The sequence below is a fragment of the Lathamus discolor genome, chromosome Z (assembly GCF_037157495.1).
Source record: "Lathamus discolor isolate bLatDis1 chromosome Z, bLatDis1.hap1, whole genome shotgun sequence".
In the NCBI taxonomy this organism is placed as follows: domain Eukaryota; kingdom Metazoa; phylum Chordata; class Aves; order Psittaciformes; family Psittacidae; genus Lathamus; species Lathamus discolor.
The window spans coordinates 4,853,325-4,997,503 of record NC_088909.1 but is presented as its reverse complement, the minus strand read 5'-3'; the positions used below and the strand labels follow the sequence as shown (position 1 = coordinate 4,997,503).

General features: G+C 42.0%; 3 protein-coding genes across 6 annotated transcripts; 2 read left to right on the top strand and 1 right to left on the bottom strand.

The window, feature by feature from the left end:
* The first annotated feature begins 61,789 nt into the window (after positions 1 to 61,789).
* WFDC1 (WAP four-disulfide core domain 1) lies at positions 61,790 to 77,055 on the top strand. Its single transcript, XM_065663239.1, has 7 exons — positions 61,790 to 62,203; positions 68,461 to 68,656; positions 69,219 to 69,302; positions 71,522 to 71,662; positions 72,525 to 72,566; positions 73,387 to 73,461; positions 74,352 to 77,055. The coding sequence occupies exons 1-6, from the start codon at positions 62,057 to 62,059 to the stop codon at positions 73,443 to 73,445; spliced, it is 669 nt and encodes a 222-aa protein (XP_065519311.1). The 5' UTR covers positions 61,790 to 62,056; the 3' UTR covers positions 73,446 to 73,461; positions 74,352 to 77,055.
* A 4,503-nt stretch (positions 77,056 to 81,558) lies between these two features.
* Positions 81,559 to 109,304, top strand: ATP2C2 (ATPase secretory pathway Ca2+ transporting 2). The gene is made up of 27 exons (XM_065661055.1): positions 81,559 to 82,051; positions 88,862 to 88,972; positions 89,912 to 90,028; positions 91,930 to 92,019; positions 92,101 to 92,136; positions 92,221 to 92,282; positions 93,211 to 93,319; positions 93,396 to 93,545; positions 93,639 to 93,707; positions 94,328 to 94,403; positions 94,634 to 94,700; positions 95,872 to 95,996; positions 97,849 to 97,946; positions 98,699 to 98,800; positions 99,608 to 99,697; positions 101,084 to 101,185; positions 101,763 to 101,919; positions 103,310 to 103,480; positions 104,133 to 104,230; positions 104,311 to 104,361; positions 104,775 to 104,941; positions 105,521 to 105,589; positions 105,672 to 105,788; positions 106,452 to 106,599; positions 107,196 to 107,291; positions 107,600 to 107,741; positions 108,416 to 109,304. The coding sequence occupies exons 1-27, from the start codon at positions 81,947 to 81,949 to the stop codon at positions 108,526 to 108,528; spliced, it is 2,838 nt and encodes a 945-aa protein (XP_065517127.1). The 5' UTR covers positions 81,559 to 81,946; the 3' UTR covers positions 108,529 to 109,304.
* Positions 109,305 to 110,601: 1,297 nt separating this feature from the next.
* On the bottom strand, positions 110,602 to 123,742 carry MEAK7 (MTOR associated protein, eak-7 homolog). Of its 4 annotated transcripts, none has more exons than XM_065661058.1 (8): positions 123,665 to 123,742; positions 121,890 to 122,066; positions 119,055 to 119,285; positions 118,168 to 118,312; positions 115,146 to 115,586; positions 113,567 to 113,685; positions 113,293 to 113,472; positions 110,602 to 112,253 (listed from the first exon to the last, which is right to left on the bottom strand). In XM_065661058.1, exons 2-8 carry the CDS (start codon positions 122,055 to 122,057, stop codon positions 112,125 to 112,127), a joined length of 1,413 nt encoding a protein of 470 aa, XP_065517130.1. In that variant the 5' UTR covers positions 122,058 to 122,066; positions 123,665 to 123,742; the 3' UTR covers positions 110,602 to 112,124. The 4 variants fall into 4 exon arrangements, with proteins under 4 accessions (XP_065517130.1, XP_065517129.1, XP_065517128.1 ...); XM_065661057.1 differs by having other exon boundaries at positions 123,619 to 123,735; XM_065661056.1 differs by lacking the exon at positions 123,665 to 123,742 and adding an exon at positions 123,129 to 123,225.
* Positions 123,743 to 144,179: the final 20,437 nt, after the last annotated feature.

Here is a 144,179-nt window from a genome sequence, read left to right as displayed (position 1 = left end):
CTGCAGGCAGATTTGGGCTGTGCATTTTGACGTTTCCGTTGAAGCTGAAAACATCTTGACAATGTAAAACCTTGGGTGAGATAAAAATTGGAAACGAGATAAATATTTTTCTTACCAAGTGCTTTTCATTTCTAAATTCCAAAGCACTTATGAATCACACCATTTTCATGGCAGATATTAAGAGTGATTTCAGTGATCTACCTCAGGATCATTGAAATACCACAAGTACCTAATATATGGTCCAGGTTACAGGCATACAGGTACAACTTCTACTATTTCCAAAGACCCCATAAAATCTGATATTTTACTGCCATCTGAGTGCTGAGGTTGGGGTTTTATTATCATTTTTATGCATTTCTACAGTCAGTAACAAGAGACATGATTAAGAAAGAGAAATCTTTGCTTCAAAGAAAAGCTATCTGAAGCTATCGGCACAGGGATAGGTAGCAAGGAAATTGCGTCTGTGCCACCATGTGTTAGGGAAAACAACACACTTTGTAGAATTTGAAGAGGGAAATGGGCAGAAGAAGGTGTCACAAGTTTATTAGGAAGGAAAACTGAAGAAACACTTCACTAGGTGTTCCAAGTAGCATGAACACAGTTGCTAGATGCTAAGGAGAATACTCGGGGAATATGTTATGTCTATAATTATCCTTGATCCTGGAGCTCACATGGTTGTGGGTATCTGTATATGTAGACACACTCCTGGCTTATTGTGCACACTACAATGTCTGCAATTGGACAGTGCAGTATTGAGAGTGCAAAGGTTATATTGTGGTTATGATCCAGAAGTTCATTGTTAATCTCCTACCGGTGTAAAATTCTTTCTTTGTCATCGCAGGCATACCACTTAATCCCTCTGTACCTCAGTTCCCTAGTCATAAATCAAATAAATATAACTACTGTGGTTTTATAAGGAGAAACCCTATTTATAATACTAAGACATGACGGCAAGCTCCCAGCCAGGGAGGAGGACAGGACGTATTAAAGTTTGATCTTCAGCAACACTGGAGAAGACTGGCTTTGAATAGGTGGGTAAGTTACCAGAAAGACTGATTATCTAAAGTTACATAGCTGAATAATAAAATAAAATAATGCTTTCAGTTTGCTGAAACAGTGTTAAAATTACATTAGCTACTGTGACAAACAGCCAGATTAAAATGAGAATTGCTAAGCAGGTGAGGTGGGTTTGAATACCGAATGTTGTTTATTTTTCTCCCTTTTCTGTTATAATTTATTTCTTAAATAATTTAAAACTAGTGAGGGAAGGTCCGAGGTTTTTTTTACTGGTGAGATTGATTACTTGATCTTGTTTTTTCTAATACCATACAGTTCAAACGAATTACCATACAAGTCCAGTTCTTCATTTATGATGCATAGAGAGCTAGAGCTAGAGAGTAGAGAAAATGGTAAGCATTATTAAAACTAAGCCAAGCCTGAGCGAAAATAGACTATTATGTCCACTATGGGGGACTAACCTTAAACAAAACAGCCAATAAATTAGGAAGAGAGATGAATACAATGAAAACAAGTGTCTGGAAAGCAGAAATGCTGTTTGGGTTTATAATATGATGCAGCAGCATAAAGCAACACATAAAATTACTCCATTCATGTAGGCCATCCACCAAACTAAATCTAAAGATGCTTGTAGAGATACTTAAAATGATCATGCTGTGGAACATGGATGAAACGGAAATAGTGTTCAGCTTTCAGTTCCTGGGTCTTTGGAATTCGTTGCTTGAAAAAGATTAGTAGAATTTGAAAGGAGTGGGGTTGGCAAAGTCATCTGAAGACATAAAAGTTTTGTCTTATGAAAAAAGGGGAAAAAAAAAGAAAAAAGGAAATAAGAATTTAAGTGTTCATCAGTAACTTGACAACCATCCACAGTTGCTCAATGTGTATTAACATAAAATGAAAGGAAATGCCGCTTTGAATGGTTCAGGTATAGACCAAAGGTTTCAGTCTGAAAGCCTGGGCTAGACAATATAATAAGTTTTAAATAAAAAGGGGAATTTCTCCAGTGAAACTGGTCTGGATGAGTCAAGCCCTCAGTGTAAGCAGGAGGGAATGTTGTTTGAGAGAATGAATCTTTACCATGGGGTCAAGAGCAATGATGCACTGCTGTAAACTGTAACAGTAATGGTCCTGAAAGGCTGAAGAGACAGAAAGGAGGCATTGGAAGATGCCACTATCCCCCAGTCCTTTGCTGAGTCGCCTCCTGAAGCTGAGATGGCAGAAGTAGCCTTGTAGAAGCTGGCTGCACATGATGGGTGCTATTGGGTACTCCCCCGGTATTGGTCTTCCCTTACTGCAGAGAGGCAGGTTGTGTGGGAACTCCAACACCCACTACTCTCTATTAGGAATGCAAACACCAGTCAGAGCATTTTCACATTCACTGCTCTCATTTGCCTGTAGAGCCTCTTACATACAGCTTAAATGACAGATACTCCTGTTTCTGCAGTGCTTTCTTCCTCGTCCCTTTAAATAATTCATATTTGTCTACACCTCATTCCTGTGCTCCTTTTCATTGCTCCTTTGATAATTAAACAGGACATGAAAGGTATGTGAGATGCTGAGATATTACCATGGCTCAAAATAAACCTGACGTTTGAGTGAGGTAACTTAATTACCACTTGGTCTCTTATTGCTTGCTTGGGAAATAACCAGGCAGTTGTGTTACATATAAATGTATGGCACATAAACGAGAGAGAAAAGAGAATTTGTAGGCTTATTGTGGCTGTAATATTTCTTCATGTACAGAAGTCAGAATTCCTGTAGTTCATCTTAACCATTTCAAGTGGGAAAACACAATTAACATGTCATCATGCACCCATTTTCTCGAGGTAAGAAGAAATTATCGTCATATTTAGTTAGCCTTTACCCTTAGTAGGTACTTATTGGGTTAGATGTGGGCTCTAGAAACTTCAAGTGTAAGTCCCTGGTACTTTTATATTAGTGCACAGATTTACATTTTAAATTAACACATGCCTGTCTGGGGCAGGAGGTTGGAACCGGATGATCTTTGAGGTCCCTTCCAACCCAAACCATTCTGTGCTTCTATGATTTTGTTCACAAACTCTGCCCAGGACAAATCTTGTCTCCAAGATGTGATTATTTAGAACTCCCTTTTTAACAGTGATGTAGAAGGACTAAGTAAATGGCAGCAGTTGCTGAAGATCGATCTCAATTAACAAAGGAGACTAATTCCAAATGTGTTCATTCAGGCTATTTATTTGCATAGCAGAAAAGAAGAAGCTACTTAGAGGGTGATGGAGATCTCAGAAAGGCTGACTCTCTTATGTTGCTTGTCCTTCTCTACTGGGGATATAGTTGTCCAAAAGGGACTGTCTTTCAACCTTAATGAACTCAAATTGATAACTACATTAAATGGATGAGTCCAGGCTTTGCGCACAGGCATCAATTTTCTTTTAGCAATATTTAATCTGCTGAGGGGATTAGAAATAGGAAAATATTTTGATTAGGATGAAATTACCCAATTTGTCATAAACTCGTAAAGTGATACAGGCAGCGGAAGTATCAGAAAGCTTTCCTTGACATCATTCTTGATGGGCTTCTTCAACTATCTGGTTCCTAATCATATACCTAATGAGTTTTCATAACCCTCCACACTCCTAGTGCTGCTATGGCTTGTTGGTGCTGCCATTTTGTACTGCTACTGCAGTAATTGTCCTTTTCAGAGGAACGTCAACCAGCCTGTTTCTTCTGAGGAGTCATCTCTGTGTGTCAGTCCATGTGGATGGAATCAGGGAATATGGTGCATCATTTTACTCATGAGGTGAGACGATAGTGTATTATTGCTTGTGTTCTCTTCCAAGCCCTCCTGATCACATGCTGCTGCAAAAGCTTGTAAAATAAACACAGATGCTTACTACTTTCTTCTGTAAATGCACCAGCAGATAAAAACAGGGAGAATACGTGAGTTGCTGTCATCTAAACGCAAGGTTAATGGAGGGTACCTACTGAAAGCACAGTCAGTATACACCCTGAACAATGACTAAGGGAAAAAATGTACTGCTTTACTCAGCATCTCTGATTCCCGGCTTGAACACAGAGGCAGAACTACTGCTTGTACTACTGATGGTGCTGCCCTCCTCCAGCTTGGGGGGAGCAATCCTGCTAGCTGAAAAGCAACCAAATCATCTTCCTTTGTGTGTATTGTCAACAGAACTAGTCACTAGCTTCAAGCAGTTTACTGATGAAGGAGACCCAAGGGTACAGATGGCATAGCTTAGGCTGTACATTCTTCATTACCAAAGAAATGACAAGGAAAGAACTAAAGCTGACTGGAAAAAACAGAAGTGGTATCCTGGGTTTAGGATAAGATATTAATTTTACGAAATAGCTCTATGAAGATTTGTGTTACATATTTTGGCAAGCTTCAGGGCTTTGGGAAGACATGTATATTCCATGTTCACATTTTGGTAGTGTTCATAATTACTTTAGTGTTACAGAAGTGTTGTTATTTTTACGTGAACTGATACTATAATTTATATTCCAATTTACAGGAAGAAGTGTTTCAGGGTATTGGAATACATCAGTCTCTGTAGCACATCTACCTTGCCATGTACTTTCTTTGACGGCTTTGCTATATTATGGCTCTATGATTTCCCAGTGTTTTGTTGCATTAGTATTATCTAGACATCAATGCTGGCTCTCTGGTATCTGAGACAAGATTGGTTTTGCTATTACTTGTCATTAGTGGTGTTGCAGCAGAGCTGAAGAGTCCAAGGGATAGACTTGAACACCCTCTTGTTTGGTAAAAACACAGGACAAACAGATGGTTGTCGTTTCAGGGAGCTCGCCCTTGAAATGGATGCAACAGACTAAGCCAGGCACTGTGGGCTTTTTTGGACTTCAGTATTGTATGAAAATATTTACTGTTTTAAAGGCAAAATTGGGTCTCCAGTTTCACTGAGAAATTCTTGAGTGAATTCCTGTAATTGTTAATGACTGCCCAATTGCCTGATGTATACAATTCCAGGGCCAAATCTTGTTTGCCTCTGTTCCAGGATTATTCTGTTCATTTCAGTCATAATGGATTCTGCGCTGTTAACTGTAAGAAAGATTCATATGGACATGATAAGCAGAATCTGTCAGCACTTGTTCAAGAAAGAAGGGCCATATGTTTTAAGGCCAAGGCCAAAGCTGAATGTTTCCGACACCAGTAAATTGATGCTGAGCTGTAGATCATAGGCAGAAAAGTCTTTGGAGAAGCAATGTTAGTATCGTTCAGATCTTCAACTTTAAATTCACTTCAGGCATTAAGAGTCTTTGGCTGACATTAGCACATCTTAAGCTAATGAGTCCTTTGAATTGTAGTCTCTTCCAGAATCTATTTACAGTGTAATTCAGTGGCTAATGGTTATATGTTTGAATTTCATCACTTAATAATAAATTCCAGTGATAATCCTTTGCTTTTGTGATGTTTTTTCCTGTTAGAGTCACACCATGTATCTCTCCTAAGGTGTCTATAGCAAGAGCAGATTGCAGTCAAGTAGTCAGAAGCTGCACATCTTAATAAAAGATTCAGTAGTCTTCAAGATACCTTGCTTTAGAAAGAGCTTAATTTCATTACATTTACAATTCTAATAAAAGGCTCTGTGCAAAACTTAGTGTTTGTTCGATAAGTGGTTTGATTTTAAGTGCCAGTATATGGAAGCTGGAGTGAATTTGTTACAAGGGGCAAACTCTTCTGATTGGAGATGCAATATGGAGATCCAAGCATCCCCATATCCTTGAATTTCCAATAAATTCAAGTTTTTAAAAATCAATTTTTAATTACTGATCCAACCATGCCCAGAATACAGAATGCTGATTTACTAATAGTACAGTTAATGTTGTTGGCGTAGCAAAGTGCTTGTGACCATCACACCCAGCCCCACCACCCTGCATATTCCTGGATTCAGGAATATTATATCTTATGCCCCTCACAGGACAAGGTTGTGCAGGGCATGTCAATGTCAGCAAATGGTTTTCTTCCTTTCTCCTGATATACTTGGCTACAATTAATTTTGTTTAGTCTGACCTAAAGACAAAAATAGAACCTATCCATCATTTTGCTTTTACTACGAGTTATTGCATCTTTAAATATGAATGGGGACTCTTCAAAAATACAGTCTCATGACTAACTCATTTAAGATCATATATTCATGAGAACTCCCACAAAAGTTGGCTTATTATTAGCTTTTTCATGACATTATCCTTAAAAAAAAACCAACAGTGTTTTCTATTATGTTTGGGGTTTTTTAATGCAGAATCCATAACATCCCTAGTTAGATGCTCACAGTTCAATACATAATTGACAAGAAACGGATCTTTTTGCTATTCCTGGTAGCATTTGTTTCAAATAATGTTTATATGTTTCAAATAAAGAAAACAGGAAGAAAAAAAGAATTCATTTGTGGGTAGATTAGCTGTGAGAATACATGAGACTATTCCTATAGTTTCTTCATCTTAAAGCAGTTACCTGCTATGATGTTTATTTGTCCTGTTGGGTGGGTTCATAGAAACCTAATTTTAATCCTTCAATGCTTAATCTATGCCACAGTTTTCCTTTGTTACCTGAGGATATCAGGTAACATGTCTGAGCTTAACAAACAGGCAGGAGGCTCCTGCTCTGCAGGCAGGGATCTAGATGAAGATCCAACGCTTTGTGCTTTGGTTCCCTATCTGTAGACTGATGATGTTTCTTCTCTCTGTAGATTTAAAGGCTCTGGGAGATGATCAATCTCTCAGTATGTGTCTGCACAAGGCCGAGAATATAAGGGGCTAATTCTACTGGGAAACTCTAGTTGCTCCTCAGGAAATAAGAGGAGAATTAGTTTTGGAGGAAATTCCAGCCTTGTTTAATTGTCTAAGATGCTCTTTACTTCTCTCAACTCAAACTCTTTCCGTAGTGGAGGGGGGAATACTGGGTTTACACTAGTGCCACCAGTAATTGTTTTTCACACTGGTGTTCACTGCTGAACCTTTCTGCTCTGGGAAGTGCATTCATTTTAAGGAGTCTGACCAGGGACTGAGCTCTCATCCAGACTAACTGCAGAATGACAATTAATATTCTTCATTATAAAAAGCCAATTTCATGGATCTTGTAAAGGTAATTTTTCAAGGGTCCCGGTATTTCTTCCTTGAACTTATATTCCATATTGTTCTTCCAGGTCAATATTTGTGCTGTAAGAATGATGAATATGGAAATGATAGGAACTACAACTGCCTTTGATATGCTGGCTTTTAGCATTTATTTTTTTTTTAAGGGACATTAATGCTTTAATACCTGTATGAGTAAGGAATAAGTACACTCATGTATTTGAAGTTGCAGTCTGGAAGGCCTGGCCCACACTGGAGGTACAATGAAGGCACATATTGAAGGATAATAAACCATGACTTTTTGCTTGAATGTTTCTGGGGTTTAGATATGAATATTGTGGTCACTTCTGTCTGGGAGTACTTCAGATGATGCTGTCTAGTGCTGATTAACGTGACCTTTAGTTTTTGCCCATTCATTTGTTGCCTCATCTAGTGCCCATTCATTTGTTGTTCATCTAGTCAGAAATACAGACACATGATTCCTGCCAGTGTCTAACTTTGTCTGACACCTTGCACAGGGGAGCAAGGTATGTTGTGACTTCATGGAGTTGTTCCTGGTTGTAACTTCATTCCAGCATCTGATTTTATCCCCTCCAAAACAAAGTTATCCGATTCCATGGGATTACACTTAACATTTGTGAATGAACCCCTATCATCTTTATTTCTGCCATTAATGCCGTCAATAATAGCACCTAAAGAAAATGCTATTATCAGTCTAATACTTTTAATTGCTTCCTCCTTTTGCAGTTTGGTTTCACTGATGCTAGTTTTACTATTTTTAAGGAAAATTTATTTCTTACTTATCTGTTATTAAAGTTCATTCTGGATCATTCTGACTTATGACAGACACACAGAGTGTAAAACCTGGGCTCCTGAAGTGACCAAATCCAGTGCGTTATCCAGCAGGAACAGAGTGGGAATGTTTCCAAAGCATTTGGGAAGCGATAAGCCACTGAGCTGCACCAGCTATCCACACTTGGGTTATACTGGCAGCAGAATGGTCCCTCCTCTGAAAAGAGATGGGCCTTATCTCTTATGCAAGTACCTAGGGGAGGTATCAGAAATGTGAGGTCCCCCCAGATGCCTGTTAAACCATCCTGTGCTGTGAATTTGTTTGGAATCAGTGGAGCTACTGTGACAGGAATAGTTTTCTTCACTGGGAAGTCTTAGTTTTGCTCAGGTTTTGGAACTGTTCTTCTCTGACATTTGATAAAGGAAAATAACTCTCTTCCCAAAGGCTGTTTATCTTCCTTTCAATATACAGCCCAGGTGCTGTCAAATACCTTATTAATGGTTTAAGAAACAGCATTGGTTTGATTAAAGTCATCTCTTGGGTCATGAGTAGCGAGAGATCATCATTAAAACCACTGACTCAGTCATGGAAAGAATCATTCCAGGACAGGAAGTTTAGAACCTGTCATCAAAGAGCACATCTCTTCAATTGTATCATGTTTGTTTTGGGATCGTCCTGTTTGCTGTTGTTTGCCCAGCAGATGATCTTGCTGTTCTGCCTTGCCCTTGTATCCATCCTGACTGCCTTTGTGCCCCTGAAACAGGAAACTGCGGCTTCCTTCACAACCTGTCAGCACAGCAGCATCGCGAGGTGTCTGGTCACAGCCATTGGCTTTGCAGGAGAGTAGCCCTGGGGTTTAGTAGCAGTCACAAAATACAGCCAAAGAAAACAGTACCAAAGCCTTTTGATAAGAATAGAAGTGTATTATTTCCTGTGCTGGCAAAGATCGGTTGTTTACTGAGAGAGAAACATGGCAAATGCTCATATTTACATCATTTCAGAAGTTTTTCTTTTCATGCAGTGTACATGCAGAAGATGCTGTATAAAGAACCTTTCCTCACAGCCATTTTTGTATGGATCACTGTCATGCGTGGTTTATAAGAACTGTTGTTTACTTCTACTGTGTAATACTGCATAACTTTATTTTCTTAATTCTCATGACTTGTGTTGAACATATTTGTTGTGTGTAAATAAATATATGTTTGCACACACAGAGTAGGATATAGACATGTCACGAATGATGAATGACATGTCATACGTGATCTTGAGAAATTTGGGAGCAAAATCACTGCTGGCTCCTTTAAGAAACCTTTGGTGTCTCACTAGACAGGAATGGGGAGTTTTCTCTTTAACATTTCTGCTGGACTGATATACAATAATTTTCTGCATATAATTCAGCGTTATAATTTCCTGTAAAGAAATTTAACACGTTCCACAACATTTGCTGTTTCAACACAGTCATTTTGAGAGAACTAATGCTCTTTTATTAGCTAGAGAAATGAAGGGCAAGTTGTTTAAATGGCTGATGGATTATTCACACTGGCTTCTCTGATGCAAACAATCACAGGGGTTGTACTGACTGTGAACTCAGAACTCACAGGCAGCAGGCTTCAGGCTCAGTGCTTATTTTTGTCCTTTCACCTTCCACATTCAATGAAGTGTTCAAAGCTCCTTGCAAAATTATGTCTGAACTTGAGTAGTTTAGACATGCCTGCAAAACCCCAGCCACTGCAGTTGGTAAGGTTTTGGCTTATAGCTAATATTAATGTCTCATTCAGTAATTATCTTATGAAACAGGCAGATTAGGCAATCATATGGCCACACAGATGCTGAGCACTCTCATGTGGGTGACATTGGCAGATTGCACTAGTATTAAGGATTTTGTCTAAGGAAAGGTGAGGAAAGAGAATTGTGTAACGTGGCTCCTCGCCCCTTTTGCTTTCCTGTGTGAAGTATCTCTGGGGCAGAGTGTGGGAAGTGTCTGGAAGTCGTATAGAAGGTATTAGTGAACAAACTGGGTGTGTGGAGCTAAAGCTTGTCTTTGATAGAAAAGGAAGTAAAGAGAAAGAGCTCTCTAGGAATTAACATTCTTTCAGTCTAACTTGCTTGCATAGGGCCCTTATAGAATCATAGAATAGTTTGGGTTGGAAAGGACCTTAAGATCATCCAGTTCCAACCCCCCCTGCCATGGGCAGGGACACCTCGCACTAAACCATCCCACCCAAGGCTCTGTCCAACCTGGCCTTGAACACCGCCAGGGATGGAGCATTCACAGCTTCCCTGGGCAACCCATTCCAGTGCCTCACCACCCTCACAGTAAAGAACTTCCTCCTTATATCTAATCCAAACTTTCCCTGTCTAAGTTTTGACCCGTTACCCCTTGTCCTATCACTATAGTCCCTAATGAAGAGTCCATCCCCAGCATCCTTATCACATCCATCATCACCAGTCCGTTATCACAGGATCTGAGTATCCCGCCAGTTTTAATGCAAATACCTTTGCATTCTCAGTAGGGGTAAGGAGCTCTTATCCCCATTTTTCTTATAGAGGCTAGAGGGGCAGCAATTGCATCCTTTCTTGCCTATTGGAGTGACCCCTGGTGAACTCCAGGAACCTAATCCACTCTCTATCCAGACCATGAACCCAGTGTAGAACACACTGTACCTCCTGCACATGCAGGTTTCCTTCCTCAGGAGCCATGGCACAAGGAGGAGTCCCCACATTGCCAGATCTTGCTGCAGTGCAGAATCACAGTCAGTCAGAGGGAATACCTTAGATTAAGGAGTGTGGAAGTTCTCCTGCAGTCTGTACAGGAGGCGGAGCCGGAATAGGAAAAGGATTCTACTGGTACTGAAAATGAGACTGAGATGGGGGGAAATGAATGGTGGATGGTGGAATCCATAAAAACCCTAAAGCCCCATAACCAGTTTCTATCCTGCTTTGGAGGAAGCTGCCTTCTGTAGCTACTTGAGCTCTTGAGTATTTTTAGGAGCACAATGCTTTCCTTCTGTTTCTTCACACCATGCCCAAGTCCAGTGGGGACCCAGAAATGAGATGCACCTTCCACATACTCCTCTGCAGAGCACTCCTGGGTTCAAAACATGCATAAAACCATCAAAGACCAATGGTGAGTATCACTTTTCCCCCTCCTCCCCATTTTTTATATGTTGCTGTTTATGCTAACTAGCTGTGTTGAGAAACAAAGCTCTACCCAATGGTTCAGGTTCCTGCCATTGTGTTTCAGCAGGGTCAGAGCTGAACGTGTGGCTGCTTTCCACAATCAGAGCTGCTTTTCAGGATACTACTTATCCTATTAGTTTTTCTAAAGATCAATCTGTTGTTTGGCAAAAGCTGATTTCCTGCCTACGCCAAACTGGTCAGAGCAAAGCAGTTCCAGCAAACCAAATTAGGCAAAAGAACAAAACCCCTCATATAGGTATGAGCAGCATTCATACTGATGCAAAGGCCAGTCATCCCTCCTTGCCGCAGCTCTTTGCTCACACCGAGTACATGGTACACTGCTGCAACATGGGTGCAAATGGGAAGCAATTGGCACCTTGGGGTGGTGCAGAGGAAAAAAGAATCGTCATATTCAAAGTAACTGTGTCTGTATGCAAATTGCTGTATACATTTTATGATGTTGTCTAATTTTGGCACTCTAAACATTTCCTAAAACACATTTCATTTAAAATTGCTGAATATTTAGATTTAAAAGTTTGTTATAAAAATTCCAGGAATCATGTATCAGGTTCAAATGAAACGATCTCTGAAATTTCATAACTTAGGGCAATTTGCTCCTGGTGAATTCAAATTCAAAGAACTCTGTTTCTAAACCATTCTGGAAAATGTTTTGCTCCTGATTAATTCTTGCCTACAAGCTCTGAATTCTTGTTGCTTGTCACAGTGTAATGAGTAATAGTACCAATTCTTGGTATTTCAGTAAAGTGGACTGGTGCTATGGTTTCAGCTGTGTCAAGGTAAATAAAACCTTGAAAATCTAAAGGATTAAAGTACCTCATATACGCCAGGATTATAGAGAAGAGAATGGGAGAAAGAAGTAAGTAACAAAAAATTGTATTCAAAGGCCTAATATTAGAGCAAAGCCTTTCAAATGTAAACTATGTATTAATTCAGCGTCGTTCATTTCCACCTATCATGGCTAGAAATGAAAGCAATGCTCCAGTTGTTTTGAATGCTTTGGGTTTGCATTTGAAAGTAAAACTGTCAAGGTTAAAAGAGCCTTTTATTTGTTTGGCTTTTTTGTGTCTTTATGTTTTCAGAGTTGCATAAACTTTATTACTTGAGTTTTCAGCGTGTATCTGGAAGATGTTCGCTCATGTGTTTTCTATATTCAGCATACCAACACCAACATTTTTCATGGATTTGTGGATAATTCTGTCTCACATGTTTCTGGAAAACAAAGGCAGAGCAGTAAAAATCAAGTGGGAGATGGGATCTGGATGTCTCAGTTAATAAGTATCTAAAGAGAAGAGGTGATTTTGAACTCAGACTAGCGGTTCTTAAGGCGTATTTTGTAAAGTGCTCCCTGTTAAAAGGTCAGCCCATCAAGCCTTGATAATATCCTTTGTTGAGAGAAGGGAAGTTTTCTTCATGAGCACAAACTCCCTCAACCGAAACCTGCAAGTTCTATGAAGTCTGTTTTAATTCCTGCTCCTGGGATGTGGCCATCACCAGTGCATGGCTTTGAAATTCCCATCAAGGAGGGCTTTCCATATGTGGGCTTTCCATTAGTATCTGTTTTTAGTGCCTGGTTTCACAACTTTCTCTCCCCTTCGACTTTCTGTGAGCAAGTTATTACAAGCAAATGGAAAACTATCCCACTTGGGGATCTGTATCTTTATACTTTCAGTAGGTCTGCCCTGCAGTCAAACACAAATGTGACTGGCCTGCTGCCTGTTTGTGAGCTTAACTAATGCCTTCCAGCCCCAGGCTTGCATATTCCAAGAAAGAAAAGTATGTGTTGTTAATAAAATGCAGCAGGCCTTTGGCATGTGACTGCATGACCCTGTAGTTTAAAGACTTCTGGAATCAAATCTGGGCCTAAGCTTTAAATCTTACCCTTTAAAGCTGTAAAATTCATTGATCCTGGCCCTTCTCTGTGTGCCACTGTATAGTGAGGAAGGTAATTTCTTATTGTCATGCCTTTGTAATATATTCATCTGTATTTCATACGGAACGCTTTATCACCATTCCACTAAAGCTTTTATTTCCCAACTATTCACCTGTGTTTGCTGAGCAAACATTTTTTTTTCTGTTTAGCTTTTTATACATGTTTTTTTGCATATGTTAAAACTCTCTTTTCTTCTCACTTTTTTAGTGAACGCAGAAGTATCCAGACCAGCAGGGTTGAAGAATTTAAATATTTAGTATCATGAATTTTTTAATATCTTCAGGATTATATCTGTGCCTGAAAAGAATGAAAAGGAACATGTACTTCTGCCCATCTCTCACACTGTCATGAGCCTGGGTCCAGCTGCTACAGACTTGTTAAGCAAAATAGTCACAACGTTTTAGAGGCTGTACTAATACGTGATGTTTGTTTAACTGTAAGGAGTGTTAGTCATGCAGGCCTTAGTGTCTAAGGTGATGTGACAATGTGTATGTCACATGCGAATGAATGAGCCCAGGAAAGTCAATGGAAAACTTTTGTTGACTTCAGGACTGCTGAGAAACTGGAGGTGATTTTGTGGTGCTTCTTGGATGGGTTTTCTTGACGAGGGCATGGTCCCACTTCGTAGTTGTGTTCTTGCCATTTTTCATCGCGTTGACCAAAATGTGTAGAAGACGATATTTCAGTTGCCAGATCTCTCTCCCACCTAGCTTTATGAGGTTGATGGTATGCTTTCTGGTGTGCTCCTCCTCCTCTATCCCTACCAGGGACCCCTGTGAAGATGCCCTGAGCACACTGTGGTCAATGCAAGTATGAACCGGCACCTCCAGGACCCTGCACTGCACCCAAAGAGAAAGCATTTTGAAGGATTTTTAAATATTCCCAGTGGTTTTTATTATGTAGCTTTTGGGGCTGTTTCTCTTTAAGACTCAGGACAAATTGGTCATAAGTTTTAAATTTTAAAACAGATTTAATAGCTTTATTAAAAATGTGTCATCTGGTATATCATTTTGAGGGTTAGAACCAAATTAATTGGTGTGTAGTTCACAGGAAAATCTCTGCTCATTTAAAGCTGTTGTTCAGCACAAGAAGGACTGTAATAATGACACACTTCAGAGACAGGTTGTTGTTCCAAGCATGGACGTTAGTCAAGCTGCCACCCTCTTCAGGGTGGGTTTTAAATGTTCAGAGGGGAAGTAAACTTTATTGGTGCTTTTATTCTGATTTATAGTGCTTGGAGATTAGTAATGATGCTCTAGCAGTCTCAGGAACAGCAGAATGGCGAGCAAGGGAAAACTTAATTAAATTGCTCTGTTTGACAAAGTTCAGCAAACTGTTATAACGTATTTCTCATATTTCTCTTACAATAAGTGGCATAATGAAACCCAGTTTCTGGCCTAAATTCAGAGTTCTGAACAGCATTGCAGTCTGTTTATGTGGTAGCTAAAGTACTCAGCCTTTGCAATAACCTAAGAATATGTTTTTTAGTGCTAATTTTTGTTTGAAATTAGGGAGAAGGGGTTATCTTTTTCACTGTTATTGTCTGCTTAAGATCTGTAAAGGGAAAAGGAAAAGCAGACGTAGGAGCAAACTGCAGCTATGTAAGCAGGGAACAAGACAGCCAGTGCCAGCACTGTGAAGTACTAAGGCTGCTGCGTTATAGCCTGTCTTTATAGGGCAGTGAGCCGTCTTAGGTTACTGGTAACTTCTGGTGACCATATTGTATGTGGATTGGTTTTCTGTATACTTGACACTGGCAACAGCGCTCATTAAGCAAAAGGAAACTAAACCTTACCTTTTGTCTGACACATTCTTCTGACAGTTCTCTGCCATAATTAAATAGAACAGCATTTGTCTCAATGACAAGAAATAACAAGGGTGCCTGGGCACCTGCAGTTCAGTATATCCGCAGCAGCGCTGGACTGTTTTAAATGAAGGAATCGTGTGACTACAGCTTACTCTAAGAAGTCTGATTACATTGGACACCTCATTATGCCACTGTCTTATCTGTCAACAGGCTTCTGCAGAGCACGGTTCAGCCAACAATTTTCTTCTCAAATACAGGGTATACTTGCAGCATACTAGAATTTAAGTGCTTACAATACAGAGTATACGACTGTCTCCCAGCATTAGAACTATTTCAAGCATCCATACTGCTCTGTCCTTAATAACTCTTTAATCTGAAACACCAGCTGAGAAACTTCAGCTTGCTCCAATAAGAGCACTGTGAAATACCTGTCTCTGTACCTCTGTATGTACATGAATACCAGAAAGAGTTCTAAAACCAGAGCAATCTGTAGTATTCATTCTGATCTGTGTAACAGGGTCACAAAACTCATTGCACTGGTCTTGTGTCAATCCCACTAGCTTCTGGCCACCCAGAGCCTCTCAATGGTTAGTTTTCTCACTGCTTTACACCTTCAGGTGGATTTTGTTGTGTCTATTAATGTATTATGTCATGATAGTGTTCTATTATGTAGCATCATATCAGGAGTAAATAATGAAATTGTAAACCAGGTAGGGAGAAGAACGTAGATGGAGAAAGAGCACACTGTCTGCCCCAGTGTGGTGCTCCAAATAAAAATAGCAATTTTCTCTTTCTTTTTCTCTCCTTCTTTGGATGTCTTTCTAAAACAAGTGATGATGCAAACCAACACCTAGATCATAATTCCATCCTAATGTGAGTGCCTCAGAGGGCCAGAACAAGCAGAATGTGATAAATATTGGGATGTCAGCACTCTGGCAGATACCCAGATCATAAGCTACACACGGGCAAAAAATACACATGCTGCAAGAACAGTGTATGTGCTGTAGTTGTTTTCATTGGGATGGAGGAGAATGTGGTTATGGAGGCTTATAAACAACAAGGGAGACTGAAAATTATTGTGGATTGGAATAAGGAGGAGGTAAGTCTACTTGTAAATCATTTTAATTTCAGACTGTCCCACAGACCTCTGAGTACCTAACAATTTGCTTTTACCACAACCATTTTTATTAAGAAACTGAGGGAGGATGTACTCAATGCTGCCCTTTAATTACTTTTTTGAAGAATATGGGAATAGATAACACAACCCATATATCCCCTGCAGATGGGTGAGACACTCCCTGGGAGAAATGCTGTTGCCTTTAAGCAGTCACAAAACCATCTATGCCTAGAGGGGCTGCAGAAATCTTCCAGCTACACTTAAACGGGGAAGGAAAGAGTTTCTAGAGGCCACATAAGCCTTATCTAAAGCAAGCTTGAGCTATCCCATTTCTAACAGATACTTGCACAAGTTGATCCCCTTGCTGTCCATTCCCTGTCTCTTGCCATAATGGCAAATTGAGAATGTCCCATGTTGATCCATGTTGATGTGCTGCTGGTGCTGAACTCTCTCTAACAGCAGCCAGTTGTTGGTTTTTAACTAGTTTTCAAACTCCTCTCTGCAACTGAAGCCTGCTCTTTCCTGCCCATCACCAGTGGATATAGAGAACTACAAAGAGAAGAGCAGTCAACAGTCATCTTTTGTAGCTTAAGGCTGTTATAACTGTGTGGACTAAACATTCCCAGTCCACTCTTTCCTTGTAAGCAATGTTTTCCAGCTCTTCTGTCAGCTTTATTGTTCTCCTTTTATTTCAAGAGACATGCTCTAGTATTCTTTATACCCCTGGGCTACAGATACCAAAATAGATTGTAATGATGGCAACTTGTGGCGTTGTATGCAGCACCTCTCATAGTCTGATTGGAGGCCCACAAACACAAAACTAGAGCTTTATCCTGCACTTTCAGAAATAATGGAAGCTTTTGTACCAGCTTACGAAAGGATCAAACCCTTAAGGATGTTTGCAGCAATTCAGGCAACCCAATAACGTGCTGAGTCTGCAAAGCAGGGGGTGGCTTGCATAATGGATTATTGTGGTTAGGAATAGATGTAATAATTTTTGAATGCAGAATAGCTGGCAGGAAAACGCCTGGCTTATATATGATCTTTATGAAATTAACTGACCTGGGTCCTATTGGGAATGTGTGCTGTGACTGTATCTGGAAGCGCTCCCAGGGTCACTCTTATTTCTCACTTTCCCAGTTTCAAAGACATTAACCTGCCATATTATTGCCAAGCACCTTGTGTGGAAGTCAATATAAACCATCATTCACTCATATGTCAACACAACTTTAATGTGAGCACTGGAGGAAGATTTAGTCATTCTTTCTAGAAATACAGCAGAGCAGCTTAACTCCTAAATCTTTTCATTTAAAGTGTACAATTTTTATGGGTTAAAACCAGCACAAGACTTTAGAAATTAGAAACCAGAGTTTTGTGCAAATAACTTGTGTAAATGGCACTGTGCGTCAAGGTGACTTAACACACATTTTAGTTTATTAGAGAAAACTGGACAACATGACAGATAGGAATGTTAATATGGAGTTACTGCGTCACCCTGCTGCAGTACTTTATATTATCAATGCAACATATTTTTGAGGTATAAGGTAGATATCATAATATCTTCATTATTTACAGAAAAAACATTCTTTCCAAACGTAAACATTGTTCTGCCTCCAGCAGCACTTGGTATGGCCAGTTCGCATGCAGAATATGATGTGGTTTCCCAGAGAAAGCACATACTTCAGTGAGCTCAAGCTGTAAGTTAAATGCAAGGTGGAAGGCAGCAATAAGAGCAACAACAACAAACACAGTCCTGCCTTGCGAAGTTTAGCCACCTCATGAGATGGTGCTTATACTTACGTGGCTCAGCATCTTTGCAAAGATCCCAACTGACCCCTGCTACGTGGACAGAAAGATACAAATATCACAGCAGCAACTTTTTATCTGATTCTTGTTAAGTTTAGGATACAAAAGTTATCCAAATGTGTGGGATTCAAGTAATATGTCAGAGAGTAGGTGATTTGTGCAATATAACTATGTTGGAAATAGAGACTTTTGAATTAATCATGAAATAAACAGTGCAGCCACAATTTTCAGTTGTCTTTCTGCAGAGATTGTGAAAGGTTTTGTGAAAAAAAAAAACCTGTTACTGATCAGAGATGCACAAAGCTAAGGCAGGGCTCTGTTTATTTTTCCATCATTTTTATTTCAATAATACAAAAGTTAAGAAAAGAGTTCCCTTTAGGCCTATATTTAATGAGGTACCAAGGCACTAAAATCTTGACAGCTAATTGCCTGTCTACGTATTATTTCTTTGTATCTACCTACAGCTTGTCATCTACACATTCAAATGTAAGAAGCCCATAATATCTCTTTATATATAATTCATTGTTACTTGTATAATACCAATTCTTTGTACAGAGCCAATTGATTATTTTGTTATAGAGCAGAACGTGTCCACTCATCACTAATGCTGATAAAAATGTCCTTCAATTGTCAAGAAAAATATGTGACTCTATTGTAATCTATCTCAATCAGTGACTTTCATCCTTCTGTCATCTGCTGCATCATGACAGTTTTCACATATTTCTGCAATTTCATCTCCAGTGTAAGTATAAGCAGCAGCACACATGGCAACCAGAAATAGCCTGACTGTCTTCCAGCAAATTGCCAGTCACCTAATAAAGCTAATAAAAGCCCAATACCTCACTTTTCTTGTGCCGCAGCTTCCATCTCACGCCGTCAGGAGTATGTACGCCCAAAGCTGTAGGACTGGCCATCTGTTCTGCTCACACAGTGCTAGCTCTTGGAGGTACTTACTCAGATGCTCTGATTTTCATCAACCTCTGGAACTGATGGACATCTATTAAAATGAAAATGCAACAGCATAGGAAATATGAAATTGTGCTGTGTGCCCTGCCTATGGGATCACGAGAAACTGCAGGACCAGCATTTCCTGGTACCATCTGTCTGCCTAGTGATACGATAAGCATGCAACATAGCCATTGTGATGTGGTTTTTTTTCTAACAAAGAATACTTTTGTCCCATAGTCTCCCTCAAGGCATCTTCTCAAAACTTCAAAGAAATTAGACGTTGTATTTTATTCTGGGGAAACTGAATATAAAGACAGAGGGAATGACACCAAAGTTAGTACGGCTTACTAGTTTGCTTTCTTGATGCCATCATAAAGCACGTGATGAAGTAGCAGAAGACAATCGAGATTGATGAGCGCAGAAAGTTAGTAAAATCAAATGGGGTAACTTAAGTTATATACTGAATAATGAGGTCAGGTTGTCAAAGCCTTTATATGAAAGTGCTATAAATGTATTTTAGCCTTACAGAATTAATTGGTACAGAGGAATCCCAAATACGTCTTACACATAAGACAGTTCTGTATTTCATGTATTTCACATAACCTGTTTCAGTTTGACTGTGTAAGCAAATAGAGCACGGAATTTTGTTGGAGAAGTCTGGAGATAAGTTGCCTTAAAATTCAGTCTTGCTGGGAAATTTGCTGCCAGCAGCTCTTGTTTAGCAACATGGTCGCTCATGTACTTAAGTGATCCAGTCAACTGAGCCAACAGGGTTTCATATGGATAGAGCAGGTGTTTAATGATAGTATTACCAAGACCTGCCATTAAATCACAAATTAAGCTTCCTAAATTATTATTGGTTTATATAAAAATGAAGATATTCTCTTACCTCTACCATCTATTTGGTTCTGAATGGCATATTTAAACTACATTTTCAACCTTTTCATTGCAACCATGAAGTCTTAGTGTTGCATTTCCTCTTTATTTTCTCTAACATAGGCTAAAACTGTCAGAACCACCAACTTGCTGGACGTGAAACCTAAAGGAAGAAGGGAAAACACCAAACAGCAGAAAACAAAATTCAAAGTACTGGCTCCATAGCTTAATCTTGTGTATCTCTGCTGTGAAACCTTAAAGAATATGTACCATACAATGATGCTGCAATGAAAATGCTACTTGCAGACCAGGCAAGTAGTTTACACATTGACAGTTTTGGGCTTTTTTCTTTATTAGCAGCAATTGCTTTTTAGCTGAAAGATTTTCACACAAAGCTACCTCCTCTGAAGAGAATTCAGACACCTGAGTCGTAACCTGGGAGATTTGAATAAGTGTGATTTTATGCTTCAGAACTGACGTTTCTTCAATGACATTGCTGTGCAAAGCAAATGCATACACAGGAGCTTGTGAACCTCAGAAACAAGAAATCATCCTTTACGAGAAATAGTGCTTGTGGGGTCTGCTAAAGTAATCATATTAGAAATTCACATCTGATCCTTTCTCTGAATTCCCATAATTTTATTGCTTCAGGTTTAAATATTAACTGTTGTAAAGTAATAACCAGGCTATCTGTATCTACTGCAGGTTGTTATTTCTAATAGTACAAATTAGAAGGGACTCATCACTTGCTTTAATTAAGGAGGTGCTTATTCACATAAATACTAAAAGTTGAGATATATCTAAATGCTAAATCATCAGCTGAATTTTCTGCCTTTATTCTAGCAAAGTGCCTAAATACAGGGTTCATGTTCATTGGTTGAGTTGTTTCTTGGCTTTGCTGCTACTACGTGTGTTTAAAACTAACCACACACATGCTTTGCTGGATCCGGGCTAAGATGCTCAGTGCCTTCGAAGACTGAACCTCAGTGAGCAAGACGCAGATGGCAATTTGTGCCAGAATACACGGGTTCATTATTTAACATCTCAGATGGCTATTTAATTTGTTGCCACTTTTGGCTGGAAAACTAGCTGTTCATGTAATCAAAAGCCTGCTTTCTGTCAGGCCTGAGGCATTTATTTTCATTACAGTGATTGCCTCAAAGAAACTAGGCGACGGATGTTGGAATTAGAATCACAGAATCATAGAATCAACTAGGTTGGAAGAGACCTTTCGGATCATCAAGTCCAACAATTCCCCAGCACTGCCTAGGCCACCACTAACCCGTGTCACTGAGGGCCTCTTCTACCCAGTTTGTGAACACTTACAGGGACGGTGACTCCACCACTGCCCTGGGCAGCGTGTTCCAATGCCTGAGCACCCTTCGGGGAAGGAATTGCTCCTAATATCCAGTCTAAACCTACCCTGGTGCAGCTTAAGGCCTTTACCTCTTGTCCTATTGCTTGTTACCTGGGAAAAGAGAGCAGCCACTTCCTGGCTCCATCTTCCTTTCAGGTAGTTGTAGAGAGCATTGAGGTACCCCCTGAGCCTTCTCTTCTCCAGACTAAATCCGCCTTTTTCCTTTCCTTATTCTTTTCCTTCCCTTATTCTTTTCCTTCCCTTATTCTTTTCCTTGCCTTATACTTTTCCTTTCCTTATTCTTTTCCTTTCCTTATTCTTTTCCTTTCCTTATTCCTTTCCTTTCCTTTCCTTTCCTTTCCTTTCCTTTCCTTTCCTTTCCTTTCCTTTCCTTTCCTTTCCTTTCCTTTCCTTTCCTTTCCTTTCCTTTCCTTTCCTTTCCTTTCCTTTCCTTTCTCTTCTTCAGAGTTCTGTATGTCCGTCTGGTGTGTCGGTTTGGAGTAAGTTGTTTCTTCATTGTTGAAACAGGGCCTGATCCATCCCTCAGGAGGTGTGCAAGCAAGATGCTTTTAGTCAGTGGGTAAGCTGCTTGTCTGAGGACCACAAGATTTAACTCAGATTGGGATGATCTGATGGGAGTGAAGAGTCCAGGGGAGCAATGAAATGCATTTCACTGAAATTAAAGTTTTCACTGTTTCTCTGGTTATAACTTTTAGCTATGTTTTCAAGCTCCATTCACAGTGTGTTTGTTTCTCAAGGCTGTTTTCCCTCACAGTCCTCGGTCCAGTTGCCCACCTCTGGATCTTGGCTTCTCTCTTGTTTCCCATCACACGACTGCAAGATTCTCATCCCTCCTGCTTCTTTTCCTGTCTGCAGCTGCAGGGATTTGAAATACAAAACCAGCTAGAGGACAGGGGGTATTGCAGGGTACCTACAGCTCAAGACAAAGGAGAAACATAAAGAAGACAGAAAATCAAAGGAAAAAATATAAAATGAGAAAAGGAAAAAGAAAAACCACTTTCACGTGGGTTAGGGAAAGAAAAGAGCAATAAAAATAAAAAGGAACATTGAAAGTGTCTGAGGGATGCAGTAACCTTTCTGCAACATCTTTTCCAGAAGCCACAGAGCAAGGTACAGCTTATCAGGGAATGAGAACCAAGACGAGAGACTAAATCTGTTAAAATATTTGTTGTTTCTTCACTGAAAAGGTAAATCAGTGACTTCATCCTAAATAAACCAGTTATAAAGTGTTAAAAAATTATCTTGGATAGAAACAAGTGTGGTATCTGCTAATGTTTGCCTAAGGCTGCAAAAGCCAGGAGCCATCCAGGTTCAACAAGGCAGCATTACACAGTTAAAGCCAAAAAGCAGGCAGGACACAAGGGGAAAGTAGATGCTACCACAAAGTCAGTGATGGCCAGAGGACAACATTCTCAATTTGTTTCTTGAGGGAGCAGCGTCTGTCATGTGCCAAGCATCTGCTGCACAGGCAATGACCTCCATCTCGTCTCTTGGAGGACAGTGGGAGCCCGTGATGTGTCACAAGATATTAAGGCTCACACCTTTTCAGCACATCCCAAGCCCTTGCACTGAGGATTAGGGTTTTTTTCCCTTCCCTTCCATCCAAACCAGCTGGAGGCCTTGGACAGATGAAGGTGCTTTTTTCACTCAGAGCGGTAACTGTAAGACATGGATGGACAATGTGATTGAAGCCAGTTTGTTTGTAAATGTGAACAGCAGAAGTATCTGCTTATCTGTCATTTCACATACTTGTCTAGAAAAGAAAGAGTTACCTAGGTAAGTCCAGTCTGATGGCTCTAATGGCTGAATGATTTATCTGTGGGAAACTCTTCTTTACAAGGATCATGGACAAATGTAATAGTCTTAGACACGGAAAACAGTGACTAGGATGAGATTTGGCTTCATTAATCTCTGGAGAGCTTTGTTACCTATTTCAGCAAGGTCAAGACTTCAGTCTTGAGCTGAAATTGATTGGTCTGCCAAGATCATCTTCACTTCTTGTATGTGTGATCAGGCAGAGGCGGCTCCTTGGGATGGGGAAACCCTGACTTTGTGGACAAGGAGGTTGAATTGCACAGCGTTACCATTCCTGTATTAAATAACCAGCATGAGACAGATGTCTTCCATGGGGTTTGGGGAGCTTGCTAAGTAACACAGGGGCAATTCTGTAAGGTAACATTTGAAACAGATAAATGGGGTGGTCTGGGTTTCACTGTAGTTAAGAGAAAGCATATATCCTGTCTCTACTACTTCTATAGTGGGTACCAGGACACTGCAGCAGCCTTACGGGTCCTGTGGATGTGTTGACCTGTGTGCCACAGCTCAGAAAGCCGTAACGTTTGTAAACAGGCTGTATAATAAAAAGAATCAGCCTCTGGAAACCTAGAAGGAAAAATGTCTCCCTTCCACAACAGATCCCACTTAACTACATACATGATGAGAGATGACATAGAGATGAAAAACATCCTTGTTGCCCCAAATCTTTCTGACAGATTTGTGCCAACTTTGCATTTCCTTTTAATCTGACCTCAGGGATGAAAGGTTAGACCTGGGCTGGATAAACCACACTGCGTTAGAGCAGGGATTGAGCCTTGTCATGCCACAGTTCACAACGTTACTGCTATTTGTTCTGTGTAAGCTAAGAAGCCAACTGGTTTCTCTGGCAGTAAAGTCATGCAGGTGTCTGGAATTTTCTGTCCTGTACTTGATTATTTCTTCTGTCTGCACAGTAAGAGCCCAGTCTGTCACTGGGCTGCATACATTTACTTACCAGAGGGATTTTAAGATTGAAACACCACTGTAAGAACTGCCTGCTGAAATCCTAAGGCCCTTAGATCATGAAAGTGAAATATCATTGGGGGGGTTGAATAATATCTTCTGCACAACACAGCCAATGAACAAGACACCAAACAGCAAAGACTCATTCTCTTCTCTTTCTCTGTCATGCATGTGTGTTATTTTTAATTCAGTGTATAGATAATGGGGTGTTTTAGAAGTCAATTTGGCAAAGCGTTTGTCTGGGTTGTTTTTCTCTTTACAATGCAATGTCCCTGATTACTTTTTGTTGTCTGCCACCGGCAAAAGTCACTGGAAAATGAAAGCACTGGGATCCGGAATGAATGTTTGAAGCTGAACTGAAATGCTGGGGAAAATCTTTGGCTAGTCAAGGCAAAGGATCTTCCATAACCCCAAAATGTGTGTGTGCTGCTATGTGCTGCCCTAACTCATAAGTTTCACTGGGGTTGGAGACTGACGGGGAAGGTCAGGGGATATGATGCATTCTCCAAATCCATGATATTTATAACAGCATAGCTGGAAGCAGCCAGAAAAAGCTGCTGATGGATCTCTTACAGTTTATTTTCTGTGACAGTAGAAAAATAAGCAAGAAACTGACATGAACGTGCTGATATAGACAGCAACTGAGGTTGGTTTTATTCCTATTTCATGGCACAGATCCACAGTCAGCCTTCTCTCATACCCCTCTTAGCTTAGGAAAGTCAATTAGCTTCCAAATATGAGCCATGTCACCATGATCCTTTGAAGGAGGAAGTATAGCAAATAGCACAGATGTTTGTGGGATGACTCCACAGCCGGAACTTCTCCAAGTACACTCATATGTTTATGTGGGAGTACATGGGTAGCTGTGAGTGATTGTATGGATGCTTTGACCTACCATGCAGTGTGACATCTTCCACTGAGCTCTAGTCTCAGTCTTGTTCTAACTCTAGGTCATCCTATGGATTTTCTTGTTCTTGGAGGTTATTATTAGAGGCACAGAAGACGGAAAGGGCAAGACCTCAGAAACAGACAGTGGATTCTTCATTGCGATAGACCCAGGATTTAAGTAAAGCCAAACTGGGCAGTGATGCAGCAGATGTTTATGGCTATTTCTCATTTTAAATCAGATTACAGTGATGTAGTGATTCAGTCCATTAGGGATTGTCCTCAAGTAACAAAGGATATTGTATGTGATAGCTCATTCAGACAGCACAACAGGAGTCATGGCGTCTGCTTCTAGCTCTTCCCAGGCCAGACATGTGAAGCAGGCACTGATAATCTCTTGCTGCATCTCATAATGTTTTGTTCCAGCCTCTGTTCAAATGACATTAAATGCAATACGTGGGGCCTTACAAATTAACCAAATGCTTTAAAAAATGCATGACTTAAAACATATCTCCAATTCTGTAACACAGACACAATCAAGGACAAAGCACAACAGCAAACTCACTGTATTTGTGGTAGCTGGTACATTCATGCCATAGGTTTGAAATCTCTCACAGTCATTGAAACAGGAAAATGACAAAGCCTGAACCTTCAAACAGAACTACAGAATTTATGAAGAAGACCCTATCTTTAATTAAGCATCGAAAGAAAGGTTGAAGCTCTGGTCTATAAAGTAAGGTCAAGAGCTCAATGGTCAGTCTCTAATCCTGCCAGCAACCATTGTTTTATCTTTGCCAAATCCTACGAACTATCTGTGATATAATTTCAAATATGTGGTTAAAAATAAAGTGAGGTTTTTTTCTACTTAAAGATCAAAATAGAAGAGAAAACATAAACTTATCGAGACCAAATTACATCTAGAGGAAGTAGTTAAATCACTGATTGAGCTATTTCCATCAAGCAATACTGCATTTTCAGGATTTTATGGTTTCCTAGGATACATGTTTTTTGACATCCCCCAGCCTGCCTGTGTCCCCAGTGGGGTTATGAAGCTTTCAGAGCACCTCAGGATGGCCAGGCACATGTCGACTTCTGCAGGCTCTTCTATATGGCTGGCATCAGCAGTGTGCAGGTCACTGCAGAAATACTTGATAGGAGAGAAGGGGAAAGACTTAGGAGTAGACAAGAAATCACAGGACTGCTTTCTGTTTTCAGTTACAAAGGTCAAAGCCAGACACATACATGCCATTACTTTTTTGTTCTTGAAATCCCTTGGTTCTTACGCTTCTATCTATTGAGTGGGTGTTTTAAAAGCAATATTGTTTTGGAAAGATTGTAAAGATCCTACTCTTTTTCAGACTGAGGTTTTAGAGAGTAATAGGAAAAGCCAAAAACGTTACAGTCCAAATGAGGACAGATTTTGTCTCTGTAAACTTCCAATTTCCATAAAACAAAAAAGCGCAGCAGTATTTTCCTTAATTAAACCATGAGGAATATATAGTATTTGCAGTGTTTCTGGGTAGAAACATATGTCTACTTTATTAAACAGATAACACAGACAGCTGCCCCCCCCCCCCGCCCCGTTCCCCGTTTCCCTAGATATTGCACTGGTAATGCAATGCCAACGTGTGATAGCTTTCTCTGGTTTTTATTAAAGTTGATTACTTTAATCTGAACACTACCCACAGACCTATCGATTCCTAAAGAAATAGCCACACTGAGAAGTTCCTACATGAAAATAATAGATTTTTTCCTTTGGTAAATGACAAACTTTAAAAGGAATTCTTTGGCTTAATTTTAAATGATTTAAAAAATAATTCTCACAATGAGAAAATTGGTGTTTTGTTAGAAGACATTAATTTTTAATTTCAATATTTTAGGTGATACCTTTAGCTCAAAAAACGTAAATGCTTCAAACAGAAACAAAATGTTTTCAGACTGCAGGAATGAAACTTTTTGGCTGCACAGATGATGACGTGAAATCTGATTTCTGTTCCTTGAAGATTTTCAACGTGTTGATAGATTGTCCTGATGCACAACATGAAACACTTCCAAAATCTTACAGTTCTTCAGGGAACAGGAAAAATCTTCCCACTCAGTTCTTGTCACAACAGAGGTATTTCATATTGAACTTTAAAAACATTGACAGATTTCTTCCTTCAGTCAAAGGAAGGCAGAGTGAGTTTATATGTTTCAAAGAAAATTGATATTCTGGCAGACAACATCAATGTCTGTGTGTGTATCTTTCACAATGCAGTTGCCATCCGATGCAGTTGTGCTATGAATCATATCCTGAAGAGTTATATTTTGGGCAATGATTAAAATTTGGTTTTTTTTCAGGGAAAATTGGAATCTACTGAGAAGTTAAATACATTCGTATTTGAGATTTAATTGCAACCATTACTGAAAATCTGAAAGACCTAAAATTAGGAGCCTAGTTATCTGAGTTTGGTATACTGTATTTATAAATGGATAAATATCAGTGTTACAGTGGGTCAATTTAGAGAACAGCTTTTCTGGCCTGAATTTAGAAAACACTCAACTCAGATGATAAATAAGAAAGGTCCCCTTGGTTATGTAAAAAGAGGGAAGCATCTCACTGAATAATCCCAACAGATTATACAGTCCCAGCAAAAGTCTAGTATTAGCCACTAGCCGATAGCTTCACATCTGGAATCGGCAGCCGAAAGTCAGATAGTGGGTGGCACTCATTAAAAATAGATCTGCTGGTCAGTTAAGACGATTATTGGTCCTGATTTGCAGGATTAGACACAGCGAGCAGTCTGTCAGGCTATTTCTTCACTTGACTACACAAAAACCTTCTCCAGGGCTTGGACAAGGTTCGATTGTATGCCCAGGGATTGGAGAGAGCAGCATTTGTGAGAAGAGGAGAGGCACATTCCCTCTGCTCGTATGAGTTTATGCCGCCTAGCATAGCAAGGTCTGAAGCCAGAGCTGAGTACATCATCAGACCTGCAGAGATTGATATAGCTTAAACACTGCAGATGTAAATTATTAACACGAGTTCCCCGCCTGATGCTGTGAAATCTTTGCAACTTCTTTTATACTGAGTTGATTGAAATTGCAGGGTAACAGGGAAATTGCAGGTTCATTTCTTTGATTGAGGGGAAGAACAATGTGGGTGCATGAGACTACTGAGAGTAGTAGATGCAATGCGTAGTTTGAAATTAAACACACCAGCTGGACTACCAAGGGTAGCAGCTACATGACCAGAAATAAAGTATGTGATAATCTGCTGGGAAACCCTTGTTTTGCTTATTACTGATTCTTCTTTATTCTTATTTGCAACAGTGTTGTATTTTTCAAGGAACTCTTAGCAAATATTATAGAAAAAGAGTAAATTACTACTTAGGAACAGAAAATTATGCTCTTTTTGTGACTAAACTTACAGATTGAATAACCACAGGTATTTATTTCCTAGCAATTCATTTCATTTGCTGAGACAATGATAGAACAAGAAGAATTAAATGTGTACTCTCTGCCAAGTGGAAAAATCTTCATTCATCAATTATTAAAGGTAGTTTGTCCAGATCCTGCTAATTTCAACGGGTTCAAAGATTTTCTCAGGTTAACTCCTGTCATATGTGGTTACTGAAGGCAAATGGATATTGTGTTGAATCATTTGTCCACTGAGCTTTCAACTGGCCATTAGCTGAACTGTTGGACAGCCAGACCTGCCCCTCAGAAATGCAGATTCAGGCAGTTTATTTGGTAGTTATTATTTCATCAACAGGTTCTGATTTACTGAATGAATTCTGTTTTGCCAGGGGTTGTGTCATACATCCTCACAGTTCAGACTTAACCTTTCAGATTAAGTGGGAATGAAAAATGTACTTTTCTACTTGGGTTTTTAATGCTCCTATCTGTGCCTTGGAAAAATGTAATGATCCTTTTCCACCTCATTCAGATGCTCTCTCCTGACTGGTGAGTGTTGCTCAAAAGCCCCTGGCCATCAGCAACAAGCAGTTCCCCCATCACAGAAGCAGGTAGATTTGAAGAGGATGCACATCTCAGCGGCAATGATAACAAAAAAGAAGCCCACAAACCCAGTTATTGAAGCCATTAGAGGCAACAGCACTTCCTAAGCCTAACGGCTGGAGAGAGTGTGTGATTTGGAGACAATCTCACTCAGTGCTCTCCCTGTAAATAATAATAAGATACAATGGATCTGTGGGAATTAAGTTCTTAGGAGGCTGTGATGTCATCTCCACAGATTCAGGGCACTATTCACTTGCTTTTGGGAAACATTTTACAGTTACATAATTTTCCTCAATCCATGTTTTGGATCAGTTTTGTTCCATCAGGCTTTTCCCATTACTCTTAATAACTTCTAGCTCCACCTTCACAAATTTATTTCAAACATGCTAATGGATAGAAAACATTAAAAAAAAAACAACAGGGAAGCCAGCATCTTCTAAATCATGATCGTTACTCACATGGATATAAATAATAAGGTCTGTTTAACCGAGGGCAGCTTATTTCTTATCTGCAGAAATATTAATGCCCTCCCTGTTATCTAATTCAGCATAATGTAAGAGGATTTAGTGGAGATTAAGAGAGAAAGTGGGAAAAGGATTTATATTCTTTAGGGCCATGCTTGTGCTCCCAGGAGTTTTGGCATCGCTTCCATTAGAAGAGGTGATTGCTCTCCAAGGAGTTAAAAGAATTGCAAAGAGGCATGCTCTTACACTGAGTGGAAAAGTCCTGCAGAAAAAAGAAGCAATTGTTCAGGTTTCAGACTCCCTACCCTGCTGCTGGAGGGAAACATCTTTGTTCTCAGACCTGGATGCTGAGAAAAGGCTGGGACATCGACAGCACTTAATTTTTAACAGCTCTATTCATCTGCTTGGAACAGAAATATGTTCTGCAGAGATTCACTCCCTCTGGATCATACAGCCTGGCCAGACAGTGACACAGTACAATTGTATCATATAATATTATCGAAGCAGTAAAATTATATATATGGCTCCTTGGGGTGCTCCAGGTTCTGGGGAAGAGGCTATATACATACAGTTATATACTCAACATGTCCTGAGTGAATGGATTAATGTTTATGAATATGTATCTGTTTTATACAGGGAGGAACATTATATATATCTGGCGGCGCTTCCTCAGAAGTATGTTTCTGTCTGTTCTTAAGAGTTCGATGCGATTTGTGGAATGTCTAAACACCAAGTCCCCAAATATGCCGTTGCAGTCAAGAATTGAAGGAAGTCTGTGTACCAGAGTGCCTTTTCCTAGTAGCAACATGAAATATTAGAATAACATTTGCTTAGCTGCTCATCAGTCTCAAAGCATAATGAATCACCTCATTTTCTGAAGGTTACGTGTTTCTAGAAGCATTTTGGAGAATTCAGATGCATTTTTTGGTTGCAAACCTACTCTTAATAAGTACTTCCTAATCAGAAAGAGTCTTATGCAACGTCAGCCACTATACTGTGGTTTTACTGAGATTTCAGCTAATGCCAATAACTGACTCATGCAAACTGTGTTAAATAGCTTCCACAGTGATAGAAGTTCTCTTTAGCATCATTGACAGCGTCTCAGATTGTGTGCAAAATGCCAAGTTAATTCTTTTCCCCATGGATGTGACGTTAGTAGATATGCACAATTACACCTTGATGCGAAAAAATATGATCAAAATATGATACCTTCAGGGCAGAATTAAGGCACCAGGTTATTTACGACATTTGATCTTACATTTATGCTGAATGTCATTGCTCATTTTGGTTTTAACTGAGCAAAAGCAGGTTAAAAACTCAATACTTCTTGTTCTAAGCTGTATAATAAAACCGATATCATTTTTCCACACCCCCACAGTTACAGCAAAGGATGCTTCGAGGGCTGGAGTCTTAAAATGTGAATTTTCACTGAGGAAGACTGCCTGTACAGTCATCCTTCCGCATCCTGTGAGTGTGGAAGTCCATGAGTGCCTGTTCGTCCTGGGACTATCCGTGGTCAGTTATCAGTGTCATTCATTACCAGGGATCATGACCATTAGGTGTTTTGAAATAGGCTGGGGGGAAATCCATCCAGAACACTTGGTTTTGCAGCCTACTCATTTTTACTGCTTATTATTCTAAGCAAAAACAGTAATCCTCTGGGAAGTGAAAGAAAAAAATAGTCCTGGATAAAATAATATAGCTGTAACTATGCTGTTCGCTCATTTGCGTTCACAAATGGAAGCTATTGTTCTGTGAAAGTGAAGCCTGTGGCCATTCTCTGGTCAGCTTAATCCAGACAATGATCTCATAATCCACATTGCATTTACTTCCTTCGCCTTCTAATCAGGTTGGAGTCGACATGAATTCTTCCAAATGTTAGTGAAAACCAGGGAGCACTTAGCAAAGGAAATGGAAATAAACCCCACATTTCCAGCCATTATTACAGCTAGCGTCTGACTTTGGGTTTCTGTTCAGCTCAGCTTCCAGTCTTTGTTCTTTTCTGACCTGGAATGTTAGGAGTTTGACATGACCAAGAAAATTCTTGCTTAGAAAATCAAAGAAAAAGCTGCTTATGGAATCCTCCAGTGTAAATAAACTTGGTGTGTTCATATTTTCTTTCCAAGAAATATGAAAGTCATGTGTCAGATTTCTGAGCTTCATCTGTTTATCACCCATTTTCCCTTTGCTTTGAATTTGTGCAACCTTCTCTTGGGTTTATGGCATAAAGTATCTTTCATACTAGCCATACCACCCCACTTTACTGCTACTTATTTCTTCCTCAGTGCATGGACATCACTGCACAGACCTGCAACATCTACTTCTGGGTGTGTATTCATACCGTTATTGCAAATCAGTGTCAAATCTGTGTCGGTGACTGAGATGCTGTCCTCTATTCAGTTTCTAATGCTAAGAGCTCTGGCAGGCTCAGTAAATCAATCAAATGCAATTCAATGTTGTGATAAATGCATTTATCACAACGCTGTCAGTGAGAACTCCTATCACTGTGGAGGCTATTTAACACCACTTAATTCAGGCTCAACTAGCCTCGCTGTTAGGGCCAAGCCAGTCCATGACTTGGACTGAGCAGGCAGTGGTGTGGCATGGCATTCCAGAGTGTGTGTCACCACCTTGGCTTCTGTGGGTCCTGTCTTAAGACCAGAGATGCATTTCTAGTGTACCCACAGCTGAGATTTTCTGATACGTGCTCATTCCCCAGGAGCGCAAACTCATTAGATTGAGCTAAGGATGCTGTTGGCAAGAAAAATGGTCTGTGTTCATTAACCTGATGGAAGAAGCAAGATGTTTACTTTTTGACTAATTTCCTCTTGATTTATTTTCCATTGGAAGGCATGTTCTTGGGTGACTTGTGGTTAATTTATAATCTTCTGTAAAGTACCATATGTGAAGTAATCTGACTTTCCTCGACTGTGAAACAGGGCCTCCATTTCAGTGGTCTGCAGCAGGTTTCCCCACCACCATACTTCAGTTATTCCCGGCTAAATTATGTGTGGAAACGCTAAGTTTAATTGTGTTATTCCTGGCAAATAAAAGGAGGGGAAAAAAAGCAGAGCAAAACTAGTTCTAACAATCCAATTTGTGAATTATAACTGTACACTCTAATCATGTTTTTCTTTCCCCAGATGTGGAGAATTTTAGGAGTGCCTCATTACCCACCACTAATTAAATCTAACATGAAAGAAGTGCTGGATGAAATCCTGCCAGCATTAAGTTTCTGGCAAAGCTCCCACTGACTTCAGTGGAACTTAGTTTTGTGTTTTGTACTCATCCAAAGATAATAATCATTTATTATCTTGTGGAACCTGGGACCTTCAGTTAAAGCTCTGGCCTTGTGGCACTGGGCAAGAAAAGAGGCTATTTTGGCTTAGAGTGTTGCACTCATTGTGACAAGCAGAAGAAGCCATTGAATGAACCAGCTAGGCTAGGTGGGAAGAGAGAGCTGGCTTTGAGACTAATAAAGTTTGTCATAGCAATGAGTAGTCTGTTGGAAAGCACAACATTGGCTTTCCTTTCACCATGGGTAAAACATTCACAAATTCATGCCTATAACCAAATAGCTTATTCCCAGGGTTAGACAGCTTTTCTGAAGATAGAGTCTTTTAAGAATGTGTGTTAGGGCCTAGAGAAATTAGCAGTGCCAAACGAGAATGTCTCAGTGGTTCATACAAAACCCATGCATCCCAGGGAATCCTGGCTGGAGTTATACATGGAGGAGTTATCCACACATCTGGATGCTGCGACAGGAGTAGGAGCTCACGCAAAAGGGATCCATAGTAACATCCATAGCACACAGGAGAAAGGAGTAAAGTATGTGGGGCTTGGCATGGAAGGGCTCCATCTGTAAGAGCTGCTGCAAGCAGGATATGTGAAAATCCATTATATCGTTCTACTCAGATCTGTGCTATTTACAACTGTGTCCTGGCTTGATTGTAACTTTCCTAATTCTTTCCTAAAACTCATTTAAATTCCTCACTGGTTTGTTTTTCTCTTCCCCGTGGCACTCCTTGATCTATGTAGTTCAATTAAAAGGCAGCATGAGGGCAGTATCTACAAGAAGTTGTTTATTTCTGCACTTTGTGTGAACAGAAGTTCTCTAAATGCTTCAACTTCTTTTTTTATTTCTCTTTCCCCTAAGCTGCTAAAACTTTGCTTTAAAACCGCAGTGTGGATTGACAAATGTGAGCCCAAATTCCTGCCTGTTGCTATAAACCGAATTCTCCATTAGTGACAACTCATATGGTGTGTTAGGCTAATACAGCAGATACAAGGCATGACAAATTTTGTGTCTTTGTTTTCCACTTTGCTAATGGTAGCACTGCAATGATGGAGAATTTTCTAGCTGTGTTTTATCTTTCTCTTTCATTATCACCTTTGGACTAGATACCTTCTTGTTTCGTCTGTAAGCTGTGGATGAAAAAGTATATAATTAAGTCACTTTCACGGCATCACAGTGTGGTTGCTGCCTTTGGTGGATTTTTGTATGCAGGTTTCAATGTGTCCCATGTTGTACTCTTGGGATGAAGGTCTTGGGCAGAGTCTCTTTGCTGGCTGTGTAGGGTGATGAGGGAACCCGGGAGAAGCTGAGGAGCATCAGTTTGAAGAGCAGATGTGTTGGGATAGGGCTGACTTTAAGAATATTCTTAGAAAGTCCCCACCAGCTTCAGAGCTCTTGTAAGAGGGTAATTCATTGGAGATGCTAAAGTCAGACATCTCCCAGCAGCAGGTTTCTCTGGGACTTAGTAAATATTTCAGCTTGTACGAGCTGTTTCTGAAGTGCTTTTCTGGTATTTAGTGCACATTGTGATTTGTTTCCAATTATGCTTTAAATATAATTGTGTGCTTGTTTACATCGTTAATTGAAGGGGTATGTGTGCCCTTAACCTGCAGTGCTTAGTTTGACTAATTACAAACCTGTTCAGTAATTTCCTTTCATTTGTACCTATGTCATATCTCTGAGGAAAGACTGCTTAACATGATGATGCTTGAAATGCCCAACTGTGGAACAGCACTGTTGATCAACAGAACAGTCCTTTAATTTCAACTGTAGTGTGACTGCTTCATGAGGAGGGGTAATGGCTTTTGCAGAAATTTATCCTAAGTAGTTTTTAATGATATTGTGATAATTCAGGAGCTGTAACTGTTACAGGCGTACTCCTTCAGGTTGCTATTTGGATAGATAGGGAGGCCGTATGAGTTTCTGTCTTTTGTCTTAAACAGTTCATATATCCAGCTGGTGTTAAGAGGTCTCCTAATGTCTGTTCAGTGTCTGTGTTCTCAGATGCATATCCAGTGGTAAAAATTGCAGTGCATCAATATCAGGTTAAGTATTTAGAAGAACCAGTATGTGATAAAGTTAAAAAAAAAATAATCCCATTGCCTTTTCATCTGTCCCATTTTCTTCTGTAGATCATGCGGTTTATGTCTGTGGAGACAAATCTGAACCAAAGGTTGTTAATGGAATGTGAAAGTCAGTGCAAAGCTCTTAGCTGACAGTAATTGATGCTATAAAAGGCAGAAAAATCAATGGTGTCCCAAGTTCCTCATAGTATCTACATTAGCAAGTAGTGCAGCTAAACAGGTACTGCAGTTCCCTGTCTAGTTCTAAAGTGGGTCCAAACCCCCAGCCAGTTCAAGTCTGCAGTGCTGTGCCATGCTTTCAGAAGGGAGAGGATCCTTGTATTCTGGAGCAAGGGTGTTTCTGTTGTGACATTTTCTGCACAATAAAACCAGTCGTCCTTTCAAGTTAAATCAACAGTTGCAGCAAAATGGCTAACAGAATTGCAGTCAGATCCTCAATTGCCTTTATAAGAAGAGAAAATGCTATGACATTTGAGTATGACACTAATAGCGTCACTGAAATAAATTAAATGAACCTTATTTCTTTTTCTGAGTGTCTTTTAGAGTCTTTAGAACGCTTTCAGGATTGTTGCTTCTGAGCAGTATTAACAAAGTTACCAAACATCTATTTTAATGTAATTCATCTTTTGCAATATTTGACAATCCTGAAGTAAATGGTAGAGTCAGTTGTGACAGGAAATTGAAGAAATGACTGTCAGAAAAGATAGGCTGTTATAAAATAGGACAGAAAACAAGATTCTGAAGTCGGAAAATGTGAGTTTGCACCTTCCATTACCTTACTCAAACAGGTGTGATAATGCTGTGGGGTTAAAACAGATATAACCACAACTGTGAAGCTGCAAACAGCTTTTGTAAATGGGTTTGATTTCCAAACAAAATCAGACCTCACTCGAAATGAACACTTCCTCTATATTCGTCCCCAAATGGCAAACTTCTCAATAAAGTTTGAGCCCTTTGCTGCAGCAGTTTATGGTTTATAGTTGAACAAAACAATCCTGGTTTGAGCTTAAAGCTGGAATCTCAGAGCAGGCGGATTTCGGGGAGTTTAAGGATTTATTCTGCACTTTGTCCAACAATCTCTGGTACTCTGAAGAAAAACAAAAAAGGAAAAAAATGTGTTTTGGCTTATGAAAAAGACTAAAAGATAGAGATTACATAAATCACGGGTAATTGTTTTGAGGAGAGTTCGATTCTCCAGACGTGTTGCTCTCAATCTGCAGTGGCAGAGCATTAAGGAATTCAGTGATCGCGTTTGACAGAGGAGGACACACAAGCTCTTGCCTTCATTTGTCACAGCATGACACCACAGAGGTGCTACAGCAACCATTACCCCTGTGACGCTCTGGAAGCATCTGTGTATGTGTGGATGTGCCTTTCATGTGTTCAACAGCCACATGACCAGGAGCAAGAACAGACTCTGATGCTAGGATCCTGCCTCAGCTCACTGATCCAAACTGCAAGGCTCACTCTTGCCCGTTTTATATATGATAGTATGATGCAACACTTTCCAGCTTTTGGTGAGGTCTCCGAAGTCCCTGAATCAAGTCCCAGTGAAGAACCATTTCCAGCCCTTATGATCAAGGCACAAGAGTTCCCCAAAAGCGCCTGTTTGTGGAGTCACTGCATTACAATTAGCTCAGCGCAATCCTTCCATGAGGATTTACAGGACCTTATTTGTAGCATCTGTTAAAATAATTGCACCTCTCTGATTTTTATCCCTCTATTCCTTGTTTTAAGTATATTCATTAATTAAATGGCTCAGCTTATTTCAGCGTGGCCCTGAACTGGGCAGTACATCATACTCATTATCCTCTGTGCATATTGCTTTGAGCTCACACAAATTAAAAGCTTGGTGCCTCTTCTATTTCTTTGCTTATTCTTGTGATGGAGATGATGCTGTAAGTTGAAAGGCTGAATGTTACTTGTTGAATTGTAGGTGACAGGAAAGCACTAGTACACAAGAAGGCCAGAACTACATAAGGGTGAGCACACAATGTGTGCAGAGGATCAGGGGATTTGAATATAGATGTAGTTTTCCTTCTGGAGACAGAGGAATGATACAGATCAGGGTAATTAGGGAGTGTAAGTGTGCTGGTTTTGGCTGGGATGGAGTTAATTGTCTTCATAGTAGCTGGCATGGGGCTGTGTTTTTGGTTTGTGCTGGGAACAGTGCTGATAACACAGGGATGTTTTAGTTACTGCTGAGCAGTGCTTACACAGAGTCAAGGTCTTTTCTGCTCCATACCCCACCCGCAAGCAGGTTTGGGGTGCACAATGGGTTGGAGGGGATACATCTGGGATAGCTGACCCCAACTGACCCAAGGGATATCCCATACTCTGTGGCGCTGTGCTCAGCATAGAAAGCTGGGGGAAGAAGAAGGAAGGGGTGATTTTCAGAGTGATCTTCCCAAGTCACCATGACATGTGATGGAGCCCTGCTGTCCTGGAGATGGCTGAACACAAGCCTGCCCATGGGAAATGGTGAATGAATTCCTTGTTTGCTTTGTTTGCCTGTGCAGCTTTTACCGTGCCTATTAAACTGCCTTAGTCTCAACCCACCCAGTCTCATCTCACCTTTGCTCTTCTGATTCTCTCCCCTGTCCCACTGGGGGAGTGATGCAGCTCCATGGGGCTGAGCTGCCAACTGGTTCTAAACTACAACAGTAGTTAAGACTGAGGCACTAGTTTAGTGCCTCAGTTTAGACTGAGGCAGTAGTTTAGACTGAGGCACTGAGCTACTAAATGGAGGTGTCAGGCTGATAGGCAAGAAGGGATGGAGGAAGCATGAAGGGACAGTCCCTGTTGGAAAGGATGGCGTAGGGAGGGCCAGGATGTGATGTAGGGCTGTTGGCCCGGGAGATGTGGGCACACATGGCAGGACAGTGGGACCTGATGATGTTCATCCTGTGCTGCTCCTCAAGCACCTCTGCTGAAACTACTCAATAGGAAAAGGCAGGTGAACGAAATTGAAATCATCTCCAAAAAAGCAGTAATTGAGGGTTATTTTAACACAGCAGTTTTAATGGCTTCCAATTTCCTGCTAGGGAAATGTGTAACCAATTAAGTCTGTGACGCTAATTTAACTTGAAGAATAAAAAGTGCTTCATGTCATCAGAGGTATTTACCGAACATATATTTTCCTGACAGGGGCGAGGGGAATTTTTTAAATGAAACATAGAAATATGTTTATTACTTTTCTTAATTCCAGATAGAGCCCTTGTTGACACTAATTAGAGCTAGTGACATTGATTAGTATTAGTGTTTGCAGTAGCAGGACTTCCTTGAGACTAGGAAATAATACTTAATTTAAGGTAAGGACTCAAGTTTAAAGCTAGTCAGAGGAATAAGTCTTGTATGTTCAACACCAGACATTAGGTAAGTCTGTGCTTCCTTGTTCTGTTGCTCATTTGTGTCATGAAGAGAGACCTCTCAGGTGGGACTGCCAAGTGCTGTAAGACAAGTAATGTTACTGATTCCTCCAGTCGCATTTTACATGAGGGATGAATACAAAAGTACAGCAAAAACATCCTACCCCCTAGTATGAAGCCCTGGAAGCCCCATAATAAACAGTCTCAACCAGTAGTCTGAAAATTACAGCAGAGTCCAGGATTAAGTGGGGATTGTCCCATTAAACACTCAAAACAAAGTCGCCCTGCACACCTCTGTAAACCAGCCTCAATTACGGATGCATCATCCCTCCCTGCTCACTGTGAGCTCTTCTCCAAAGCCCCTTTCCAGCTGGAATAACTCACAATATCATTTCTGTGCAGAAGAGCTGCTGACTCTAAGCTCTTGTTTTGCTTTGAATAGGCAAAGGATTATCTGCCACTTGTTGCCGTCTAGCACTGACATTGCCAGTGTCTCACTACTCCAAGGAAATTGTGACTTGGAAAGAGGTGGATGTTTCCCAGGGATCCAGCAGAAAGCTGGGCACTGCCCTTGAGACAGTCCCTGCCTTTGTACAAAGCCAAGGAATTTGCTTGATGTCTCCTCACATTGCAAGGCAAGTGTGCCAAAAGCCCACCACCTACACTTCACTGCGGCCCCCATCACATACCTCCCAGCAAATCCCATCATGTCTAGTCATGCAGAGTGGCAGGGGAGCATATGTCTTGCTTAGTCTGCCTATTTAGCTTCCATGCTTGGCACTACTTGATTTATGTCTTGTTTCCCAGCAGAATCTGTTGTGTCTAATTGGAGATTATTCCAAGTGTCACAACAGAGACCGAATCTGACAGTTCAGCTGAGCACTGAAGTAATGAGTTAAATAATGCACCTTGGAAAAGTTAATCCTTAAAACTCCGTTAGGCATATCTTGTTTTCCAGGTCAAAGCAGAAACACATTTAACCTTTTAGAGGAATTCATGAATTTGGAGATGGAGGACGAACAGAGGACAGAGCCGTTGTTTTGTGTAGTGTTCAGTCATACCCCATGGTGCGAAAAAAGACTTGTTCCAACTGTGGAAAGAGCGACAAAAATTGGATTTTGTTTTTCTTCTCCCAAATTCTGTCCCAGCAGATGACAGCCAGACAGAGAAATAAAACAAAGTACCGAACTGAAGTGATATTAAATCCTGCTGCTAATAATTGGCTTCATTTTTCTAGTTATTGATTGCTGTCAAGGTCCTGTCTGGGGAAGGATACAGAGTCCTGGTTTATGACAGCTCACAGAAACATCGAACCTTCACTTCCTCGCTCGGAGCACATTTCTATTTTGCCACTTAAATTCTGCCACAAGCACTGTTACCTTATTCTCTAGATCAAATGGTATAAAGTTATACTCTATCTCCTCTGGGACAGAAGAGGAAACATCCCACTGGTCAGACCATGTCCTCTGAAGTTACGCTACTGAGAGCATGTGCCTGTGGCTCCTTTATGCCAGTAGCCATGCAGCACGTCACATGCCTACAGCAGAGACACTTCAAACAGATCAGAAGCCTCAGAGCCAGCCTTTTTCTTTACTCTTTGATTTCAACAGCAACCTCAGAGAGCCACACAACTTGTCACCTAATTCCCTAAGCTCTTTGGATTGTCCTATGCCATACAGATGTTGTGAATACAAAAGCTATCCCATCCTCTCCCATCTGGAATCACTTCTGCCTAACCATTTCTCCCAGGAGGCTAAAAGAACTCATTTTCTCCAAGGAGTTGAAAGAAATTGGAAGCAACCTACTCAGGCCAGCAGTTGTAACAGCTTAGGGGGGGTTGTCTGAAGTAGTCACAAGACAGCAGCAAAATTCCTACATTCCCCAGTCCTCGCTACTAGTCAGCAGGCAGAGTCTCTTTACCATATGTGGGGAATCTTCCAGAGACTGAAACCCCATTCATTGTTCTTTTATATTGGTTCCATTTTTCCCCATCTATATAGAGACACACGCTAGCCCAGCATACAGCTTTAGCTTTGATCTGCGCACCAGAAAATCTGTAGCAAGTCAGTTGCACATTTCTAAGGAGATTAAATTTGCCCTTGTGATTCATCAGAAGCCTGGCAGATCTCTTTTATGTGCTTTGTGGTCCAAGATCCTAACCCAGCAAAACCCTACATTCTATCTGTAAGTTTAAGCATATGAGGCCCCCTTCGATGGGACTTACTCATTTAAGGTTAAACGTATGCGCACAGCCTTATGCGAACAAAGTGCTTTGCTTTCATACACTTGTGAGTGACCTTCACTTGAAGATTAGTGAAATGCTTGTAATTTGTTGGGTTTTTTTTTTAAGGGGGATACTGCTTTAGAAAAGTGAAAAAGCCTATGCTCAGCATGTGAACTTTAGTGCTTAGTGTGTGATGGAGACAGAGTGATGGAGACATAGTGTGTGATGGAAATATAGGACATTAGTTCAAAAGGCAAGACATGGGCACGGCTAAGAGTTATTGACAAAGTTAGACTGGATATAAGGAAGAAATTCTTTCCTGTTAGGGTGGTGAGGCACTGGAATGGGCTGCCCAGGGGTGTTGTGAGTGCTCCATCCCTGGCAGTGTTCAAGGCCAGGTTGGATGAAGCCTTGGGTGAGATGTTTTAGTGTGAGGTGTCCCTGCCCATGGCAGCGGGGTTGGAACTGGATGATCTTGAGGTCCTTTCCAACCCTAACTTTTCTATGATTCCATGATTCTAAGTCGTAAGAAGTTGTGTGTGGCAGAGCAGCTATTCTGGCACTGTGAGGTTACAGGTTCATTTTTACTTAGGGTCAACCCAAGTTCAAGGGAAGATATGTAGCCAAGAGAGGGAGCTGAGGTGCAGGAAAGTGCAAGGACTTGAGGTGGGATGATACCAAAGGTTGGAGTGATGTGGGACTTGTGGTTGCATGTAAAGCAGAGTGCTATTCCCAACAGGAACTGGGGAAGATCCATTTTGACTATCTAACGTCTGCCTTTCAAGCTTCAGGAAGCCGCTGTACCACAAAAACAACTTTTGACAGAGGTAAAGGCTCTGAGCCAACTCTATACCTACCAGGCTCAGCTCACTCCCATAATTAACAACAGAAATGCAATGCCCTCTTCTGGATCTGAGCTGTTTGCCCGCATGGCAAAGTAAAGAACCAGAGAGACCATGTAACATTACCATCCAGTGGCCAACATAAGAATGTGTTTGTCAGCTAATTTGTCCAAATGTTTTCTTGATTGAAAACCAAAGCTGAAAGTCTGTCCTGCCTGGTGAAATTAGTGTCTTGGTGCATGCCTTTTTTGCTCTGGGTTGCTATGTTTAGTTAGTCAAGCATATCTTACAAGCTATATCGGAGTGTCATTCGCAGTGAAATATAGTTCTCTGAGGTCAGTAGCCAAACACAGAAAAAACCACCCTTGAAAGAATTCTTCTGGACCATGCACAATCTCTGTCATCAGTGGAAATATTTCAGTTTTGGTGCAAATCATTTATCTGGTAAACTGGAAACGTCAAGGTAAAATATTGTGAAAGGAGAGGGAGCAAGAGGAAACTGTGCCTTGTTTCCCTCTCCTTTTGGGCTGTTTTGTAGCCTTTTTGTAATCTGAAAGTTTTTCCAAAATGTGTTTCCTCTGAGTAAACTGCATGTTTATTTATGGTTACTGATGAGAATCTAAGCCACTGATAGCTTTGATTTGCATATTTATTCTTTTTTTTTTCCCCAGGAAAAATAAAGAGCATTGCTTGTGTGAATCTGAAATCTATTACAGGCATCTCAGTTCCTGACAAAGGGTCAAGTGAAATAATTTATCTGAAAAACAAATTATTCCTTTTAATCTTTTCAACCTGACAAGAAAAATGAAATAAGAGTGAAAGTGAAATTAAAGGAAAAACAACAAACCACTTTTTGATTCAGATGGGACTAAGGGAAATATAAACTGATGGGGAAAAAAATCCTGACTGGTGTTATTTGTGGGATCTGCAACCTGGGAAAACTGAGGGAGATAACCTCAAAGGGACATCTTTAATTTTGGTCCTAAGGCTGAGGGGATAAAGGGATCTTTTCCTAGCATAGAGTTTGGAAAGAGCAGGGATTTTATATCATTTTGATGACACTGATAAAGCCATTTTGACTTCTTGTGCCAGTGACTTTAATTGCTGGAATAAGACAGCCCAAAGGGCTATGCTAACACAGCATCTTCAACTTGATGCTTCAAACCTCAGGTCTAACCTCCTCATCATCTCCCATGTCTGCAGTGCCATATTTATTCACTGCACAGAAGTAAATGGCACTGTGGCTCTGAGGAATCAGGAGATTTGTGCTTGCTGCCATTGAGACTACATTTGGTATTTAATATTCAGCCCATAAAAGTTGCAGCCTACACTTCTGAAATACACTCACAGAAGCTGAACTGATTGATCCATCGCTGCTGTTCATAGCTAGAAAGGAAGAGAGGCAAGTTGCCATGGTTTTCCAGTCCTTCCTCATAAACAGCCGTTGCTTTGATGTTTCAGATGGTCTTAACATCGATCAACAGCTACAGCCCTCTGTAGTTTATGCAGTAAGCTGATGTTTGTAAATAAAGCGGAGATTTTAATCCACCCTAGTAAAAGGTCAGTTTGAAAGGAGGAATGATTTGCACATGGATCCCATCTCCATTCTCACACAACTGGGCAGCCCCTCAGGCTGTAAAAGTCACAAACTTGTTTTTTTCCACAAAAACAGAGAAAATTGAATGCAATTGGATTGTGACATGTCACCATGATGTTAAGGAAGCGATGGTTGGGAGGAATTCCTGGCTATTTGAGTTCTCTTTTTAGTGAAATGTCTTTTATAAACCACTCCCACAGTCTGTATTCACAAACCTTTAACACTCTGGGAGTCTTCCTCATACTCAGGCCATTGCTCTCGGTGACCTCCACGTGGGAGCTAGCTCGTGCCCTGGAATACCGTTCTTCCTCAATGATTCCTTGCCAGAGGTGGAGGTCAAGGCAGGCGTCCTGCAGGGAGAGGTGCTCTGAGCAGCTGCCTTTTCTTTCCCTGAGCCACAAGCTCTTTGCTGACAGTTTTTTAGCTTGTGCGATCTCTGGAATTCATCACTTTCAGATGATGAATTCAAATGATTCCTGCAAGCATCTGTGCAGGCAACATGTCCTTGGTAACTCAGCATCGAAAGGCTGCGTACTGATAAACCACACATAACCCCAATAAGCAACTCAGAGCTTTCCTCCAGGTCTGGCTCTGATAATGGGAAAGGAAAATCTCCCATAAATTATAGCTGTGTTTCTTAAAGTTTGTAACCAAACAGCCATGAATCTCCTTTGTTATTCCTAAGGTCTGTTTGAGCAGAATGTTGGATAGCTGTTGTGCGGGAAAGGCATCGTTCAAAGTCTTCTATGAGTGCCTCAGCAATGGGGCAAATGGGCTTCTCCCCAAAAATAGCACTGTGTGGAAAAAGAAGGTGGAAAATGTTCTTAAACCAGATGAAAAAAGAAGCCCAGAGTTTGCAAGAAGCTTTTTTGTGAGGAGGAGTGGTGAGCCTGGTGTTTTGCTGGCAAAATCAGAGAGGTCTGCATTGGCTCCCTGCATGCCAGTGGTGTGTTGGTATATCAGGCATCACTACCAAAAGCTTTATGCTGGTTATGTCTCCTCCAGCTCTAGCCATAGTGTCCTCAAAGCCCACACAACTGCTGGTGCAAGGGGTACCCAGCACTACCCCGTTGTTTCTTTCTTGTGTGTCTGGCAGCAACTGTTTCACTGCTGGTTGTGAATGTCAAGGAGCATCATGGAGCTGTTCCCATAGACTCATAGGATCATAGAATGGTTTGGGTTAGAAACGACCTTAAGATCATCCATTTCCAACTCCCCTGCCATGGGCAGGGACATTTCACACTAAACTATCTCACCCAGGCCTCTGTCCATCCTGGCCTTGAACGCTGCCAGGGATGGAGCATTTACCACATCTTTGGGCACCCTGTGCAAGCACCTCATCACCCTCACAATAGAGAACTTCTTCCTTATATCTAACCTGAGACTCCTGCAAGCATGGTTTATCCATCTCCAAAGCATGGGAACTGCAGGGACAGATCCCCATCACACTGCCCATGTGGATGTTACAACACATCCTTGTAGCTCTCCTCGCTATCAAAGGGAAAAATTCCCTAGCTCTGGCTGCAAAGCCTATTTAAAGAAAGGAAAACAACATTATTTTAAGCAGTGGTTATTTCATTACGATGGCAAAAGAGATTGTGGCCATTTAAAGGGCCATGATAGAGTCTGTAATATAATTAGATGATTCTGAAAAAGCAATACTGGAATTCAATCACTCTGAGCAACCCACATGCACTTCCTGAAGGTAATCAATCCCTGTGTCAAAGGAAGCCTATTGTTCTCCATCCCCAAGGGTCTCCTCCTCCTACAATGTACAAAGGTTTTTTTGTCAACACCAACAAATCTACTTCCCCAGCTTAGCTCAAGATAAGAAAACAATGTCTGGACTATCCAAACAACTTGTCTTACTTGAGGCACTTTGCTTTTCTCTTTCTAGTTTTCACTGTTTCCGTGGTTTGGCAATTGCTGATATACAGGGTATTGAAGAACTATAGTCACATCCCTAAGCTCCACAGCTTATATAGAAGTAGTAAAAAGTTATTAAAAAATAAGCCAGCTTCCAAGCTCCCCCTTTGGTGACCCTAATTTAGAATTAGGCTTTTTATTGTCCCTTCCCACCTGTGTGCTGTGAGATCTGATTTGTAAACACTGGGCCAGGACTCAACATTCATTCATTAATTCTACCAAGAATGTTCTGTTTTGTAACCAGAATATTGAATTACCTCCTCTACTTAATTTTAGTGCTTTCCACTTTTTGGTTAGGAAATTGAATTATCCCAATGGGTTTTATTTTTTCCACTGTGTAATAATACACAGCTCTTCTCTCTTAAATTATATACTATTTACCTCCTTCCAGCAGGTAAAATTCCACCTAATTCATACCTATCTGAGCTTGTTGAGGTTAATAGGAGTTATGTGAGCAAACTAAACCCAGGACTGAGTCAGTATCTATCTTCTGTGGAAGGCCTCCAGGGCTCAGATAACCTGGGAGAAGTAAACTGGAGTGTCTGACTCAGTGAACCATTAGCTAATGGTTCTCAATTGCAATCGATGCAGTTACTCCAAAAGGAAAACTGTCCTTCAGGTTCACACCTTGCCCGCAGCAGTGAGAACCCTAGTAGCACCCTCCATAGCCACACACTGCCGCAGCAGTCAGAAGAGATTAACAGCATTTCCCCAAGGCTTCCCAGTGGAATCAATGCTTGCTAATCTGTAGAAAATTACACTAACAAGCTCCAGGCATGAGCTGCAGGAGTTCGGCGCACCAGTCTCTGAAATCACGCACAGGCCATTAATGCATCAAGGCTTTAATGAACCGGAAAATCTCTAAGCAGTGGTCAGAAGGATGCTTTAAGGTTCCCACCTCTCATAAGCTGCTCTTATAACAGTAACTTTAAAAGCAGAATTGTTGCTTTTGGGACTGATCCAGTCTGGGGAACAGCCCAAGTATCTACCACCTAAGTGATAGTACCTAAGTACCTAAGTACCACAGGTACTTAGGCTTTGAAGTCCATACAAGTGATGATCAGCAGCTCTTGACCAATCCTGAACTCAAAAATCCTCAAATAGCAAGTTCAGAGAAGACTGCTGGTCCTTGTGTTATAGGTACTGCCCGTAGTTTCAGAAATAAACCTTTTTTCCCCTTTTTCAAACCACCAGGCAGAACTAGAAGGTGTAGCTGGCCAAAACACAATTGCTAGAGAGGCTGGCAACTTGAAAATGAATGAAATCTTACTATAGCCTGCATTAAAGAAAAAACACAATGGTTTGCTCTTTCCTATCAGTCATAAAATCTACTTATTTCCTGAGCAATGTTCTAATTTGCTTGATACTTATAAGATATATTGCCTGTTTCCTACTCTGTTTCTTATTGGGTAGACTGCAAGGTTGTCTAATCTCTAAAAGAAATAAGCATCTGTTTCCTTCATGTTCCATGTATGATTTAAGGTAATTATACTCCTATGCAACATATCCTAGAGAAAATAAGAACAACTGGTGGGGGTTTTGATCTCACAAGATATGCTAACTTGCAGTCAAGAGAAATGCACATTGGATCATTCTTTCAAAGAAATAGCCACAACATTTTGTCCCTTATGCAGGTGAGAGTTTGGCGTGCCAGGTCCATATCATTGCCATGAAGCAAGTGCCAATGTCTTTGCAGAATCAGCACCCAAAGGGCTCCTGCCTTTGAAGTTCTCATGACTGACATATCCTTGTCCATCTTGATGCACCAGCACTTCAAGCAGCCGAAGGCTGTGAAAGCAGAAATAAGAAAGCTTTTATTTATTTTATTTATTATTTATTTCAAGGGAGAGGCAGAAGAGTGACAAAAAAGAATGAGAAAAAAGCAAAAAGTTAGGAAAAAGACAGAATTCACGGGAAAACATCTTGGAGTTGATCACATCACCCTGTTGGAGGCAGGCAAGGTTATTTTCTCTCACTTTCCCATACTTTGAAACACTTTTGACTACAGTTCCCTCGATGTGTTGGCACTGACAATGAATGGCCCATCAGCAGGCAGACAACAGTGTCTCCTAATCAAGAAAGCCACATGAATCTTCATCTTTACGTGTGGTCCTTGTATTTGCAGCAATTAAAAGAAACAAAACCATAACATCTTTGCGTTTGTTCACTGGGGTCAAGCATTTGACTTTTGAAGCCCTAGGGGGTTTGGGTTTGGGTGCCTCCAAAACAAAAGGCACTCCTATCTCGGTTGCCCTGAGGTGGAGTCTCAGTTCCATTTTTGTTCTCGGATGTGGGGCTTTTCTTCATCTCTATCAGCAGGCATTGTTTCCATTCTGCAAACCCTGTCACTTAAAAGGCTTAAACAAAGCAACTTTCCCATTCAGACAAAACCAACCAGACATGCATCTTAGGGATTTCTGTTTTCCAAAGCTCCTTGACCCTGCGACCTCACTTCTCAGATTTTAGTAAGAAATCTTTTGTCATTTTTCTTCATATTCATGATTCTAACATGGGGAAAGGGTAAGTCTTAGCTTAAATTTGGCTCTGATGCAGAGCAAATGTTGCAAAAAAAAAAAAAGTGCTGCAGAAACAGCGCTTTTTTTTTTAAATGCAGCTTTGAACAATTGGAATGTTTCCCTTGCATAAAATCCTCAATGAAAACTGCATCTGAAGCCAGTATTTGCTCCCCTGCAGAGTGTGAAACCCACAGATTTCAGCACAGATGCTGCAATCCCTGTTCTATGAGCATCAATAGCAGTTTCACTTGCAATGGGAGCAGGGTTTCATCCTAAAATACTGTGGTCCCAGAGCAGTTTACCCCAGCTGAGGATCTGTTGCTAAGTGGGAAATTTAAAGCAGGGGGGACATACATAACCTGAAACCTTGCCACTTGACAAAATGAATTAGAAATAGTTTCAAGTTCTTTCCCTAAGGTCGGTTTTCTGACTTTACACTCCCCACATTCCTACTTTATAGGGTTGGGTTTTTCTTTTTTCTGCTGCTTTCTGCTACATACACTTAAACAGCAATCAGTCATAAATGAGAATGAATCCCAAAATATTCCCCACGTACAAAGGGCTGAGCACAGATGGATGAATGTAGAGCACTCTGATGAAGTTCAGTTTCTATAAACTTGAATTTCACTCCTCCTTGGCTGTAAACACTTACTCACTATCCTGGTATGGGTTGGGATTGTATTACGTTTCAGAATGCCCTCACCCAGAGAAGCCCTCAGAGCCCATGAACACAACCCCTGCTCATCCCTGCCTCTTGGAAACACTCCTCCGCTGTCAACACAGCACTGCTGTTAACCATTGCTGCTCTTGTAGCCTTTCACTGCTCTCCCTCCACCAGACCATGACCCCAGCGAGGGTCAAAACTTGCAGACCAGTGAACACAGGATAATTGTGCATCCAAGCTTTAACTGTGTTTCGCATTGGGGACCATCACTGTATTCAGTGTGCACAGTAGCTGCAACAAGAAAGTCTTGCTCTTCAGTGAGACCTCCCCAGCAGTACACTCATGTTTACAATACCATCACATAAAGCATTTTCAGAGGGACACATTTCAGGGTGTGCTATGGCAGCACCATCACTTAATTCCCAAGGTTCAGGCTGACTGAAACATAAAAACCATCTGCTTTGGTTTGTTCATATTAACGTTTTCCCTTGCCTCCTTCCAGGCCTAGTCATAAAACCCTCTCTTAGTTTTCCTTCTTTCCTTAAATAGGAGTTTCATCCCCACTGAGGAATAGTTTTGGATTCCAAAGTTTGCCCTCATCTCCCGACCTTGGGCTCCCTCTGCTTTCCGGCATTGCAGGATGGAAGCAGCATGCACCGTACAAGGACAAACAGCAGCAGCAATGGGTCTGATCCAACCCCCATTCGTTCAATGGAAAGGCTCCAGCTGGCTGCAGTGGGAGCTGGATTGGTCCCATATTGGGAAGGGTAATGATCTAGCCATCTAGCCTGGCATTCGTTAGACCAGAGCAGCAGGAGAAGTGCAGACGTTACTCATGCCCCAAGATATGCAGGGCTAAGGCCAAGATTTCTTATGGATCTGCAGGCTCTGTGGGGCTCCTTGGGGCCCTTTCCATGTCTCAGTGGTTTTCCCAGTAACCCCTTGTCTTCTGAGCAGCACATTAAGGCACTTGCTCATCTCTGATCAGCAAGTCCCTGTTTTCATGGTGGCCCCAAACCTCCGATATGGAAGGAACTAGTTTACAAAGCCCTCAGTCAAAAATATGCTGCTCATGTTTCAGAGAAACCAGAAATTATTCTCCACATCTGTTCTCTGCTGGGTAAATGTCAGCCACTTTGAGGTAGTATATAAGGAGGAGAAGGTGGAACAAGCTGAAATGTCTCTAGATGAACTGGTCAGCACACTCTCAGCCTTTTCCATTTGAAATTCCCATTCCAGGTACAGTTGAAGTCCATAGGATTTTTGGTTCTTTTTTCCTTAAAATCTGAAAAATGATGAAAGTTATTGGTATTTGGGTTTGTGAAATACCTGGCAAAAAGGTTTTTATTTAGAGTGAGTATTACAACCAAAAGTATGCATGGTTAGGTGGTTACTTTATAAGTAATGACCACTTAAAATAATTAGTCCTCATTTTGGGGGAAAAGTCATTAGTTATTCCTAGGCCAAGAATGTTACTTCCATATTTCCAGACGCTGTTTTGTTTAATGAATCACTGCTCCAGTAGATGTATTATGTCTAATGCATTTGCTTATGTATTCCTGAGACTTCACATTTGTCCCAGCAGCCAAGTGGAAATCGCTGGCTGCGGCTTTCATGAATGGGCTGATCCTGCAATTATTCACTTGAAGGACATTGCTTATATTCTCAGTTATTATCTGTTCTAATTTCTTAGCCAACAGTTTCTTGCAAAGCAATCAGGATGATACCATGTTATGAGTAATTATAAATCTACATTGGTGGGAGGAGGGAAAACAGCATGTTTTCTTCCTCAGAGAGGAAGACTATAGGAGCTTGGCGGCTGTGCCAGGTCATGTCTGACCTGTGTGTACATCATGAAATTTCTGACCCAAATTCCAATGTTTTCTTGTGGATATAATGGTGCTTTCCTGTAGCATAGGCTGCAGGAGTGGTATATTAGTCTTCATTCTCCTTTAATCTGAGTAATTTCCTTCTGTTAATTCAAACAACGTTTAATTCTGTTTTCCTCGATAGCTCTTTGAGAATGAGATATTGCTTTGTAATAGTTCACAACTATTGTATATAAGCTGATTATTGAGATGTTTAATTATGCAGTTTAGGTTAATGACAGCAGTGTGAAAAACTGCCTGTATGCAAATTAGAATCATAGAATCAACAGTTAGGGTTGGAAAGGACCATCCTTAAGATCATTCAGTTCCAACCCCCCTGCCATGGTCAGGGACACCTCACACTAAACCATCTCACCCAAGGCTTCATCCAGCCTGGCCTTGAACACTGCCAGGGATGGAGCACTCACAACCTCCCTGGGCAACCCATTCCAGTGCCTCACCACCCTAACAGGAAAGAACTTCCTCCTTAAATTCAGGAACACAGCTCCGTACAAGACCTATCCTTGAGGCAGCTCAACAGCAAATCTTAAGCTGTTAGTTGAGGAGAGCCTACTTCAGCCAAGTTTTGCAGCTTGCTTTGTCAACATTGACACAGAGTTGACTATGAAGAATGGTCTTCAAACATCCATCCCTCAGACATCATCTTGGAGGACGTTTGAGGAACCTAGAGAGCTGCCTTAAAGTTGCTAGAAGCAGGCCTATGCAGTGATCCAATGAATTGCCATGCAGAGAGTGCTTATTGCTACCCTTTAGAACCTTATGTTCAAATTCGATGATGCTTGATTTGCAAAAGCTGCCTCAGCCTTATGGCTGGCAACAAGCTCCCAAAGGAAAGAGCTAGAGGAATGGGAACCTAGATGGAGCTATATGGGTTTTCTGCAAAACCAGTTTGGGAGAAGTGTGATTTCACCCTTTGAGACAAAGACAAGAGGGCTCACATCTGAATGACATGCCTCCAGAAGATGCATGAAGGTGCATGAAGAGGCACAACTAACACTGTGGCTATTGCATTTCAGTTAAGAGTCTGGAAAAGCTCAACTGCAAACACCATAGCTTTTCAGTTACAGTCTGAAACAGCTGTTTAAGTCTGCACAGAAAAGTAAATCTGCTCTGATGCAAACATCATGTCCTGGGTTTTTTTGGATGAAGTGTTGAGTCAATTGAGACAGAAAGCTTGTAGTAACTGAGGGTTCTGCTGGAATGAAGCCACAGATGAAAGAGGTTCCATGGCATTAGTAGAATTCCCATTACTTTATCATGAGAAGGATTTTCCCTGTACATATGCATACTTTTCAGCAAAATATGGATGTAGGACTTGCAAACCTCAATGCCCCAAAAACCTCAAGCAGACTCATTGCTCCAACACTGACTTTTTACACTGCTGTGCGTCCTCCTTACAAGGACACTTCCCATGCCTACAGCTGCTTCAGGGAGACATGGGAGGTGTCCTGCAGCCAGCAGCATAATTTGCCTTTTTGTTTTGTCTCTGCAGGACTTGATGAAATAACAAGTGCTTTGAATCTTCTACCTCAGTTACAGAGTCTCCACTTACTCCCAACATATGGACTTCGTGTCTGCATCACTCTTTTTATGTAAAGTCTGAAGAGAGAAAATGCACAGAGAAAGATGCTTTCACTCTGGATGGAAGAGATGAAGTTCAAACTACCCAAATGTATCCGAACAATAAATGGTTTGGTATTTAACCACACAAGAAGCTATGATTAAATTAATCCACCATTCTCCTTTTTGCAGCTCTTTGGGAGAATTAGATCAAGAAAGTAACAAAGGAATGCCACGGTCTGCCAATAATGTAATTAAGGAGTCAAGCCTCATCTGAGCTTTTTCTTGCCAAAGAGCTTGCTGGTTGTAAGTTGGAAGAAAAAAACATCAAACTCAAGACATTAAAGAGATGATGGAGAGATATTGTGAAAATGTATTTGGACATTCAGCTATTCACTTCCTCCAGTTCCCTTAACATCCTCAGAATGCAGAAAACATGAACGATGAAATAATGCAGCTTTTGGGAACTTTGGGAAGACTAGGCAGAAAAAAAAGGGATTTGTTAGGGCTGGCTAAGCTCAAGAATAGGTTAATGGCTTTGAAAATCAGGTTGACTTGGAACTTGTAAAATCAGCTCCAGAAGTTTATCCCATACTGTGAAAACATGCTAAAAGAATGGTCCAAACAAACCAGATGTTCTAGTCTGTACACTCCTGGAGTGACCTCATAACAATTTGAAGGGTGTTTGGTTTTTCACTTTCTTTTGCCTAGGATACAGCATTTTCCCCTGCTCTCCATTTTGAGGCAAAACAGTGGGGACTTTAGCATACAAAGAGGAAACAGACACCTTGGCTTCTTTGACATCTGAATGGACAGTGGGGCTTGAGTGTCACTTGTCATATCATTCTGTGTTCAGACATGTCTTATAGCCTAATGCAAGGGGCAGGCCCCTTGCTTTGGTATGCCCGTGTAAGACCGTTCAACGTAGACTGGCAAAACATTTGTGATTCTACTGACAAAACCAGCACAAGGTCCATCAAAACCTTATTGTCCCATGGGACTGGTGTGCTCAGAGATCTGAGCATACTTTAAGAATGTTCTCCCACTCCTTCTAATTAGATACCTGGTCAGAGAGGACTGAGCTTGCCATGTTTCAGGATGGGCAAAATGTACAACTGCTTGGTTTGTAGAAACGATTTGCATTGGAACATGTCCAGAATTGCTGGGCACTGGAAATGTTGAGTAAATGAACCCTGAAGTTGCCAAGTGGGGCAAAACTTGGGTGTAAATGTGAACTCAAACTCAAAAATGTGAACGTTGCAGAATGTACCCACTCTGCAGGTATTAAATAGCATGTATTAGGAACAGCTATAATGTACCAAGCAGAGAGATTTGATGAATGGTTGCCCAGGGAAGCTGTGAATGCTCCATCCCTGGCGGTGTTCAAGGCCAGGTTGGACAGAGCCTTGGGTGGGATGGTTTAGTGTGAGGTGTCCCTGTCCATGGCAGGGGGATTGGAACTGGATGATCTCAAGGTCCTTTCCAGCCCTAACTGTTCTATGATTCTATGATGTTGCCCCATTTCTTTTTGAGGGGGCAGGCTAACTGGGCATGAATAAACAAGAAAGATGCTGGAGATTAAAGTTGATGTATATGTAAACATATATAGTTATATAGACATGTATGTCATCATATAGAAATCTCTATAATTTATCTTTATATAATAGATGCAGTTAAATAATACATATTTAACTAGAACATTGAACCAAAAGTGAAATAATCATTTTGCAGCATGTAAAATTCACAGGGTAAATGACAAAGGGCTGTGCCATGCAGAGTTGGGAGTGTGCACTCATGAGAGTTAGAGATGTGACTATCTTTTGTGGCCACATTCAGCACTAAGTAACGACGGAACCCGGGTCTGTGATACAGTCTGGGCTTTAGCACTGCTTTTAATCTGTGCCTGGTGCTAATAGGCTGTTTAGAGAGCTTCACGCTTAGCTAACAATGTGCAGATTGTTTTGCTGCAGAAGTAGGGATGCCTTGTGCTAAAGTGTCCCTGCAATATTCAAAACCTTGACTTTGTAATAGAGCTGTCACCATTCCGCATGCTTTTCTTCTCCCAGAATATAAACATCCTTCTCTGCTCTCCTTTCTCTGCCCAAAGGGTTTGCTGCAGCTGCACAAGAGCAGTGTGGAGGCGAACCGAACGTGGCAGTGAATGCAAAGCATCAGTTGACTGCGGCTGAGGCACAGCGCTTCCCAAGTACCTTTGTGTTTCCCCTTTATGTCAGGAATGGGAAACACCCTAATAAGCAACATCTGTGGCAAAATGCAAGTTACTGTCATCCTAAAAACGAGTGGCTCACTGGAGGACAATAACTTTCCCATTAAAAAGACTCTATTCAGTTGGAAAGTTTTGTGCTGAGATAAAAGGTGGAAACTCTCCATGTGTCTCTCCCAGCTTGCTGAACGATTCAGAAGGAATTCAGCTGGAATACCAAACCTTGCTGTTCAGGACCTCACACAGAGACACAAGGGGAGGAAAAACCTCTTCTGTTATACGTCTTCCAGCACCTTCAAGAAATTAACCTATGTCTGACTGCTAAAAGGAGTCCCTTGCTGAGCTGGGGAATGAAATTGGCCAAGATGTAAGGTATAAGATGCTTTCACTTAATCAGGGGTGCATACATCAAAAAAGGACACTACCTGAGGTCTCCTTTGTTTCCTGCTACACCAAAGCTTGCAAAAGCTGCCTGCCCGCCCAAAGGCCTTTTGGGGAGGGCATATTCTTGGCTCTTCAAGGGCACATGTGGATGTCAGCAAGCAGTTTTCAGAACTTCCTTGCAGGAAGTTTTTGCTTTGCAATGCAAGTTTTGCATCTCTGGATTCCTGATTTTAAAATTACATCTAATTATATTTAATGCCCCAGCCAAGAGAGGATTCAAAACAATGCTTAGGGAGAGACCTAGGATGAAAGCTGTAGCCTGAGCTCCATCTGGGCGCTAGGAATCAGTGATGAATGAGATCCAACCCTCTTAGCAGAGCTGTTGGATAAGAGAGAGCCTGCATGTTCCCTCCAGACCAGGTAGATGATGGAAACACATGTGCTGGCTTCCAGACACTCTGCTGAAGAACATAAAAGGGAACACTCCCAGATAAGCCCAGTCTGCAACAGCTCAAAATAGTGTTATCTTGAGCCAGTTTTAGATAAGACTTTATGAAGAGGTCAAAGGCAAGTAGGATTTTCTATCACATGTTTAACCCTGCTCCTTGGATAAGACAAGAAAAACTGTCTGCCTTCTCATAGCAAACACCTTAAGAGCAATGGGATGATACAGCAAATGTGACCCTCAAGCTCCAAAATCCTTGGATCTCTTCTAAGAAATTCTGAAGGAATGTCACCGGCTGCAAGACCCAACGTTCTGATATGGCTGGTGAGCTGCAGTGATGCTCCCTGCCCTGCCAGGACCCTGCCAGGTCTCTCCCAGTGCAGACTGCTGAGGCTGTGCTGCGGTAGAAGGTGCACATCCCCAGCTATTCTGGACATCCTCAGAGCTGACGTAAGGAGATATAGATTTTTAAGAGCCCTTTAGACATCTGCTTTGTAGTTGGACCTGGGAAATCACTTAGTGTGCTTGTCAAGGTACTCATTGCCTCAGAGCAGCCATGGCAAAGTGAGGGTGTTCCATTCTAATAGTACGTGGGATGTGGAGGTTAAAGGTTTCCTAAAGGAAATCATACGCAAGCACAATGCTAATATAGATCTGGCCCTTCATCTGCCTTGTTCAATGTTTGCCAGTGCCACTGACAGGCACTTTCTCTTTTAAGCTGCTATTTCTGGATGTAGGCAGGACACTTTTGTTACGAGAAACCATCTCTGCTCAGGGCAGGCAGATTTCAGACTCAAGCAATGCAGACCCAAAACCAAACTGCTTGGTCCTGGCCAAGTCTTTGTGGGTCAGTGCAAGGAATCAGCCACCAAACAACCCCTGTGTCAGGGCCATGTGTGAAATTCTGAATTAGCTAATGGCACGTGCCTTTTGGATGGTTTTATTAGTGCCTATGCTGACACAGCTGCATGGTTCCTGGCTCTGACTAGTGCCTTACCCTGGTCCAAGGAAAATACCATGTGCCACATGCTTCTTCAGAGCCCCCAGAGCACAGCTCTGCTTTTTTAAGGGGGTCCCTGAATGCAGTCATGCTCCCTCCAGGAAATTCAATCAGGCTGCTGTGCAGAGCATGGCAAAAGGCTGCAGATTTGCTGTAAAATCCATGTGAATCCACAGACTAACACTGCATGCCTTTCGTTTTAGGGTGAAATCTGTTCTCCAGGAGATTCCTTGGAGGTTTCCAGCCCATGACTCGGCTTCTCTCGGCACTTGCAGTGTGAGGGCTTTATGGTATGTCCGTCCCATCCAAAACATGCATCAATCCCCATTGTCATTAGAGGGAAAGAGTTCCTATTTCCCTCCCAGCCCCTCTGACCTCCTCCTCTGCCTCGCTGTGGGGACTCTTAACTGCTCACAGAGGCATCTTTTGGAGACAAAAGGCTCTGGGACAACAATGCCCCAGTGGGAACTGGCACAGGGAGTGTGTGGGCAAGAACCACAGCTCTGGTCCCACCCTGAGGAATGTTTGGGATTCACAGTGGTCTCCCCGGGGCAAGCAGCATCATAGCAGAGGCACAGCTGCACGCTGCACCCTGGCATGAGCCTCTCCCAGACTAATTACCTTTCTGCCCCATAATTAATATGATGTTTTGATCATGTATTTGTAGACTTCCTGCTAATTTTGTTAGTGGGATGCAGCACTCATGAGAGTGCCTCTCTAATAACATTCATTTGCTTAATTTATATCTCATATGCAGTGAAGTTAGTTGCAAGTAGAGACACTTTATATTCTTCTTTATATGGTTTTCCAAACGGTCAGGGGCCACTTAACCTCTGCCAGGCTTTGTGAGAGCTTGAGGCCAGATGCTTAAAGAAAATCACCTGTCTGTGTTTTGAATGGCTTTTGATCTTTTATTTCATCCTATAAATTCCCAGTGGAGTTCACTGGTAGCAAACATCTGGCACAGACACAATAGCCAGCTTTTCCTGCCCAGAGAAAGAATGAACCCATACTGAAAACTCAGATTTGGTGTCTTTCTGTAGAGCTCTGTAGCCCTCTGGGTGAGGAAGAGTGTCATCTGCATTCTGTGTCACCCCTCAAGAGATGCTGCAGTTTCTTCTATTTGTAGATTATCACATTCACCCATCTGGGTGGGCGCATGTAAGGGACCCTTTTTCCTGCTTGTCCATGCAGTGAGCAAACCCAGTCACTGGCTGGGCTCATAGGCAAGAAAAATAACATAATAATTGTAATATTGATGCTTTAGGATATCTTGCAGAAAGCACAGGTTGAAGGGATGACCGTACAGATGAAAGTGATGCCATCTATCACTGCTGGGGAGCCCAGCGCTTCCTATGGGTTGCCTTGAACTTCACACGTGAGGTTTAGCTGAATCAGTGAAGCTGAATCAGGACTATGACTTTTCTGTGCTTATATTCACAACAAAATAGCTCTGGATTTACTTGGTTTTGCTGATTTCCTAAAACTGAATGAAAGTCTGACTAGTAAACCACGAGCGTGAGCCTTCACAAGGCAGTCGAAGTAGCAGGGAGGAGCATTATCTTGTTTCTTTGTGATCAGTGGAGTTGTTCTCCTAATGTATCTGACCCATAAGAAGCCCAGCGAAGGGCTCTATCACCCTTTGCTGATCCCAGCACACACCTGAAGGTCTCCCCCAGGCCACATAAACCCTGTTCCAAGTGGTACATCCATCAGGATGAGCACCCTGCTGTGCAGGGAACGGGGGAGCCAGAGCAGCTGCAACCTCACCTCCCCATCAGATTAGGTTATAACAACCTCTAACCTGCCTAACCCCCTGAAAATCAGTGCCCTTTGCTCTTGGCAAACAGAGCCTATCCAGAGCTGGTGAGGAAACAGCAGGCCTGTAAGTGCCACGGATAAGGAATTGCAGCCACCCCTGGCATGAAGGTACTGTGATTATATCAAGCTGAAATGAGTCACCTCGTGCTGCTGGAGTTGTGTGCTCTTAGGAAACTTTCTCTTTGACATAATCTTTCCTTAAAAGTCAGATCTTTCCTCTGGGAAAAGGGAAGTCTTGGCTTAGGCTGACCTACCTCACTTGTTTTCTTGGCTGGAGAAAGACATTTTTCCTTGGCTGCACGAACACCCTGTGACTTTCACTCATAACCTGCCTGAGAACGTTTTTACAAACCATTATTTAATTCATTCTAATCAGGCAGCACAAACCCTGGTTCCAGAAGTGATTTTATTCTCACAGCCTGATAAAATGCCTGTCGTTTTATTCAGCTACATCTTCCTCGTGGTAACAAATGATGCTGAATGTTTTACAGGTCCTGGGGAGATGCTCAAATCCTGGCCACATCCTCCCAGCATCGTCTGACAGCAATTTATGTTACTGCAGAATCTGCCTTATTGAAACCATTTGTGGAATGGGAATTCATGCAGATTCATGCGCAGGAGATGACTTTTGTTTAGTGATGATGAACGAACAATCTGATTTAACATCCTTGAAGGCAGTGGGAATTTGTTGCGAGGAGCCTCACCACAAACCTTGAAGCAGAGAAATCTTGACTTGGTGATGTTCTGCTATTCCCTGTACAAGCATATAGAAAAAAACCCAATTTATTATGAATGACACAACCAAGACCACCGTAAACTTTCAGTAGTAGAAAATTTGCCCACGGGTTCACACACATTTACATGTGGCCAGATGTGCTCTTTTCACCTTAATGCTTTCCCTGAGCTCATTGCTCATGTGGATATAGAATCATAGAATAGTTAGTGTTGGAAAGGACCTTAAGATCATCCAGCTCCAACCCCCCTGCCATGGGCAGAGGCACCTCACACTAAACCATCCCACCCAAGGCTCTGTCTGACCTGGCCTTGGACACTGTCAGGGATGGAGCATTCACAGCTTCCCTGGGCAACCCATTCCAGTGCCTCACCACCCTAACAGGAAAGAATTTCCTCCTTATATCCAATCTAAACTTCCCCTGTTTAAGTTTTAACCCGTTTCCCCTTGTCCTGTCACTACAGTCCCTGATGAAGAGTCCCTCCCCAGCATCCCTATAGGCCCCCTTCAGGTACTGGAAGGCTGCTATGAGGTCTCCACGCAGCCTTCTCTTCTCCAGGCTGAACAGCCCCAACTTCCTCAGCCTGTCTTCATACGGGAGGTGCTCCAGTCCCTGATCATCCTCGTGGCCCTCCTCTGGACTTGTTCCAGCAGTTCCATGTCCTTTTTATGTTGAGGACACCAGAACTGCACACAATGCTCCAGGTGAGGTCTCACAAGAGCAGAGTAGAGGGGCAGGATCACCTCCTTCGACCTGCTGGTCACGCTCCTTTTGATGCAGCCCAGGATACGGTTGGCTTTCTGGGCTGTGAGCACACACTGAAACCGGCTCATGTTCATTTTCTCATCGACCAGCACCCCCAAGTCCTTCTCTGCAGGGCCGCTCTGAATCTCTTCTTTGCCCAGTCTGTGGCTGTGCCTGGGATTGCTCTGACCCAGGTGCAGGACCTTGCACTTGGCATGGTTGAACTTCATAAGGCTGGCATCAGCCCACCTCACAAGCGTGTCAAGGTCCCTCTGGATGGCATCCCTTCCCTCCAGCGTATCAACTGGACCACACAGCTTGGTGTCATCGGCAAACTTGCTGAGGGCGCGCTCAATCCCACTGTCCATGTCAGCGATGAAGATGTTAAACAAGACTGGTCCCAACACCCATCCCTGAGGGACACCACTCGTTACCAGTCTCCAGCAGAACATTGAGCCATTGACCACAATTCTTTGTGTGCAGCCATCCAGCCTGTTCTTTATCCACCAAGTGGTCCACCTATCAAATTGATGTCTCCCCAGTTTAGAGACAAGATATAGTTATATATATTACTAATCTTATCTCTCTTCTCTAGCTGTCAGTCTAACTGCCTGCCTGCTGAATGGCCAAGATTTCAGACAGGCAGGAGCCAAGTTTAACCAAGACATTTTAATAATACAAGGACATCTTATGCCAGCATTATTTACTCCACTTTGCGTAGCATAGCCATATAGCAACTTTATATGGATGTAACTATCACCAGAGGCAGTTGCTCTACCAAGAGTAAATGACTGCGGCCCAACTGTAGCGTGTAGACAAGATGCAGTTAAAAAAAAAAATGACAGTTTATTTCCTCTTTTCCTTTTTGTAGCAATAGTTTTAAAAAATCATACATTATCAAACACTAGCACTTAGAGTAACACAACTCAGAAATTTGTTTAGCAGTAAATTTCTAATTATTGCCTAATTATTATATTTCTGATTATTGTTTCCTAAGGATTAGTGCCTGATTCTTATAATTACTTCACAAGCTGCTAAGAATGCTTTATACTAATAGTTGCACCCATTAACCTGCTGAGAAATGCTTTGTTAAACATGGAATTCCTCAGAAAGTCGAAGCTGCTTCTCTTTTATTCTCCCCTTTTTTTTTTTTCTGAATGGGCCATTCAGAAGTGAACTTGGTAAGACATGAACTGCTCTGTGGAGGGAGCAAGGAGCCTCTTGCAGCTGAGCGGACTAAAGTCTCTCAGACTAAACAACTGCTGATTTCAGATGACATTTGGTGGGGATGACGGTGACCTGTAAGTACCGTCTTCACCTCAAGGTAACACTTGAGTCATTAGGGAGTCACTTTGCGTAGCAGTAGACAGACCTGTGGACAGGAGTTGTTCACAGTTCTCCTTATTGATTGCAGAAGAGAAGGCAGCCAGAGGGAAATGACCTGTTTAAAGGAAAACAGGGCTACATACTGTTTTAAATGGGTGACTACAGCTCTGGGAGAGAGGAGAACCAGCAGGATGGTGCAATGCAAGTAACAGGGACCTAGAGGCATGCTTTCTGATGAAAGAGCCTTCTCACAAGGTGATGAAGCCTCTGTGCCATGAAAAGTTCTCCAACCCTGTCCATGCCTGACACAACTGTGCCATGGTTGCCCCCAAATCCTGTCAGCCCCCAAAATGCTGCTCATGCCTGTCATGTTATTGCAGGAGCAACCTATGGACCAAGCAGTGATGAAGTTTATACAAACTCAAAGCAACATAGAGTCATTGCATCTCCACAGAGATCCCCTCTATGACACTTGCCCTCAGAGCTCCTTCGGGAGACCATGAACTCCATGAAAGCAAGGCAGCTCACTCTGCTGGTCCTAGGAAGACCTCCTATTGCTGCAGCTGTGAGGGAGGTGTCCTTCCCCAGTTTAATTCTTCATTCTCTTTCCCCATCCTTCTTTCTTTGCTTTCCTCCCATAACAGGAGTCCCTGCTTGGCTTTTCTTACCAACTAAATTCACTGGCATGAACTGAATAGGTCTTGTTGCTAGGAAGCTTTCTACAGCAGTAGAGACATGGACAAAACTGTCCCAAAGCAGTTACTGCTAAAAATACTGTAACTCCCTTTTGTCTAAAAAAAACAAATATATTCCATTAAATACAGAGCTTTTATAACCCATAGCTCACTTTTCTTCAGATTCCTACCACCATATTCTGGCAAGTGTGGAGATGGAATCCTTTGGCTACCACCTACATGCAGCTGTTGATATTTAGATGTGGATCCAAGTGCCATGGCTTTCAGGTATAAGGAAGAATTGGAAGGGTTTTTTGTATTTGCTCACAGGGTTTGTCACTCCCGTGCAGACCCATTTTATAGTAGATATAAAAGAAATTCAGTGCATCCAGCCTTCTCTCTGCTCTGCCTAGGCTATGGAATGGGGCTGAGGTCAGGGTAAACTGAAGGGAAGCAAGGCTTAGTGCTCTTATCTTGACAAGCTTCGTGGTTCCGTTTCTTTCTTCATTCCAGGTGGAGGCCGGAGCTGCTGGAGGAGAAATTCATGGAGGATTATAAAGTAAATGGCTTCCACATTTGGCTCACCAAGCCCTGAACATGACTGAAGGCTGTGAAAGTGTATGTGTACATATATATGTATATATACACATGTATATGTACATATATATACATATATGTATATATATATACAGATGTATGTGTATGCAACAGTTGCCCTATCCTCATACATTGTCCCCTGCCTCTGCCTCTGTCCCAGGCAGGATGCTGGGATGCTTTCAGCCTGATATCATAAGTCCATTCTTATCCTTCAGCCACTTGGGTGCCTGAATGTCCATGCAGGTGTCTAATACCTCATATCCAGTCCCTCCGTCTCTCCCATTGTCAGGCACAGCCTGACTCATGTCCCCTTCCTTCCATTTGGTCATGTCATTTCTAAATCACCTTCCTTCCCTATTCCCCACCCATGTGTATGGATTTCTTTTCCCCAATGGCCACGTCTTCCCCTTCTTAGAAATCATTTGCAGAAAGCTAACTTAACTTTGGTTTAATTAAAGCCCCTGCGCTTTTATCATGTCTTTAAATCACTTCCTTCAAGCAATCTTTATATGAAATTATCACTTTGTCAAAGCACGATCCCAAAGCACAGCTCGGGGCGCAGCGGGAAGCACACAAAGGGAAAGCCGGGAGGCTCGGTAAGTTTGGGTGAGCTGTTTGCTCAAAGCTGCCGAACCCACCCCTCCAAGACCTTTATTTCCCCCTACGGCAGCTGTCATCTGATCCCACGCCCTGGCTCTGAATGGGGCTCTCTGAGGATGCCAGATGTTGGGAACAAAGGTCTAAAAATAATCTTCACAAATAATCTTCCCATCTATCACTGTAGGAGAGCGCGTGCTTTGTGCGGACATGCGAGCCGAGAACCTGAGCTGACTTGGACTAAAGAAGTTCAACAGCAGCTCCTGGCTTGTGGGCTTGGGTGGTTTTTTTTTCCCTTCCCCTTTCCCTTCCCAGAAGCTGCGCAGGGAAAAGCGGCTCTCAGCAGCGGTCAGCCCTCACTCTCCCTCCCTCCCTGTATCCCTCCCTAACCTCAAGAAGGCTCGGATCTCCTAGATCCCAAAAGCCAGGCTGCTTAGTTGATCTCTCCTTGGGAAAATGGATTCCAGGCTGCTGTCAGAGATGCGTTTCTGTAAAAAGATCCTCACGGCAGCCTTATGTGTCTTAGTTCTGCTGCCAGACTCGGGCTGTGCAAGGCATCTCTGGAAGCGTGCTCTACATCTGAAAATGACAGAGAAATACGATGTGAGTACACTGTGGTGGGGTGATTTTGGGGGAGCTGGGTGCGCTCACCGTGAAAAGGGAGTTTTCTTTCCGTGTAGTATTTTAGAATAAGAAGCTTTTGGATCCGCGGGCTGTGTCTTTATAAACGGATTACAATAAGTTCCCCAGGCTCTGCTAAACTTTTGCCACCTAGCTGCTGCAGTGGGAAATGTGTAAAGCATGCTTGGAACAGCGAGAAGGCATTGGTACGGCAGCCGTCACTGCTGCTCCTATGGACACCATGGGACATCCAGGGAAGTGTGAATGGAGAGAAGGGGAACAAAAAACCTGCATGGCTGGGGATAGATTTAGTGACAGAAGATACTGTGATTTATTGCTTAGAGCAGGGAGGAGGGGCCCCTGCCCCATTCCTCCTCTGACTTCTGGGGTAATTTTGGGTAAATGTCACCACCTTCTATTGTCAGTGGGTCCTAAAGGGGTGGTGGCATTGCCTAGGGTTTTGTAAATCACTGCAGCAGAGAGACAGTGTCAGAGTAACGCTCTGGTCGCCGTAACGGGTGTAAGGATTTGATCAGAGAAATCCAGTCTCCTGGAGTGTTCTCTAGGAGGAGAGCTCCCCTCTGCTCCCCACATCCCTGCACGCTTTTGGCAGAGTGATGGTGCTGAGCACAGCTACTGCTTCCAAACCTCCACCGGTTCTTAAAACAGGAAAGAGCTACTGTGAGCAGAGAAAGCGATGGTGCTGTGTCTTGTTCTGGTGTGTTTAAGCCAAAAGACTTAGAAATGGACATGGAGGAAACTGGAAAACAGCAAAAAAGGAAAATAATTTGATAGCTTGACTTTCACACCTGCTGTTTAGAACTTTTACTTCATTGAAGTCCCTTTAGAAGCCAGCACTTGCCCAAGGCTTCTGCCCCTGGAGTCATTTATGTAGTAACCCTAGGAAGTCTGCCTTCTCATGCTCAGCTCTGATATCATCTTCCATCCATTGCATGTGCTGGAAGTCCTTGGTGTCACATGGGATTCTTCCACCTGCTTTCTGTACCCACTTAGAAAAGCTTTAATCTAAAAATGATGGGGTTTTTTTTGCCCATGCCATCTAGAGTGATGCCTGAGGACAGCTACATTGGGTTGGTGTGACTGCTGATTCAGGAGTGTGACACAGGCCTTTTGCCTGTGCTGAATGAACTGCTCTGTTCATCCCCTTGACATTTTGCAGAAGACATTATGCTAATATTGGAAGGTACCCCAATATTTGGCAACAAGACATTTTCTTCATTGTATCCCCCCTTGTGACAAAGTATTCTCTGGTTTACATTTTAACTGGAAAATGGTGACTTGAAAAGCTGTGTTTCCCACAAAATCACTCACTGGAAAGTGTATTTATTACTATGTTGCTCTGTCACACTTCAATGCGAAGCTCAAATTCAATAGTAGGCATGAAGTAAATGACCCGGAGAGATAGGACAGGGGCAGAACAAGAATTTACATGTTGATCTTCAGATAATATCCTCTGCAGAGGCACACAGCCTGCTCCCCTGAGGATATATCCTCCTCTTTCAATCTGCAGTTCTTCAAAGGCCTGTTTTTTCTGGCAGCCATAAATCCAGGTGCTACTGATACGGCAAGCTCAGCTAGAATTGCTCATATTGGTAGAAACATCTTATCTTGGGAAAATAGAGCATACTTTGCTTATTCCTTCTTCTCAAAGCCTTGCAAGGAGGAAGACATCTGCACTCCATCCTTTTACCTGCCAAAGTCTGTTCTAGCAGCCCCTCCTATTTCTCAGAAAGATGCTTTCTTTTCTACCAAACACTGTGTTCCCTCCAGTTTGAAAATCAGAGGCTGTGGGTGGAACAGCTGATTTGTGAGTCACTTGGATAGAGGGATAACAGATGGAGGTGTTTACGGCAATATGCAGCCATACAGAAGATGGGCCATAGACATCGCTGTGGGATCCCCAGAAGGACATGGGTAAGGTCCATAGAGAGAGGAGGTGGTGATGGGTAGGGAGCTGACTGAGACTTACGTTGTATGAGTCCGAAACATCTGAGTTTACAGTAGGAGCAATGCATCCACCAAGCTGCTGGCCACAGAATGATGAGCAAGTGTTGATGAGGAGCTGGCTTGAGGTCTGGCCAGGAGTTGCTCATTCAGGTGTCTGAGAAAGGGTGTTAGTTGGCAAGGAGGGGTCAGGCGGGAGCACTGAAGGGAGAAAGAGGAGAGGGAATGCAGTGAGAAGGAAAATCTGACAGTCACAATGGGATGGAGGAGCTGGGCTTCCAGCTATTAGCAAATCCATGTATTTTACAGCCAGAGGGACACTGGTCTAGAGTAGTGATTTGCAGCTGGTGTTCTGCAGCTACTGCATAGCCTGTGGATGGTTCCCAAAAGGCAGAAGGAGGGAATTACCTGAGCAAGGGCTTCAATTCATTACCAAGACACCTATGCATCTGTTGGGAAAACCTGGGGCAGTCTTGATTCTAATTCAGTGTCAACTGCATCAAGCGTTCGAGAAAAAAAAACAGCCTTCTTTTAAAGATTTCCAGAAATGAAGAATTCCTCACAGCTGCTGTAATGTTCTTCCAGCAATTTATTTACCCTCCAGGTAGCTGTCATTAACCAACACTGAGATATCCTCTTCCTCCACCAGATTTTCATACCTCCCATGAGATTTCTGTCCCGCTTATGCCTCAGAGTAACATATGAGCAGAACAACCCTCAGCCTCCACTTTGAAACCTGCATAAAGTTCTTGCACTGCATTCCCTGCTTTCCAGCCCTTTAATTGCCATTATGCATCTTCTTTGAGCGCACCCTAATTCTGAGACTGTCTTCCAGTACTGCCTACACCAGAACCAGAACTACTAATCCAGAGTCAATAGCAGAAGAGTATTTCTATTGTTTTGGCCTTGTCCTATGTAACCCTCCTTCAGTCTATTTGCAACTTTGATCACTGATGATCTGTGTTTTTCCAGGTCTTTGACAGAAATATTGGGGGGCTCTATATTATTGACGACTGTGTGTTGTTTCAGAGAAAAGGTGGTTTATGGCCAGTGTTTGGAAATACCTGCTGGGGCAGCACTGGTGACAGGAGGCTGGGAATAAACCTCACATGTGATATTCAGGCTATGCAGAATATGACTTGGCAGAGAATTGTGCTTCGACACAAGCTCAGAGTTCAGTTTCAGGCACAAATAATAGATTTGGGATATTTTTGGAGGCAGACTGCAGCACACAGTTACTATAGAAAATACGGGTTAAGAGTGAGTGATTGCATTCAGGTTTTTTCTTGTATTCTTTCCCGACTTCCAGGGTTCCTGAGCTGAGCTCTCAGCTTTCTGCCTTTGTTTCTGGGTTTCTCTAAGACAGATACAGTCATTAAAATTATTTAATAAGTCTCATTGGGAAACACCAATTTGCCTCCTGCATTGAATTATATTCTTAAAGGAAGAAATCTGGACACAGTAGCAGCCTATAAAGATAATAATGCTGAGCTATGCCCAGAGCTAAACTATAAATCTTGGGAGAGCTTTTAAAAAGATCTTGTAACCCATACCTGGAGACATCCATAACCAGGTTATTTTGGGAATGAGGGAATTCTGCTTCCCACTGGGATGGTTTATGCATTGATAAACCAGTGGCAATGGTTTTATTAGATCAAATGTGCATGGTCATGGGTTTTTTGACAGTGAGCGTTTGAAAGAAAAAGGTTCAGAGCAAAAGGTGAACAGAGAAGATGGTCAGGGAAGTCATGAGGTACAAAGTTATTTGGCTAAGAATGTTAGATTGTTCCCAATGGAAATCTCATTACTGAGCCAACTGTTCATTGCAGTTTTGGCTTCTTGGCTTCTGAATCATCTGTGAAGCAACTGCAGTAATTGTTTGGGGTTTTTTTTTCCATGTATCCACTATTTGCCTGTATTATTTTGGTCATATTTCAGCCTGCAGATGACATTTCACATAGTAGAAAATAAACTGTGACCTTCCATGGATGAACACTTCCTCCAGCAAGGAGACCTGTTAAATGTTTGAAACTGCTTAGATTTACTGTTAAATACTGCTTTTATTCCCAAATTACACATGGTCCAAACATTTTCTTTATTTAAAATCCTACAGCAAAAAAAAAGTTGAACTTGCAACATCTTCAGTTCAAAAGCATGTTATTTCAAAGCTGGAGTGTTGTCAGCTTTTAAGGAATGGGATGATGTGATTGCTTGCACTTTGTTCTACACTTCAGCATTGAAAATATCATCACAATTAGGAAATTGTTTCCTTGCAAACCTATTTTGTGGTTCAAAAAACCTATCAATTCATGTAAAAACAACCTCACAGAAGGGTTTTTGAACAGTTTTTTGTTTGATTAATGGAAACAACTAAGGAAAAAGTGAGTAAAGTTGTTTATTGATACTGGGAACAGGGCAGACAGCTGTCATTTGTAGAAATATTACAAATTCTCTGTCTCAGACGCAGACACACACATGCACACATTCTTTAACCAGTTAGAGCTATAATCAGGGTATGGATTTTCTTTAACATACACCTTGAAACAGAAGTTAAAACTTCTAATCATCCTGAATTTTATCTATACTTCTCCACTGTCTGACAAGCACTGTGGAGCCAGGCAGTGGAAAAACTTTTTGCTTCCCATTTCCCCCTCACTATGGCTCAAAGAACAGAGGTCAACTCGGTGTTAAAACCCACTGCCTTGTCAATACAATTCTGTGCTATGTAGAATATGGAAGTAAAATGTCTCACATCAGTACCACAACCAGTGAGTGCCATTACTTCTTTTGGTGTCCTTCGGGATTGCCTTCATTCTCTACATTACAAATGATCCCAAGGGAGTGAAGATGATGCTGTTTGCTCCATTAAAGGGTGATTGAATGATGCTTGGTCATGTGTAGTAGCAGAGGCCAGCCGTCAGTACTCAGGGCAAAGGACCTCTCAGGGCCTCTCCTAGGAGATTTTTCGGACTGTTCATATATAGACACACTGTTTTGCAAAGGCACACGTTCCACAGAAGCCGACGACAGGTTTCAACACCAAGGATGTAGCTGCATGTAAATAAAGAGGGGTATTAATAGCACCTCAAATGTCTCCATAGCCTGATGCTGAAATTTCATAGAGACCCCCTTAGGGACAGTTGCACCATGTAGTTTCTTGGAATAAGAACCGCAGTTGTTTGTCACTGATTTCTCAACACAACAGTGGTGCAGTCAAGTATATATAGGACTGTTAAACTCAACAGCCTGCTAGCAAATGCATGGCACCACTCACCACATGCCTTTGGCTAGACACTGTGTTAAAAGTGCAAATCCAGAATCTGTGGTTTTATTTGATTAAAGCTTATTAATGTTTGGTAGTAAGTCTGCAAACTGATTGCCCTATCTGAGTGCTTTATGCTGCTCTGGGGAGCTGAGCCCAAGGCCAGAGATGGCTAGTTAGCCATAGGTGACAAAAGAGTGGGCTTGTGTGATTCACCTCTCTGTTGGAGGGAGTTGGCTTCTTGCTAAATGTGTGAATAATATCTGAATGCTGCCTCTTATAAACGTTTCTGGTAAAATCCTCTGCCTGCTAATCCACTTTAAATCCCCCTTGTCCTTTTGGTGTGCAATGAGCAGCTGGTCTCCTTTCTGCTGTAGTCAAACACAGCCTCATTTTCTTGGGGATTAAAATGACATCACCCACACATATTTCACCCAGATCATTGCATGTTTCAGCAATGGTCTCTGATTTAACAACCTAGGACCCTACACTGGGCAAGCTTGAATTACAGCTCCCCTGTAAATTCTGGTCCAAAAGAAGGTGATGATAAACACAGAAGGAGCCTATTGAGGAGACAGGTGCTACCTGGGTCATTAGTTCCACATCCCATTTGGGGATGTAACATCAAACCAATACAGTGTCAACGCTTCCACTGCATAACTGTATAAGTATTATGGCATGCTCACCATGAGGATGCAGGGAATATTTCCCTCTGTTTCCTGAGCAAACATAGAAGACTTTAAAGGAATGTTTTTTACCTCCTTATTGCCATTACAATAACCTTTAATTATCAAATGAGTTCCACGCATTAATTTGGTGTTTGGGTTTCCAAAACAGAGTGCTAAGGTGGTCATACAGCTCTTCAGTGTGCCGTATTCAGGGAGCTGAACAATTCATTCTTCCTCATGAATACTTGAAAACCACTTTGAAAGTCCTTTCTGTGTTTCAGCTGACGGGACATTTGGTACTCACCTCATGCCAAACCTTTGTTTCCTTTTCTTCTCTTTGCAAGGATTATGAGTACCCTCTTCATTCTCACAGTTCCCACTACCAGAAGAACGACCGGTGCCCCCCTCCACCCCAGACCTTGCCTGAGCGAGCCTGCGAGGTGCCAAGCTGCCGCTCGGACTCCGAGTGTGAGAGGCACAAGCGCTGCTGTTACAACGGGTGCATCTATGCCTGCTTGGAGTCTGTACAGCCACCGCCAGGTAGGGTAGCCCCGGCGACCAGAGATAGAGAGGAGCATGCGGAATAGTGGCAGTCATCACCATGTGCGCTGGGTCTTGGGTGGGAGGCATAGCTTGAGTATGAGTTGAGGATGAAGCTTCAGTTCCACACTTCTATTTCCTGGGATGATTGCTCAATCAAAGCAATTATGCAAAAATTTCCACCAGGGCAAATTGCAGATGACAGCTCTTTTCCTGGGATTATATGTTCAGGAAGAGAAGGAATCCTAGTTTGAACTAGAAGCAAAGCAGCCACCTCGTCTGATCTGTGCCATGGGAATGGAGGATGGGAAACAATAGCTGCTGTGGCCTTTATGACACCAGGTTCCTGTGGCCCTGAATGCTTCTCCTCTTCCATGGTTCTGTTGCCATTGGGACAACAAGAGAATAGATATAAATATCTTGCTGAAAACTCAGATCCATCCTTCAGGAGCCTGTCAACATCATCATTGACTGTTAGAGGAAATCTGTGACTTCTCCATTGCTGTGTGGTCTGTGGCTACTCCACCTCAACTTTGTGGTTTCTTATTTCTACCTTTTACAGTTTTAGACTGGTTGGTTCAGCCCAAACCTCGCTGGCTGGGTGGAAATGGGTGGCTTTTGGATGGCCCAGAAGAAGTCTTACAAGGTACAGTATGTTCCACTGTCTTCTCTGAGATATTGGTATTTATACAAAGTCACTAAATAATACATTCATCATACACAGGATCTGCAGGGATGTTGAGCTGCTGGCATTTGTTTGGAGTTTCCATAGGAATAGCACTCTGTTGTGCTGGGGGCTGGTTTCTGGTGGAGTAAATCAGTTGTACCCATTCTTGAAATAAGTGGAAATACACCTTTTTCTAAGAAAAAGGCTTTGGCAGGGTACACATATTTTCTGCCTGCCCCCTGATAGCCTGTGGGTGGACTTGGACTGGGATGTTGTTTAATCCAGAGTAGTGCCTCACACAGATGCCTTGGGCTGGAGCTAGGGCTCTGGGGTGTGATGGCTGCTTTGAACAAGAGCCCTGGCAAACTGCTGCAGAGTTGTGTCAAGCTGCCATGCTGCTGGGAGCATCTAAGCTTGAGGACTGATGAAGAGATTGGGATAATTCCATAGGGAAAGGCCTTTTAATTCATTTTTTCCATGCCTCAAATTGAAACAAGGAGGGAGTAGGGAGGTGGGAAGAGAAGTTTTCTTCTACAAGACATTGCCAGATGCGTGTGTACATTCCTAAAGTTTTTAATTTCTTCATGGAAAGGCTGTTCCAGCTTTTGATCAGCTTTAGTCAGACACAAGTAATGCCAATAAATTACCCTCTTTGGTCTTATACAGATGGTATCAGACTTGCTGAACCTTGACTCTCATCTATTATGGAAACTCCTAGTTCTTCAAGAGAAAATTCTGCCTCCAGCTCACTGGAATTGCATTGCTAGAAATAAGATCAAATAGGTTCCTCCTCATCCATCTTGTCATGCTTATATTATTTGTTCTTATCTTGAATACCTTCATCTCAGCTTGGGGGAGTAATTATTGCAATAAGAACCATCAGTCATGGCATAAGAATTACAGCAGAAGTCCTTGGAATTAAAATCCTGGCAAATGAAAGGGTGAAGTGTCCCTGCATAGTCTGTACATCTAATGGACACAAACACCGCCTGTGAGTCCTGCTTTGCTTTCTTGTTCTGCTCTGCACTTGCTGGATACCCAGGGTCAAAGCACTTAAAGCCTCTGTTTGTAACAGGGAGGGTGTCGTGGTTTAATCCCAGCCACAACTCAGCCCCATAGAGCTGATTGCTCACTCCCCACAGTGGGACAGGAGAGAGAATTGGAAGAGTAGGAGTGAGATGATGTTGGCTAGGTTGAGACAAAGACAGTTTAATGGGTAAAGCAAGAGACACACACACAGGCAAAGCAAGGCAAGGAATTAATTCACCTCTTCCAATCATGAGGCTGGTGTTCAGCAATGCCCAGGAGAGCAGGGCTCCGTCACACCTCATAGTGACTCGGGAAGACAAATACCATCACTCTGAACGTTCCCCCCCTTCCTTCTTTATCCCCCAGCTTTCTATGCTGAGCATGATGCCATAGGGCATGCGATATCCCCTGCATCAGCTGGGGTAAGCTCTCCCAGATGTGCCCCCTCCAACTCCTTGTGCACCCACAGCCTGCTTGCTGGTGGTGTGAGGAGCAGAAAAGACTCTGTGTAAGCACTGCTCAGCAGTAACTAAAACATCCCTCTGTTATCAGCACTGTTCCCAGCACAAACCCAAAATACAGACCCATGCCAGCTACTATGAAGAAAATTAACTCCATTGGAGCCAAAATCAGCACAGGGTGGCACTGCCTTACTCCATAGTGAGTCACACCTGAGGTTTAAATTCACCAACAAGTTAATGGGTGTGGGGTGAAGAACAAAGCAGTAAACCATCAGCTTCCTGGTCATGTTTCCCTGGTTTCTCACCCAGCCTGAAATACTGGAGGAACAGACTTATGGCTGTTGAAAGGAATAGCAGCATGGAGGGACCATCAGTGCGAACATGGTGGGCATGGAGCATCTTCATCACTCTCCAGCACTTGCACACACCATGCACAGCAGGCTATGGGGAGGATGTCCTTGTTTGTAATCACATTGGCCTGCACTCCCGATATCAATGTAGACAATTCAGGTTTTATGTAAGGTGTGAACTGCATCACCAGCCATGCCAGGCTTCTTTGGAGGTGTTACCTCCTTGGTACTCTTGCATGGGAAGTAGTCAGAGATCCTGTCTGGGAGGAGATAGAGATGAACGTGGCCATGCTGTCAGATTTGGGGTTACCTGTGGGTGTTAAAGACGTGATTTATGACCTGCAGGCTTCTTTTGCAGCTGAGGCCTGCAGTACCACTGAAGATGGAGATGAGCCTCTGCATTGCCCCACTGGCTATGAATGCCATATCATCAACCCTGGTAACATGGCTGAAGGAATCCCTAACAGGGGACAGTGCATCAAGCTCCGAGGAAATCCAGGTCAGTTCTAGAAATGTCCCTTCCTATCTGTTTCTGTCATGCAAACACCAGTAAGGGACAATGGGCTCTCACTGTCCAGAAAACACAGGACAGATGTACCACCAGATCTCCTCCAGAGCCGGCAGGTGCATTGAATAGTAAGATATGTATGTCTGTACTGGTCTACAAATGATCTTGGTGTAGAGACATCAGTCACTGAAACATTAAAACAGATCTCTGAACTGCATCCATAAAAGATTAAGAAATTTTGCAGGGCTTATCGAGCATCTATATTGCTCTTTTATAACTTACTTTCAATAGCATCCATATATTAATGTGATGCATAACTATGTGGCTCTTAGACATGGGCTTAAATTATTGTTTAAATGGTAAACAGAAAAACTTAGCTGGGTCTTGAATTACGTAAATCACTAATAGATGGTGAAGGGTGGGATGGTTTAGTGTGAGATGTCCCTGCCTATGGCAGGGGGGTTGGAACTGGATGATCTTCAGGTCCTTTCCAACCCTAACTATTCTATGATTCTATGATTCTATGGTCTGAAATTTTACCTAAATTTGCTTTCATTTGAGAAAATCTGTGATTCTTTGATTCATAGCTACTGAAAATAACATAACATGCTCACAGCCAGCAGTTAACCGCTCTCAGGGAAAGTGAATTGCATCCACTTAGTTCAATACCCTGTTTCATAAGAGGCTTATAACAGCTTACACCACTTTGGCTACACAGATATTTTATTTTCCTGTTTGTGAGGTTGTTATTTCTCTATCTATAATTTCTCTGTGCTGTACACAGAAAGCTGGAGTTTAACACAAAGAATGAAGGCTCACTGTATATGTTCTCATTACATACCTTCTTTTTCAGATGGACGCAACCTGAGGCATAAGTATTACAAAGAATATTTTGGTAAGCTGCTGGCATGAAGTGCTTGCTGTTATAAAGCTTTATAGTTATTGTATTGCTTACAAGTAACTTGCTGCTTGTGAAATGAAGGTTTGTGCAGAGGAAAAAGAGATTCTGTAGCGTGAAATCTGTACACCTTGGTCAAAAGATCTCATTTTAAGATGCACAGTGCCCTGACCGTGGACTCTTAATAATCAGCATCTCCATGTGTTAAATGGTGCAGGGTTTTGCCAGGGGTTCCTGCCCAATGGGTGAGAAACACCCAACCCAATACTTTTGTTATTTTTAAGTGTACTTGGAGCTTTGCTCCTAGCCTGGGAGTCCTTGTAGATGAACTCAGAACTCTGTCAAAGCAGGGTCTTTTGCCAAGAGGTTGTACTCTGACATGTGTTACGAGATGATCAGAGCCCAGTGAATCAGCCCCTTGCTGTTATCTATAACCACAGTGGTATTTGTGCTCTTGCACAAATTGATCAGTATGTGACTCAAATAAAGCAGGAGGACCTTCCAGAATACCTCATTCCTCATGGCGTCAAAGCTCATGGTTTCTGCTAACCCTTGGATATAGAGGGAGAAAATCAGATCAGATTGGAAGTACTACTCAGATACAACTAGACAACATCTTTGATATGATAAGATTTACAAACAGCCAAATTTGTCCAGCTTAGCTCATAAAGCTATGACAGGATTTCCTTTCCTCTGTCCACTGGGCTATCACTGCTCTCCCAGAGAACTGCTAAATGATGAGACCAGTAAAACTGTACTGCTTAGGTAGTCTTACGGAACAGCCTGAGATCCAACTTTGCTGATGTTTGGTTTACAGGGAGCAGTTCCAACAACGTGGTCAGCTATGTGAAAAACCAGCAGAAGCATTTGGGCTAATCAAAGGTGTGCCAGGGTAAGTGTCCTGTGAATAAAGGGAAAGCTGGGTGAAAATAGTCGGTGGTTAGCATACACTTGTTTAAAGGTGAAATTACACCTCTTCAAAATGCCAGTATAAGGACAACACCTTAAAACTGCATACAGATACATACCTTGAGCTCCATGAAACACCTATGCTGACAAACAGACCTTGCTGTAGAAGTATCTTGAGAAACTGCAGCATTGGAGATTGAGCTCTCCAAAATATTCCATGGAGAAGCTAATGTCTTTCCCAAATCCTGCTTTCCCTTCTGCTTTTTATTCTAACTTCACAAGATGCACCTGATCCCTTTGATGAACCTTGAGGGTGTTTAGAGGATGAAGTGATTTTCAGGATGCTGCAAAACTTTGTCTACTTCAGATTTTAACCTTTCTGTTTAGGGAGCTTTCTCTAACGTAGGTCTAACTGCTCCTGCAAGACAAATAAGAAAGCTCTTTATTTTGGACTGATTGCAATAAGGGTCAGTCTTAAAATACTTAGGCAGATGGGTGATTCTGGGGGATAACTTTATGTGTGTGAACTGTTGCTCTGAGCAGTGTGACCCACTCATGTAAGTGTACACGTCTCTGGCAAGAGCGAAGTCAACTGAATAAGCTCCAGTCATTTTATCAGGCTTTGAATTAGGTAAGAATGAAAATGTTTATTATACCAAAGGTTCTGTCCCACGGTAGTTTTCTCAACACTTTAAAACTAACTTAAGCTTATCTGACAGCTATGGAAACAAAGCAGCTCAGTATGTCTTTCACATACCTACGTCAGGCTGAGTGTTAGGACTGCACAGCTACATAAGGACAAGTTCTGTGCAAACATCTCAGGAAGGATAAATATTTTAATTCCTCTTTTTGTTTTGTTTGATTTTTATCCAGCTGGACCGCTCTGTTAAGCAGCTGTCAAGGAATGCTTTACCCAACAGTTTTCTAGGTTTTGGAAGAACTCTGGTCCCAAACCTCCATGACCACATCTCCAGCATTACCCTGACCCCTGCTCATCCATGATGAAAGGCTTCACTCTCCAAGGAGCACAATGAATCTAGATTTTAAGCCTACCAGAAGGGGGAGAAATGTGATCCTCTGAAAGAAACCACACTGTTTATGAGCTGCCCTTCAACCAATGAAATGCAAACACCTCCAAGTGGATCCCTATAAACCACAGTGCCATTGTCAGACTGCTAGAACAGGGCCTGCCCTTTACGCACATGTTATGTGACTGATTCAGATTTCACAACCACAAACATAACTCAGGATTATAAAATGAAGTGACGTCAGAATTGTACCTAAATATCATATCTCAACTGCATTATAGTAGCCAAGACTGTAAGACTATAGGGGATCTCTGGATCCAATCCAGTGCATGCCTATGTAGAACAACTAAGCCTTTTCATAAGCTTAAAGTCTGAAGAAATCTGCAGGTTTCTTCGTTTCCACCCAGGGTTCACTAGGTTTGACACCCAATCCACAAGCCTAAACCTGAAGCCTTAAGAATTTGAGGAACTCTGGGTTAGGAGCAAAATCAGTTTTATAGATGTATATTTAGTTACTTTCCTTTAGCTTTTCAGTCTGGTGAGGTGCAGATCGAGAGCTAATGTTGGAATAGATTTCTCCCTAGAGTGGCTAAGCAGACACACATATGTGCCAGTCTTTTTAAGTTTTCAGCCAGCACAGTTAATACTCACAAAGTGCACATCTGCTCTTTTGTACCCACATAACCTCAGCAAAAAGGCAGAAGTCTGGATTATTTGATGCATATATTAAAAAGGCAAATTGAGGATAAGTTTGTATAATTAAAAGGATTGTCTGGCAGATGGGCAGCTGCTCTTTAGAAGTCTTGTACCTTTATGTTGACTTCCATAAATCTTTAAGGTCAAGTTATTTCTATTAGGCCTCGCAGCTTCTTTTAGCATTATAAAGTGGAAAATACATCTTCTATGGATGTTTTCCTTTGAAGTGGCAGTCCCAAAGGGACACTTGAATCTAATTTCGACAAATCTGTCAGGATTGCTAGGCAAAAGAAGCCGTGTTTGCTCCCTTGTTTAGTACATGTCCCTGTCTGCATGCATAAAATTAGCATTTTAATATGTGGAGTAGTAGTGGTAGATATAAATACCCAATTCACAAATACAAGTGCCTGCTGCCACCCACCAACTAGGGGATTTTTTTTGCCACTCACCAAATGGTTTAAGCCAAAGCTAAACCACCTATAAAACACTTGATGCTGCTTCTATGACATTTGCATCTGGAGAGATGAAAGATGCCAAACTGCTCTTCTGTTTTCTATCAGACATAAGCACGCACACTCCCTGATGCTTTATAGAGCAAAGAAACACATGAAGGGCTCCAGATTTTCCTAAATATCTTGGTTTGTTGAACTCCGTTCAGTTCTTTGAGCTTTTGCTCCAAGTTCTAGGTATTCAATGCGACACCATTATTGCAGAAAGATGTATTTCTATGATTTTGTCATATGCAGCTTCATACAGTGATATCTCCTGTTGAGACGCAGGAGTCCATCCATATCTTATAGTTCCAGCCTGTTTGGGCCAAAAACTTGCCGCTTTGCCACTGACATTACTTGACAACTTAAAGCAATGCAGCTCATAACAAAAGTCCTAATGCAGCCTCATTCCTACGTGCTGCTCAGTGAAACAGATTGAGCTTTTTCAGCATTACTTTTCGCAGAGAAATCAAATTCTGATTAAGTGAGCAAAGCCCTTCTGTGGTTACTGCTAATACCCAAAGAACAAACACCAAATAGTCCTACTTTAAAACTAAGAATTCAGTGCCTCAAAAGCTATGAGGATCTAGGTGAAAAACTTAAGCATTAGTAAGTTTAAGCATTAATAAATTTGCAAGATCAGAACTTCAGATCTCAACTTAATCTTGCAAAGCATCCAAAAAAATGCTTTATTTGACTGTACACACTCACTGCAGTTGCTGCTTTTTTGTAGCTACAAAAGCACATACCTGACCACCTTGCTGGATGGGATGGTGAGGATATAAGGATATTTTCTACTTGCAAAAGGAATTTTAAAAAATTAAAATTGACAAATTAATACTTTGTTGATTAATTTCAGTTTACTGGGTGTTATCAGAGACATCACCCTTCCTCGTGGTGCTAGGATGGTTGGGGTTTGTTTCAAGTTAATTCTTTTCAAGTTATTCATTGTCAAACTCAGAAACAAGAGCCACAGAAAAGACTTGCCCAAGTTCTGTGTTTTCAATTCTGGCATCCATTGGATGCTGAAATGAAAACACTGGCTAAATGAGTTGTCCTCAGCTTGTCTTCTCTCCAAAGACAAATGGCTTAACAACAGTCCTGCAGAGCACAGTAGGAAATCACTGGTGTAGGTTGTTCTTAATGTTTCCATGTTCATTTTAAGTCCTGTTGGGTGCTATAATAAACTTTACGTGTATCACTGTGTGCTAGCAACGCTCATGGCCTTCCGGATCCTTGACCACTGCCAGGGGAGCTGCTCTGCCTTGCAGCAGACCCTTCCCGGTTTGTGTCCTGGTGCTTACACATGTGCAGGTTCTGCCACTTCGGTGCTCAATAAAAAGTGACCAGTATATTTTTGAACTCTGCCTTGTTTCACTTGTCTGTTCTTGACATGGCTCTGGACTATGGGAAAAAGGGACAAATCTTTCAGATGTTGTTTGTTGGGAGAGCCCAGGAAGAATAGGCACAGGGAGAAAAATGTCATTTTGTCAACTGGAAGCAGCAGACCCACAAAACATATCTACCACCAGTGTCCCCTTCCAGAGAGGCCACCTTTGTGAGTCAGACACTCAGTTCTTGGTGCCTTCATTTCTACTGCCCAAGCTGAAGCTGATGGACAGTACTGTAGAGAGGATAGTGATGGTGACCTAAGTAGGGGGTGACTTTTATTTGATCAGGCATTTTCCTTGTTGATTCAGAGCTGTTGTTCACTTCTGGATGGCTTTCAGCAGTCATCTCAGTTGGTTTTATGGGAGGCCAAGGTCTGCTGCAAGGTTGGGTGGGTAAACCAAGTAGAGGTCATCAAGCTGCCCACTGCAGGAAACCAGAGCTGAAAGAGGAACCTGGTACTGAGTGGTTGGGCTGCTGAGCACTGTTTTACCAGGATCAAGCAAGATTTCATCATCCCACAAGCTCCACCCACACTGGTCTTGCTCTACCTGCTCATCAGGAGTGGGCACAGGTCCGTCTGCATTGCTTCTCTTTTGCCTTGCACTGACAACAGAGAGTGAAATGGCCTGTGATGGAGCCAAGGAGGAAACAGCAGTGGGTTTCATTGCTCTGGAAAGGTTTTCAATGGGCTGTGAGAAGGCACTGTCTAGCACTAGGTGCCAGGGCAGCTCTTCAGTCTATCAGTGAAGTTAGCTTTGGGATCACTTGAACTCCTCATGGCAATGGTCATATGGACTGTTTGGATGGGGAGATCACGGATGTGTGTGCATAACTCATGCCTCCTGCTGTCAAGTAAGAATAAGTAAGATTAGGTACCTTGGCTTGCAAGAGAAGAATCTATTTGGTGAACACAAAATTATGCTTGGATCTCAACTTATTTCCATGTTAATGCATGGAAGTATAACTGCTGTTGATGTAACTGGTCCTCATGGAAAGAATACTGTGTAACCTAAGACATCATCTGCAGATGGCACTGAAGTGCCGTTGGTGTATCCCTGAAACCAACAGCTGGAATCAACAGGAGGACAAATATTATAAGAGACCTCCAAGGAGCCAAACCCCAGCAGCTCAGCAATCTGCCCAGGTTGTAAATGTGAGAAGAATAATAATAAATTACTCTAATTTTCACCTGTTTAGTTCAGAGCTCCCTTGAGTTTTATGGTCCAGAAGCATTTTGATTGCCTTCAGGAAGATCTTCCATTGTTTTGTAAGCACTGAAGAAACCTATGAGGTTGAGACAATCCATAGGAGAGCCTTTGGAGACTGACAGTTTCTCTTTGCCCATTGCATGGCAGGGATTTTTTTATATAGGGATTGTGGCCCACATTGCTTTGTCTACATAAGCTGGATCTTTTCCTGGAGGTGCGGTGAGGTGAGCAACAATTGTCTGTCTATGGCAAAAAGGATTTACAGCATCTTTTGCCATCCTTTAAAGATAAATGAAAAGGACACTTTTGCTGGTGAGTCTACCAAGGTAAATCCTATTTCTTCCCCTTACTTTCTGGTTACTTTTCTATGTGGACACAGTAGCAAGAACCACAGCCAAAGCTGTGCAAAACAAAAAAGACGTTTTCTAAGGTTCAAAAAGTCAGTTTCCAAGGCAGAGATGTGGATGCTGGGGCTCATTTCACCCAGCCTGAGCTGCACCACCAGGTGAGTCTCTCAGAAAGCCAGAAACCAAGAGACTGAACTAAATCCCCCCTTTCTTCCTGGTGTCACACTGAGGGACAGACCCAAGGCTTTTATTGACCCTGTGTCAGTAGCATTGACAAGATAGAAAGGAACCATGGCCCAAATCTTTGCTCTTTGTTTTTATAACCAGGGCAGTGGATGCTCTGCCCAGAGGCCTGGGAAAAAAAAAAAAAACAAAAAAAAAACCCCACCTGAAAGCAGAATATTGGGATTTTTGGGTAGCTGCAAACATTAAATTCCACCCATGCACCAGAGGTTTTTTCCCTCAAGGTGGCACAAGAGGCACGAAAGTGTGGCCAGCCCTGGTTATGATGAGATAAGCAGGTAAAGGAGCTGTGAGTTTTGAACTGAAAGCAGCCCTTTTGGGCTCACATAATCTCAGATTACGGCTGCTTTGCCGAATGTGTCTTCATAACAGATATTTGCTATTTAAAAGAAAAACAAAAGGTTTCCCAAAGAACCTTAGAACCAGAGTCTAATGTTGCGACCTCTTTACCCAATTAAATAACACGAAAATGCTGTAATTGGGCTGTATGATATGTTTTTATGGTGTGAAAACTATGTTTTACACCAGAATGAAGAAGTAAAACTTGTATTAGTGTTATTTTTTTTACAATATAATCCTGATTCAGTTTATTCCCACCATTTTTTGAGCCACAAGACAACAAAATACATGAATTTTCCATTGAATTGCCTAACAGGTTTTTCCCCAAAGCACCAAGAAAATGAAACTTCAGTCTGTTCAGCAATTCTTCCGAATGCGTGGCAAATAGCCACAACAGCTACATTTCCTTTCTGCCTTTATTCAGTTTCATTGGTGCTAAAATGTAATTTCACATTATAGGACAGAAAGATGACAAGTCTTGAGCCCAAACTACGGTTTCTCTGGAGCTGCTGGGTAATAAACCACAATGCATTGATTCTTATGGTGTGTTATATGCCCTTCAACCTATATTTCTCCTATTTAGGTCCTGTTTGTCTCAGTGTTTTTGCTGGACCCCTCACTTCACCAGTCCTCATCCCTGTGCGAGGCCGGAAGGGAGCTGGATGCGGATGAACCCACACTGCAGACATTCTGGATCTTGTTCCCTGGTTGTGTACACACTGAGATACACGTGTTTCCACAAGCAGCAGCTTTTGGCCAAGAGGAGGAAGTTAAACAAGGAAAGAGTCAGCAGGAGCCTGTTGCTCAATCAACTGTATGGGAGAGCCATGCACTCCCATATGAGAGGGGCTGCACCACCTCACACAGCAGAGACCCGGGAGGACTCCCCTTTGCCATGTGCTGGCTTCTTGGATGATGGGAGAGGGATGAGAAAAACAGGAATAAACCAAGGAAATTTCCTGGATTGAGGGGTGAGGTTTTGGGGATGAGAAAAGCAACAACAAGAACAAGGGAATTCTTTTTCCCACCTCCCTAGAGAGGGGAAAGATGATTTTTTTACCACTTTTCTATCCCAGACACGGGGAACTATAATTCAGTGAGATCCCAAGGCTATCACTACTGCCAACACATTCAGAGGAACAGAAGAATGTATTTCCTTGCCAGGCAGTGCCTGCTTTGCCTTATCAAGACCAGGGCAGAGCCAGCTGGCTGTGCTCCAGATCCTTGCAATAGTTACAGAAGGAGGGGACCAGTTGGGAAGCGTTTGTGAGCTCAGAGATGTGTTACCATCGAATTCCCACACATTTTGATAAGGTCTAAATCTCTCCATACCGCTGGAGCCTCGGCAGCCTTTGAGCACCTTCCCTGAGCCCTGAGCAGGGCCTGGATGGGAGCTGCTTGAAAATCAGCACCCAGCATTATCCCTGGGTATTTTCCCATGGGAAGGAGGGGTGTTGCAGCAATGCAGGAACTTCCCTCATCTGCCTGACGCATCCAGTTGGGGTCATTAGGAAAGCATTTCTCAACCAGGAGCTGAGGGAGTTAGGAGGCACCAGCTGTGCTTTACGAGAGCCTGGATATTTGCAGGGTGTTTCCCTATTGCTTCATTTTCTCCTCAGTGTAGAAAGCAGCTGCTCCAGTGTGTTACCTGCAGCTGCAAGATCTACTGTGGTGGTGGGGTGTCCCACAGGGCTCTTCAGCTTTTCCTAGAGCCTATGGGACCTGGGAGATGCAACTAGGGGACAGTGAAACACTCCACGTTTGGTGGAAGCTGGCCAGGTTCTGCGTATCATGCGCTGTCCCATAGGTGAGTGGTCCCATCATGGTCCAGATGTCACCTCCACGTCTCCAGAGCTGTGAAGCTGGCACCTGGGTGTCCTATGAGAAAATTGTTCCCCTGCGGAAAATTGTTGTTTTCTGACTGGGAATTGCATTTAATTCCCTTGATGCAGCTTTTACAGTCAAACAAGGACCTTAATCTCATAATTTACACCTTAGAGAATTTGAGCCTCGGTGAATCCGGTAGTCATGATGCCCGTAGGAGGATGTAGGTGTCCTGGTGCAAACCGGAGCACAGTGCTCCCAAAGAGGCAGCTATACATCTTCAGAAAGGATGTCACTGCAAACTTTAGTTGCATACTGAGGTTCGCCATGGAAGAGCTCCCCTCTGGAGAACGAACAGTGGGGTTTATAAATGATCACCACCAATTCACACGTTACACCCTCTCCCTGATGTAAATACTTCTAAATACCAGCATTGTGCTGACTGGAGCATTTCTCAAGGAGGGTTTGCCCAGCCGGGAAGTTTACAAACAGGCTCTGCAGTGTGCGCAACCTGTCCTGCCTCTGCACGCAGCGGCCTTGGCAAAACACCCTCCCTATCTGTCTGCTGTGCTGGGGCACCTCCCGCATCACTTCTTCAGAGGGTGGAGAGGAAAACACAGAGCTGCAAGCCCTCAATCTGGGTGCCGCATAGGGACACCTCACTCCTGTATCAGCCACGGTGTCAAACACAGCTCCTGGCAAGGCTGGATGGGCGAAGCACCCTGCATCGCTGCCGAAGGGTGCGCAGCCTCCCGCCGGCACCTGCGGCCGAAGGCGTGACTTGGCAGCAGGTAAACCTGCCTCCTCTCCCTGCCTGTGACCAGAGCCCTGTGCTCGCAGGGGAACCAGAGCCGGTGCTGCCGGCCGCGGGTGGCACTGTCCCACTGCTGCGCTGTGAAGATGGTAGAAGGAGGTTTCACCAAACTCCTCCAGAAGAAGCTGTTTTTCCACCTTGCACAGAAATATCAGCCCCTTGGAAGCGGCGAGCCGGAGGAGGAGGAGGAGGTGAGGACTGGCTGTGCCTCTTGCCTGGACCTGCTGAATAGCTTTGTGTGATTGGGGTTAATTCTGTCTGCTTAGTCTGCTTTGTCCCACCGGTAACTTGAGAGCGCGGCTGCTGCGCTCTGCACTTTCCCCTGTACAATGAGCGATGTGATTGATGATGTTTACCGGGCAATGGGGTGAGATGGGGATTGTCGTTCCTAAGGGATACTCCCAGGATGGACAGTTCAGGCCAGGGTTGTTCAGGAATGTTGTCCTGTGCACTGAGGAGTTTCAAAACGGACAGAACACGTAGGAGAGCGACTGCCATGCAGCTCGTGGGAGCTGTGGGAGGGTTTCGGGAGTGCTGGTGCAAAGCACAAACGCTGTCTCAGCAGAAGGGTAGATGGAGAGCAAGGCTGAGCCCATCTCCAGGGGTACCGCAAGGGATGTGAGCCCTCAGGCTGTCTTCTGTGTGGTCTGTGTGGTCGTTACTGTAATGAATGGCTGGGAAGACCTGCAGAGCCCACCTCAAAATAACACCTTCTTTCCTTGAGAAGTGCTGGTGTGCGAACGTTCACTGCCCCCTCCCTGCTTTCACTACCTTTACTTGGTGCAGACAGACCAAGGGGTGGACAGTGGTTTTTAGGTGGCACAGTTGCCGTTCTTCTTGCTTTTTCACCCCAAAACCTTCAACTATGGTTTTTTTGTTACCACGTTTGCTCAGCACAGGGATCTCCATTGCTTAAGCCCCGGAGTTTTCTCTCAATGAGAGATTGGTTGAGTGCCCTCTCATGTAAACACAATTCTTTCAGCATGTAGGGTTAGTCTTTAGTCCTATCCCAACAAGCACCATCCACACACTTATAGATGTTCATGCTCTTCTCCATGACTGTCAGACTGAGGTGTTTTCTCAGATAGCATTTCAGCTAATCCTCTGCTCTCTTCTGAGTCTCATCTTTCCAGTATGGGGGTTGGACAGTGCTACAGGGAGAAGAAAATAAGACGTTGAAGTCTTACCTTGTGCACCACACAGAACATTGTGCAATGCTGCTCTGAGCTATTCAAACATAGCTCAGAATACCAGGAAGGGAAGATCTTGATGAGGCTGCAGAAGGTATCTGTAATCTCGTTTTGATGGGAAGCTGAGATTTCTGATAGGCAGGAGGCCACCAACAATTAGTCTGCCTTGTTCTTTGTCAATACCACTTCTGTTGAAGCACAATAAATAATGATACATATTTAATTCCAAATATGAGCCCTTCTGGAATTGTTGTCTACTCCATGCTGAGTGTGGGACATTTTGGTGTTAAATATGTGAGTCCAGGTCATCTAATGGGACTGAAGCCAGAAAAAGACACCAGTTGTGGGTTGTGAAGGAAAAGCCCCAGTGCTGATAGCTGCAAGGTGCTGGTGTTAGCTGGAGGTGGCAGAACAGTTAACTTTCACACCAAAGCACAAGTACAGCCTGTGTCTAGACTCTGCTGTATTCAGTTTCAACTCCTTTTCTACAGTGGCCCATCCGGAATAACAGGGAAGTTTTGTGGTGCCAGTTCACAGTTTGTGAGAATCGTGTGTTTCCTGCAGAAATCTGAAGAACAGCCAAAGATTTTCCTTCTGTGCATCCAAGAATGCATGTGTGTGTGTTCACATATGTGTGCACATATACATGTGTGTGCATGTGTTTGAAAGAGAGAGAAACCTATGCATCACAGAGATCACATAACCTCTTCCCTTTAACCATGTACCAAGGTCATCACTGAGTATTCAGTGGACCCAGTGGGTACCAACAAAGGCAGATCTCCTGAGGGCTGCAACCCTCCTCTCCCAATAGTTTTTAACCTGATGAGCTGGTTGGGGTTTGTCACACCATCCATGGCAGTTCGTCCATTTTCATACTGTGGGGTGGCCTCCGTTTCCACACATGGTGCCACTATGAGAAGAATTCATCATGGAGATTTTCTGACAATCCAGAAGAAACCTGCTGTGATTTAGGGGCTTTTTCTGTTGTTAGCTTTAAAAAGAGCTGGCTCCTACCCCAGGCACATCTGGGTAGTAGATTTTAGTGCATTACAGTTTTACTCAAGAGTTTCTTCAGAGCTGCCAGGACTTTTCTTTTGCAATTGTTCCATTTCTCCTCACCAAAACCCTTTTGGATCCTTTCCCCCACAACACATTCAAGATTCAGCAGCCACAGGATGGAGTTCAGGTATTTCCCTGCTCTGTCCTAAAAAATTACTATTCCAGTTTAGGCTGAGTCTTTTTTCCATTTCAGGTTTCATACCAATGATCATTTATCTCCTGGAGACTTTTATAGGCTCCATATCCTCCTGAATATTTGTACCATCCTTATCCGAATAGTTTTGTTATCCTGCAGGTGCCTACTTTTTCAATATGTTCTTAGACTATATGATACAACTTGCCTTGCGGGTGAAAAAAGGAAGGCCATTGGATTGCCTCTGTGCAGCAGTGACAGACCTCTCTTCTCCTCTCCCCTCTCCTCCTCTCCTCTCCCTACTTCCTTCCCTTTCCCTTCCCTTCCCTTCCCTTCCCTTCCCTTCCCTTCCCTTCCCTTCCCTTCCCTTCCCTTCCCTTCCCTTCCCTTCCCTTCCCTTCCTTTCCTTTCCTTTCCTTTCCTTTCCTTTCCTTTTCCCTTTGCCCTCTCCCCTTTCCCTTTTCCTTTCCTTTCTCTTTTCCATTTTCCTTTTTCCTTTCCTCTCCTTTTCCCTTTGCCCTCTCCCCTTTTCCTTTCCTTTCCTTTCCTTTCCTTTCCTTTCCTTTCCTTTCCTTTCCTTTCCTTTCCTTTCCTTTCCTTTCCTTTCCTTTCCTTTCCTTTCCTTTCTCTTTTCCATTTTCCTTTTCCCTTCCTTTCCTTTCTCTTTTCCATTTTCCTATTTCCTTTCCTTTCCCTTTCCTTTCCTTTCTTCATCTTCCACAGGTTTTCAGGCTGAGGGCTGCAGCACCCTCTTCCCAAGAGAACCCATGTATGAAGCTGACTTAAACTGGGGCTTGGTTTTGGTCTGGATGGAACTTGTTTGAGTGGGTGAGGAGGTTCCTCAGTTGGAATCATTGTTGGCTATGGGCTTTCCTGCAGCAAAGTCAATGCCATCATTCAGCTCAAGGGGTTTTGCTTTAAGGTTAAAGAGAGCTCGAAGATTATTTTTCCTTTAATTAGGAGGGGGAAGAGAAAGGTCATGTTTGAGCCAAGGGAATAGAGCAGAGGTGGCGAAGGGAGTGGGATTTGCACCTGGGCCCTTGCTCCCAAGGTCTGTGCACTGCCCACACAGCCTGACTCAGCCCTCCAGCACCCTTGGCATGACTTAAAATGCAGGGAATAGTTTAAAAGCAGCTTTTCTGAAAAACTCTTCTTTTTTTTTTGAACAATTAAAAAGTCTGTTTTGAGGTTTTCATCTGCAAGCAGGGGACCAGAGACTGCATTTTAAGTTAAAAAGCTTCAATGCTCCGATAGATGTGTGATGGGGATGAGGAAACTGTATGAAAGGAGCTGAAACCATGGTCGTGGGTAGAAAACGGCTGGGAGATCATATAAGGAAGCCCAATGAGGCAGCCCCTCATTTGCAGGGCTGTGGTTTGCTCTGGGTTGGTTTCTGAATGCTACCTGCACCCCTGAAATGCAGTCTGTCACCTGCCCTGAGCACCAAGTAGAGCAAGGAGAAAGGCTTTTGAGGGAATGGTTTGATTTGTTATATTTAAGGGGTTTTTAGCAAGGATGAGGAATATACAGGAACAGCGATTCTATTTAATGTTTTTAAGGGCTTCTTGTCAGGCTAAATAACCCACACCCCTTAATACCAGATTGCAATACATCAGCTGCTCCAAAGTAATCTAAGACAGGGGGGAAAGAATTTGCAAGACTTCAGTAAAGTCAGAGGTGGGGGGATATCCCAAGCACTGATCTGCTGGGCTGCTTGCCAGGGTATACAAAAAGGGCTATGTATTCTGCAGAAAGCCCCGCACATTCTTCCTTCCCACATGGGCCGCTTGGTGGGACAATTGATGGATTGTTTCGGGATGAGGGATGCAAAGGCAGCAGTACAGGTATTGGCAGCACTGAGCCTGCTCCCAGCCACAAGAAGCTGCTCTCTACATCCTCCAATACCACCTGCAATTGCAGAGCAATAGGTAAACTAAAAATTCAGTTTATTTTACTTCTTCCTGCCCTGCTGTACGGAGTTGTGAGCTCTTGTGCTTGAGCTATGCCCAATGGATGAAGGTTAAAAAGGTAAATTGAGAATGCTGACAGCCCACATCTGTTTTATGGTGTAAATAGAAAGCAATGAACAAGGAAAGGTTACGTTAACGAGAGGTTAGGTTAAGAAAAGGTCTGCTCAGGGCACTGCCTGGTGCCTAACAGACATGGGATGGGATGCATTTAGGGGCAAAGGAGGTCTGCGCCAGCAGCACTTTGTAGAGCAGGAGGAAGATGGTGCTCCCCTGCTGCATTTCCAGCTTGTGCATCACTAAAGCTGTTCATCTGAACACATTCATCAGGGTGAAGTCACAGGCATAAGCTAATCAATGCAAATTAATGAGTCCCAATAAAGCTGTTCATTTCACAGCAGCCCCTGGCTGTAAAGAGCACAGAGCTGTCAGCATTCCTCTCAATCCACAGCCAGCACTGGCTGCTTATGGCACAGCATATCCATACGCTTTTGTCATTCATCCTCTCCACGCCTTTGGTAAGGTAAATATCAGTGATAGAGCAGGCCCTGGCTTTCCCCACTGGCTCCAGGGCACTGCAGGCATGTTGCTGTTATGCCTGGGTCTCTTGCTATCCTCCAGCTCCTTTAATCACCATTTAAACTCCTTTAAACAAGGCTGCACCTTGACACCTGCATGTGTCACCAGCAGCACAGAGGAGGCTGCAAAAGCTATGCTAATCAAATCAACACAGTAATGAGTGCAAGGTGTGTGTCTGTATGTGACAGCCATATGTTTTCCTTCCCAGCAAGTTCTTCCATCTCCTTAGGCTCATGATTGGCTCTCAGTCTTGCAGCATCTGGGTGTCAACAAAGTTATGGGGAACTAATGAATTTGCACAAGTAGGACATATGAGTAGGAGTAAATCATCGGTTTTAAGCATGGAGGGGCCTTTTTTGTCCCTTCTAGGGATGTCTGTTAAGGAAACATTGAAATAAGGGTGATACCTGGAGGTAGTGTGCTTCGAAACAGCGGGGAAATACTGCAGCTTCTGTGGGGAAAACAAGGTCACCAGTGTGAGAGAAGCAGGAAAATCCTTGGAAATCTTGGACATAGGGCTGGGATTTTGGAAGGGCAGCTTGTTGCTGGGGCAAAATGGCTCCTCAATGAGACCAAGGGAGCACAGCAAACTCTTCTGTCTTTCTGCAGGGAGTGGGTTGGTGCTGGTATCCCATGTGTTAGCAGCATTAGCAGCTATGCTGTGGACTAGCAAACAGCAATGAAAAGAGGGCTGCGACATATGGAATTGGCAAAAGCACATTTAAGAAGCAGGGCTTAGAAATACTCATATCTCATATACTGCAAGCTCTCCAGAAGGGACCAGACAAAAACCAGTTCCAGGTACCAGCATAAGCAAACAGGCAAAGAGGTTTTCTTCATTTATCCCAGGTTTTAGACTGTAAAACACTGGAGGCTCCCAGAAACTTCCTGAATATTCAGAGACAGGCTAATTTTCCAAATACCCCTTCAGGCACTTCTGAAGTCCTCCAAACCCTTGCTCAGGTGCTGATGAGCCATATCTGAATGCTTCTGCCAGCAAACACCCCAGGGTGCTGGTTGCTGGTGCCAAACACATCCCATGCAGCAGAGCTGAGCTCTGCTGGGGGCTGAGAACTGAGTGGTCTTGGGATACTTTTCTTAATGAACACACTCTCTTGTGCTTTATGAATGAAGGTAAATGGGAATGGATTTTCCCGTCCATTGGGAAGGGTGAGATTTCACCTTCTTACTCTGCCATAGTGGTCACCTCGCCTCTATTCAAGTGCCTGGCTGAGATTTCAGCGGATGCTGCTGGTCTGGGAAGAGCGGTTTGGAAAAGGAGACAAGGGATCCCAAAAGCTAAGAGAGGACAGTGCGGGTGGTGAGGCACTGGAGTGGGCTGCCCAGGGAAGCTGTGAATGCTTCATCCCTGGTGGTGTTCAAGGCCAGGTTGAACCGAGCCTTGGGTGGCATGGTTTAGTGTGAGGTGTCCCTGCCCATGGCAGGGGGGTTGGAACTGGATGATCTTAAGGTCCTTTCCAACCCTAACTATTCTATGATTCTATGCCAGGGTACGGGGAGCAAGGCACAGACCTTGGGCTGCCTGGATGGGGCAGGAAGGGTTTGTCCTCTTCACAGGTGTTTGCAGCAGAGGAAAACAGTGATGGAGATGGGAGAGGAGACTTGCTTCTTCCGTCTCAGAGATCATTCTGCTCACTTTTTCTGTTCATTTATCATGCCTTCAACAGGTGAAAAAGGTTTTTTTTTTTTGTGCTCTGAGCATTGGGCTGTGAGACACTGGCATGGAAAAATGCCCATTTTAAGCAAATGCCAGCAGAACTCAGCGCACTTTTCTGACCATGGCAGTGGTGTGTGCTTTTCTTTTTGGTAATCAGCTCCTTAAAGCCTTTCTTCCACTACAGGAGCGTGCACCTGGCTTTGAGGCTACAATAGGGATTAATTAGTGAATGGTATAAAGTGCTGTGGTTTAGGAAGTGTTTTAGCTAACTGTAAAATCACACAAGCTGTCAAGGTCGGTGAAGGGAATGGGATTAAGGGAAGAAGCAAAGAGATGCTAAAACATTTTCATTGACTGTGCTCTCACCTAACAATTGCTTTATCTCGTTTATTCAGACCCATGAGGAGTGTGAGCTGAAAATAATTGAGCAGGAGAAAGAGGTGGCAGTTCTGCCTCCGAAAGACGCATGCAAGTGCCATAAAGAAGACTTGGCTAAAGCTTTAAATGTAAGTAGGGTTATTGGCTCGTTGTGAACATAGCAGCTCAGTCTGTGTCATCTGACTTGAGCAGCAGGATTGGTCTTTGGTTTCACTGGTGGAGTGCCCAGTTCCTCTGCCTTTACCTGGGATGAATCCTCACGTTGGCTGTGTTCGAAGCTTAGCTCTGGGTACAGAACTTTGCCCCAGAGAAGGATTTCATTGCAGTGAATGGCTCTGTGAGCTGAAAGAAAAAGAGTTCAGTTGTCCAGCCTGGAAAACAAAGCACTGCTAGAGGATCTCTGGGCACAGGCTGCACAGTTACCAGGAGGTCCCAAAAGTGTTGTGCAAATGCAGCCCTTTTCCCCTTTATTTCATAGCAGGTTTTATTTCAGATGCAAAACTCATCATATTTATTGTCCTAGATGACTTCTCAAAGGCCTTTCATTGAAAAGCCTTTAACAGTTTGAATTAAAGGCCTTGAACAGCTTGAATTGTGAGGGAAAGCTATAATGATTAGTGATATTGTGGTGCCTGACCTTGCTATTTTTTAAAATTCAGGCAAAATAGACCTTATTCCTTCTCCATTTGTTGTCTTTGAATTTTGTCAGGATATTTTTATTGTTATTTTTGCTTTAAATGTATAATGAAACCAGAAATCAATTCTTTATTATTTTAGGTTTTTCTCATCTATTATATGGATTCTCACTTATGGATTTTTTTTCTTTAATTATTAACTTGTGTTTACGTTACTTTTTGTGATGGCTGATGGTAAAGATTTACAGTTTAACAGAAATAAATACCTGAACTGAAAAGCAACAGATAGGTTTATTTTTGGGGAGGTGACTGAGCTATGAACACCTTACCTACCTGTCTTACAGGTTTTAAACATAACTTTGCCTTAAGAAGCTTCCTATGTCTATTCTATAATACACAGTGTTTGGTTGTTTTGTTTTATTTTCCCTCCAGGTTGACTTGCAAACTGGACTCTCTGAGTGTTCTGTGCTGCAGCGCAGGTTAAAGCATGGCTGGAATGAGTTTTCAGTAGAGAATACAGAGCCAATATGGAAGAAATATCTGGACCAGGTAAGGATTTTCTGCACAGATCCTCATTTCCTGGCAAAGACCCCTGTCCGGATTAGCCTGAGCGTGTCTCTGCATTGAAGTATTCAGGGTTTCTGCTTCCACAGATTTAGCCTTGGAACAGGCTGTGCCCCTGGTACAGAAGCTGTCCATTCCCCCAGGGAAAGCCATTGTAAGACTCAGATGCAGGGCCATTTAATGCAAAGATAACATCTTAAAATAAGAAGAAACCTTTTTATCTTCACACAGCCCACAAATCAAAAGCTGTAAAGCAATGACCCGATTTCTGGAGCGTTCTTATTCCCTTTAAAGTACATGATAAAATTATGAGGGCTTGGGCAACATGCTCTAGGGTGAGGCACCCCTGACCACGGCAATGGGGTTGGAACTGGATGATCTTAAGGTCCTTTACAACCCAAACCGTTCTATGAGTCTATGAAAGGCTTGAGGAAAATCAGTAGTAGCGGAAAGCTGCTCTGATTTCTGTTACCCCAGTGAAGGAAAGCCCAAAACTCCCAGCAAAACCAGGGACAAGTAGAGAGCTCAGGTGGGTGTTAGTATCTCTAGGAGCAATGCATCCATAACAGATACATTCATACACGGTGCCATGCACAGTGGAGAACCACAGTTTCAAACCAGCTGCCCCAAAAGGCCAAGCACAAGGTGGTATTTGCTGTCTTGTTTTTCCACAGCTGTGTTTTGCTTTTGTTAAGTGTTCCTTACCAATATTTAATGTATCTTTTACTTCTCTTTTAGAACTTTTATCAAAACAGAAGGGTCTTTTATTTTGTTTGCTTATTTTCAACCATCAACTTCACTTATTTTCTTCTTGCTTAGCTGGATCATGAAGATTTTGGTTGCTTTGAAAGGCTTTATTTTTATTTCATGGGATATCCCTTTTTCTTCTATGTGATCAATATTCTTTAAGCACTTTGCAATCATCACTGAATCTCTTCGAGCATAAGAAGTGGGATGGTCGTTTTTTCTCTGCTCATCCTTAACAAGCTGTTTCTCCTATGTGGAAACAACATAAACTCTCTGGTGCATCTCTAATCCTTTCACAGCCTGTTGGGTCTCTCTCAAAGAGCTGTTTGCAGTCCCACAGCATTCACACCTCTGCCTTTGAGCATCATTCCTCAGCAGACACTTGACAGAGCTTCTTTCGGCTGCCATTTCTTTAGAAACATCCCCTTTTGTGCAGTGTTTCTAAAGAAAAATGAAGTGACTTTCACCTTTGTCTTCATCATGGAATAAATTTAAACCGTGGCTTTCCTACCATGCATCACCACACAACTGTTAGCTAAAGTAGATAGTCTTATCTTTGCCTGACTTAATTCCCTTATGCCAATTCCCACATCAGCTAAACGAAGCTAAGAAGCAGGTAAGAGAAAGATCCTTAATACCTGTGTTTCAAAGTGAAAACAGTGAGGATCTGACTCCCACAGCCCTGGGACCAGTATGGAGTTTAGAGGATTAACTCAGGGGGAGAGGAAGGAGAGAAATAAAAGAAAGGATTTCTGGTTTCAAATTCTAAGAAGACAATAAAGATTTTGTTTGTCCCTATCATGCCTCCAAGCAGCTCTTAGAGTCAGCCCTGTACTGTAATGGCTGCAGAGGTAAGGCTTGCCTGTGCAAGCAGGGGAAAAGAGAGAAAACTTGTGTTTTTTTATGTGAGCCTTGACCTACTGGTCTCTGATGCCATCCATCTCCTGTACAGGGGCATGATCGAGCATCAGCCTGAGTACAGGTGCTGCACCCTCTCTGTCCAGGCAGCAGCTGCTGTCATAGGCAAGGAGGGTCCATGCAACCCAACCACCTTAATACTTTCTGATGAGATCTGAGGCCAGCTCAGCTTCAACAGCTTCCTATTTAATTTTATATTGCATCTTTGCCTTTTCTTTCAGTTCAAAAATCCCCTCATTCTCTTGTTGCTGGCTTCTGCTTTAGTAAGTGTCATCACGAAAGAATACGAGGATGCTGCGAGCATCACCATGGTACGTGGTACTACTCCTGCACCCCAACCCTTGGCTCTCTGGAGCTGGTGTGCCCACCCTGTAATGCCTCTTTGTTCGCAGGCGGTGCTCATCGTGGTCACTGTGGCCTTCATCCAGGTACGTTAGCCTCTTCCCCATGGCCAAGGCTGTCATGAGTGAGCCCTCCTGTGTAACTTGGCTTTCTCCTTTCTTATTTAAAAGGAATATCGCTCAGAAAAATCTCTGGAAGAACTTAACAAGTTGGTGCCCCCTGAGTGCAACTGGTGAGCCATGGCTGCTTCAGTGGGGGTTAACAGGGTTTGGGTTATGAGAGCAGAACTGACCAGAGAACAAAGCTACTCCCGGTTGTCGTTCACATAAGGAGAACCTGTTCTCTGGTGGTGGCACTGTGTGCAGGTGCAGCTCTGAGTCATAGCAGAAGTGGGTGTAAACTCTGGTTGTTAAAGTAGGCACCCGGACGAGCTGAATAAATGCTGGGAGACAGAGGAGTCCCAGCAATGTCCCTCACAAGGGTCCCTCCAGTCTCCTGTGTGCCTCCCCTAGCTTGGGCAGCAGCTGTAGGGTCTATCAGACACCACTTTCCAGACTGCTTTGGTGTTTGGTATCAGTGCTGTAGGTTACAGGAAACACTTTTCCTGTTTATGTCGTGGCAAAAGACATGTCATGGACAACATGAATAAGCTGTAAGGCTCAGAGAAACTTTGCATTGCAAAAGAGCAATGGGGATCTCTTCTGGTCCAAAGTTCACACAGGTTTGGATTTTACAAACACCACTGTATGTTCTTTCTTTCTTTATGAGACACCATAAGTATCCAATCACTTGAAAGTCTGTACTTTTAATACAATAGTGAAATGTCAGAGGTAGTTCTAGCTTTAAAAAGCTTCTTTTTAGGTTAAAGAATCGGCATTTCATCATTTAAAGCATGAGCCATGTAATTCCTATGGTATAAGACACATTGAAGTCACTTATTGCTGAAATGCAAGTCTTCCATAACCTGCCCATCTGTTATTTATGAGCCCAAAATGAACACAGTCAGCTCTCATCTTTACGAAGGTTTTATGTTCTTTTTACATTGGAAGCTCTTTGGGGCAGGGCTCTTGCTTTCTTGCCAGTTGCATTCCCAAGCCTGAGAAGGAATAAAAACCTCACAGCCTGGTTTCCATTCTTCTTTTTCCATTTGTTTCATGTAGCCTAAGGGAAGGGAAGCTGCAGCACCTTCTAGCACGAGAGCTTGTGCCTGGAGATATCATTTATCTGTCTGTTGGCGACAGGGTTCCTGCAGACCTCAGGCTGATAGAGGTAAATACAGCTATGCATACAAGAGCTTGCTTTGGCAATTTCTTGTCTTAACAGTGCCAGAAACGTGTCTTTTTAGGTTACAGATCTGCTGGTAGATGAATCCAGTTTTACTGGAGAAGCTGAGCCTTGTAACAAGACTGACAGTGTATTAATGGAAGCTGGAGACATAACCACGCTGAGCAATGTTGTTTTCATGGGGACATTGGTGCGATACGGGAAGGGAAAAGTGAGTCCTGTCATCCCTGGTCTTTTCCATAATGTTCGTTACAGAATCTCTAGATTTTTCATCTCCATCTCCCTTTTTATTTTCCTTTTTTAGGGTGTAGTTATTGGAACTGGTGAAAATTCACAGTTTGGAGAGGTGTTCAAAATGATGCAAGCTGAAGAGGTAAAGAAATGTGTGTGTGGACATGGTGGGTGTCCTGAACGAAACTTTGTGAGCAGGAGTGGTCCCAAGAATTAACTCACTCTGTTAATTTCTGTTTCTGCTGCAAAATGACTGCGTCACTGAGGGAAACCAAAGTGCTGTGTCCAGAAACGGCTATAAGCAGGATTTAGGCTTCTAAATCCAGACATGTGATATTTAGCTGGAATCTAACCTTGTAGTCACCTAAACCTCATGGTTTCTTCTTCTTTATTTCACACACACATACTTTCCACGAGGTATATATTTTTTTTTACTTTTACAGATGTCAAACATGCATTACCCAGTGCTGGACTCAATCACTAAGGTCTTTTCCAGATTTAGCCCTTGGTTTGCCTCTTCCTTGGCTCCCCAGCTGTAAACAAACATAATTTGTTTCTTCTCCCACTTTTTTGCCCATCTTGAGTGCATTAAGGCAGAGGCCCTCTCCCAAAGTCATCAGACTTTGTTGAAGGTTTGAGTAAGCACCAGGGTATACCAGGCAGCTGTAGGGACCCACTGTGTGGGTCAGTTGTCCTGGGCTGACCATCATCTCATCTCACATAACAAGCAAAAAAAAAGCAGCTATTCTCTAATGTTTCCAGACTCCCAAAACACCTCTCCAGAAGAGCATGGACAGACTGGGGAAGCAACTCACTCTCTTCTCCTTTGGCATAATCGGTGAGTTGGACACAATGGTCAGCTGTAAAGGATCTCTCTGCTCCAGCCATTCCTCCAAAAGTACTTGTTGAAGTGGTTTACTTGGACTTTTGGGGTTGAAGCAGAGGCACCTCTGCAGGAGAGATTTGGGGAACTCATTGCATGCTCAGTTCTCCAGCAACAGCTGAAGCAGGTTAGAGATTTATGAATTTCTTTAAGTATTTTTTAATTGTCTGGTTTTTCCCCATCAGGTTTAATAATGCTCATTGGCTGGTTGCAAGGGAAGCATCTCCTTGGCATGTTCACAATTGGAGTTAGGTGAGGACTAGAGAGCACCTTACACTTTGATTTCTAATGAAACGTGTTCCAGGGAATTCCCTGTTCAAAACAATGGGCATTTCACAAAAGAGAACTTGAGAAAGACCCTTCATAATTATATATTGGTCTTGCACTGGTGAAAATTAATGTGAGTTTTACAACAGAGTTTGGGAGGAAAAAAAGGAACAAGTTTAAGGTTTATTTAATCTTGAAAATTTTCACTGGCATTTCTACCTCATCCCACTGTGAATGTCCTTTCCTATCTATGCTAAGAATTTAGTGGGAGTGTAGCAGCAGCAAATATAGCTCTTCTTTCTGGATTTACGTCTCAAGATAGGAATGAACATTTTACGCAGCACAGAAAGCAACAACCTCTTAATCAAACATAATAAATCATGTATTTTTAGTAGTACTCATAAAATCTGTTGTTTGGTGTTGTCATGGCTCCAAAATCATTCCATTAAAGTATTCTGTGGACATAAAACCAAAACCACAAATGAGGAGACAACAGAGAAGCCAAACTGGCTCAGTTCTCTCCTTCCTGTATCCTTGTGGGATGTGGTGGCAATGTGGTTACGCCTGAGTTTTGGAGAGCAGCCTGTGGTTTTGAAAGCCTTCCTTGATCACTTTTTGCACATACCTAGAAGCATTGAGAGTTACCCAAGAGATAACTAAGGGACAGATATAGATAATCTGGATTCTTTCAGCATGTCAGGTGTTGCAGGTTTTGATGTTGCTTTGATTTCGTGTATGCAGTGTGATTCTGTCCTGCCTTAGCTGCATCCACATGTAAGAGAGGAGATGAGGGATGTGGCCAGGAGCCAATAGCTAACTTATGAGCTGTGATGCCAAAGAACATTCAACTTCCATCCTCAAAAGGTTAAATAAATGAAATTAAATCCAGCCCATAAATCCCTAATTAGACAGAAATTAAAGCTTTTTGGCAATGTAAAGGAGAAAAGCTATTGCTTTGTCAAAAATATCCAAGAAAATGTCGAAGGGTTGTAAATGTCACAGCGTGGGGAGTCCCAGTTGTTAGCACTGCACGCTCCCATTCAGATACACAAATACAAGCAGGAGAACTCGCCCCATGGAATGTCCCTTTGGCACATTTTGGTTGGTACTTGGTGTGACCCCTGTGTTGAAGCTGTTGTGTCTCTGCCATCTCCAGCCTGGCAGTGGCTGCCATCCCAGAGGGCCTCCCCATCGTGGTCACCGTCACACTGGTGCTCGGCGTTCTTCGGATGGCCAAGAAAAGGGTGATAGTGAAGAAGCTGCCCATAGTAGAAACCTTAGGTAAGGCTGTACGACAGGGCATGCAGCTTGGTCATCTGCCAGCCTTCAAAATCTGAGCTGGATAGCAGTGGCCTGGCCAAGTGAGGTTTGGTCTGATCATAAGAATATAAATCTGGAGTGTTGCTTACTGGTCCAGAGCCACCCACTCAGACTTAAATACACTTTATATTCTCTGTTTCACCCCGTTTTGCCTTATTTCAGTATTAACACAGGCAGGCACTAGGAATGGTGTACCCCAACCAATGGCATTAGCCTATGGGGAGCAGAGCCCCTCTGTAGATATGCATGTCCTGCTTGGATTGAAAGGCTTTGTTTCTCCTTCCTCCCCATTCTGTGGTATCATCCTGCAGATCCATCCTGTCTGGATGAAAATCCTTGCAGCCCCTCAAGTCAAGCCTGGTGGCGTAAATAGAACCATTTATCCTTCTGCCTGTGTGGATGTGATAGCTTTTGTGGCTATCTCCCTGATCTTCAGCCACAGAAAAGAGAGGACCTTGAGCAGACATTCAGCCCATCTTCACAATTGCAGGGAAGAATGAACTATAATGAAATTATTCTTCTACCTGCCTTTATCTACAAAATGGCCCTTATGCCCAGGCTGCTGTTTTCCAGGCTTTGATGCTCTGACTTTGGTCAGTATGGCAGTTATATGAAGGAGAAGACACACTGTGTATTTAGTACCACTCATTAAAAAGTACACGAAGTGCCAAGCCTGTCCCATGCAGTCGCAAATACCTGCTGCACAGCCGGATCCTTCAGCTAAAACCTGTCTTCATTGGAAATGCTGCCATTGTTTGAATTGCCCTTGTTTGTTCTGCGGTTAAGGAATCTTATCACCCTTGCTTTATTGTATCTGCCCTCACCCAGGACATCTGAAACGGCTTCTTATCTCATGAAGAATTTCATTCTGGTAGGGCTGCGCCCAAGTAGGTGTAACTGCCAGATGCCTGGTGTTCTGCAGGACAGGCTGAGCACGGCAAAAACTGCACTCTCCCTGTTAAACCGCTGAAAAGGAGAAAAATAATCTTCTTGATCTGGCTCTTTTGTTGTCAATAACTGAAAATGAAATACTGGAGGTGGCAGCTTTGCTCTGAGATAATCCTTTAAACTGCAATTAATTTAATTGCATCCCAATCTGCTTTATCCCGTCCAGGTTTTTAGCTTGTGGCCATCATGCATGTGGTCATCTCCAGAGCCAGGGGAGGTGCTCGGGCTTAGAAGGGAACTGGAATCTGATTCTTTTCTTGCATTAAAGCAATTTTTTTGACTTCTTGTGAGTGGAAACGAGCATTAGTGTGGTGACAGTTGTATTGTGGTGTAAATGGGCCATGGAAGAAACGTGCTTTACTGAAGCAGGATTGTCAAGAAGCAGAGCACAGGTCGGGCAGCTCCTGCTCTTAGTTGTTGACTTTAAAGTATTTTTAAGACAGTATTTAACACATCTACCCTCAAAATCCCTTGATGAGACAGTGGTGTTATTCCTGATTTAGGGAAGCAAGGGTTAAACGGCCCATCTGAGGAGGCATGTAGCTGATATTGCAGCTTGAAAACATTGATAACTCTCCAGAGATGAGTGCCTTCTCTGATTGTCCACCATGTGATGCTCAAGACAATGTGGCCCTCTTCATGTGTCTCCTACTACATCTCACATCCCAATTATATGCACAATACGACATATACTCAGATCCTTTCCTTAAAACACCTTATTGAGAAACATCCATTTCTTGGTATTTTCTCCCTTTTCCCACTGGTGCAGTTTAAGTAGCTTTAGGGAAACACGTTCTCCCTCTGCTGAATCTCATTATTCTGTTGCATTATTTATTAGTTCTGATTAAAAACTTTCCTGCATCAGGTTGCTGCAATGTCATCTGCTCAGATAAGACAGGCACTCTGACTGCCAATGAGATGACAGTGACTCGGCTTGTGACTTCGGATGGGTTCCAGGCAGAGGTATGAATGAGACGGTTATACGGGCTTTCCTAGTTTGGTTTTAGTTCAACTAGGCCCAAGTGAGGGATGTTAATCAGCCCCAAAACAAGCAGTTTCTTGCACGTCACCAGTTCCATTCTCATTTTGCAGTACTGGAGACAGGCAGAGGTGGGGCTGAGTGTACAAAAGCTGCTCAGATACCGTAAACAAACATGTTCATTGACATAATCTGCTGCTCTCTGCAATTATTGTAAATATTGAAACCTGCCACTGACCTTTGCGGGTCCATCTTCTGTAGGAATATTTATTATACAAGTGGCTTGATACTTCTGCTTGGTCCATTTACCTGCATGCAAAGTGGGTGAAACTTCAGGCATACAGAATACGGAAACACAGGGTAGTCATCAGTAGAGTTGGGCTTGAAGAAAACTGATGAGCCCACTGCTGCCAAAGGGCTGGATCTCTCAACTGAGCTGGAAGAGAATTCTGAAATCACAGCAAACAAGTTCTTTGTAAGACAAGCTGACTCTTTTCTGTTCCTATACAACTATTGTAATATTATGTTTTCACTATCTGCAGCCTTTCCTCTACGCATTACTTTGAGCTAGAAAGAAGAATCCCAGAAAGAATCCTTCAAAATCATAAATCTGCTCAAGTATATTTTCTTGTAGACACGTTTTGTATACAATCTGTATAGAGATCATTGTATACAGATGTAGTATAGTCCTGCCTGGCGCTGGGAAATCTGCTCATTCTGTCTCTCCCTTCCTCAGGTCAGTGGCGTGGGATACAATGGAGAAGGAAATGTTTATCTTCTGCCATCAAAAGAGATTCTTAAAGAATTTTCCAATGTCTCAGTTGGGAAACTAGTGGAGGTAAGTATAAACTATGAAACACTTTGTCCTATTTACATTCAACTTTCGTTTGCAATGGATCACTTTGGTTAATGAAAGGAAAAAAATCCACATTTTTAACTGAAAAATGGTGTTGCTGGAGCATGGATTTGGAAAGGCTCTGAGTAATTATGGTATATGAAGCTTACGGATGAACAGCAGCAATCATAACGCATGCAGGGAGAGACTGGAGTCATCAGCTTAAAATGATGATATTTTGGATAAAAAGACAATTCTGGCAAAGGAGACACAAATTCATTTCACCATGTTCAAGTTTTTAATGTGGGCATATCCTAGACTTTAGCTAGCTACATAGTTAATTTATAAATGCACTGTGGTGGTCTCTGGGTTTTGTGTTAGCATAAAGTAAAATCTTGCACATTCAACTGTAAGCTAAAGTGGAGTGTTTGGGTAGTGAAATGATCTGAGCTGGAACCTTAAATGGAGATTAGGTTTATTTTATCCATTCTGCACATCAAAGGCAATAGTGGGAAAGACTAAGTTTTCATTTTCATGACTTACCGAGCTCCTGAGACATATATCATGTTTTGGTTGAAATTATTCTATCCAAAACATAACATTTTACCAAATATTGGTGTATCCTACGGATTAAGTGGGTTTAGAAAGCACAAGAACTGACATCAAGAGATGCTGCTGTGAAGAATATCACATCTTTTGGGATGTGGCTGCTTTCACTCTCCAATCTTTCATTATTTCATTTAAAGAGATGAAAAAGCTATGAAATTGGTTATGAAAAAATAAAACGTGTAAATATGCCCCTTTCTCTAGGCTGGCTGTGTAGTCAACAATGCCATTATCAGGAAAAACAGCGTGATGGGACAGCCCACAGAAGGAGCTCTCATTGCCCTTGCAATGAAGGTAAGGTTGAAAGGAGCAGGAATAGTTACCTCTGACAGCAGGGATCAGACTTCTCTAAAGTCCCCAGACTGGTTTTAGTCTTTTCTTGTTTCCTCTCCCCAGGGTCATAGACTTGCACCGCTCCCATGTAAACCTCTTGTCACAGACAAACACCTTCCCTAGCCTTCTGTGCTAACAGCAGTAATTGTTTTGCTTGGTTAATCTCTGCAATTAAGCTGCATGATGGATTTCTTTTGGACTCAGACTGGACTGCATTTTCTATGTTTTCTTCACCTGCAACTAAGAGCTCAGGAGGAAGACAGAATGAAAAATGACTAAGAACTGGCTATACTAGAAATAACGGCAGAGGGTCATCCTCAGTTTGGGTCATCTGCTAGCTTTTACTTTTTTCTAGTTGTGATTATGTAAAACAAGGGGGTTTATGAATATTACATTCATGCTTGTAGGCAGAGGGCTGTAAAATGCCTCGAAGTATCATCTAATCAATGTTTCACAGCCTGTGGTACATAGACCTCAGGTGGGCTGTAAAGCACAGAAGGGTCCCTGATGAAATGATGTGCCCGCAAACATCTGCTCTTACCTCCTGTATTTAAAGCTTGTAACGAACAATGAAACTATGATTATTTTTTTTAACCATGAAATTTTATTTCATTATTATTTTATACGCTAAATTAAAATCTTCCTTTTGCACCACCATTCAGTAGCAAAGCAATAGCAGAACACAAGGGACATTGTCTCTTTTTCTTCTTTATTCTTTTTTTAGTTTGGTGGGAGCTGGGAGAGAGAAAAGCTGCTTCTGATCTCTACATCTTCACCTAGAGCACCCATGCATGCTGCTAAAGCAGGCGTGTATTGATTTGAACTGCTGTACTTTAGAGCTGAAGGGTCTTCTTGTAGTGAATTGCTTTTTGAGTTTAATCCATCAGGAAATAATTTGAAACTACATTCATGATTGACCATTCAGTTATTTGCACATTTCCTTTTTTCTTTCAAGTTAGGTGGCTTGGAAATAACTGAGGTGGGGGAGTATGAGCTTGGGCTGGAAGAAATCTGCTCTGCCCTTTGCTTTGCCTCTGGTTTAGGGAAAGGACTTGAGCCTCCTTTGACTCAAAGCCCCACCAAGACAGCCGTGCAGCTCCCCAATACTTGCAAAAGTCAACAGGGATCAAGCTTCAAACTCCAGTTTAATTTATCCCACATGAGGCACCAAAAGGAAAAGATGGATTTAAAATACGAGTTTTACTCTCCCCACATTTCCTCTTGAGCTCTGTGGTGTATGACTGCTGAAAGCACATGGTCAATAGTCATGCTTGTAATATGGAAAATGTATATAAGCTTTGGCATTGTTCAGCATTACAGTGCTCTTTTTGTTTTACCTTACTTTAGATGGAATTAGCTGACATAAAAGATATTTATGTAAGAAATAAGGAAATTCCGTTTAGCTCTGAACAGAAGTGGATGGCTGTGAAATGTGCACTGAAAAATCAGGTAAAGCAAACAGTGGTGTTGGTTAGTTTCATGTTTCTAATTGTGCCTCTACAATGGGCATGAAATGGTATCTCTTTAGCAAATAATGTTTTCAGAACTTAAAACTGTGTCAAGAGAAAACTGAACAAACCTCAAAATTCCCAACTTGGGTGTAATTTTAGCTGTAAAAGCTGTGTTTGAACGGGAGAATATAATACTTTTCATATGGTGGTTTCTGCAGGAAAACAAAAGCTTTTCAGACAGGTGAAGAAAGATACGACGTTTGGAGGAAAATGTTGGTTGTTTTTCCTTTATGGGGGTTAAGGAGCTTATTTTGACTGATACTATATTCAGGTTTAAAAACTCACCAATCTTTTTATTACCATTCTGTCTAAGATAGCTGAACATGAAAAATGGCTAGAGCAAACATATCACATCCTATAGATAACACCTGCACCTGTGCATTTTACAAACAGGTAAAAGAGCAACAAAGATCCTTTTTACTGAGGACGTAAAGCCTTATACATTATCAGTATTTTTAAAGTGTGCTCTTTACTTTCTTTTTTTCGATAAAGTATATTATCTCCTTACTTTAAAGGATCAGGATGATATTTACTTTATGAAAGGAGCATTTGAAGAAGTGATTCGATACTGCTCTCTGTATAACAGCGGTGGCATCTCGTTATCACTTACACCCCAGCAGAAAGCCTTCTACCAGCAGGAAGAAAAACGAATGGGCTCCTCAGGTCTAAGGGGTCAGTCATTACTATGTCCCTCACACTTGTAGGTTATCTGCCCTTATGCTTTCCTGCTCTGCTTTGGTCAGTAGGGACAGAGGCTCACTCCTTAGCATCAATTGCATGATCTTTTCATTATGCTCATCAGAGTTTGCCAAGGGCCATGTCTTTAGTCTGCTGGCTGCTTGCTTTTTGTTTTCTGAGTTTAAATTAGTGAGATTGAAAGGAGCTGAAAGTAAGCACTGGAAATGGTGAACGTTTCTCTTCCACAGCGCGCTGTGATTGCCTGGGATACAGTCTGAATGGTGTATTGAAAACCTGTGTGCTGAACCTGATCTAAGCACTGTTCTGCCAAGTTTTGCTTTGGAGAAGCTGTTTCAAAAGCAACAAAAAGGCAACTTTGAAAAGGATTCAAAACATGGATTTGGGCACAGAGAGTTTTATTTGAAGTTTGGTTCAATTCTCTATTAGGACCAAATCTAATGATCTCCTTTTGATCTTGACTACATGTCATTGCAGCCCACAGAAGTTTTTATATGTGTGTTGATTCCTTCCCTTCATTGCTAGAAACATCCTTTTAGAAACGTCTTAGACTTTCACACAATTACAAAGACACCTTCTCCTGTGTACATTCCCAGTGTGTAATAGATGAGAACAAGTCTTGGCAGACAGTCTGGAAGATGATATAGTTAATGTACATGTTCTAGCCTTGTGTCTTGCGGTTAGTAAGTCATGCACAGAGCTTGCTTTGCAATATCTGAATCATCTACCACTGTGAATGGCAAATTACCACTCTGAAGAAAAGTGATTAGCTCAGGCAGCTGCTGCGAGCTGATGATTCAATCATCAAAGCAACACTGACATGAACCCCTGGCACAATATCCTTGAGTGATTTAAGAATGATTGAATGATACGGTTAGGCACCGAGAACAGAAACAAAATGTTCGGAGCCTTGGCGTTTGCACGATGGAAGTTTCACTGGTTTAGCTGAATTCACATTTTGTATTTTTCGATTAAAACAAAACCAACAAAAAAATCTAAGTTTTTACATGAATGCTATTGTTTAACATAGCAGTTTAATAGTGTCTAGTTTAACATTGCACTGTCCCAATTTAATCCATCTGCATTTAAGGAAGACTTGATGGACAGCTTTAAATTAGAAAGAAATAAATCCTAAGACAAACATATGGAACAGAAATGCTCCAATTCAGAGGAACCCCGTTAATAGAGTGGACCAAATTTGTGTGTCTATGCAAGATCTGAATAGAATGACTAAAGACCTGGTTTTAATTACTTCCTCTGCTGGAAAACTGGCAATTTAATATCTCATCTAAATGTCCATTTTAATGTATGGAAATGTATTATTAGTAATTTAGTCTTGTCTTCTTTTTCCCCCCTCTATTTCTAGTACTTGCTTTGGCTTCAGGTCCAGAACTTGGCAAACTAACATTTTTAGGTCTGGTTGGAATAATTGATCCCCCAAGGGCTGGAGTGAGAGAAGCTGTTCAAGTCCTTCTGGATTCTGGTGTATCAGTAAAGATGATAACTGGAGATGCCTTGGAAACTGCTGTGGCTATAGGTAGCAAACTTAGCTTCTTTCCTGTGGGTCTACAGTATATCCACTAGATCAGTCAAATGTTATGTTCCTTAATAATCAACTGGTTCCTTCTTTGTGTGTACAACTGAGGTTTTAAATGCCACTAAGTTCTTGCATTTCCACTGAAACAAATAATATGAAATGCAGTAATAGAGCAGCTATGAACTATGGGACAAACTCCAGTAACTTAATTCCACTATTTTAGCACCAGAAATGGAGAAATCTCAGCGTAAGACCCTTAAATGAGACAGACTGCATTGCCAAGATTTTACACCCCACTAATATTAGGAGTGTGAGTATCTCTTTGTAATATTAGGAGCATGAGTATCTCTGTGTTTCCCACTTTCGCTTTTTGCCATTAGAAATACACAGAGCAAGCAGCAGAGAAGAGACTGATGGATTAAGTATCATGTTTAGTTCTGGGTATTTGACTGCTTCCGTAACTCCAGCTGAACAAGGACAGGATGACTGACCCAGCTCAGAGTCCAAAGAACTATGTGCCCTATCAGATGCTGCAGGATCAGATAAATTTCCTAGTAAATTCTTTAATTGCTGCCGCTGTTCTTTGAGTCAGAAAATAGCTGGCTTTTCCCAGAGCTGATGGGCAGATCTCATTTTGGGCTTTTCTTTCCAGGGCAGAACATTGGTCTCTGCAATGGAAAGCTGAAAGCCATGTCTGGGGAAGAGCTGGACCAACTGGCAGAGGCAGAGCTATCATCCACTGTCAAAAACGTAATGGTTTTGATTACAAAAATCAGGCCTATTTCCAACAGCAACTGCCTAACACAAGATCATATTTTTTTGTTTTTCAGGTTTCCATTTTCTTCAGAACAAGCCCAAAGCACAAACTGAAAATAATAAAGGTACTAAGCACCTCTTAAATCCATTGTATGTCTCACTAAAAGAAGATGTAAGGGGAGGGAGGAAAGAGGGCAGCTCAGTTCTGGCATCAGCTGTCACTGCTGCACATTTTTCTTGCAGATCTGGCCTGAATTATTTGAAAGACACTAGTGAGATATTAGCAAGCATAATATCAGGAGAATTATTTTTGAGGACTTTATTCCCCTCTTCTAACTCCTGCTGGAGTTTTATCCTCCTGAAAATCCAGTCTCTTAATTCTTGGTCTGAGTTCCATCCTCAGTAGGCTGCTGAGTCTGCTTTACCCTCAAAGTCACATAACACTTCTACTAGTTCAATATTACATTCAAATCTTGCTATTGACAACAGGAGTTATCTCCTCCTGCCTTCAGAGCCTCTTATCTCTCCACTCTCACAGGCTTTGCAGAAAGCTGGTGCTATTGTGTCAATGACAGGAGATGGTGTTAATGATGCTGTGGCCCTTAAATCTGCTGATATTGGGATTGCAATGGGACAAGCTGGTACAGATGTCAGCAAAGAGGCTGCCAACATGATTCTTGTGGACGATGACTTCTCTACAGTAATGTAGGTCCAGTGACTTTCTTACTGTCAGACACTTTATTACTTCAGATACTTTCTGGCTATCCACTGCAACAAGTCTGCTGTGTGACTAGCCCTGGAAATAACAAAAGACGCAGGACATGCAAGTCAACAGGCAGTAAGTGGAGACACCTAGTGTGTGTCTGGCTCATTTTCAGTCGGATACCCACAATGACTTTTGTTTCAAGTGGTGGTGAAAAAGGTACCTTTCATCTGAAAGCCCTGGTTTCTCATTGCTGTAACTAACTGGAGATTTGAAAGCGCCTGGAGGTCTGGGGAGATCCTGACTTGTGCTCTCTGCTTCATCCAGGAAACTCAGAGTAAAGACATAATTTGCAATGCTCTGCTGGTTCACAACGACAGAGGGGGTAAACAGGGTAGAGTGAGGCTATAAATAAGTCACAGGCCTGCTTAATGATCCAAGACCAGGCCATATGAACCAGGTTTTCAGATCCACTAGTTCTAATAAAGTAATTTTAACCAAGAACCTGCACTGATACCCTCCTCCTGAGCCAGGGTCTGAATTTCAACTGGTAATTTAGTAAACTCTTCTCTCCCTTCCAGGAATGCAATAGAAGAGGGAAAGGGAATATTTTACAATATAAAGAATTTTGTCCGGTTCCAGCTAAGCACGTAAGTTCCTGTTTGTTTCAATTCCAGTGAAAGCACCTTTTTGGTGATGCCATGAAGAATTATGTTCTTCTGTGTTTTGCAGGAGTATTTCAGCTTTGAGCCTAATTACTCTGTCAACTGTGCTCAACCTACCAAATCCACTCAATGCTATGCAGATCTTATGGATCAACATCATCATGGATGGGCCACCAGCCCAGAGGTATGGAAGAGTGAAATGAGCAAAATGTTCTTGGTTTTAATATGCCTGAATTTGGCTTAGAAACACAAGCTGTTATGAGTTCTTATCAATGTGCCAATCTTTCAGTAGTTAGATAAGACAATTTGTACTCTTGCTCCCTCCTGGTCTCTCCAAAAGCATTTACTTCACATTTACTTGAGGTTTTACCTGTACATGTTCAGTGGTGGAATCAATTATTCCACTTTTTGACTAGGAATGGTCCGTTATCCCAAGTGCATCACCTGCTTAGTAGTCCTGCAGGTCTGACTGGCAAGAGAATATTGGCTACATGCTGGGGTATATGCCCCAAAATTACAAGAGATGGGAACCTCATCCAACTGCTAATTACAACTACTGCTAATTACAATTACTACTTCTACAACATGGAAGAGATTTTTAGCCCCAATCTCACAGCTAGTTCTCCCTCTGGGATGGGATACTGATGTGATTCACTGCCTTGGTCTAATATAAAGACTCTTGGCACAGGTGTTGCAGACAAATTTGGGACATTATCTAACCCTCCCAGAATACTCCTGCTGTGCTCCAAAGTATCACATCCTCCAGATCCATCTTGTTTTATCAGCAGGACTATTTTGGGATGGTCTGCCTTAACTAAACACATCCCTCTGTTTCTCTTTGTGGCAGCCTGGGGGTGGAACCAGTTGATAGGGATACTATCAAACAGCCACCCCGACGTATCACGGATACTATACTCAGCAAATCACTGATCCTGAAAATCTTCATGTCAGCTGTAATTATCATCAGTGGAACCCTCTTTGTCTTCTGGAAGGAGGTGAGGAAAATCTGCAAGAGGATCTTGTTTTCATCAGGGTGCAGGACAAAATGAAGGGCAATTTCTGAAGTACATGTGAAGGACTTTCCAGTGGGGAAGGATCGGAATGGGCAGAGGGTTAAGAACCCAGGGTAAGCTCTTGGTTCTGCTTCTGCCTTCCTGCATTGCCTCTAAGGTGGAGGTTCCTATCTAGAATGGGAAAACTATTACTTGACACAAAATCAGTGCTTTAAGGTACTTTTCACCTCCAGCTTCCCATGTATATAGAAAATGCCAAGTACATGATTACTATGGATTGCTGTTAGTCAATACTGGCTGTCACTGTAACAGTTCAAATAATACAATTTAGAATATTCATTAAGGAAATTCCACACCAGTTTAAGAATTTAAAACATGGCTGGTAAGATCATAACCTTGACAATTAGCAGAGACAAATTAGTGCTACCTATAATAGCTAGAAATATATTTATTCCTTTTTGTTTTTTACTACCCTTTTATTTGACTGGAATCGTTAAAGGAAATATTTAATTCATCTACTGAATTGGCATATTTTCATAAGGCTTAACTAACCCCTGAATGTATACATGCTCTTTCAGAATCCAAAAGGTGGCATAAATCCTCGAACCACAACAATGACTTTTACTTGTTTTGTATTTTTTGACCTCTTCAATGCCCTGACATGCCGCTCGCAGGTAAGATTGCTCTGTCAGCAATAATTCCCTGTTTCAAAACACTAACATAAACACTAGAACACTAGTATTTTGCATAGTAAGTGGGTTTTTAATGTCATTTGAAGCAGCATGATTTTTATCATCTCTATAAATAAAGGTATCCATCATAGTTCAACTGCAACTGCACTTTCAACTATGTAGCTTTGCCTAAGTTAGCATGTAACTTCAGAAGGGGATGGAGTTTACATGCACAGAAACAGGGTGACATTCAAGTACCAATAGGAGACTGGGAAATGTTACATTCCTCATTTTTCCCCCCCCTTCTCTAGACAAAGCTGATATTTGAAATAGGCTTTTTTCGAAACCGCATGTTCTTGTATTCTGTGCTGGGATCATTTCTGGGACAGCTCGCTGTTATATACATCCCTCCACTACAAAAGATCTTCCAGACAGAGAACTTAGGAGTGCTAGGTAAGTTGTAAAATAAGTAATGTATTTTACCCATTAAAGCTATTTTTAAAAGCAGATGTGATTGATTGCCAAACTGTTACATGACAGCTCCCAAAAGGCTGCTGGTAGGGGAACCCAATCAACAGCTCCTATGCCTATATACATACACATAGCTAAACACAAATAGCAGTAGTATTTAACGGTATTATCCCTGCCCAGGTTTTGAATTTTGATTTACTGCACATAAATGCATGTAAATAGAGGCCTGTGAAGATTTTTCATGAGCTCTCTATGATGATATTTCCCTAGATAATTCTATCTAGGATCATGATGCAGCCACTCCATTTTGGAAAAGCAGTGGGAATGTTTTCTAGCTGAAAAGCAGCATATATTTTACCATTTGAATCAAACTACGCACACTGTATTCCATCTGCTTTAAGTATGCAGTTAGAAGGAGGGTTCAATGATCCCAAATGATTAATGCAGCGGCTTCACCCACCGAGTGGAATATACCAACTACGGGTATTTCTTGTCTACCACTGTCATAATTCTAAAGCTAGCGAAACGATAGACAGGGCATCCATCTATGGAGTTACACCAGCACAAATATCTGCTGCAGGAAAGCTCTTACCTGTGGATCCCTGCCCAGCACTAAATCCAGTTGTACTCATCTCTGCTCTGTTCCCTCTCGGCAGACCTGCTGTTTCTCACTGTACTGGCTTCCTCTGTTTTCATCGTGTCCGAGTTCGTCAAACTCTGTGAGAAACACTGCTGCCAACCAAAGCACACAAAGGGATGTCATAACTGATGCGAACTTCCTCTAAAGACACACCTGGGACCGAGCTGTGATGCTGGATATTTGAAATGCAGTGTTTTCTGACACCACACATCCTTTCTGAAGATACTCCAAGTGAATCTGTACACCACAGTCTGTTCCTTCTAATGCTTTACCTAAACCGTTTGAGCTGTCTACAGAACTTCCAGAGCAGCTCATGTTTTAAACCAAGATCAGGTATACTTTTATAACACTGATCTGTATCTCAAGAATGCTGTGACAGTCCTACACAAAATAACAGAATAGCACCTCTCCTATGAGAAAAAGCTGAGAGAGTCAGGGTTGTTCAACCTGGAGAAGACTCTGGGGATACCTTATTGCAGCCTTTCAGTCCTTAAAAGGGGCCTGTAAGAAAGATGGGGATAGATTTTTTAGCAGGGCCTGTTGCAATAGGATGAAGGGCAATATTTTGAAACTAAAAGAGGGGAGATTCCAGCTGGATGTGAGGAAAAAATTCTTTACAATGAGGGTGGTAAAATACTGGCCCAGGTTTGCCCAGGGAGGTGGCGGATGTACCATCCCTGGAGACATTCAAGGCCAGGCTGGAGGTGGTTCTGAACAACCTGATCTAGTTGAAGATGTGCCTGCTCATTGCAGGGGTGGTTGGACTAGATGAACTTTGAAGGTCCCTTCCCACCCAAACCGTATGATTCACACCTGTACAGAAAAATCCATTGTGCATAAACTGCAATTTTATTTATTTAAATCAAAATGATTTTTATTAATAAAAATCTACATTTTAAAATGTTCCTGACAAGTATCTGAGACTCTTGATTTAGATCCATTCTTTTGTATAAAACTAGAAGAATGGAAAAGTCCTGCTTTCACTAGCATTTCCTTTCCTCTAGTCAGTGCTTCTAGATTCCCAGATGCCTGGCCTTGATTGGGAAAGATTCTCATGGAAACTGTGGGGAGATGTCAAACAAAGAGTAGAGAGAGACAGTAGAGAGCTGAAGTAGATAGCCACAGTGCCAACCCTTGGCTGACAGCTTTTGCCACGCACTGCAGTGATGTGAGTAATACGAGGAGAGTGGAAGGCTGATCTGATGCACAGCAGTGGATGGATTTAATGGGGAAGGGACTCATTTCAGAAGCACATTAGAATAAAGATGACTCATGTACGTAACAGGGATGTTAATCTTTGCAGCTGGATCAGCAGCTGTGTAAAAGTGATTGAGAGATGTTTAGATAATAGCTAAGCCTTCTGCTGGCAAATGCTTTCTGGGTGTTTTTAGATGCATGAACATGAAACACATTGTAATGATTAAACATTCAGGAGGGAGAGCAGGAAGAAAAGAAAAAAACATTGGGTCTCTTCTGAGCCACATTTTTTTATTTTTAAAGAACAGTTTTGAATAATCCCATCTGCTAGTTTGATCAGTAGTGTCCTAGTAAATAATGCTTCACAGATATATTTGCTAAAAGCGCCATTAGTGTCAGTTTTCTTCTTGCCCCATGTTAACACCATCACTTCAAAGTGAAGTTGAAGAGACTTAGGTACAAACTTGTCTAAAAAGCACAGTTTCAGAGGTCAAAATGCTATGCTGATCATCACAAAATATTTAAACAGGATGATTTTGGATTCACAGCCTAGAAAGAACTAACTATGCTAATACTCACTTTAAATGCAAGAAAACCTGGCCACTAAAAAGAAGAGGAGCTTTGTGCATTCAGACTCCTCAGATACAGTCTCCAAAGGTGCCTGCTCACTAATTTCTTTTAAATCCATGCAAATGGTTTCAGTCTCTGCCTTGCAATGGAAGTAAAAGAAAGTCCAGTTGTTTATATTTACTGAGTTACTGCAGAAATTCAATTACATCTCATTCCTGTATGCCATCACTTCAAGTATTCAGTATGTTTAGTCAGTGCTTGAGCAAAGAATACCTCTGCAACTTATGGTGACAGTTTGAAAATGTTAAAACAGAAGTCAGCATCACCACCCTTACGGAGATCATTGTTTACTTATTTGCTGTCTATATAGCACTCCCTACTTTGTACCATTTGAAATTCTAATTAAAATATACAGACAAGAAAAAAATACAAAAGTATCTGTAATTATTTTAATACTTACATTTTTTCTATGTGTTACAAACTTGGGAGACCATGTGGTTTATTTAAGCAAATACAAGATTAAAGAACATTAACTCAGGCCTTTCACAGCATAGTCTGTACCAGAACAAATAGCACATATGCCCTAATCATTAGTTCAGGTAGCATACAAAATGCACAGTTGAGTTCTAAGATGTCTGGCTGAATTGATTTCTTCATGCTCTCCTTTCAAGGTTAAATTCATATTGTTTAGTAGAAGTTTTAAAAATAGGATCTATATTAAGGCACAATTGAAGAGTATTCAGAACATTACAATTTGGCTCCCTATGAAAAACATCAGGTAGAAAAAAAGGGATGGCAGTATTTTATAGACAGTTAAAACACATTTTTTTCTCTAAGCTGCACTGAAAACTCATGCCAGGCTAAAGGAGATTCTGTAAGGTCCTTTTCCTTAGGAGGAGAAAGACTGACATATGTACAAACTAATAACCAAACACGATCTGCTGGGTTAGAAATGACAGTCCTTGGTAGAAATTAGGGCTATTTTTCACAGGTTAATTACACATAGAATTAACAAGGTCAAACTAATAATTACTGGTAGATGTGAACAGATTCAAGCAGAAAAAGCTCTGAGTACAAAAGACATGACAACACTGGTTGCTGACTGGTGAACAGTCAACAGAACAGCAAAAACCCCAACCAAGTACATTTTACATTATGTGCATCTTTTTTCCATAATGAAGTAATGATTAATTATGTGGAAATAAAGTTTTCTTTAAACATGTTACAAACATAATGGTGATTTAAAAAAAATTCTTACAAGGTATCTGCAGCAACTCTTCCCAACTACCTGTGGATGCTTCTTAATTAATCCTTTTTACAGCCTGATCTTTTACTCCAGTCCCAAGTAAGGCTACTAAAGAATGTACCTTCTCTAGACAATTTCTGCTGGAGGTGTGGCCCATTCTTAGGATGAATATGGCTTAATTACTTCAATAGCTCTGTTCTATTAAGTTTAAAAAGCAATAGGAAAATTTCTTAACTGCAATACTGTGTAGTGTAATATTACAAAACTAAATACCACATACATACAATTTTGGACATCTTGCAGCCCACTGCTGAAAATGTGACTTGGAAAACATGAAATTTAATGCTTTAACTGAAGCAATGTGGATTAATAGCATCCTTCATATAGAAACATGTGGCCTAACCTGTGTCTACCAAAGTAAGACATCATTATAGTTTGCATGCAAATAAATAAGTGCAGTTGAGGTATAAGAGACCTAATCAGTGTCTTAAACAGTCTTTATCCATATATATACATATACATAAATCTTGAAGCTAGTAATCGTATAGGATATTGTATGGGACCTAAATATTATATAAGACTTAAGCTTTGTCCCAGATAATTAGGTAAAAGTAAGGGGAAAAAAAAAAAAAAAAAGAGGAAAAAATATCCTGTCCAAGGAACATTGACAGTCAGGAGGAAAATAAAGGATTTTAATGTTACTGTGATTCTTTCAGTTATCATCCTCGTCATCCTCTTCAACGGTTTCTCGTAGACCTTCGCTCAGACGACTTTTTCCAGCCATTTCTAATAAGGCCTGAGCCTCGGGATCTACATCCAGGATACTCTTCTTACCCTTTTTCTTCAAAACAAAACAAACATAAAGTCAGTTTAAAATGTCATTATGAATGAATCGATATCAAGCTACAAGAAACAGACATACCCAAAAGCCTGCAAGTAATCTGGTTTGCTAACTTGTCACAATGAAACATGGAAACTATGTAAGTAAGGCATTTAAGATTCATTGTATTACATCACGTAACTTTTATTGCTGCAGTTATATAAAACAGTCATAAACTTTTCTTAAGATGACAGTGAACTATTTCAAGGTTTTTCAGGTTAGATGCCAGCCAGAACATCCTGGTTAACTTGACTTCAGTTTAAAGTGCAGATGTGAACTTTTTCTAAGAAGAAGAGATTGAAGTATAGTTCAACATTTTTTGTAAGGAATTTGTTCTGTTTCTATTTAGAGCTACGTGTCCAGCAAACAGGGCACATTAATCCAGTTTGAAACAAAATAAAATAAGAAAACAACCAAAAGCAACACCAAACTGTGCAGACTAGACAGTTCAATAACAGAATAAATTAGACAGCAGAGACTGGAAAGTGGTTGCCTACTCATTCCCAGAAATAATCCAAGTGCAGAAAGACTAGCATAAATCTATTCACATGAATTTTCTGTAAACCAATAGTAAATTCAAAGTTAATGATAAATCTTTTGGGCTCTCTTCCTGAACTACAGATTAGGCTCACTAATTGTGAGCTTCCAGTGTTTGCTTTCTGGTTTACAAACAGTGGGTTTTACTGAGCCCCTCCAAGGAGGTTCATCCAGGACACCATTCCTCAATATCAGAAAGGTCTTTTGAAGTTCAGAATAAAATACTGCTCTGCTGACTCTATCGCCTCATGGCTCCTGATGTTCTTTCTTGCTGGCACCCTCAGTAATTCCACCAGCGTTCTGCCATTTGCTTGCTATGAAACATATGGTACCATAAGGGCCAGTTAAAGAAAACATTATTCATTACAATAGAGAGACAGGGGTTAATAAGAAAACTATAACAGTAAGTTTTGCGCTCATGTCTTCCGTTCCAATCAGGACACAATTTCACAGGTTCACCTACCCCTGCACTTTCAGGGAGGTCTCCCACTGCCCAAACTTCCATGGCATCCAGTGTAAAATCCTCTTTTGCTGACAGCTGGGGACTGTTGTAGGTGGTACATCGAGGCTTTGCTTTACTGTGTCCCTTCCCATAGTCACTGTCTATCCAGAGTCCAAAGTACCCGTGTTGTCCACCCATACCCTGTGAACCAGAGCAGCACACTAAGCACTTGGTACACATGTAAACCAAACTGGGCAAGTTATGAAACCTGCAGTATAAATTGCTTAATACTTACAAGTCCATTTGGCATTGTTTGTTGGCCATGGTTCAAATACATGTAGTGGTCATTATAGGTTGTGTATGTGTAAACAGCAAGAGAGGGGAAAACAGAGAACAGAAAGCACCTGTCGTCACCTGTAAACAGAAAAGCATCTGTAGTCAAACAACTGGCCAAGCAATAATGTGCCTACCAATAGGGTAGGAAAAAAATATTGAAGAAGTGCAGCTGAATAAATCAAAGACAGCAGCTGCAATTTCAGAAAGCCAATACCAATCTCCCAGCAAGATCTAGACCTATTGTTTATTTTCAGTTAACTCTGTGCAGGGTCACAGAAATCAATGTGATTATATAGCTGTGACCAAGAGCAGAGTCAGAGGCATGACTAGTACGTTACATTACTATGCAAGGGTACACCTATCACAGGCCTGCACTGCGTCATCTAAAACTGGCCAGCTGCTAGACCTGAATAAACTGGTATGAGTGCAGACTCCCTTACAGATCAGTTTAGGGTCAATGACTTAGAGTACAATTTTCATTATGCCCAGTTTGGTATTCAGAGGGACCTGTGGTATGATTGTCTAGTATACTACATGTGTTAGTCTATCAGGAAAAGACACAAAGCAAATGGGTAATCAACACACATAATATTGTATTAACTGACTAAAGTGGCAGTTATCAAATACTAATTAAGTACAGGAATTTAGTTTTTAATGTAGCAAAAGTAAGGATTCCCAACAGCACAGATTACCCAGAGTCCATAATTTTCTTAGTTTTTTTTTTTTTTTTTGGAGAGCAATCACAAAAACTCTTTCCAAAGAGTTACAAAAAAGCCCTCTCTTCTCTCCAGAGGTTTCAAGGGAACAAGAAGTTTAGCTTGTCCAAAGGATCCTTTTGCTGCTGGGAGAACAAAGACAAGCATAAATGGCAACAGGAGGCTTAAACAGGGGAAGTTTAGATTGTACATAAGGAGGAAATTCTTTCCTGTTAGTGTGGTGAGGCACTGGAATCGTTTGCCCAGGGAGGTTGTGAGTGCTCCATCCCTGGCAGTGCTCAAGGCCAGGTTGGATGAAGCCTTGGGTGGAATGGTTTAGTGTGAGGTGTCCCTGCCTATGGCAGGGGGGCTGGATCTAGATGATCTTGAGGTCCTTCCCAACCCTAACTGTTCTATGATTCTATAATTCTATGAACCTGGCTCAGCTCTTTTAAGATGGAAGATTGCCATCTGCTGGGCATCTTACATAAACTCTATGTTATGTTTCCCTCATTTTCATTTCATTTCCAACCTATGCAGCCACGGGGTTGGTAAGATTTTACTTAAAAGAAAGCTTGGTTTATGATCAATATCAAATAACAGACAAACAATCAATAATATGCCTGACTGGGTACAAAGCAAGAATAACTTAACATGTATTTTATGTTTTTCAAAAATTAGTGTTATTTTTGCCAAAGGAAAATACACTTGGAAGTGTAAGAAATACTTCATGTCATAAAAGTGAAATAGTATCCATTAAGTGGACAGGATTCCTGTATCTGTATAGATTAGACAACATTTAACAGAGCCAGGAGATAATAGAAAAAGAAAAGTGAGTTTTACCTTGAAACTGTGGCTTTACCTCCCAGGAGTGAGATGCAAATCCACCAAAGATATAACCATCTAAGTCCTTTAAGATCATTATGCAAGGACCCTTGTTCACTATATGCGCACATAACTGTGAAAAGCTTTCCCCATGAAGCCTAGAAGAAAATAAAAGCTGCCACTTGTGCTGTAGCTCTGCAGGCAAGTGGGAGTTGATGTATATAATGGATGGGATGTCAAAGAGACTGACAAATCCTCTTCCCTTGATGCCTTTGCAGCTTGGAACCAGGTTGAGTATGTCTTTGGTTTGGTCTGTGAGAGAGTGCAGAACATGGAGGCCTTGCCTGGTAATAACACTGAGGAAAACCGAGATCTGGGGAACTCGGTACACCCAGTCCTCAATGACACTTTGATCAAAATTTGTCTCCATCAACTGAGGACCCACAGGTTTTGTCCCATCTAAATAATAAGACACAGAGGAACAATAGTAAGTCTCCCAGTCCGGAAAATAATCTGTTGATTTTCAAGTGTAAACACAATATTACATTATTTTAAAGGATATGAAGCCACATGTGAAAGGAGTCAGTGACAGTAAAATGTCACCTATGTTAAGCAGATGCATCTACAGAGCTGAGAAAAAACTGCCTGTGACATCCACTGTTTGGGCTGTCATGACTAAGAAACGTGTATCTTAGTTACAACTTCTGAGATGTTCTTTGCAAGACAGCAAAATCAATTATTACGACAGTGCAAAGATAAACCTACACTTTGTAAAACGACATACAGTCATAAATACATGCACATGCATATAAATGCCAGCCACCTGCAAGTCACGTATTTGCAAAATAGGTATGTTCCATGACAAGTAGTTTTGTACATCCACTTAAACTGGGACTTCAAAACTCTACTGAATTTCACAGAATCATAGAATAGTTAGAGCTGGAAAGGACCTCAAGATCATCCAGTTCCAACCCCCCCTGCCACGGGCAGGGACACCTCACACTAAACCATCCCACCCAAGGCTCTGTCTGACCTGGCCTTGACCGCCACCAGGGATGGAGCTTTCACAGCTTCCCTTGGCAGCCCATTCCAGTGCCTCACCACCCTCACAGGAAAGAACTTCCTCCTTATATCCGATCTAAACTTCCCCTGTTTAAGTTTGAACCCACTCGCCCTTCCCCTGTCGCTACAGTCCTTGATGAACAGTCCCTCTCCAGCATCCTCGTAGGCTCCCTTCAGATACTGGAAGGCTATGAGGTCTCCACGCAGCCTTCTCTTCTCCAGGCTGAACAGCCCCAACTTTCTCATCCTATCTTCACAGGGGAGGTGCTCCAGTCCCCTGATCATCCTCGTGGCCTCCTCTGGACTTGTTCCAGCAGTTCCATGTCCTTTTTATGTTGAGGACACCAGAACTGCACACAGTGCTCCAAGCGAGGTCTCATGAGAGCAGAGGGGCAGGATCACCTCCTTTGACCTGCTGGTCACGCTCCTTTTGATGCAGCTCAGGATACGGTTGGTTTCTGGGCTGTGAGTGCACACTGAAGCCGGCTCATGTTCATTTTCTCATCGACCAACATTCCCAGGTCCTTCTCCTCAGGGCTGCTCTGAATCTCTTCTCTGCCCAATCTGTAGCTGTGCCTGGGATTGCTCTGACCCAGGTGTAGGACCTTGCACTTGCCATGGTTGAACTTCGTAAGGTTGGCATCAGCCCACCTCACAAGCATGTTGAGCTCCCTCTGGATGGCATCCCTTCCCTCCAGCGCATCAATCAAACCACATAGCTTGGTGTCATCGGCAAACTTGCTGAGGGTGCACTCAATCCCACTGTCCATGTCACCGACAAAGGTGTTGAACAAGACCGGTCCCAACACCGATCCCTGAGGGACACCACTCGATACCAGTCTCCAGCCGGACATTGAGCCATTGACCACAACTCTTTGTGTGCAGCCATCCAGCCAGTTCTTTATCCACCAAGTGGTCCACTTATCAAGTTGATGTCTCTCCAATTTAGAGACAAGAACATCATGTGGGACAGTGCCGAACGCTTTGCACAGGTCCAGGTAGATGAAATCAACTGCTCTACCCTTGTCCATCAGTTCTGTAGCCCCATCATAGAAGGCCACCAAATTGGTCAGGCAGGATTTGCCCTTAGTGAAGCCATGCTGGCTGTCACCAAGCACCTTGTTGTTTTTCATGTGCCTTAGCATGCCTTCCAGGAGAATGTGCTCCAAGATTTTACCAGGCACAGAGGCGAGACTGACTGCTCTGTAGCTCCCTGAGTCATCCATTTTCCCCTTCTTGAAAGTTGGGGTTATACTTCCCTTTTTCCAGTGACTGGGAACTTCACCTGACTGCCATGATCTTTCAAATATGATGGACAGTGGCTTAGCAACTTCATTCGCCAGCTCCTTCAGGACCTGCGGATGGATTTCATCAGGTCCCATGGACTTGTGCATGTTCAGGTTAAGACGGTCTCTAACCAGATACTCTCCTACAGTGGGCCTAAGGTCTTCATTCTCACAGTCCCTGCATCTGCCTTCTAAGACTTGGGTGGTGTTTGTTCAATTCATTAGGGACTGTAGTGATAGGACAAGGGGTAACAGGTTAAAACTTAAACAGGGGGAGTTAAGATTGGATATAAGGAGGAAGTTTTTTACTGTGAAGGTGGTGAGGCATCAGAATGGGTTGCCCAAGGAAGTTGTGAATGCTCCATCCCTGGCGGTGTTCAGGACCAGGCTGGACAGAGCCTTGTGTGACATGATTTAGTGTGAGGTCTCCCCGTCCATAGCAGGGGGGTTGGAACTAGATGATCTTAAGGTCCTTTCCAACCCTAACTATTCTATGATTCTATGAATTCAGGGGAGAAAGATGGTACGGTAAAACAAATAAAATTCCCAAGTCATTCACAAAGCACTAGGCTTGAAATACTGGTCTCACCATTTCAACTCAAAGATGTAACATGAAGAGAAAAACTCTTGTAAGATCAATGAGCAGCTGAACTCTGTGCCATTCTAGGATATACTGTATCAGTGCCACCTACCTGCAAGCTTCAATTCTGATAGCAGCTGAGAAGCCAGAGCCTTTACTCCACCCGCAGAATCCCTAGTATTCTCCAAATTCCAACCTTTCAGTTCCTTCCTGTAGCTCAGTACATGGACCACAGACATGATCAGATCCTCTGTGAACTTAGAAAGTTAAAACATCACCATTTTGGCATTTCTTAAATAAAATCATCAAGAGATTGAAAGGACTTTCTGAAAGTAAAGTTGTGTAGTATTGATGCTGTAACCCCAATGGCAAAAACATCTCATAGTAAGTCAGAAATAACAGAAATGCTATTTCAGTTTCATAAGTCTTGAAAAGTATCCTTTTTCAAGACATTCTGTAAATGTTATTTCACAAATCATCTCCATAAAATATGGCATGAAAGTGGGAATGAAAGTCCAATTTTTGCTGTGGTAGGAGTGAGTTAGTTTTGCAAGATGCCACCCTGTCACCTTGCAAGCTACGTATTTGATTCACACATCTATCCTGCAACTAAAGCTCTAGAAAACACATTCTCAGTTCCCAGAAGCACCAGCTACACCATAACCCTTGCTGGCTCTTCAATATAGCCAGTCTCAGCACTCTTCAAACAAGAGAGTTTGTGAAATATCACACAAAACAGTCAGCGTATGCCACAAAATCCAGATTCTGTTTCTCAAAGTAGACAATTCAGCATAGGAAAGCCCACAGCTGAAACAGTCACCCCATATAACATGGTTTGCCTACACTGTTTTCCACAGATCAGCAAGTTAGTAGTATACAGAGACTAAAACAAATACAAAAGTCAGGAACCCTTGTTTTGAATCTTGTGCTCTGAAGATTACCTTCAGATTACCTACCCATTTCTGTCCTCTTAATATCCCCCCCACAGCACCTGTTTACCTCTTGAATTTGCTTGCCTTTCACAGGCCCTTCTGTATTGGAGATCATTTTCATTATTATGGCAATCTTCTCATCTGCATTTCCTTTTAAGAGGTTTGACATAAAAATTACAAACTGCTCCTTAGCAATCTGTTCATTCAGCCCAGATGATTTCCCAGTCAGGGCAATACTTTTCATTCCATTGTATAACCGAACAGTCATTTGCTCTGGTAATGGCCCCCGTGTATACGCCTACAATCAGAAAAACAGCAAAGAACATATTATACAAATAAAAAATAACTCGTATTTTCCAGCTAATCTGTGCTGACATGTACCACCGTGAATGAAGTATTTCAATACCAAGTACCTATTACCAGCAGCAAACTTTTGTCAAAGGACTGGTTTTCCAAGAGAAAAAAAACAAAAAACAACTCTATTTTTACATAGTACCTCCTTTTCAATACTAATCAGTGATTTAAGTTGACAATGGTTTTCTACAAATGCCATGGACTTCAAGAAAACCCCAATACTATAAAGTGATAACAGCGTTTCTATATGATAACTATGTTTTAAAGCTTACAACTCTGCCACGCCAACATCTAAAATTTAAACTTTTGATAGTGGAGTTCAAGAATACTTAAAAAAAAAAAAAAAAAAGAGAAAGTAAAGTTTTTTCCATATCTCAGTTTTGGCCTTACAACAATGCAGGCCGTCATGCACACATAGAAACAATTCTGAGAAGTTTCCGTCCGCATAGCAACATCTAATTCAAGCACGGAACAAAACTGAGATTGCCTGATTATTATAAGGCAACCCTAATGTTAAGACAGTCGAAATCAAAACGTATTCATCTAAACTGCATAACTGGCGCTTTGAATTGAATCTAACTGGTATACTTCATCATGAATCACAACACTGTGGGAAAGATCTGACTGGATTCAAGAAACTTTCACAGTGTTCAAGATAATTACATGGTTTAAACATAAATCATCTAAAATACATCCATACAGTAGGACATGATTGCACAGTGTCTTCACTGCACGAAGTGCTGTGCTTAACATACCAACCTGACTTGACTCTTATGTACCGGGTGTAGCCCGGTAGGGACTATGCTGAAATCAATGGAACTCCAGCTGCATAAAAGCACTCCAGCTGCTATCACCAATCTATTGCTGGCTCAAAACCGCTCCTATTGAAGCCACCAGGGCTGTTAATGGCTGGTAATGTGCATATAGGGCAATATTCAATATGCCAACCTCTACCCTGCTTTTCTTGACGTCAGTGGTAAAACTCCCATTGATTTAAGCAGAGACAGAATTAGCAGCCACAGTCTTGCACATTAGAGTGCTTCATATTGAGGGAGGGATGGTCACAAGGGGTACAGCTGTCTTTAAGAGGTTTTCTGAAAGTGCTATATGAGCCTGAAGTGGGACAAGCAGCAGGGAACATAAAACCCCTCTATTGAAGGGCTTTTTACTTCACACTGGAATAGTATCCACCTACTCCCTACCCTTTCCTACCCATCGCTTTGTTGCATTGTTTTGTTATGCTTACGTTATTCCAGTGAGCAGACCAGGGTCGCAAAATGGACTGTAAAAAGTTAATCTTCAGTAAACATCTAAAAAACACCTCTTGACAGTTTAGAATCCTTGTCTGAAATGGCTTCAAGAAGTATCTGGAGATACCTGCTCTATTTGCTTTCCAAGCTCTGCAGTGCAGCCTGCTCCAGTCCAGAATCCATGCAGTTTCCTTCCAGTAAAGCACTGGGCCTAAGCAGAGTGATACCTACATAAGGTAATGCTTGGGGCCTTGTCAATATGACCAGACTATTGCTAGATCAACCTAGGTGAGGCATGAGCAGAAACACCTCAAACTGCCGCAATCAATCTAGCCAAGGCATAAACACAGACACCTTCAGGCATTCCACTGCAATAGCCCTTTACTGAGGAATTAGGCATCTACAGTCTTTCAAAAGATAGTAAGTTGGCAAACAGAAAATCAGGAAAAGAAAAACATTCATTGAACATCATATTGATCTAGGGGCAAGACTAGAAAAAGAACTTCTTCCAGGTCCCAAATAACAGACACCAAGAACCAGACTGTTGGATGTACTAGGGCTAAAAAGCTGTGCAGAAGCAACAACACTACTTCCAAACTGGTGGTGGTCCATAAACAGCCAGGCTGGAAGAAGGCTAAAGCTGGGCTGCATGCTGACACACTGCTAAATATCTTAAAATAACCTGCTTCTTTCACCAAGTTTTAATTTGATTCCATCAACTGTGCAACATATATGAGAACACACTTACACTATTACATTCATTTGGCCACTTGATTCCTGCCTAACTGAAGTTATCAAGTATTGCAACAAATCATTTTCCTCTTCCTTCTTGATTAGAAAATGAATGCAAAGTTAATCAGAAAGCATAACGTATGTTAATTACCTAAACCAGAGAGACACAGCTTAATCAAGCAAAACTGAACCCTCTCCTTTTAATGCAAGTTAAAAGATTAGAGACAGTGATGCAACTGAGGAAAACGTAACTAAATACAAACCAACTATGTGACAGCTTCTTCCAGGGGGAAGAATATTAATTTTCATACATCCCAACTTACTTCAGAATCAGGAAAGCTGCAAATAGACCCAACAGTGCAATTTAAAATAATCAATACAAACCTGAAAGTCACTACTCATGTTAAGTGTAAGAAAAGGTTTGATATTCATCCTGCCTCAAAATATAGTATTAAATTGAAAAAAAAAAAAAAAAAAACAGTCCTTAAAAAGTAACTATTGCCATGTCTTTAGCTCTTTCTGGAATTATGTTCAATGCAGGTATATCAGGAATAATATTGTCTTGCCTGTAGTGCTTCCAGAGTCACAGTTTTCTTTGTAGCTTTGCTATTTTTTCCTTCAGCTGAACCACTCGATCCTGATATGGTGTCAAATACTCCATCGATGTCAGACTGCTCCTCAGGAAGGAATCTGGAAAGGTAATTCTGATACACGTTGCTTTCTGCATTTCCCATCTTTTCAGCCTGCAGATAAGGAAAAGGAACAAAAAAGCAGTAAACAGAAAGGCATCTCAATGGCCATATCAAACAGACTAACATACCAGTGCAAGTTTTACAAGAGGAAATGACCAACCTTCCAGAAAACTATAAACTACTGTTTATGCTCTGTACCCACTGTGACTTAATGAACTTGAGGAACACGAGCAACTGTACTTTAAAAATTTCCAATCTGTCAGCTCTTTGCTAAACCCACCCTGTTTACCAATTCAAACCTCATTCAGGTCTTATCAAATGGAAAAAACGATACGATCTAATGATTAAATTAGCTTGCAAAAAGTGACCACGAGTCTGTCAACTGGAATACATCAGTAATGTGAAGGGAGTAGCCTGATTATGGATTATTTATGACAGGTTATGCTACATCTTTCTGATGCATTAATGGACTGAAGCTAATAAGATGTGGCACTAAAACCCTATCAACTGTAAAGCCTCTAGAGATGAGACAGGAATGTTTTTTCTAAGTATGCAACACAAAACTCATTCAAAAAGCTGCCAAGAAACACAGTAATATTTAGGATCACGACCCACGAAAAACACACAGCTTCATAGGCAGTCAGTTGTTGAGAGCTTGTACCACAGAATTAAGGTTGGCTGAGGTGTTTGGGGGGTTTTGTTAGCTTTTAGACATTTAATGGTACAACTGCGATTTCCCTCACTATTCCAAGATTCACCAGCATTATAAAGACTAATTTTGTAGGTCTGAAAAACAGTAAGGCCTGAAATCCCGAATTCCACCATCACTGTAAATGGCCTTCCCATCTATCTAGGGCAGACACACTCCTGGGGTGGCAAAATAAAAAAGGATGGGAAACATAATAAGACACCCTTTAATGGTTTCCTTTCCACATATCCCTTGTCCTTTCTGGCACCTCACTTTTGGTTCCACAGAAACCTCCTTTTGCAGACAAGCCCATCACACAGCCCTTCTGCAGCCCCAGGACTCTGTGCAGCCTAATCCAGTCTTTCTGTACTGATGCTGACTTTGATAAACTACTGCATGGAAGAGGCCGGGCAGGGGCCCTTTACCTTCGCTGAAGAGCACAGGCGCAAAACGCTTGTTTGCCTGCGAGGAAGACACCGATCGTGGGGTAAACACCAGAGGCAACGGAGACGACTGTACCCTGGCACACGAACCATGCAGCCCCTGACTCAAGCAGCGATCCGCTGCAGAAAGGGGGCCCCCGACCCTTCTCCCCCAGCCAGAGGATGCACAAGTGGGGAAGCTCCGCCGCGGCCCAGGGGCTGTCCCCGCAGCGGGGCCGAGGCCCGGTGCTCACGCATGGCGCTCCCCGCACCGGAATCGGTACCAGGCCGGACAAAAGGCTGAGCGGCTCGCCCTTCTCCTGGTTCATTTCCCGGTACGCTCAGCCCATCCCTCCCACACGGCTGGCACCAGGCCCGCCGTGCTCCCTCTCCCTCCCCGCCATCCCGGCGACAACGCTGAGCGGGAGGCGAGCGACCCCCGCTCCGGGACGGGGCGAGGTGAGGCAGAAGGCAGGACCGCCCCGTTGCTTACCGACAGCACTCCCTACCCCTCTCCGCGCCCCGGCCTGGGCCTCTACCTTTTAACGCAGGCCCCGGCAGCCGGGGCCGGGGCGCGCCGGCGCCCGCAGGCCGCAGCGCTGGGGCGGAGCGCGGCGGGGCGGGCGATGGGCCGTGCAGGGGGTGGTGCCGTGCGGGGCCGCGCCGCAGGAGGCGCTGGCGGGGAGGGACTGAGACCGATGCGGGGATCGGGACAGGCGGGGCCGGCGCCGCGGTGGAGGGGGAGAGGCAGCGGTGCCGGAGCCCGCTGTGGAAAGCCGTGAGGAAGTAAGAGGAGCACAGTCAGGGCTGTCAGTGCCTTCTGCCACAGACCCCCTGCCTCGGCCCTTGTCAGAGCTGCCTCAGTACTGGTCACCTCTGGCAGGGACTGCCTGGGGTGGTCATAGAACCACAGAACAGTTTGGGTTGGAAGGGACCTTCAGGGTCACCTCCCTGAGGGGACTCTTATCCCTGAGCAGGCTCTTGTCCCTGAAGGGGCTCTTCTACTTAATGAATTCTTCCACCTGAAGAAGAGCCCTAAACCATTGGGATTTTTTCACCAAAAAGAAGGTGAAAATTCAGTGTTACAAGGGTGGCAGACCAACTGACTTCTAGAGGAAAGGCTGAGAGAGTTGGGGTTGTTCGGCCTGGAGAAAAGAAGGCTCTGGGGAGACCTTATTGAAGCCTTTCAGTTCTTAAAAGGGCCCATAAGAAGGATGGGAAGGAGCTTTTAGCAGGGCCTGTTGTGACAGGACGAGAGGTGATGGTTTTAAACTAAAAGAGGGAGATTCAAGCTGGATGTGAGGAAAAATTCTTTACACTCAGGGTGGAAAAACACTGGCGAGGTTGCCCGGAGAGGAGGTGGATGCCCCGTCCCTGGAGACATTCAAGGCCAGGCTGGAGGTGGTTCTGGGCAACCTTGATCTAGTTGAAGATGTGCCTGCTCATTGCAGGGGGTAGGACTATATGGGGTTTTCAGATCAGTGACCTTCCATCTGTTACATTACTTTAGCAGTACTGCCCTTGTACTTTCAGCCACAGGATTTGTAATATATCAAGGCCTTTGCCTTCATAGCTGTGATGCTTCGTTTGGCCTTGGTTCATCTACTCTGATTGGTTTGTCTGCAGCCAGAGCTCAATGTGAAGCCTCCTTCCAGACAGCGGAAAGATGTCTGCAGATTTCTACAAAGCTGGTGTTTGCATTCCTGCAACCAGATACCATGGAACAGCTTAGCAGCCTTGGCATTTAACTTTCAATTATAGTCTGATCGGTGTGTTGTCAACAGAAAGCATCAATGTTCCTTTATACATAAGAAAGAAAATTATCTGTACTAGCCATGGCAGAGCTCCCTTTTATTTGTTCTTTTGCACCAAGTAAAAGTTTATAAAGTTCAAAAAATACCCATTTGGGGGTTTTGTGGGTTTTTAATCTTCATGGTATGCAAAACTTCATAGACCCCTGTAGAATATCCTTGATGCCAGCTCTGACTTAGAAACACGTTGACCACAATTTCAAGACGTTCACATTTGAATAAATGGATGCCGATTCAGGTTCATAATGGTCATCACTATAGTCATGGAAGTTAACCAGCTTGAGTCAGCAGGATCGGGATATAACAAGTCAAAGCGGAGGAAAATAATATGTTCATGTAATGTGCGCGCGAATTCAGCAAAGCTCATCTGTGCTTGAGACTTATTTGTCCACACGGTGGCATTGCATGTTTAGAATGTTAGGCAGGTAGCCTGCACAGAGGTCTTCAACACTGTTCAAAGCGTGTCTAGATGCCCACATTTTCAGATTGCATGTGTGTAGAGGTAAAAGCCCATATAAGAAATTAGTTTCATCCCTTTCCCATTAATTCTGCAACCATAATATGGGCCAGGAGGACAAAAATCCATTTCTGGTGAAGCTCCCTCCCTGGGCCACATACACAGGTCCTGGAAAAAGTCTGCTCTGATGGTTTGGTTTCTGTCAATAATGAATTTCCAGTTGATGCCTAAGGAGAAAAAACGAAACATACAGCATAAGAATAACAAAGCTTTTGAACTGAAGTTATCTTTTTCTTCTTTATTTTTAAAGGCTATTATTTCTGTGTTTCTCATGCAATTGGATCTATTGGATGATTTTATTTTAAGAGTTGTGTTTCATACTGTAGTTCTGTCTGACATCTTTTCAGCCTGGAAATACAGGACCAGAGATTCTAGTGTAACTGACCTTGCACTAAGACAACCAGTGGCCAGCCAGCCAACTAAGAGTGACTGAGAGACGCACTGACCCGCAGTATCTTCACAAACATATGTTGACTTCATGACCTCTCTTCTCTCACTATTGAGCTCAGAACCAGTCAAATGATACCTGGCCTTCCTTAGCTCCAAGCAGATGCTTTTGCAAAGATGTCTGCTGCTTTGCCCTCTTCCATTCAGGTCTTGCCCATTTGTAAGAGAGGTGACTGGAGGAACTGTGGGTTTATTTGCCCTTCCTGTCAATCTAAACAGAGCTTCCTGCTGCTACTGGATGCCATTTTGTCACTTGCCTGTGACACTAGGCTGTAATCTGCAGGGTAGATGTACTCTTAAAGCCACAAGACACTAAATCGCATCGATTATGCTCCTACTAGGGGGAATTTCCAGGTCACAGGCTAGCACTGTTTCATAGCCTTTTTGCATTAAAAGTGTATAAAGTTATAAAATCAAACTAGTAACCTGGTCCGTGACAGTAATAATTTGCTGTAATAGCATAAGGGTAATAATTTAAAGAGAGTAATAATAACTCTCTTTAAATGACTAATCACTTCTTCACATGTATTTTCGGATGCTTTCACTGAGCTAGTTAGGTGTCTCAAGTCACTTTGTTTCTGCCAGTAAGAAAGGGAGAATACACTAAGAAGCCTTTTAAGGACATTTGAGAATATACTGGTATATAAAAAAGAGGAAGAAGACACAAGAGGGTTCTGGGAAACAATTGTGGTTAATTTTGTGAACTAGTGATAGAAGTTTATTTGTTTACAGAGTAAAAACAAACCCACAAACCCCCAAACTGTTTTATTTAAAACACTGTATGGTTTTGACTTGCATAAAATGGAGTAGGTTTGGTTTTATCAGTTTGTCAAGACTATAGAAAATCTAAATGGCCTTAGTTCCAGGTAATTCTAATAATACTTTCTTTCAGTTAAAGGAAATTATTATGAGGTAACAACCTAGAGTGCAAATTTTGAGTCGAGCAGCTGTTGTTTTATATCAAGCACAACTATTTTACTTAGATTATCTTTTCGTTTCTTTAAATTTTTCTCTTTTTTTATTTTTTTTCTTAGGATAGAACAGAGGGAAATTTTGCTGCTCATTGGTCTTGTGTGCATATGTTAAGGTTGTTACCCACCTTCTGGTGGTAGTGATGCAGAGGATCCATTTGATTCGCCTTTGACAAGAAACATACTTTCACTGTGTTCTTATTAAAGGCCAGCTGAAAATAGGACCCCACTGTGGCAGACTATGCAGAGAGAGAGAGATACAGAGGAGCTCTGTTCCAAATACACCTTTGGCTAGTTTGGGTCGGGTGTCCTGTCTCTGCTTCCTCCAGCTTCTTGTGCTCCTCCTCACTGGCAGAGCATGAGAGACTGAGAAGTCTTTAATCAGAGTAAGCATTAGCTAGCAACAACTAAATCATTGGTGTGTTATCAGCATTGTTCTCAGGCTAAAGTTGAAACACAGCACTATACCAGCTACTGAGAAGGAGAAAAATAGCTGTTACAACTGAACCCAGGACAGGGTATGTTCCCCTTTTGGGATATACTACCCTTTCGGGAAGGGGAGATTGGGAATATACTCCCGAACAAGCCACAGGGCTTTCAAACTGTCTTCCACACTGTAGTCCAGATAAGCAGCATTTAAAGTCACATGGAGGAAACACATTTCATACTTTTAACTTCCCAGTTATTACTCAGCATTTTAATTACATTATATTGCAGAACTGTTCCGTGCAAAAGAGGTCAGCCTTGACCTCTTGAAAACAGTGGAGTTAAATTATAAAAGACCCTTGTTCATGTTTTACGGTCTAATGAACACAAAAGTCATTGTACCTCTTTTTAATGCCATTAGGCTCTGTTTCCTGTTTTGATGTAGACTACAAGCCACCTACAGTCACAGTAAGTCAAATCATGCAAAAATGTTACTAATTGGTAAAACCAGTTGTCAGCTCAGCCCACTGATTGTCCTGTAGTGTGACCTCAGCTCAAAATTCCTTTGACTTTAAAAGGTATAGTCCAAACCTACACACCGATGCCCTTTTCTATATGTATTACTCAGCCCTGCATTTGCTTGGCTGGTATGACAGCCATAACCTTGCAGTTACATACCTGATTTGTCTTCTCTTTTTTATGGGTTTGCCATATATGGCTAAAAGAAAGAGTCTGCCTGTAACCAGAACCGCGTCCGTAGGTAGTCAGAAAGGAAATTCTGGGTTTTGCAAGTTTTTGCACTTTCCTCTACAAAAACTTCTGCCTGCTAGTAGCCAACTGCCTTCTATAAAAGGAGAAAGAAAGGGTGCAGTGAAGAGGTGACTCTGATTATGAGTAAAGATAGTAATATGCAGTATCTTTGAAAATGTACTTCCAGTGGGTAAAAGCCTCCTGTCACAGCCTGTTAACTGAGAGGAAGCATGTTGTTGCCAAGAGGCAGCCTCTATATTTACAGCAAAACTGCAATGCCTAACTTTATTAAATTAAATTGTAGGGGGTTAGACTAGATGATTTCCAGAGGTCCCTTCCAACTGTAATGAGTCTATGATTCTGTGAAATTGTAGTGTGTCTTGCATGTATATAGATCATAATGATTACCCTGGGCTGTGGACTAGATCCTGGTGACTGGAAGAAATAGATGACCCATAGTAAGGGGACAATATGGATATGGAGTTCTCTTAGGCTGCCCTAGCCTTATCTTCCTCAGAATACTGCACCCCATGTTTTGAGGGGGGTTGGATAGATCCTTTCCATTGTGTATGATTCAGAACTGTTTCATGGGAAGAGCAAGGTGGAATTATTACATGGCTGGACTAAATAGTTGAAAGGTAGGATAATTAATGTATGAAAATGTTGTAGGGCTTATTGGAGCAGTAATGAAGATGTGAGATGTTGACCATGCTGTCTTCTGGACTCTACAGAACTGAACAAAAAACAAAATACAAGCTCTTTGAAGTGAGGAGAAAAGATACTTTTGTACTCCATTTTGGGAGAATGTGGAGGAAGACATTACTCTTGTTATGCAGATTTTCTTTATGAAAAACACTTCGAACTGTCAGTGAGCCTAAACACAAAAGTAGTTTAATAATCAAAAATGTTAACTAGGAATTGGCTTAAAAAAAAAAAAAAAAAAAAAAGGAAAGAAAAAAAAAGGGCTTATTCCAATGTCTTTCACAAGGCAGTTTGCTTTCAGTTTATTGAATATGTGAAATGCAGGTCAGCTGAAAGGTGAGAGAATGTAATTATATGAAATAATACTTAACAAGAGAAGCTTCATTAAATATGCAACCTGTGATGCTTAGAAACTATACACAACCACTTCTGTTTATTTTCTGGTTAGCCCAGGCCTAGATAGATTTAAATAATTACTGCATAACCTAACTCTTTTGTACTGTTTGCCGAGGTTTGTCATCTCTATTTAGTAAAAACTGTAGAGGAGGAGAGCAAGTCTATAACTGAATAAAGGAGTCAAAGGGGAGAATTCTTTCTCTCACTGAATAGCAACAGTCATTGTTTTTGTTTCTTTTCTGTTGGTTTTTGTTTCATTTTGTTTTTAAAAGGCTGATTTCCATGAAGGAATTTTAGAATTTTTTCTAATAAGGAAGTTTCACAGAGGGTCTGACAATTCATAACTTTAGCTGTTTCCATATATAGTACTTCAGGATGAAAAGTAGGGGATCCTTTTACTCCGGATGGAAGAAGAAGGTCTCATTTCCTCAGAGCACAGCCTGCATTTAATCTATTTCAGTTGTAATATGGGCAACACTACACAGTAATAGTGCTGTGGCACAGATTTTTTTAAACTCGATATGAACATAGATAGCCCCACAGCATGCTACCATCACAACTGTGTTCTTGTGGTCAGACTGGTCTGCTGATCCAAACCCCTAGAAGTGTTAACACCAGCAAAGACAATACATGGAAATACAATGATAAAAAATCAAAGAATTTTAGAGAATTGTATCTTGAGTAGGAGATAGGAAAATCTCAGTAACGTTCCTGAACTCATTTTCACCCTCTTTCACCTCTTTAATGCACACGGACTCTCTCTCTTTTGCCAAACAGTAGGAGAAAAAAACGTACAAACATCTTACATTTGTAGTTACTAGTGAAGGAAGTCTTTTTCAGCAGGACAGCTGTGTTTCTTGGCAGTGTACGGTATTTACACCCACCATGTAAAGAGAAACCAGCTTTTGTTTTCTGTTGTATGGAGAACTCAGGTTTTTTAAAGAAGTAATTGAAACACGATCAGGACTTGTGTGATTTTCAGAGCCATTAAGTACATTAGCAAATTTCTTGTAATTTTAGGTGTTTGTGCTGCTAGCATTGCACTGCTTTCGTTGTTACTTGCAGCTTCTTCCCTACCACCTGGGCTGGATTTTATTTATTAAATTTCTTTTTGTGCAGTGCAGTTTATTTTCCACTGTAGCTCATCTTTTTGTCTGCTTCCCATAGTTTTGTACAGGTTAAATGGAGTGTGTCTACTGGGGTCCAAAGTCCTTGGCCTACCTTTCCCTGAGTAAATAAGTACCCATGCTGGGATGGTTATTGGCCAAAGCAATACTTGCCAAACCAGTGCAGATTATGGGAGCACACCGTTGCTGATTGCTCAGTGCTGGGATCTCTGCTCCAAGAGTATCTGGTAAAAGGTGAGACAGCAGATTAAAGTGCAAGAGATGAAAGTGTTCTGCCTCATGCCTTTCCCAGAGGTTGCTTCCTTTATGGCTGCAGCACAAGTATGGAGCCACATCCCTATGCATTTCAGCATGGCCAGATTGCTCCAATGAGTTACAGCCAAAACCTGCAGCTAAAATACCTGGTTCTGGAGCAGCTTCCTACATGGTCCAGCTGTCCTGCATACTGGAGCCATAAGCTCTGGGAGGAAGGTAGGGCAGTTAGTTTTTGCTGTCTCTGTGTTTATCCCATGTGTGGGCAGTCCAGCACCTTTACAAAGCAAGTGTGGCAGATCTTACAGATGCTGTCCAGAGCAGAACATACCAGCTTTCCCTTGATTTTCTGTTTTCCAGTTGTACTTATTACATTACAGTGAAACCATCATTAGCAACAAATGGCCTTAAACTGTAAATCCAGCTATTCTCCACAGTATAATAAGCTGTCTCGAAGGTCAGACTGGTGTTTTACAGCTTGGACCCTATTACATGTTACACAAGCAAGAGGATAATGTGCATTTATACTGAGTAAGGTACCAGTGAGATCAAGATCATAACAAAGAGCTGTGATAGCTTTGAAGGGCTAAGTGTAAGTTTAGCCTATCTGCTGCTAGGGGTGACTCAGAGCATGTGTGTCCCCAGACAGGACTGAAGTTGCTGTTTTAAAACTGTGATTTCCACTGTCAAACAGGAGATATGTCACAGATCAGAGTCCGAAACAAAAAGCTCTGCCAGGCCTTTAGGTTGGGTTCTCTGCTGGCAGCTGATGATGAGGCTCAAAAGGCAGGGGGGGAAGAAAGCAATGCTGTGAAACACTGGGAAAGAAAAATAAACCCTGAACTAAGAGGTGGGAAAAGTCCGAGTGAAAAATTAAAAAAAAAAAACCTTTTTTTCCAAACGTTTTGCTCTTGCTTGATGGCCTCAGGAAGTGTAGTTGTTCTCTTGTACCTCTCTCTAGCCAGTTGGAGTCATGTTGCAAGCATGCTGTTGCAGAGATTGTCCATACAATTTCTGAAAGAGTACAGGGCACAACGACCCTGATTTTACTCAAGTGCTGTTGCAATACACTTCCTAACAACATAGATAAAACAGCATTTTTGGCACAAAGTAGTCTTGGAATCACCCTTTATTCTCATCCAACAGAAGCAACCCCTTGACCTTAGGCACCTCCTGTCAGAGCCAGCACACCTGTCAAAAGCAGTGGAGTTGTCCTGTTTCCAGCATCTTGAGGAGCACCAAAATGCCTCTTGCACTCAAAAGCAGACACACAGCTGGCAGGAATGTAAGGCCACCACCAAAACTGTCTTACATGATACCTTATGCTGCTCAAGAAGATCAGGCTGTTTCTATGGCTACTACTGCCTTTCTCTCAAGCACATGTACTTATTGGTTCCAATGAGATCGTATTCTATTATAGAAAATAATTGCTTACTTACTGCATTATACTGCAGCATTTGTTGAGCTAGTAAATATCTGAATTCCTGTAATAAAGACATTTTCCGCCCAACATATTCTTATAAATGGGTAGGATTTTCCTCATCTCCGATTTGTAAGTGCATCGAGTATGGCCTTGAAAGTCCTTGTTCTGGTTTCCATGACAACAGGCCTGATTTTTGAGACTATTTCTTTCCTTATTTCATCTTGGGTGGGAAAGAGTTGCTGTCCCCTTCCAGAATAGTGTGATGGGCAAGTAAAATGATTGTCTTGAAGGAAAACCAGAAACTTCCGACTGTTTTCTGAAACACAAGTGAGAAATGCATGAGAAGAATGACACCACAAATCTGGCATGGGCTCGAGTCAGGTTTTTTGTACACAGAAATTTAAGTGCATATGTATCCCAGGAAAATGCAGTCATAGACTATACTGTTTTGTACCTAGCAAACTGATCACATAGCCCTGAATAACATTGTGTTGGCATGTAGGACAATAACCAAAGAGGATCTAGCCAGTTTGCTTATACTGTAAGTTTATAGATGAATTAGCACTGAGAGCATTTTATTGTTTAAAATAGACTCTCACTATTTTTTCCCTCAATAGTTCCCATTTTCAGGAATGGACTGCTTGGACTGTCTCCTTCACAGATCGTTCACAAGTCAAACATATCCCTTCAATGTGAAACAGTGCATTTGAGACTGTGGGTAGTAAAGGTATCACAAATAATCTACAGCTGCTTTGCAAAGAGCTTTCTAGGGTTTTTTTTGCACTTTAAAAGTTTCCAGGAAAAATTAGGATAGACAGCTACTGGTACTCCTTGGTCAAAGTAGTTTAGTTACTGCTGTTCTAAAATGATAGAGGTTTTGCAGACTCCTGAAAATCCTTGGAAAGTGTCTTGGTTCCCTTTTCCTGCAGAGGACAGTCACAATGTACCTGCATTTTTGTGGGTAATAAGAACCTTCAAATGTGCAGTACACTAAGGCTGCAGATGAAATGTTTGTCTTTTGCTTACCATAGAGTTGGTATTCTATGTGAGTAAAAGACATTATGGAACCATAATGTCTAAGGTGTCATTGTATTACGGCATTTTTATCTCATTTTCATTTGAGCCGGAAGCAGCATGATAAATCATCTAGCTGTTCTTGAAACTAGTACAGGATTGTTCCCAGTGTTTGATCTGAATGCTGGAATTTCCAGCTCATCTTTTGCAGCAAAAGATCCAAGTGCGGGTTAGATATTCTCCATAAAGACAGAATGAAGGAATATCTCATTTAGGCATGTTTTATCCATTCTGCTTTAGTCTTTGTAAAGAGAGATCATATCTGTAATTTACATTAGCAGCTAATCTCTGAATCCTAAACAAAGAACAGGCAGTCCCCGACTACGCAATACCTAATGCATCTCATGGAAAGATGAAATTGCTGACCCTTTATCACTGAAAAGCAAGCACCGTTATGACAGAATCAGTATCAGACACAGCACAAAAGTGATTTAGTGATTGCCTTTTCCTTTTGTCATGATTAAACCATGATGATCAGCCTGCCGAAACAGCAAGTTCCCTTGGTGAGAATGAAGTCATAGAAGTACAATTTCTAGCTGCACAGCCAAATAGAAACAATATAAATGCACTTGTTTTCTGTGCCCTGCTGTTAAATGTAGGGGATTTAGTGAGTCATTTGCTGGAAAAAGTACGGATCCTGTGGCAGGAGGATGACTGTTAAGAAAGCTCTTGCATTCTGTAAAGGCTAATTATAAGAGTGGTGAGTGGTTTTGCTTTATTCAAGGCAAAACTAAAGCAAGGACATGGCAAGTAGTCCCAATTGAAAACAGAGAAACCTACGCAATAGCATATTGCAGTTTTAGCTTTCAGATAACTTTTCCTCCTCTAAATTGCTATCACACTTAGAACACTTTTGTGGTTTTATAACCCAAGGCATTGGAAAAGACATGATTTTTCCATGTTTGGGATTGTCTTCATTTCTTGTGGTACAACTTCATGCTATATTGCACCCCACAGAAGTATTGTATTGAATTTCTAAGTTTTGTTTGTGGCACTGTCTGAAAGTTTCTGCAAATAATCAACTGACTCCTACTTTTCATGTAGCTCAGGGCAAGTTTAGAAGAAATAAATGTAACATGACTTAGGCAGCCTTAAACAATCTTAACATTACCAGCAGGCTGACAATAAGCTCTGCAGTGCTATCTCCAGTAACGCTATTTTCATTATTTTGAATAAATTTATGAGCTGTCATTTATTTGTTTGTTTGCTTTTTCTCAGCAGGAGAGTTTCCTATCTGGTTGTTGAAGCATCATTATTCTTGTAAAATTGAATAGCACTGTCTTAGGATCATGCACATAGAAACTGTTTTGAGACACAGAATTATTGAATCATAGAATGTTGTCAGTTGGAAAGGGACCTGAAGGTCATCCGGTTCCAACCCACTGCCATGGGCAGGGACACCTCACCCTAGACCATGTTGCCCAAGGCTCTGTACAACCTGTCCCTGAACACTGCCAGGGATGGAGCATTTACCACTTCTTTGGGCAACCTCTGCCAGCGCCTCACTACCCTTACAGTAAAGAACTTCCTCCTTATATCTAACCTGAACTTCCCCTATTTCAGTTTGAACACGCATTCCCCCTTGCCCTGTCGCTACAGTCCTTGATGAATAGTTCCTCTCCAGCATCCCTGTTATCCTCCAGCATCCTGATATCCAGCCATCAGATACTGGAAGGCTGCTATGAGGTCTCCACGCAGCCTTCTCTTCTCCAGGCTGAACAGCCCCAACTTCCTCAGCCTATCTTCATACGGGAGGTGCTCCAGTCCCCTGATCATCCTCGTGACCTCCTCTGGACTTCTTCCAACAGTTCCATGTCCTTTTTATGTTGAGGACACCAGAACTGCACACAATACTCCAGGTGAGGTCTCACAAGAGCAGAGTAGAGGGGCAGGTTCACTTCCTTTGACCTGCTGGTCACGCTCCTTTCAATGCAGCCCAGGATACGGTTGGCTTTCTGGGCTGCGAGCGCACACTGCTGGCTCATGTTAGGTTTCTCATCAGCCAACACCCCCAAGTCGTTCTCTGCAGGGCTGCCTCTGGATCTCTTCTCTGCCCAGCCTGTAGCTGTGCTTCAACCCAGGTGTAGGACCTTGCATTTGTCATGGTTGAACTTCATAAGGTTGGCATCAACCCACCTCACAAGCGTGTCAAGGTCCCTCTGGATGGCATCCCTTCCCTCCAGCGTATCAACCGAACCACACAGCTTGGTGTCATCAGCAAACTTGCTGAGGGCGCACTCAATCCCACTGTCCATGTAGCCAACAAAGACATTGAACAGGATCACTTCCAACACCGACCCCTGAGGGACACCAGTCGTTACTGGTCTCCAGTTGGACATTGAGCCATTGACTGCAGCTCTCTGCATGTGGCCATCCAGCCAGTTCTTTATCACAGAATCACAGAATCCCAAGGGTTGGAAGGGACCTAAAAAGATCATCTAGTCCACCCCCCTGCAAGAGCAGGGTAACCTACAGTACATCACACAGGAACTTGTCCAGGCGGGCCTTGAATATCTCCAGTGTAGGAGACTCCACAACCCCCCTGGGCAACCTGTTCCAGTGCTCTGTCACTCTTACAGTAAAGAAGCTCTTCCTGATGTTAACGTGGAACTTTCTATGCTCTAGTTTACACCCATTGCCCCTTGTCCTATCACTGGATATCACTGAAAAAAGCCTAGCTCCATCATCCTGACACCTACCCTTTACATATTTGTAAACATTGATGAGGTCACCCCTCAGTCTCCTCTTCTCCAAGCTAAAGAGACCCAGCCGAGTGGTCCATGCATCAGATTTATGTATCCAGTTTAGAGACAAGGATGCCGTGCAGGACAGTGTTGAACACTTTGCACAGGTCCAGGCAGATGACATCAACTGCTTTACCCTTGTCCATCAGTTCTGTAGCCCCATCATAGAAGGCCACCAAATTGGTCAGGCAGGATTTGCCCTTAATGAAGCCATGCTGGCTGTCACCAAGCACCTTGTTGTTTTTCATGTGCCTTAGCATGCCTTCCAGGAGAATGTGCTCCAAGATTTTGCCAGGCACAGAGGTGAGACTGACTGCTCTGTAGTTCCCTGGGTCTTCCATTTTCCCCTTCTTGAAAATGGGGGTTCTATTTCCCTTTTTCCAGTCGTTGGGAACTTCACCTGACTGCCATGATTTTTCAAATATGATGGACAGTGGCTTAGCAACTTCATTCGCCAGCTCCTTCAGGACCTGCTACCAGCCCTGTTATTACATCCGTGACAGGTACTTTTTTTTTGTGCTAGAGGATAGCTTTTATGTAAGAAGAACAGCAAAGGGTGAGGTTAAAAAAAAACATCAGACTTGATCTAACCCTGCAATTTTTTATTTTTGCAGGCTTCTGCTGTCAGACCATCTGTGGCTGTTGTCAGTCGACCATTTGTCTGACCTCTGAGAGGTAGAAACCCATTCTGTTCCCTAGCCAGTTGTTCACTTCTTTTTATTCTAGCATTTAAATAGGATTTTATTCAATTTTATTTAAATCCCTTGTATCAACACTTAAGGAACCGAAGTCCTCCCACTCTGCTTTGTGGCATCCCATTGTATACCAGCATATTATTCTTCTTTGTGTCCTATACATATTCATTTCCCTTAATCTTTCATGCTAATTTATGTTTCCCTTTCCCATTCTTTTTCCCTTCTTGATTGTTATTAAATGCCTGGATGATACTTAAATGTCAGAAAAGCCCCAAGAAATGTCCCATACTGGGGGAAAACACAATAGTTTATGTTTTAAAAGCCCTGAGCATAGCAATATCTTCTTTCATGCTGTGGGGCTGTTCCCGCCACCTCTCAAAAAAAAATAGGTCTCTTGAGAGAAATAGATTTAGGTTCCTGATGGTGTTTTGATTTTGAACTTTGATACTGAAATTGGATGTTCGGAAATGAATCCTATTTTCTCTCTGGTTCAACTCTGCTCTGATAATGGAACAATCAGCTGGTTTCATTAATTATTAATGCTAACACATGGCAAAAGCAATTTGGAGATTCACAAGATGTGTGTGGGTCTGCTGATGGAAATGTAAAGGGGGCAATTATCAGTCTGAAAATAAATGAGAGTGGCAAATGTCAAAGAGAAGGGGGAATCAGCCGAAATCTTAGGTTGAGCTGGAAGAATAAAAAGATATTTCATTTTACATTCAGATGCATATCTTAAGTTACAATAAAGTGAAAAATCCTAAAGCAGGGCATGTGGTTCACATGAGTATTAGGTTACTTGGCTGAACTGTGGTCTGTGCAAATACGCGTTTATAAACCTTTACAAGAATTTTGATACTTGCTGAATGCAAAGAAAAAGTAGTAAGCAATTCACTATTAAGGAACTGTATACCTAGAGAAACAAGAATATAACTCTTTTCCATGCATTTTAGTAGCTTTCTTGTGTATTTATGCTGGGGGTGGGGGGGGGGGGGGGGGTGTAGAGCAGAAGTCCTGAGACCATGGAATAAGATCTGGTAAACAACATGAGTGCTGTTTGAAGGTGAATTTTTATCTACACCAGCCTACATAGTCTAATGAATAATAATACTGCCACTCTAGAAATTAACTGTATGAATTCACTCCAAAGGGTGATACAATGGAAGGGGTTGCTCCTATCATCTCCCTCTGCTTGCTGCATAGACACTGCTCTGTAACAGGAGCTCATGTTCTGGTAGTTTCAGAATGCTGAAAAAATCAAGAACAGAAGGAGGCACTGGAATGGGTTGCCCAGGGAGTTTGTATATGCTCCATCCCTGGCAATGTTCAAGGCCAGGTTGGACAGAGCCTTGAGTGATATGGGTTAGTGGGAGATGACCCTGCCCATGGCAGGGGGGTTGGAACTAGATGATCTTAAGGTCCTTTCCAACCCTAACTATTCTATGATTCTATGATTTTTCCATATGTTTTCTTCTATTTCCCTAAAGAAAAAGACTGCATTGACAAGCTTGTGCACAACAATAACATCTTATCTGAATATCTAGAACAGTTCCTAAGTGAGTGATGTGTTCAAAACCCGTACCCTAGTATGTGATGTATGGCCAAATCTCCTTGCCTCTAGATGTTGTCTGCATTCAGTTTCCAAGAAGGCTTTCTCTCCCAGTGCCACAGGCCCCAGTGACAGCAGAGCCATCTGTGGCCAGTATGTCAGCCCAGTTTTATTCTGTGTTTCCTAACCACAGCAGCACTGGAAGGCAAGACTAGAAAGGTTAACAACTCCCCCTGCCCCCAGATTGCTAACAAGGGTTGGCACATGGGAGAATAAAATATGAAGCAGCTTTCTTTTGCTTAGGCTGCTGCAGCTCATGCAGTGCCATGGATTAATCAAACTCCAGACTGTCTGATGGAGTTTTTCCCACAGAGCAAAACATTAACCAAGTCAATTGACTGCATTTTCATTTCTTGAGGGAGTGCTCAGCCCACACACCCTATTGTGTGTCTGATCACAGCGACATGTCTGCTGTAGCAATATTGTGTTATCTCAGAGATGCTTTGTGCTATATCTTGAGCTGTTGCCTCCAATGTAAAAAGAAATGGAAATTCTTGCTCAGACCTACTCAACAAAGAAATAAATTCTTGCAAATTCAGCGCCCCAAACTTAGGAAATTAAAGTAGCTGCTGTTGAAAAATACTGTGATAAATCCCCATCCATCTGGAATGTTTCATAATCCACTACAGATTGGCAGTTAACTGCATACTTAGTTCTATGTAATAAGGACAGATAATAGGCCATATTAGTGTAAGTCCCCCAGAAGCAGTGGAAGTACATCACAATATTCCTAAATAGAATATTTTTATTAAAGCAATGTCTGCAAGCTTCTGTCTGGTACTAGAAACCTATTGTGCTAGGAATGAAAGGCCTGATTTACGGCACATAGTCCTATTAAGTGAAGCACTTAATTGCTTACTTCAAGTACCAGTTTAAATAAACTGATATTTTCTAATTAAATGTAGGAAATTACAATGTGGCTGGTTGGGAGACAAGGTTTTTAAATCCTCTTCTAGAGCAGGAGGAACTGTAAATAGTCTGTCTTAGCTGTTCAGATTAAAGTGAATCTTGAATCACAGAAAGATACCTTTCAGCAACGGTGTGTGAAATATTTAGGATTTTGCACATATAAATGAATCACAGATTTTTTTTGCTAATTTATGGAGAACCTATTGAGGCTGGTTTGGATTTAGACTAAAATTCCTATTCATTAAATAATGGGAAGATGCAGTTTTTAAAAACACATCTAATTAATTTTATTTGAATAAATTAAGCTTTTCCGTGGTCTATTGAACATAATGTAACTGATGACCTATTCCTGCTTACATTAATTTTAGTATTTTTCTGCACTGTTTCTGAGAAGCAACTCTGTAAAGAGTAACTGCTGTCCAGAGGTTAAAAAAGGGGAAATCAAGTCAGATTGTCACAGGATTGTTAGAGTCTAAGGAAATTATGCATCTTCACATTTTATTGCATTTACTCTGCAGTGAGTTGTTAGTTCCTGCATACCTGTGACAAGTTGTGTCTTTTTTCAGTTTAAAATTTTTCTCAACATTTTGTGTTTGTCATATAACTGGCAGCATTTCCATACGCAAAGTCATACTTATAGGTATATCTCTGCAGATATATGCAAAAAGCAGCAGTGTAGTGCCTGAGATGGCTGCACTGCTACAGAGAAGTAATTTAAACTTTAATTGTTCTCAGAAAAGTTTTGGATTGATACAGAATGCTTTGGAGGCCTTCCACTGAAATGCCTCCACCTTTAATCATAAGGTGTCTCAAAAACCAGCTGATTCTTTACTTTCTGAACATGTTGCTTCTGTGGGTGTTCTTTACAGAAGGGAGAAAGCTGACTGCTTAGAACAGTTTGCTGCTATCAAGAAGAACCAATTTTCTTTGCTGTTGCCTTCCTTCTCCTGAGGTTGCCACATGACTGATGAGGCAAAAATTCTATCATGAGCCACTACGTGTAAGAAAAGCCAGACTGAGCCTGGACCTCCCTACCTCCTCATGTATTATACATCTGAAACTCATGATAATTTCATAGGATTTCACCCTCTAAGAATAGTGCCTTCATGACCTAGAGCCTCTGGGTCTTCCTCATAGCAGGCACCACATGAATAAAGCATTCAGCTCCACCTTCACTTTTGTGCTACAGACTTAGCTTAGCTTAATTCCCAGGAGTGCTAAGCACCAGTTACAGCAACAGATAGTTTATTTATTACCCCTGGAAGCATGGAGCACTTGTGTCCATTGGGAGACTCATCTTGCATTTAGCCTCCCACAAGCCTGTGTGCAAAAGGCATTATTATTTTAGAAAAATTTAGCTTTTCTATGTTTATATAGATTACAATTAGATCAGTAGGGTTTCCTCTCTCTTAGATGCAAGGGAGTTGGTGTTCTCAAATTTTTGTTATACCATCAAACTAGAGAATCTGATTCTTGTAATCCAATCAAAGATGTCCGTAGCAAGAACAGCGGTTACTAACCAAACAGAAAATTGGCAGTGTCTCTTTTCAATCCTGATGAGACTTTTTCCTTCATAGCTGTCTCTGAAATCTGACAGTCTGGGAAGCGTCTGTATCACTTGTAGGCACATGCCTGCCTTGATAGTAGGTTGTGAAAATGCCAATTAGAGCCATTTGATCGGGACTGGTATTAAAGTGCCTAGAGGAACTCACCCCCAAAAGGCAAGATAAGTAGTGGTTTCTCCCATGTGGCAGATTTCAGGAGGTTTCTTAACACCTTCAAATACGAGGGGAAGGCTTCTAAATCTAAAATCTTCTGAATCTTACAACAGAATCCCATCAAAGTTTCTCTTCGATAGAGATAACTTGCTCCTACCTAGTCTTTTTTTCCTTTTTAATTAACAAAAATCCCGCTTCTGAATACAAGACTGGTTTTCCCTCTAACTTTAAGATATCTTCACGCTAAGTAGGTGGCATATTACCAGCACCTTTCTTACATCAAGCTTCCAAGTGTTTTAACGTCTGATTATCATGTTATAAGAACACCTGATAAATAACAAATTAATGCCTACTGGCAGGAAAGAAAAAAGCATACCATCCAGTTAGGCATACGTATATGCACGTGTCTGTAAGGTAAATATACATGTTATAAGCATACATCTACACATGTGTGCATGACATGATAGCTGGGTACATTTATACATTGGATAGATGTAATTTTGGGGTTTGCTTTTTTTTTTCTTTTGTCAATGGATTTATTTCAGAACAGATACACCGAGTCCTCAGCCATACATGGCTTGACTTGTATTAAAATCTTGGCTATTTATACCACCCATATAGATAAGGTCATGTATTCTCCTAACTATATAACCAGCTGTTTGTTTCTCGTGTACATTTGTTGAAAGGTGTTGCTCTGAAGTAACTTCTCTGTTTTGATGCCACAACTGAATGATAAAGAGAACTTTTGGCTTTGTTTGTGTGTGTGTGCATATGTGTGTGTGTGTGTGTGTGTGTGTGTGTGTGTGTAGATCTGCTATATGTTTAACAAACAGCATTCTTTCTCCCCACCTCCACAAACACGCTCTTGTAAATCTAAATTAAACCCCATCAGGCTATTTGATTGTAAGTGGTTTCATCTTACTGTAATTACCAAGTCATGTGAGGAGTAGCTAAACAATTGTCTGCACAACAATGGAGATGAAATAAAGATAGACGCTAATTAATTCCATCTAGGTTATAACTAATTTTGACTGAGTTGCTCAGGACAATATCCTTAAGTCTCACAGACTTCTATAAAGAGGACTGATCACCAGCTGCTGCTCTTTGATTTTTAAAGCAGATGGGGCTATTTCCAGCTATTGCTCAAAAGGAAATGATGAGGATGAGGGTAGAGAGTGATTGATAGGCTTTGGATGGGCCCTTGGGTTAGAGTGCTATAAGGACTGCTCTGTCAGCAAGCTAGTCTGTGGCAGAGTCTTTTAAAGATTTTAGAGCTATTTTGTTGTAATTTGTCTTCAAATTTGTAAGAATCTGGTTTTGCTTTATTAGAGATAAGTAAAAAACTGTGATGCAATGCCATGTCAGTAAATGTCTCATCATATGCTGTATGTTTAATCTGCTTTGAGTCATAGTGGTACTAAAAGCAATAATGAAGAATACAAATATGAATGTTTCTAGTCTTTGTCCTTTTGCAGAAACAACAGATGAAAAATATCTGTTGGACTGTTATCCTGCTTCTGTCTGTCAGTGTAGAATTGTTCTCTACTTCATTATACAGGAAGCTTTGGTGAATAATTCATTAAAACTAATTTATATGAGAAGTTCTGCCACTTTCTTTGTTTGCTGACAAATTGCAAAATTCTCTGATGGATTTTTTTTTTTTTTTTTTAGAAATTATTCATAAATTTCTAGAACAAATAAGTCCCAGATTGCTAGTAGGCTGTGCTCATTGAGGGTAATAGATATATAAACTGATAGTGTAGCAGTTCCTCAAATACCACGGTATTTAGTTTTCTTGATTGGGTAGCTTCAGAAACTAGCTAATACATAGCATGTTCTTAATTATGCCTTTAAATACAAAAGGTGAAAATCAGGGTTGGGTATTAGCTGTCTCTGACTATCTGTAATGAAACACTCGTTTAAAATGAGAGCAGATATGTGACAACTTTTGGGATAAAACTTTCCAACCTGAGAACCACTGCCTGAAGTTGTGAGTGGGGAGGGAAAAGTCAAAATGTTTTCCTCATCATGATACACATGATAAATAGAAAGGCTGCAGATTCAAGTGTGAAATAAAGGTGTGTCAAATACTTTTTTCAAGAACTTCTTGTTCAATCTACATTTTCCTGTGCTAAATTTTCTGCTTCCTGTCATTTTGTTTGGCTGCCTTTTCATTGCTGTAGCCTACACACCGTCCTATTAATTCTTAAAGACCCAGTGCCACGTGCTTTTGAAAGTGAAATTCCCACTGAAAGCAACCTTTAAAAGCTTATATGAAAGACCTACTAATATATAAGGAAAAAAAATTGCCAAAGAAATTAGATAAGCAACTTCTGTATCATACTGGGGTTTTGAGATTGGTACAAAAAGCTTTCACCAGTATAATCTTTCTACTGTGCTTAATACACAGCTTAAGTTCAAACCAGTTCTTGCATCCTGTTTAGTCTGAGGGATAGAACTTCCAGTTCTGTTTTTAGGAAAGCATCAGTGTAGTGTGTGGAAACACAGCCTGCATCATCTGTTTCCCTTACCTTGGATGCAATGGTTCAATCTGTTTAGTGCTCTTTTTTTGTCTTTTCGTTCATACCCTGCTTGTAAATTCCCTTTTTCTCCCTTTAACACAGATGTCCTTAAACTCCTTGGTTTTCCCACTTGGATAATGTATTTTTAGGAATTGTAGACAAGCCTGTCCATACTAGCTCTGCACAACTACTCAATCAGTTCTAGACAGGCTGGCATTCCTAAAGCAACATGCAGTACCCTGAGAAGCTGCTATCTTATCTTGTCACTGGCTATGTGATTGAAGTGCTGAATACTTTAATAATCTTCAAATAAAGATTTGCTGATTGTTATTGCTGATTATTGTAGGGAAGAGGCATATCCCATCTATTTTATGAAGCTGAGATAATCCTAGGGTATAATCCTGCTGAGTAAATGCCCCCTTTTTTAAGTAAATTAAGGCTGGAAGTGGTTTTGGTTTTTTTGCTTGTTTCCTCTCCCCCCCTTCAGGTCTCCCTTTTTAGCAATGTTGTGCTTCTCTTACTTCCAGGGGAGCACAACAGGACCGCCTAACCTTTCAGTATTAGGTCCTGTAAAGCATTGCATGGGCAATTTTCCTGTGCTCTAGCAATTTCCAGCCTGCCTGAACAGTAGGAATAAAGTACCTTCCAAGACATTAACATTCTGAGGCATTAGTTATAGTTTTCAGCCTAGTACCTGTCCCCACTACAGTAGGTGAGTAATGCTATTCTTTATTTAAAATGAGAGATTTTTAACTGACTAACACATTTGTTTCTTTTCTTCAAAAGATTCTTCCATGCTGGCACAATCTCCAATAGAATGTTCTAGAGAAAATTCAAGGAAGATCTACAGTTTTGCATTCCTTACTCCTCCAATTTTGCTTATTCAGGTATGTTGTTCAATTAGCTATAATTCCTTATTATCTACTCTCAGATTGCATAATGAGCAGAAATCCTTCTCTGT

What these genes read in the sequence shown, in the direction of transcription:
- ATP2C2 (XM_065661055.1), top strand. Translation starts at nt 81,947, where the DNA reads ATGGTAGAAGGAGGTTTCACCAAACTCCTCCAGAAGAAGCTGTTTTTC. An exon ending in GTGCCCCCTGAGTGCAACTG is followed by an intron (nt 92,283 to 93,210) that starts GTGAGCCATGGC and finishes TGTTTCATGTAG; the next exon opens with CCTAAGGGAAGGGAAGCTGC. An exon ending in ATGTTCACAATTGGAGTTAG is followed by an intron (nt 94,701 to 95,871) that starts GTGAGGACTAGA and finishes TGCCATCTCCAG; the next exon opens with CCTGGCAGTGGCTGCCATCC.
- WFDC1 (XM_065663239.1), top strand. Translation starts at nt 62,057, where the DNA reads ATGGATTCCAGGCTGCTGTCAGAGATGCGTTTCTGTAAAAAGATCCTC. An exon ending in CAAGCTCCGAGGAAATCCAG is followed by an intron (nt 71,663 to 72,524) that starts GTCAGTTCTAGA and finishes CTTCTTTTTCAG; the next exon opens with ATGGACGCAACCTGAGGCAT. An exon ending in GTATTACAAAGAATATTTTG is followed by an intron (nt 72,567 to 73,386) that starts GTAAGCTGCTGG and finishes TTTGGTTTACAG; the next exon opens with GGAGCAGTTCCAACAACGTG.
- MEAK7 (XM_065661058.1), bottom strand. Translation starts at nt 122,057, where the DNA reads ATGGGAAATGCAGAAAGCAACGTGTATCAGAATTACCTTTCCAGATTC. An exon ending in GGTAAAGCCACAGTTTCAAG is followed by an intron (nt 113,686 to 115,145) that starts GTAAAACTCACT and finishes TTCTGTTTACAG; the next exon opens with GTGACGACAGGTGCTTTCTG. An exon ending in AAACAATGCCAAATGGACTT is followed by an intron (nt 113,473 to 113,566) that starts GTAAGTATTAAG and finishes TCTGGTTCACAG; the next exon opens with GGTATGGGTGGACAACACGG.